Source organism: Chenopodium album, chromosome 22 (genome assembly GCF_948465745.1).
Source record: "Chenopodium album chromosome 22, dcCheAlbu1.1, whole genome shotgun sequence".
NCBI classification, from domain to species: Eukaryota; Viridiplantae; Streptophyta; class Magnoliopsida; order Caryophyllales; family Amaranthaceae; genus Chenopodium; species Chenopodium album.
The window spans coordinates 2,360,108-2,501,268 of record NC_137855.1 but is presented as its reverse complement, the minus strand read 5'-3'; the positions used below and the strand labels follow the sequence as shown (position 1 = coordinate 2,501,268).

At 34.6% G+C, this 141,161-nt stretch overlaps 17 protein-coding genes, 1 long non-coding RNA gene and 3 pseudogenes across 19 annotated transcripts in view; 12 read left to right on the top strand and 9 right to left on the bottom strand.

The window, feature by feature from the left end:
- The window catches only part of LOC145605625 (cysteine desulfurase 1, chloroplastic-like), a 4,236-nt gene extending 4,134 nt beyond the window's left edge, over window positions 1-102 (top strand). The window contains exon 10 of the mRNA XM_081661695.1: window positions 1-102. This exon is cut by the window's left edge and continues 208 nt beyond it. The gene's annotated coding sequence lies outside the window, so the exon portion shown is untranslated.
- Window positions 103-3,656: 3,554 nt separating this feature from the next.
- Window positions 3,657-9,641, bottom strand: LOC145603694 (translation initiation factor eIF2B subunit gamma-like). Its single transcript, XM_081659651.1, has 13 exons — window positions 9,362-9,641; window positions 9,174-9,269; window positions 8,948-9,025; window positions 6,146-6,226; window positions 5,711-5,930; window positions 5,557-5,615; window positions 5,341-5,390; window positions 5,108-5,207; window positions 4,760-5,023; window positions 4,558-4,650; window positions 4,363-4,467; window positions 4,066-4,182; window positions 3,657-3,923 (listed from the first exon to the last, which is right to left on the bottom strand). Exons 1-13 carry the CDS (start codon window positions 9,425-9,427, stop codon window positions 3,858-3,860), a joined length of 1,395 nt encoding a protein of 464 aa, XP_081515777.1. The 5' UTR covers window positions 9,428-9,641; the 3' UTR covers window positions 3,657-3,857.
- A 1,355-nt stretch (window positions 9,642-10,996) lies between these two features.
- LOC145605084 (F-box/kelch-repeat protein At5g26960 pseudogene) lies at window positions 10,997-12,679 on the bottom strand (annotated as a pseudogene).
- Window positions 12,680-20,806: 8,127 nt separating this feature from the next.
- Window positions 20,807-24,081, top strand: LOC145605222 (G2/mitotic-specific cyclin S13-7-like). Its single transcript, XM_081661260.1, has 7 exons — window positions 20,807-21,093; window positions 21,922-22,012; window positions 22,137-22,407; window positions 22,492-22,866; window positions 22,965-23,126; window positions 23,263-23,444; window positions 23,541-24,081. Exons 1-7 carry the CDS (start codon window positions 21,045-21,047, stop codon window positions 23,677-23,679), a joined length of 1,269 nt encoding a protein of 422 aa, XP_081517386.1. The 5' UTR covers window positions 20,807-21,044; the 3' UTR covers window positions 23,680-24,081.
- Window positions 24,082-24,324: 243 nt separating this feature from the next.
- LOC145605724 (molybdopterin synthase catalytic subunit pseudogene) lies at window positions 24,325-25,640 on the bottom strand (annotated as a pseudogene). The gene is made up of 2 exons (XR_014105138.1): window positions 25,536-25,640; window positions 24,325-25,195 (listed from the first exon to the last, which is right to left on the bottom strand). The product of XR_014105138.1 is annotated as a molybdopterin synthase catalytic subunit pseudogene (transcript).
- An 837-nt stretch (window positions 25,641-26,477) lies between these two features.
- On the bottom strand, window positions 26,478-32,898 carry LOC145604692 (stomatal closure-related actin-binding protein 1-like). The gene is made up of 13 exons (XM_081660606.1): window positions 32,588-32,898; window positions 31,763-32,058; window positions 31,350-31,478; window positions 30,128-30,220; window positions 29,816-29,956; window positions 29,442-29,510; window positions 29,253-29,336; window positions 28,527-28,707; window positions 27,818-27,934; window positions 27,621-27,679; window positions 27,360-27,494; window positions 27,030-27,179; window positions 26,478-26,924 (listed from the first exon to the last, which is right to left on the bottom strand). Exons 2-13 carry the CDS (start codon window positions 32,036-32,038, stop codon window positions 26,880-26,882), a joined length of 1,479 nt encoding a protein of 492 aa, XP_081516732.1. The 5' UTR covers window positions 32,039-32,058; window positions 32,588-32,898; the 3' UTR covers window positions 26,478-26,879.
- Window positions 32,899-34,970: 2,072 nt separating this feature from the next.
- On the top strand, window positions 34,971-38,950 carry LOC145605723 (uncharacterized). The gene is made up of 3 exons (XM_081661793.1): window positions 34,971-35,601; window positions 37,376-37,539; window positions 37,653-38,950. Exons 1-3 carry the CDS (start codon window positions 35,001-35,003, stop codon window positions 38,727-38,729), a joined length of 1,842 nt encoding a protein of 613 aa, XP_081517919.1. The 5' UTR covers window positions 34,971-35,000; the 3' UTR covers window positions 38,730-38,950.
- A 276-nt stretch (window positions 38,951-39,226) lies between these two features.
- LOC145605789 (putative pentatricopeptide repeat-containing protein At1g69350, mitochondrial) lies at window positions 39,227-41,863 on the bottom strand. The gene has a single exon (XM_081661856.1). The coding sequence runs from the start codon at window positions 41,810-41,812 to the stop codon at window positions 39,395-39,397; it is 2,418 nt and encodes an 805-aa protein (XP_081517982.1). The 5' UTR covers window positions 41,813-41,863; the 3' UTR covers window positions 39,227-39,394.
- Window positions 41,864-47,281: 5,418 nt separating this feature from the next.
- Window positions 47,282-50,666, top strand: LOC145606338 (tubulin beta-5 chain-like). Its single transcript, XM_081662350.1, has 4 exons — window positions 47,282-47,440; window positions 48,210-48,610; window positions 48,743-49,012; window positions 49,636-50,666. Exons 2-4 carry the CDS (start codon window positions 48,217-48,219, stop codon window positions 50,310-50,312), a joined length of 1,341 nt encoding a protein of 446 aa, XP_081518476.1. The 5' UTR covers window positions 47,282-47,440; window positions 48,210-48,216; the 3' UTR covers window positions 50,313-50,666.
- A 2,494-nt stretch (window positions 50,667-53,160) lies between these two features.
- LOC145605714 (early nodulin-like protein 18) lies at window positions 53,161-55,521 on the top strand. Its single transcript, XM_081661787.1, has 2 exons — window positions 53,161-53,508; window positions 54,783-55,521. Exons 1-2 carry the CDS (start codon window positions 53,298-53,300, stop codon window positions 55,331-55,333), a joined length of 762 nt encoding a protein of 253 aa, XP_081517913.1. The 5' UTR covers window positions 53,161-53,297; the 3' UTR covers window positions 55,334-55,521.
- Window positions 55,522-56,063: 542 nt separating this feature from the next.
- LOC145604489 (uncharacterized) lies at window positions 56,064-78,640 on the top strand. Its single transcript, XM_081660371.1, has 35 exons — window positions 56,064-56,388; window positions 57,450-57,617; window positions 57,748-57,837; window positions 57,982-58,118; window positions 58,213-58,303; window positions 58,479-58,561; window positions 58,677-58,783; window positions 59,249-59,401; window positions 60,702-60,766; window positions 62,456-62,543; window positions 62,655-62,733; window positions 63,226-63,334; window positions 63,696-63,755; window positions 63,860-63,978; window positions 65,629-66,001; window positions 66,092-66,285; window positions 66,361-66,433; window positions 67,167-67,317; window positions 67,409-67,578; window positions 67,671-68,021; window positions 68,400-68,567; window positions 68,666-68,959; window positions 69,148-69,324; window positions 71,321-71,584; window positions 71,819-71,917; window positions 71,999-72,183; window positions 72,405-72,740; window positions 74,750-74,903; window positions 75,027-75,137; window positions 75,238-75,405; window positions 76,726-76,852; window positions 77,396-77,560; window positions 77,643-77,758; window positions 77,841-77,900; window positions 78,181-78,640. The coding sequence occupies exons 1-35, from the start codon at window positions 56,182-56,184 to the stop codon at window positions 78,358-78,360; spliced, it is 5,472 nt and encodes a 1,823-aa protein (XP_081516497.1). The 5' UTR covers window positions 56,064-56,181; the 3' UTR covers window positions 78,361-78,640.
- Window positions 78,641-79,499: 859 nt separating this feature from the next.
- On the top strand, window positions 79,500-81,460 carry LOC145605661 (uncharacterized). Its single transcript, XM_081661733.1, has 4 exons — window positions 79,500-79,858; window positions 80,366-80,436; window positions 80,533-80,619; window positions 80,710-81,460. Exons 1-4 carry the CDS (start codon window positions 79,735-79,737, stop codon window positions 80,974-80,976), a joined length of 549 nt encoding a protein of 182 aa, XP_081517859.1. The 5' UTR covers window positions 79,500-79,734; the 3' UTR covers window positions 80,977-81,460.
- A 1,174-nt stretch (window positions 81,461-82,634) lies between these two features.
- LOC145605536 (10 kDa chaperonin, mitochondrial-like) lies at window positions 82,635-86,637 on the top strand. Its single transcript, XM_081661607.1, has 3 exons — window positions 82,635-82,815; window positions 83,314-83,453; window positions 86,395-86,637. Exons 1-3 carry the CDS (start codon window positions 82,711-82,713, stop codon window positions 86,441-86,443), a joined length of 294 nt encoding a protein of 97 aa, XP_081517733.1. The 5' UTR covers window positions 82,635-82,710; the 3' UTR covers window positions 86,444-86,637.
- A 6,908-nt stretch (window positions 86,638-93,545) lies between these two features.
- Window positions 93,546-100,136, bottom strand: LOC145605941 (uncharacterized). Its single transcript, XM_081662009.1, has 6 exons — window positions 99,945-100,136; window positions 99,122-99,178; window positions 98,982-99,030; window positions 98,479-98,519; window positions 94,062-94,121; window positions 93,546-93,907 (listed from the first exon to the last, which is right to left on the bottom strand). Exons 1-6 carry the CDS (start codon window positions 100,008-100,010, stop codon window positions 93,854-93,856), a joined length of 327 nt encoding a protein of 108 aa, XP_081518135.1. The 5' UTR covers window positions 100,011-100,136; the 3' UTR covers window positions 93,546-93,853.
- Window positions 100,137-101,361: 1,225 nt separating this feature from the next.
- On the bottom strand, window positions 101,362-106,137 carry LOC145605002 (hydroxymethylglutaryl-CoA lyase, mitochondrial-like). The gene is made up of 9 exons (XM_081661007.1): window positions 105,875-106,137; window positions 104,396-104,557; window positions 104,145-104,301; window positions 103,785-103,964; window positions 103,619-103,699; window positions 103,364-103,527; window positions 102,960-103,096; window positions 102,056-102,171; window positions 101,362-101,806 (listed from the first exon to the last, which is right to left on the bottom strand). The coding sequence occupies exons 2-9, from the start codon at window positions 104,554-104,556 to the stop codon at window positions 101,525-101,527; spliced, it is 1,278 nt and encodes a 425-aa protein (XP_081517133.1). The 5' UTR covers window position 104,557; window positions 105,875-106,137; the 3' UTR covers window positions 101,362-101,524.
- Window positions 106,138-107,893: 1,756 nt separating this feature from the next.
- On the top strand, window positions 107,894-111,215 carry LOC145605284 (uncharacterized). Its single transcript, XM_081661330.1, has 8 exons — window positions 107,894-108,051; window positions 108,156-108,223; window positions 108,662-108,781; window positions 109,542-109,615; window positions 109,704-109,758; window positions 109,843-109,944; window positions 110,238-110,349; window positions 110,665-111,215. The coding sequence occupies exons 1-8, from the start codon at window positions 107,984-107,986 to the stop codon at window positions 110,780-110,782; spliced, it is 717 nt and encodes a 238-aa protein (XP_081517456.1). The 5' UTR covers window positions 107,894-107,983; the 3' UTR covers window positions 110,783-111,215.
- Window positions 111,216-111,388: 173 nt separating this feature from the next.
- LOC145605021 (putative LRR receptor-like serine/threonine-protein kinase RKF3 pseudogene) lies at window positions 111,389-114,982 on the top strand (annotated as a pseudogene).
- An 813-nt stretch (window positions 114,983-115,795) lies between these two features.
- On the top strand, window positions 115,796-119,887 carry LOC145605794 (Holliday junction resolvase MOC1, chloroplastic-like). Its single transcript, XM_081661862.1, has 6 exons — window positions 115,796-116,250; window positions 117,132-117,237; window positions 118,048-118,100; window positions 118,393-118,524; window positions 118,638-118,710; window positions 119,512-119,887. Exons 1-6 carry the CDS (start codon window positions 115,876-115,878, stop codon window positions 119,616-119,618), a joined length of 846 nt encoding a protein of 281 aa, XP_081517988.1. The 5' UTR covers window positions 115,796-115,875; the 3' UTR covers window positions 119,619-119,887.
- Window positions 119,888-123,149: 3,262 nt separating this feature from the next.
- Window positions 123,150-123,911, bottom strand: LOC145606208 (ethylene-responsive transcription factor 5-like). Its single transcript, XM_081662251.1, has one exon. It carries the CDS (start codon window positions 123,909-123,911, stop codon window positions 123,150-123,152), a length of 762 nt encoding a protein of 253 aa, XP_081518377.1.
- Window positions 123,912-131,634: 7,723 nt separating this feature from the next.
- On the bottom strand, window positions 131,635-132,345 carry LOC145603451 (ethylene-responsive transcription factor 5-like). Its single transcript, XM_081659362.1, has one exon. The coding sequence runs from the start codon at window positions 132,343-132,345 to the stop codon at window positions 131,635-131,637; it is 711 nt and encodes a 236-aa protein (XP_081515488.1).
- A 1,599-nt stretch (window positions 132,346-133,944) lies between these two features.
- LOC145605838 (uncharacterized) lies at window positions 133,945-135,030 on the top strand. Its single transcript, XR_014105149.1, has 2 exons — window positions 133,945-134,369; window positions 134,759-135,030. It is a non-coding gene; the product is annotated as an uncharacterized LOC145605838 (long non-coding RNA).
- Window positions 135,031-141,161: the final 6,131 nt, after the last annotated feature.

The window sequence follows — 141,161 nt, the reverse complement described above, 5'->3', positions numbered from 1 at the left end:
TCTGTAACAATATTTGTATGAGATACAAATTATTTGATTAGTAAAAATAAAGGCTTTGTTTAAATGCAGTTATCTTGTACTCCTTAAGATAGTCGATGTTATAGATTATTATTCTGTAAATGAAAGTAACTTGATGCAAATTTTCAAAATGCATCCTTATTAATCTACATCCTGGATCATTATTATCATGTAAGTAGATCCAAATTGCCCTTCCTCTCTGTTTAATTCAACTTTGAGGAAATACAATCTTAGTTCAGAGCAGAGATATACGCGCCTACTATAACACCCTCATTTCATTGAATTACTTCAAGGAGTAAAAGATAGAATCCGAATCATGTACATCAATAACGAAGAATAAGAAATGTTTCTAACTATCGAGTTTATGGATAAATATCAAACAAAGATGCACCATTACTGATTCAGGCAGGCACTGTTTAGAGGTAGAGTTGCAAATTAACAGCAGAGAAATACACCTCCCCTTGAAAATTTTAAGATCAAAGCTCCAAATCTGTAGCATTCTCTGGGATGGAGCTTTTAGCCATTCGCCTGCTCACAGAAAGCCATTAACATTCTGTTCAGCAGATAAAATAGAAAGATCAAGGCACGACACAAACCAAACCAGCTTGTAAAGAGATAATTTAGAGAAATGACGCGTTAAACAGACAATAAGGAATTCACAATTAAATCAGAAATGTGCATACTTTATACCTTGAAAACAAACTGAAGTTCTTGTACCAAAAAATGTTATAAATACAGGTAAACTCAAGGGAAAATTTTGAAGCATACAAGTCATATACCTGGTTCCGCGATCAAAATAGAAAAAATATGATTCCGGTCATGATGTCTTTTGTAAATCACCCCAAGTATCTAACAATGAAGAATGATTTCCATCCATCAAGAAGCTATTTGTTGAAGTAATTTCGTTAAAAGGATTGATAATCGAAGGATCAAACATCTCGTCGTGAAATTGCATCTTATTATCTGAATCGAAAAAATTTGTATGCAACGAACCAAAATCTCCATAAGGTACAAGTTGTTGAGGTTGTTGTTGTTGCGGTTGTTGTTGTTGAAGATGATAATTTACTTGAGGTAATTTATTGGTTGCCATCAAATTATTCCTACCATATGGCATCATTCGATGAGGTTGTTGCATAATCACTTGACTAGGCCTAACTTGCAACGGTTGAGGCTGTTTAACATGACTATTAATCATTGGATAGTTATTCAATTGCGAGTAATTTATTTGTGGTGCAACTCTTGCTCTATCAGATGCATTCGCAACAGGAAGATGATGCTGTCGATTTACAATAGAACTCGCACACTGATGATCATTAGAAGAAACATGAGTCGGAACCCTGAATGAATGACCATCGATACCTTTGTTGTTATTGTTGTTGTTCTTCTTGTGCTTATTAGAAAGCGCTTTTCGATACTTTTGAAGATGACTAGCAACTTGTTCTCGAGTAAGATTATTATGTCTTTCACTCAACACCTCTAGAATCATCTTAGGTACCGCCTTATCAACCCCTCCAAGACTCTCAACCACGCCCACGAAATCGAGGTGGAGCTCATCAATCCATCGAACCCTACTCCCACTTAATTTCTTGCCTTCCTTAATCTTAGTCTTGTTACTTTGATCCTCGTTCTCATTATTATCGAACTTGTTACCTCTAGTACATTTTTCGAGATTGTATCGAAACACATGTTGCCAAATAACTTCAACATCCGATAAACTAATAGGCTTAAGGAAGTAGTTGCAAGCACCATATGTTACACCTTTCTTGACGATCTCTTCATCACCATACCCTGACATCATTATCACCGGAATGTCGTGTTTAACACCCGTTTCGAGTAGCTTAAACCCGTCAATCTCCTCCATTCGAACATCCGTTAACACTAAATCGAAATTTTCTTCATTTTTTTCCAATAGATTTAGTGCTTCAATTGGATTATTCTTCGAAGTAACTGCCCAATAAAAATTATGTTAGTAAAACAATACAATCAAACACTTAATTAATAACTCGTAAAAATCAATCATCATCACATACTTAAACACACGTACATAAAAATTTAACTATCATCACATACATAAATTCACACGACATTAATTAATTAAACCACGGATCTATACCGTTTTAATAAATAAAAATGTAACAGCATTTATTATTAAAATTTTAACATTAACAAAAATTGAAAAACCCTAATTACAAAAGAGCACTAGAAATAAAACAAAACCCTAATCAAGAAAAATAAACCCTTATGAATAATAAACCCTAATGATACATTGATATATATACTCACTTCCGTCTCTATACTAGACAATTTTTGTCGATCTCTTTTTGAATTTAAAGAACAAATAAAGACGAAAGAAGTACGTAATACTATACGTATGAATAAAAAGTTTGGAAATTTATGCACAAACCTTGATATTGGCAACGACTAAGCAACTTGGTGATCATGGTAAGACAAGTAATATCATCATCAACAACCAAAACTTTCAATCCTTTCGAATTCGAAACATTAGGACTAACAACTGAATTATTAGCCAAATTGTTGTTTTCTCTTACGACTTTTTCGACGATTTCTTCGTTCGACATGTTCACTGGAAAATCTGGCGTAGGAAAAACGAGTAAAGGGTTGTTGTTATCTTTTTCGATGCCTTCGTTAGACATTTTTACACTATAAAATTTAGCATAAGAGGAATGTGAGTAAAGGGGAGTAAACTGAGGTTTTAAAAGGGTTTGATTGAGGGGAAAAAAGAGAGGAAAAATAAGAAGGAAAAAAAAAATAATGAAGGGTTGTATATTATGGGAAGTTTGGAAGTATAGCTGAAATTATGGGAATAAATTTGGAAATTAATGATACTGAGGGTATTAAATTCGGCAAGGTTGTTTAAGGGTTATTAAATTACATTCCTCAATTTATTTATTTTTTTTTCCATTTTTGAGACATGTGTCGACTCTTTCCTTAACGTGGTTTCGTTTTGGTACCGTGTTTTTAATAGTGATAGTGATAACGAGCTTAAAAGTCGGTTTGGTAAATAGCTCATTTGAGAAGTTTATTTGACCAATATTAGCTTATTGACTATTAAATAAGTTAATTTAAGGTGTTTCTTGACTATTAAATAAGCTAATAAAATAAGTTAGTCAAATCAGTTAATATAATAAGCTAGTATAAATCAGCTACACAATCAGCTTTTAGCTTTTCACCAACACCGCCAATAATAATAATACGGAGTTATAGTAATGAAAATTTGACAAAACTATCAATTAACCGATTTTGTGAGACACGACCTAATAAATAGTTTCGGCTAGTGTGGATTTTGGATTTGATTTTTCACGTAAGGTGATCAATGGTGGAGCTGAGGCTCAATTCATGTGCTTCAATAGAGCTAGGAATGTGAGAAAAAAGAGAGGATGGAAATTTTGCCTATGTTAAAAGTTCAAGTGACAAACATGAGACGCTTTGCCGCGCCAATTGATGATTTCCACATCCTCTTGATTAGTTTATACAACTAGGTTGTAACATTGCAAGCTAAGTTTTGTTCATTCAAGTAAAATGGACAAGAATTACATGGGGTTGTGTTGTGCTATTTTAATGATTGCGAACATTTTCACAAAACCTATAAAACAAATCAGATTTCTGTGTGACATAGGTAGAAGAATGATTTAATATATAGAAGCAAAACCTTAGCACAATTTGTGGATTATGGAGCAAAATTGATACTAGCTGGTATCCAGTTTCCTATTGATACAACAAAATTTAACCAAGCACCCTCGCATTTGCCTCTGCAACAGCCTAGTATCTTAATTTTCTAAGACAAGTGCATAAAACAAAACTCGGGCAGAGAGAGTTATCTATTTCTTTGCCAAAGACTCCCCTTTGATTTCGCTGCCTGCAGTGACCACATAACCTGCTCCAACCTAAACAAGTTCAGCAAATTTAGAGTTAATAACTGAGAAACTGGTATGGTATGGGAAGTTCAAAGTTTAATGTGAAAAGAATAGAATGTATGATACGAGTAGATGATAAGGGATACAAAAATGAGAAGACAAAGGCCCTTACTTGGCAGTCTTTCAAAACTGCACGCTCTTGCAGTTGTACATTACTGCAAATAACAGAGCTTTGGATCGAACAGCCATCACTGATAGTAATATGGTTCAAAACCACTGAATTCACGATCTGCAAGGGTTATGATGATTAAATAGATGTAAAACATCATACTGTTCCAACTTTAACTCAAAAATATGGATGCATAAAGAATTCTTACAAGACACTTCCCCCTTAAGGCCTTGTAGGATGTAGTCATCTAATGTGATACACAGCTAACTAATAATAGCATGAGAAAATAAACAAGCATACCTTTACGTTTGAACCTATCCGACAATGACGACCGATGACAGACCGTTTTACACTACATTTATCACCCATTTGTGAACCTTCACCAATTATACAATATGGTCCCACCTGATTTCACAAAACAATATTATAAGCGTACAAGCAAATGACGATTATATATGAAGAATAGAAAAGAGAAACAAAAACAATCATTCTCACTGTAGTCTTTGATCCAATCTCAGCAGAAGGATGAATGCTATTGTGCTGAGGAGAAAATGTGTACCCTGATAGATGGCTAGCCTCTCCAATGACCTGAAATTATCAAAGTTGAGACCATTGAACAGAAGGTGAGTAACACGAAATTGATATATTATACAAGCATTGAATGAAAAATTATGGTGCTGTGTGGATAGAGTCTCACATCGCGGTTGATGTCACTGTAAGCTTGAATGGAATTCAAGCGTGCACAATACTTGTCATTGCTGGCAATGTAAACACAGCATTTGTGGGTTTTTCTAGCAGTGCGAGCAAAACCATTAGGGCCCAAAGCAAACAGTTCATGGAAACTCGGGGTAGAAGCATTAGCCAAAAGTTGGGAGAGCATAACTTGGTTTTTATGTGATGGGAGCATCCCACTCCCATTTTCTTCTGCTTGTAGAGTCACATTTGCCAAAACATCTGATCTCTACAATGTATTATCAAACAGCCATGTGTTAGGACAACAGGACAAACAATATAGCATGCGTCTCATGGCAGATACCACACTCACCAGTTGTGTCCGAACAAGGTAGGGCAGCACATCCTGTTTTAGGCTTCTAAATTTCTCTTTCTGGTCAAGATCCTTATCAAGAACTTCTTGAAGAACAGATCTTCAACAATAGCAAGGCAAAGATGATGGATAGGCAGTCATTTAAAGGAACGTAATACAACCTATTTACCACCCCCCCCCCCCCCTCTTGATCTCTCTCCTGGACAAAAGGAAAAGGGATGAAAACTGCAAACCTCTTGAAAGCATATAAATGGGCGTCCATAAGATCAGTACGGATCTCCATCTATTAAGAGTGGAAGAAAGAAGAGAAATTGTATTAGACAGAATCAATCCAATCAATTGCATATTACCATGTTCTTCTAAGTTTAAGAAAACAAGTTCTGAGGGTTCCTTGGCCAACAATATTAGAGAAAATAACCAACAATTTCACAGGGAAAGAAGTGAAATACCTGTCCAGCTGCACGTAGTATGCTCTTCTGAACTCGCATATCTTTATTAACCTCAGTGCCTGACAAAAACCACCCAGGACTAATGAACCAATATAAAAGCAAAATCTAACTAGTATATAAGTGATCCAAGCAAGTAGACATCCAAAAGTCAAACCTGCAGCTATGTGCAGTAAAAATTGTTTTGTGACATCCAACCCTATAATATTACGACGTGCTGGTTTCTTTGCTTTATCCTTTCCGCTGGATGATACAGATTCTGTAGATCCGCTAATAGGGGTGGAGCAAAGCATTGCAGTCACAACTGCATCATGTCGTCTATGAGCAGCTGCCACAGCCCCTGGAGGAACATCACAAACAAGGTCCCCACTTACCACCTTCAGAAAATAAAAAGTGAACAAAAGTATTAACAACATTATACAGAAATATTTTTATTAAGTGGGTCATTTCAATATAACAATAGGGTACAGGTCATTTCAACAGAAAACTAATGCAGATCTCAGTACTGCAGCAACATTGTCACGAGACTAATGACTGCTGGAATATACTTAAAGCTTTTTCTGTTCCAATAAACAGTGTATGTGATGCTTACCAAAATGTCACTGGCAGTCAAGTAACGTGAAATAGCACGAAGAGCTCCAGCAGTTCCTTTGTCCTCTGGAACTGCAACAACCTGAATAAGATCATAATATCACATTATATACTTAAAAATTTGAAACAAACCACACTAAGGTTTTCTTTTCTTTTCTTTTCTTTTTTCTTTTCTTTTCTTTTTTTTTTGTGAGGGGAGGGAATGAGCTTATGAGCGTCAGGGTGATATAATTGCTAATAATAAATACCTTCTGTAAACTGGAAAGCTTAATGATGTCATTCACCAAAAAAAATCTTCCATACAAAAGAAAAAATAAGGGGAAAAGGAAAAGAAGAAATTTTTTTTTTTTTGGTGAAATGGAAAAGAAGAATATAGATAGACCATTCATCAAAACTATCAAACAACATTAGATGACTGTCTTCCAGTTGATTACAATAAGAAACTGGCTAATTGCACTTATGATCTGAGCCACTAAAAAAGGCCTAGAGATACACATTTGTATTATTTAGGTTAGTGATATTGATGGCTGCTCTAGGAACTAAGTACCTTTATCCAACCCCATTTCTCCCATAAATTATTAAACCCTGCCCTAACATGAGAGATAGAGAGAAACAAAGCAACATGCCTCTTCCTTTCTTGCCTCTCTTTCCCTCCCTCTAATATCCACAACCCTCTGCCAAAGTTGAACCTACCCCACCTCCCCCCCCCCCCCCCCCCAATTCCGGAAAATCAAACTTCCATAGAAGAGAAGCTACAAACTCCCCATGTACAATGTTTGCTATGATTCCTTCCCAATATATAAAAAAAAAAAGCTCAAGGCTGCACGAAGCCGATATGCATCTGGAACCTAGGCGGCATTGGGTAGCGGCAGATAAGATTAGACACGGTGGAGGTGGCGGCAGCTTAGGTACAGACAAAGGCCAGGGTGGTGGTGGTGGCCTGGTGGGCCTTGGTTGCTGGTTCAATTCACTGAACAAGGAGGAAGGTAGGTGGGATATGGGTGGGGTAAGTGTACATTTGTCGTTTGCTTCTCTTTTACTCCTTAATATGTGCACCAAAATGAAGTGTGTCATCTAATAAGAAACGGAGAAAGTATATACTAGTATATAGTTTTTCTATCTACCAAATTCTTTTTAATCTTTAAGCAATTTTGTTTCCCCATAGAAAAACAGAGCTGCAACTCAATGAAAATAAAAAAAAAAAAAAATCAGGCAAAGGTTATATTATGAGATGTTTATGTATTGAAGCTAGCAGTTTAATTGTTTACAAAGATCTAAAGGAAATCCGTATGTCAATAATGCAAATGTTTACCCAAATATGCCAGTTGTGTGAAATATGACAAAGGGTTCATACACGGATATAGTGATATACCAAGATATCTCAAATGAACATCATGGTCATTAGCTGCATACAGATTTCGATCAAGATGTCTCAATGGCTCACATGCATCACATACGACTATACTTATCAAATAGCATCAGTCATTTAAAGATCACTCTAAACTTTGATTGTCCTTTAATTACCTATGACGTGGCACCACAAAATTTAGACTTCAAGAGAATCAAGATTATAACCATTAATCACGTCCAAGAGCCTAAATGATGAAATTGACCTCCAGTATCAGCAAAATGTCAAACCCTGGTCCCACCCACAATTTCAAGCTTTAACCTCTCAACCCACCACTAGAGTTGCAATTCTCTTTTTATCCCCTCATCCCATGGTCCCACCCACAATTTCTAAGAAAACAAAAAAGGAGGTCAAACCCTGAAAGTTCCACACTCTAAAAAAGGGAGAAAATAGAAGCTGTTTACAAAAAAAAAAAAAAAAAAAAAAAAAAAAAAAAAAAAAAAAAAAAAAAAAAAAAAAAAATTGAACTCCTTAATAATGCTTGGATATTAAGAACTAGATATAGGGGACAGTATCCCGCAGAATCCAAGCTAACAGTTCCCTAATTTGCCTCCAAGGCTTCAACTCCTGCTCACCCAATAAAATACAGATAAAGTTGTCTGTAGCATTATGATTATATGTCAGACTGCTACTCCATTATTTTCATAACCTCAAGCATCAAATGAAGATATTGATGTTGCTCAGAATGTTCCCTGCATTTTAAAAACCTCTGTTCAATTTAGACTTCAAAGAATGAAGGAGATTCGACCTTATATTATTATGAAGGAGATACGAACTTGTTGCTCCTATATATATTGCAAATTTAGACTTCCTTAATGTCAGCCATAACAAAGCTGTGTAGAAAAACAAATGACCCTTTTATTCCATTTCTTCTATGACTAGGTAACCAATAACCCAAATTTCAAACCTATAAACCAGGTGCTCTACACTCCTCTTAGCCTCCATACCTACATCACTACAAAGATTATACCATCATGTTCGACATCAGAACCAGAGCGAGTATGTCAAAAAGGCACCTTGTTATCACTTTCATTAATCTTATAAGATCAAGTGATGAGCATGATCGCTCTCCACCAACATATGTGTCATAATCCAATACTCTCATGGAACATTTATGACATTCACAAGCATCCACAAAGTACTGAATTCTCAGTTACCTAAAAGAAATAATTTCAAACCCTAAATTGAAAATTCAAGACCTCACTAAACTGAAAATCAACACAGAAACTATAAGACTACTTCATTCATTCACATACAGCTTCCACCAATACACCAGAGGGAAACTCTTTGCAACACTACAAAGAGTACAAACTGTCTAAAGTAGCATAATCACAATTAAACATGAACAAAACCCATAAATCATTACACCTATGAAATGTAGGAATCGAAATTAACCTCGACACGAAGACGATCAACATAAGCACTTGAAATCCATCCACCAACTTTAACAGCAGCATCTGCACCTCCAACAACCTGAAATGTACAAAATCACCCAATCATTATAATCCAATTAAAGACAAAACACAAAACCAAACATTTTGCAAACCCCAATTTCGCCAATTTCCCCAATTAAATTTGAAAACAATCAAAAAATCAATCAATTTAAAGTTATGAAACAAACCACAATAATATCCTTGAGATTGCTTTGTTCCAAAAGGTCCAATACATAAGAAACTACTGGGCGATTCCCAACTGGAAGCAATGCTTTGGGTACCTCCTGAAATTAAATTTACATATAAAAATTTGAGAAATTAATCAAATTAAAAGTCAAAAATTGGGATTAAAAGAAAAGGGGTTTATTGAACAAACCTTGGAAACAAGAGGGGCAAGGTTTTTGGAAGTGCCACCAGCTAGCACAACCACCTGGAAATCCATTGTTGTTGTTCTTGTGGTTGTTCTGAGCTTTCTTAAAAAATGGAGGAGATTTTATGAGAGAGATGAACAAGGGTTTTAAGGGTTTTTCGATTTTTCAATTGAAAGTTTCGATTTTTATCGAAATGATGAACTGATGATGCGAATGTTGATTAATGAATTCACGATCCCACCCCGAAGGTGTTCAGGTTGTGCGAGTTTGATTTGTAAGGCTTGATTTTAGAATTCTAAAATTGGTTCGATTTCTCTATTTTAATTAAGGGTATTTTAGAAAAGTTATCAAAAATCACACGGTGTGGCTAGCCATTACGAGAATTACTTTGTTAGTGTAATAGGAGTTACTTGGTAGTGTTAAAGGGTTACTTTGTAGTGTTATTGGGTTAATCAAATGTAATTTAGGGCACTAAAGAGACTTTTAATTTCCAAAAACAATTGTTCATCAATTTTTTAGAATTTCTTGTAAATTAGGTTAAGAACCAGTTCACTATACCTTATTTTTGCTGAATTGAAATTATTTATACTAAACTTGATTTATTTTGACTGAACTAATATTATTTTTACTGATTCTCTATTATATTTGTTATTTAAAGTTATTGATTTTTACTGAACTGAAATTATTTTTATTGAATATTATTTCAAAGGTGAAGTGAATAGGGTTTTACATTACATTTCTCAAAAATCTTGAGTGAGGTTGGGAGAGCACAACTTGTTCATTGGAAAGGCATGTAATAAGGGCTTTAGTATAAAAATTACGAGTTTTGATAGTGTAATGGTAAGGCCTAATTGCTTGTTCTCGATCTTGAAAGTAGAAATTTAAGGCATGTTCATATTTACTGAACTGGACTGATTAGAGCTGAATTGAATTGAGATGAGCTGAAAAAATACTTTATGAGAGAAGGAATGAAAACTGAATTGATTGGAATTGAACTGAACTGGACATAACAGAACAGAACAAAAATTAAGCTGAAGGGAACAAGCTCTTATACCCTGTAGTAAGTAATTCTATAGCTTTGTGAGGTTGGGCAAGCACAACTTGGTCATTGGAAAGGCGATGTAGTTATTGCTACGAAAGCACATATTCCATAAGGACCATAACATATCACTCCTACGATGATACATGAGTTGGTTTTGTTTTTATGCAATAGAGAAAATGATGACTACTAACGAATCAAGAAATGAATTAATAATTACACATCATAGTGGCTAATAATTACTCATCATAGTAGCATTTGTCCATTTGGATATACCTTGCAATAATGCAAAGACTGTTTTAGTATATTAACCATATTTTATGGAGTACAATTATTGAAACTTGGTTCAAAATCACCCCTTTTAATTGCAATAGTTCATTTATTTGTACTAAGCACCCTTGTCATAAACATAGCTTACATTCACTCAAGAACATACTTCGTATAAAATCGACATTCGAGTAAAACACGTCACTGCATAATTTTATTGTGCTATTAAGCTACAAGAAATGACAGTGTTTAATTATGCCCAAGGTGTTAAAATGGAAATAATCTATACTTAAGTTCCATTAATCAACATTAACACTTACACCAAATCAACCAATGGTATTAAAACTGTAACTCTTGATTCAATTCTTACAAGTTACAATAAACTTCCAAATTTCTCTCTATAAATGGAAAAACAATAGTAACATCATCAATTGGTTACCAAAAATGATCAAGAATTAGTACAACACACATTTATTGTACATAATAATTTAACATAAATTTTATGTGATTAGTACTAGATTTTTATAATTTAATTAACATTCAACACAAACACAAGCTGCCCTTTGAACCAATTCAGGTAAATCAGGCCCTCTACTCCACTCCTCAGTCACACAATCAAATATCAACACAATCCCTTCTTTATATCCTCTCACATTCCTCCCACTTCTCCTCAATAAATCATCTATACACCCCATCACTTGGATCAACACCACCTTATCCTCCACCCCTACACAGCTAAACTTCACGGTCCCATCGAGCCGAACTTGTGCCGGTAGCGGCGGGCTCCTCATCCGACACCATTCTCCAAACCCGCCACCACCCTCGCCTTTCCTCCGTCCATTAAACCGCCAAAACGACAACTCAACCGCGTGGCTCGCCAACACGTAAACACAACCATCCGCCCCGCAAGCCGCCACGACACACCCACCACCGGGAACCGCCCGGCTCCTCAACCACCCACGCGCCACCACATCATACAAGTCCATCGAGCTAGCACAAACACGCGCCTCCGCCGCGCGTAACTCCGACGCGCCACCAATCATCAACCCACCAATGACGTAAAACACTCCATCCACCCCAACTCCAACACACCCATACCTCCTCCTCGGCGCGTGAGCCACCACGCGCCACTCATCCGCGTGGGGATCATACTCTTCCACGTCAGACGCCCTTAACGACCCTCCTGCCACGTAGATTCTCCCACAAACGGCCGCAGCAGCAAACCTTTTTCGCGGCACCAACGGGCCAGACCGGGCCTTCACGAGCCCGGTCCACGGGTCAAAAACCATCGCACTAGACCGAGTAATAATAAAAATCCTCCTCCCAATAACAGCCAACCGCGCGTGTGAGAAATCCGTGTGAAAATGAACACTACCACCACCCAAAACGGCGTCGTTTTGAGAAGGGAGCTTCCACTTCTGATCAACAAAAGGACGAAGGGTAGAAACGGAAGAAGTAGAAAAGGCAAAAATAGTCCGATGAAGAAGACGGTGGTTTCGACGGAGGAGAGAGAAAGAGGGGGAGTGAAGAAGGTGGGCCCAACGACGGCAAACGGCGGAGATAGCAGGAAGAGAAGAAAGCGGGATTCGAGACAAGATTTCGTAGAGAAGATCATCAGGAAGAGAAGAAATGGAGGTTTTAATCGAATTTTTGGGGGATTTGATGTTGTTGTTGGAAGGAGGTAAAGGGATGATAATGGAGTGAGAAGGGTTAGTGGGATTTGGGCAGCAAGATTTGATGAAGAGAGAGAAATGGCGGGTGGTTTGAGGGTTTCTCTCAACGGCCGCCATTAATGGAGGAGGAGAGAGAAAATGGAGGTTTTGAGAAATGGTGGTGGTGGTGGGAATTGGATTCGAATGAAGAGAAGGAGTGATTTAATTGGATGGAAAATGAAAAGGATTATTAATAATTATTTATAGATGTGATGAAATGGATGGTTGTTTTTGTTTGTTTGTCTCGTGGATTACTAGGAGTTTTTTTTTTTTTTTTTTTTTGTTTTGGGGAAAAAGAAAAATAACATGTGAGAGAGAGAAAAGTTGTCAATGGTGATTTTAGATCTTTGAATTTCCAAATAAAGTGTTTGTTGTATTCGATGAGTTTAGATTTTTGGATTTCGGTTATTAATTTGTTTTAAGAAAAATAATATGGGATATACCGTACAGGCCTGTTCTCATTGACTGAATTGATCTGAACTGAACTGAATTGAACTAAAATGAATATTTTATGAGAGAAAGAAATTATGAACTGAACTGAAGTGAACTTATTAGCTGAACTAAATTGAACTGAACTGAACTGAAATGAAAATAATCGTATGAGAACAGGCCCGTAGTATTAAGCATAAAAAGTTACAGTATTAATATTGAGTGAATTTACATTGTACAGAGTAACATTATTTATTTTTACTATAGGTTGCATTTAATGGAAGTGAGTTTGTAGCGAAATTTAATTTTATCTTAAATTATTTGAACTTCTTTTGTATAACGTAACTTGAATATATTTAGATGTTGATAGTCTTGATACCAATCCATATCATTGATTTTCATTAATGATCTTTTGATGGTTAAACCAGTTACTTGCATATCTCTTTGCATGACTTAATTGAACAAAGTAGAAAAACACAATAAATTCCTATCTATACACCATGATAACATGACTAAAAACACTACAAAAAAGGTAAAACTAATTTATAATTGCTAATAATTATTGTCACTTATTATTTCAACTTTATTTCTAAACACTATACATAACTTTAAGTATTCTCATCTCTTTTACCTTTAATTTATTCTATTTAAATTTGAAGAATAAACTTTCCTTACCATTATGTTTGTGGTAGAGGTAACTAACCCAAAATTTCAAACTTTGATGAGATGTTAGTTATGGCAAGATTAGAAAAGTTTAATCTACAATTATATCTAACACATTAATTTATATACAAGTAATTGAATTATACAACATGAGTCTCAACTTAACTTATTCAAGAAACAAAAAAAAAAAAAAAAAAAAAAAAAAATGTACTACTCCCATAAGCTATTAAGATAGTGTTTAAGTGGGAGCCATGACTTTAACTTGGATTAATAACATTTTTTGCATGCATGCACAAGTTAAGGCTTACAATTCCCATTCGTGGATGACAATAATATTTAATTAACAATAATATAATTCATTATGCTTTCCAATCAAATCTATGGAATAAATTGTTAGATTAGCCACCAACCAAACACAAATTAATGATATCTCACATATAAATAATAAAATTTAATTAAGGAGATCATAGAGAATTATTTTTTTTGTTAAATAATAAAATAATATATCCCATATATTTTAATTTCTATTAGAGTATATAATAAGAAATGTTCTTGCACCAATCAAATTAATTTTGATCCTTTTAATTAAAGGTTTAGTCCTATTTTTTACAGGGCTTGGCCAATAGGAGTGCGAAGCTTGAATATTTAAATGAGTGATAGATTTTGTTGACAAATCAGCCAAAATAATTAACATGGATCACATGCATTCATCAGATACATGCATGTCTGCTAGGATTTTTCCAAGCTATGATTCAATAATATATGGATTACTAAGGAATCTAATACAAAGTATAAAGTAATCCCTCAAATCAGTAGGGGTGTCCATTATTCGAATAAAAACCGAAATCCAATCCAATCCAATCTGAATTATCAATTCGGATTGGATCCAAATTTTAAATCGGATCGGATCGGATTGAATTTTTTTGAAAATTTGGATTTTCGGATCGGATCCGATTGACCTTGTTCGGATCCAGAAAACTAAAATAATCGAATTATGAAATCGTTATTTTATATAAAAAATATTGTTAATATTAATCATGTTAAACTTTGTTTATTATTATAATAATATTAATCATGTAAACCTATGTTTCCAACACTTGTATAAATCATGTACTACTACACTTTCAAGAATTGAAATTTTATTCTTGCAATTTTATTTTTATAATCGTATTAGACACAAAATAATTAGCAACGTATTTTAATTCGGATTGGATCGAATTGGATTTGGTAGGTAATTCGGATCAGATTGGATTTGAAAATTAAAAACCGAAATTTATTTCGGATCGGTTTGGATTAGGGCTAAATGCAAACCGAAAACCGAATGGACACCCCTACAAATCAGGATTGTATAGTAATACTTTGCAATTTACACTTCAGCCTAATACGGAGTACTCCGTATAAACGAGTGTTGGCCAGATCGTCAAACAATATACTTCCTCCGTTTTTTAATACTTGCAACACTTTCATTAAGTGGAAATGTCACGATATTTGCAACACATTATAAATGGAAAGTTTTTTGGAAAAAAGTTGTGCTATTTCTCCTATTTAAAAGACATGGCCCACTGAATTATACTCCAAAAAACATCTCACCCCATTTTAAAGTGTATTACATCATGTGAATCCCACTTTTCTTAAATAACGTAAAAAAATATGTATTGCAACTACAAGTATTAAAAAACGGAGGAAGTATCTGTGTAGTTGTAAGCTAAAAATGACAATCGTTTGGTAGTCAAAGATTAAACTTATGAAAGGGCCGAAAGAAGCCAGTGATATCAATAAATCAATAATTGTGAATCCACTTTGCGTAAAAAAGCAGCATAAGATTGGAAAAAAGTGCCTTCTTTCTAGAAAAAAATAATTAAATAAATAAAAATTTATCAAATTGAATACGTTTATTTGTCCCCATATGATATACTCTCTTTGTCCCATTTTTTTTTTTTTTTGCCCTATTTAATTTTTCACGGTCACTAACACGCGTTTTAGAATGTATAAATCTCTATTTTCATGCTCGTACTAAGGGTTTGTTCTCATTGACTGAACTCAACTGAACTGAACTGAAATGAACATTTTATAAGAGAAGGAAATTAGGAGCTGAAATTGAACTGAACTGAATTCAACGTATGAGAACAGGCCCTAATTATACAAACTCGATTCTAATAAAATATATAATGAGAAAAATCCAACAAGATTGACAATGGGGCAACTATTGTCTCTTACAGATTAATGACTATTACGGTCAAGTTTTACAAGTTTGACCAAAAATCATATTAACCGATTCCAAATGCTAAATCACCATTTAAAGAAATAATAGTTGACTCACCCATAATTAAATTATGCCCCTTTTAATTAACAGTAATATTATGGACATTGACATCAAAATAATCAATTTATTATGATCTAATGTATTATGTAAGAGGCTACCATATACCACTATAAGAATCTAGGTATTATATTGTGTAATTTTCACGAATCTTGTTTGTTCGAACCTGGATCAACACGCATAACATAATACATTTGAAACGTGAATTCCACATTACAGTCAACTACGAATTTCGGGAGAAATAGAGCCACAAACGGCCGAAATCAGCCGATTTAGGGTTGAAATCAACCATTCAGCTCCAACATCGGCCGATTTCGGCCATTTGTGGCCAATTTTGGTGGCCAATAAGGGATGAATATACTAATAAACCCTAATCAGCAAATACGAAACCAACTTATGAGGATATGATTGCATTTCTCAAGGCTATACTCTGTTTGATAAAGAATCTGATGATTTTGAACGAGTGGATTTTGAGTATCAAGAATATTTTCTAAGAGGTGTTGGTATAAATTTGTCTATATATTGGGTGGGTTAAACGGTATATTCATCCCTTATTGTTGATATGAATTTAAGGGAATTTGCATCTGGGCGCAAACTTGTTAAAGAAACCTTAGAATTTCGAACTGAAAACAAGTACTTCTCTTATAAGAACTTTATTGTTGATGACATCCTTATCAAAGTCGATGTGAAGTGGAATAAGTCAAATGTGATGGAGCGTGGTATAGAATCAAAGAATGAGGTACTTATCGTGTTCTTTTAAATATCTAACACATAATTTATCATGTTTTTCTTCTTATCATCTGGCTGCATTCTCCTTTACTATGACTAACATGAAACCTTTATTGTCTTAAAGTATCCTGATGAGGAAATGTCTATACAAGGAACAACTAAAGGCACCAGTGATGATAATCAAATGTTTAAGATATAGTTTCTCTTAAAACATATTAATATCTTTAATTTATTGCTTCCCAATTCTCTTTTTTTGCATGGATCTAACTTGTCCACTAATTTTTATGTCAAATTCATCATTATTAAATTTCTTCCACCCAAGTAAAGCCGAATAAAAAGCCAAAATATACCGAGAAACTTTTTGTATTAAAATTATTCATAAATTAACAAATTACGTAAAATTATATATATTTATATCATACACATTTATATTAAAACTACTAGTTTAGGACCCGTGCCACGCACGATAAGTCTAAAAAATAACTTATTAAATTTCATAACATAACAAACAACTTAACAATGTTTGATATACATATGTATTAAAAGTCAAACAAAAAAGTTTTTGATACCTAATCTAATTTGAAAAACAACACGAAAATAAAATAACATAAAAAATTTAAAAAGGGAAATGCCATGAATGTGTAAAAAAGGGGAGCAATACCCAGTCATTTCTCCAGATAGGGTATAATTGTCTTTTCAAGTACTAGTGGAGGGGTATATGCGTCTTTTCATGTACTAGTTGAGGGGTATGTGTAATTTTCTCACCAAACAGTAAAAGCAAAAGGCAAACAGTAATTGGACAGCTCATCAAAAGTACTGAATAAATGACCCTGCTTTTTCAATATATTTACAAAAATGCCCTCATATTAACAAAAATTCGTTTATCTGGTAAATTAAATTGTATTTTCCAAAAAAAGGTGATATTAATTCTATGGAGTTGGAGGTTCAAAGGTTCCTCAAAAGGTGATGTATTGTATTTTGATTTTTTTTTTTTCAAATTTTTTTTTTCTTTTATGTGAAGATAATCTTTTAGCTAATGTATAATGTTTTGTGTTAATAGGTTTTAATATTTGGTATAGATGTGCAAAAGTTTGTGTACAAGCTCTTTTTGAAGCAAATATTCAAGATATTTACAATGAATTTTGGATGTGAAGTTAGAAGATATGAAGCTACTGTTTAATTTTTTTGAGTGGAGGATTAATTATTATTGTTTGTAAATTTATATTAACTAAAAACCTCATCACTTGTCTTTAGATATTTAGTCCTAATGTCAATCACTTAGTCCTAATGTACTGAACAAATTTATGTTATTGGGTACTAAGTTAGTACTCTATAACTAAAACAGGTCACTTTTCATATGCTAGGACTATTTAATATGGTTGCAAGTATGGGAGAGTTTACTTTCAAGCTAAGGAACACAATACTTGTGATTTAAAAGTACATATTTCTAAAAAAAAATTAAAAAATATGATGCAATATTTTTAAATTAGAGATCATTATGGTGACACTTATGGGGGTTATAACTCTGAAGAGAGCATACACTTTGAGAAAGAAAATGAATTTCAAAGACTGGAAATTGATTCAAGTACAACAAGTTTGAGATTGTCTAGGTGTTGGGTAGGTGTGCCGGTTTATTCATATCTTGTGTAGTTGTGTAGATTTGAATTTATCCGATTCAAATTTGAATCGAAAAAGAAGATTCTCAAAGACACGGTGGAATTTTGACACAGCTTATCGAAGTTGGTGTGAGGGAACATCATGTGATAATGTGATATTGAGTAAGAGTTGAGGTATTTAATTTTTTTCTTTATTATCACTTATTTTCTCACATTATTGTAAACTTTAACATTGTTTCCAAACTCTTTTTTTTTTTTGTGCACGGATTTAATCTAATACTCCCCCTCGTTTTGCATACAATCTTGTTTTCCTGGGGCGTCATCAAACATCCAACGCCCTTTGTAAGTGATTTTTTTTTTTTTTCCGTAGCCGTTAAAATTGGACCTTGAAATGGTTGAACAAACAATCATGTTCGGTTGTTGAATCCTAACACGGTTTTTCTTCCATTCATTACTCTATCTTCCCTAAAGTCATGCAAGGAAATGTTGGGGTTTTTTGTATGCCAAAGAAAAATGGTAGTTGCTTTCTAAGATTTATGGGAGTATCGTTGTTCAATGCAATAACTTCGACTATGCATCCCAGTACAACAAAGATTATTATAGACTTGTACTTTTTCAAAAATGTGAAGATGATAATCCAACACAAACAAGTGGTGATGGAGCTTTATCATTATCTAGACAAGTTATGAGACACACGCACATTGAGTGTGCATTATAAGAAATCTATATGGCTTAATTCTCCCTTTTTCATGAAATATCATTCACCTTATTCTAATTAAAAAAACTTTGAAAAAAAAGTTTTAATTAAAAAATATTAGTGAGTTTTAAAATTGATGAAATGATGGAGGCAATAGAAGGATATGACTTCCCTAGAAAAAAAAAAAAACAGGTTTTTTTTTGACAAAATAAAAACAGGTAGCTTTTAATTTTGTTTAATAAAGGATGGTATTTTTTTTATTGATAATAGTTATTTTTTAGAAAAGTGAAGGTAGGCTTTTTTTTTAAAATTTATTTATTTATTTTTTATAATAAAGAATAAAAGATGAAAGGGGTTTTTGGGAAAGAAAAATTTATCACCCAAAACCCCCTTTCACTTTATATGTTGTATTTATAGATCAAGTCTTGTTATTACGATCTACTGCATAATTTCAGATTGGTAAAAATAAAACTCCTATGAAATTATAGAACAATGATTATTATATTCAATTTTTTATATTTATGTTAAATGAATGTAACTAAAGTAGTTGTCCAGGATGATTGTAATTTGGGTGGAACCTTTAATGTCTAACTTGTTCTACTATTTATTTTCATTAATAATAGGGTAATGATATATGTAGCATTGTTGTAGCCCTTAGGGCTATTTAGGGCCATATATATGCATTACACATCCTTTCTAAAATGGAATTAAGTTGAAAATTCATGACAAATTCATACACAGATTGACGTAATTAATGTTAATTGTTCCTTAATATTAAACATACTAATAAATCTTTGATAATATATACATAGCCCTTATGTTTATCATTTTCCTTAGTAATATACATAGCCCTAAGGGTTCTCAATTACATGTTCCTCCTTAGGCTCTTACTTTGTACTACATACTAATAAATCTTTGATAATTAGTTCTTTTTTTTTTTTTTTTTTTTTGGGGAGACAGGATAGTTCAAATATGATTTTCTCTTAACGAACACATTATAAGAATTATAAGGTTACGGAGTACTAATTAATTCATTTTTGTGCGTTGGATTGCACCACCCTCCAAATGGTTTGCACTCAACACAGATGGAGCAGCTAAAGGAACACCACACCAGGCTAGTGGAGGGGGGCTAATTCGAGACTCTTCTGGTCAATTTATACAAGGGTTTGCAACACAATTTGGGGTGTGTAAATCCTACAGGGCTGAACTTTTAGCTCTCGAAATAGGGCTACAGATGGTATAATAGTAGACAGAGGCATGGATAAGCTAGTGATCCAAATGGATAATTAAGCATGCATCGAAGCGCTTAAGGAAGCACAACATCAAGGAGGCGAGTGTTATCACACCTTGAACAACTGTTGAAATCTCTTTAATTATCTTTGTAATGTCGTAGTCAATCATTGTTTTAGGAAGGGTAATAAAGTGGCCGATCATTTGGCTAATTTAGGAGTTTTCCTTGAAGAAAAGGTGACTTATTTCGATGTTCCTCTTATCGAAATAAGGAACCTACTATGGGAGGACATAGTCTGGGTTACCTTACCCCGGTTTGTTAGTTAAGTTTATTTCTTGTATTTTGTTTTCAGGTTTTTCCCACTTTTGCATCAAAAAAAAAATAAAAAAATTCCAAGTCCGTACGTATCCATTCTCCGTTTTAAGAAGAAATGGAATTATTATTAACATTGCCTTAAAAGTATTAAATAATGTTTATCTTGTTCCCATCCTAATAATCTACCCAAATACCATAATAGTACTAATAATTTTTGAAATGTAAATTTGAGAGGAAAAAGAAAATTCCAAACGGTAACTTTGTTCCAATTTTTCCTAAACCTTAAAATTTTCCAACCGTTAGATAAGATCACAAACGCATCCAACGGTTGTAGTTTGAAACAAACAAAGTTTACCGTTGGAGCGTTTTCCCTCTTCAGTCTTCCCCCACAAAAAGCAGAACAACAGCTTTAATATTTTCGATCAAATTATCATCTTTTTCTTCACCAAATTCTCTCAATTCTTCAATCATCCAAAAAATTGCAGAAAAATCCAGAAATTTCAATCAACAAAATTTAAGAGAGAGAAAGAGAAAAAGAATTAGAGAGAGAAATTCAACGGTGGCTTGGGAAAAGGAAGAAGAAGAAGAGACAGGCAATAATAGCCGTCTCAATACGTTTTTATCGACGCTTTTTTCAAGCATTGGTGGCGTTTTTGGACAATCTTTAGATATGGATTCCAGAATTGTTCTTCCTTCTCATCTTCCCATCAAAGCTCCTGGTATGAATTTTTTTTTTTTTCTTGGATTTAGTTATTGATATATTCCATTCTTCAAATTTATTGATGAAATTTGTTTTCTGGGTGTTTGTAATTTTGTTTCCAGATTTTAATTTGATAAGGATTTGTGTATTTCAGTTTAATGATTTGAATCTGATTAAATTTGATTTTCTGGGTACAGGGTACAAATTACTTCCTCTGTTTTTGCTGAAAAAAGACCCGATTTTTTTTTTCTCCCAGAAATTTGTATTATTGTTTGATGGTTCAAAGAAAAATTATTAATTCTAGGGAAATAAAAAAAAATAATTTAAAGTATTTTGATATATTTTGGGTCAGTCTCATAAAATAGAATGAATGAATGATGTTGGGCTTTGTTCTAGATTCAAAGTATTTGATATATCAACGAAGTATGTATTAATCATTTAATTGTATTGATATGTTATTATTATGCATGATTTACTAATAAATGTATGTTTAATTAAATTATAATCTTTGATTTGTTGCTGGCTAATGGCTAATACTTAATTAACAAGGTCTATTAGAATTCTTGTGCAATTAGGAATTTAGGATTAATTATTGAAATTGGATAGAATTGTTGGAAGCTTCTAAGGCAAGTCTTTTGTATATACTCTATACTTTGATTAGCATTTGTTTGTACTCTCGTATTAACAGATTTTTGGTTCTCTTCGTTTTCGGGTTTTTAACCCTATATAGAGCGTTTTTCCCACGTTAAATTGTGTGTTACCGGCCTCTCTGTATCTATATATTGTTTTCACTTGCACTCATATTCCTAAACAATACTCCCTAATTTGTTTTGTTTGTGAGATTCAGAAGAACAGAAGCAGAAAAAAGATGGTGGAAACCGTAAACCTCTTCAAGAAATTGGAAATATGGTTAATTTCCACAATGTTCCTATTATCAAGTAATTTCCCACTTTTGATTGCTTTTTTAGCTTTCTTAATTACAATTAACATGAGAAATTCAAAAAAAAAAAAAAAAAAAAAAAAAAAAAAAATCACTTAAAAGAATTTAATTTTTTGTTTCAGGAGCTTAGGAGCCTTGTCACTTGTACCTGATGGAGAAGCAGCTGAAAAGAAAATGAAGGAAGAAGAACAGGTACGAGAACCCGAGGCGCGAGCTCAGAAGAAGGTTACATACAACCCAAACCCTGAGACAGTGATCATAATAATAAGCTCTGATGAGGAAGAAGAAGCTGATGACAACAGGCAGATGAAGAAGAAAAGGGTTCTTAGTGGTAAAAAAACCTCTAGGAAGAAGAAATACAGCCTTACTTCAGTCCTCACTGCGCGAAGCAAGGTGATCAAACTGATCATATTGACAGTAAATATCTGTTTGATGTTTTCTGACATTTCTAGTACTGAAAATTGGGTGATTTTACAGGCAGCTTGTGGCCTTGCAACGAGGCCTCGAGAGCAGGTGGTGAACATTGATGCTGCAGATGCTGATAATGAGTTAGCAGTAGTTGAGTATGTGGAGGAAATCTACAAGTTCTATAGGACTACAGAAGATGAGTATCGAGTTTTCGATTATATGCCACTGCAGTCCCACATCAATGAGAAGATGAGGATGATTCTCATAGATTGGCTGGTCGAAGTTCATAACAAGTTTGAGCTGCTGCCTGAAACCCTTTACCTGACTATCGACCTCGTGGATAGGTATCTTTCGACAAAGATTGTTTCGAGGAAGGAACTCCAGCTGGTAGGCATCAGCTCAATGCTGTTAGCCTGCAAATATGAAGAAATTTGGGCACCTGAGGTGCTATTTTTGAGCCCTTTAATTATTAAAATCACCTTTTTACAGTCTGAATGGTATATTGCATATGCTAATGGTATAATAGATGATTTTTCTTGCAGGTGAATGATTTCATGTCTATCTCTGACAATGCATACACCCATAAACAAATACTTGCAATGGAGAAAGAAATCTTACTGAAGTTGGAGTGGAATCTCACAGTTGCTACTCCATATGTCTTCCTTGTTAGGTTCATCAAAGCTACTGTTCCTTCTGATAAAGAGGTAATCACTCAACTATATGAAACGGTATATAATAAGTGTCGGTTGCAATTTCTACATGGGGGATGCAAAGTAACATTAAGTTGATAGTAATTCACCCTTCAAACTTTCCTGAAGAAGTTTTTTTTTTGGCTTGCAGATGGAACACATGGCCTTTTACTTGGCAGAAAATGGTCTGATGCAGTATCAGTTAGTGGTGTCATACTGCCCGTCACTAATCGCTGCTGCTTCCGTGTATGCTGCCCATCATTATTTGGGGAGAACTCCTGTTTGGACTGATACACTCAAGCACTACACAGACTACTCAGAAGAACAGCTTAAGTAATTTCACACTACCTTGAGTTTTCTTTTATATTCTAGTTGTTTAGAGTTTAGGCTAGATCTTTCTGACAAATCCTGTTTTTGCCACCTCTGCAGGGAATGTGCTAAGATGTTAATCAAATTCCAAATAACTGCTAAAGAAAATAAAATGAAAGGAGTTCTCCGGAAATTCTCAAGTATTGACAGGGGTGCTGTTGCCCTGCTTCCACCTGCTACGCATCTGAACGGGCAGTGAAATGGATTATTTCGAGTCTGATAGTGTTCTTTTAGTGGAAGTTGTGTGTCTCCTTCCAAAGACTTTTGTTGACAGTTGTGTGTCTCCTTCCAAATTCCAAATAGTTGTGTGTCTCCTTCCAAAGATCATGGGCATATCATGATTTGTGGCTTGCAGATTTGTGGCTTCTAAGGTTCTTGACATCTAGATCATGAATGGTTTTCGGCTATGTAAAACCTTATTACCTATTGCAGTTTTTAATTCTGGTTTCTTTCGCATCTTGCAAATTCTTTTGCACTGTATCATCTAGATCCTGAATGTTTTTGACAGTTTATCTAGATCATGAATGGTTTCCGGCTATGTAGATCCTATACCTCTATTGCAATTAAAAGGTTTCTTTTCCCATCTTGCAAATTCTTTTGCACTGTATCATCTAGATATCCTGAATGTTTTTGACAGTTTATCTAGATCATAAATGGTTTCTGGCTATGTAAATCCTATACCTCTATTGCAATTAAAATTCTGGTTTCTTTCACATCTTGCAAATTCTTTTGCTCGCTATCACTTTTTTAATACTTTCATCACATAGAATCAATTTAATAATTAGCCACAAGCCCATAACAGCAACAATTGAAGAATTCCAAGTAATATTTGAAAAACCAACAATAGATTCCGAAAAGAAATTTATTGATCAAATCAATAGTAATACAAAAGTTTACATCATAATCTATAAGCAAAACAAAACCTTAATGATTATTTTGGTTCAAGAAAACAATTTCCAAGTTACAAATCTCTACTGATCTATTCCTGTATTATCACTATCTGTCTTGTTTTCTCTTTCATCATCCACCCTAACCTTGGCACCACAACAAGCCTTCTTCTTGTGATCATCTGCCTCCTCCTTAACCTTCCTTCGACAACAACCCACCACGCGACCCTCCTTCCACAACTCGGATCTCCTCTCTATAAACTCTGAGTTCTCCTTCCAAACCTCTCCATTAGCATAAACTTCCTTCTTCCAAATTGGCACAGACGCCTTAAGTTCATCAATCAAGTACTTACAAGCATCCAATGCATCATCCCTATGAACAGACGAAGTGGCTATAAATATACTAGTCTCACCAACCGATACAGGACCAAGACAGTGAGCCACAGCAATCAAATTAAGACTCCACATCTCTCGAGCTGAAGTACATATGGCCTTAATACACCGTATTGCCATAGGTACATACGCCTCGTACCTCAGCTCTACTACGGCTTTTCCATCAAATGTATCACGAGTCGTGCCAGAGAAAGTCGCTATTGCACCACATTCAGGTGCACGCACAAAATTAATGTACTTAACTAAATCAATTGGGTTATTCTCCTCTAGTATTTCAATAAGAGTTTTCTTCTCCTCATCTTCAGCCATTAGAATAGTTTGACTTTCGCAGTGACAGATTTAAACTAGTTTTCTTGCAATTCTGCTAATACCATCTAAGTTCCAACTACGAACAAATCAAATTCAACTTTGCATATCAATACAATCTTCTAGTTTCTGGCAAAAAAAATGTTCAAAAATTACAAGAATCAGATTTTTGTATTGAAATTAAATTGCCCAAGTGATCAAATTTAACACCCAATTCGCAGATTTTAAGTTAAATCACTTCTTAATAATGGGGAAACACAATTTCAGATTGATTACAAGATTATTAGAATAAAAAACAATAAGGATTGAGCAACATGATACAAACAATTGGAATTGAAAGATATATATATATATATATATATATATATATATATATATATATATATATATATATTTAAACCCCATCATATATAATCAAATTAGGAGATAAAATAAATGAAGGATGAAGAAAATTGAAGTATCAAAGTACCTGGATTGAGTTGCTGGGCAGTGTTTTTGCACGAACAAAAGAGAGAGAATAGAATAGGAAGAAGCATACCAAACACGACACTAACTAAGATAAACTATAATTTATACCGACTACAAAGATTCCTCTTAAACTCTCTATAGATTATATTATATACACCCGAGTATACGGTACACTCGTGTGTATTCTTATTTAGATAATTATTTTTTATTTAATCATCAAATGAAGAGCAAAAATTGGGGGCACGATAATTTCGGGTGTATAAAATATTTTACTCAAGCTCTTCCAAAAAAATGTTAAAAGGATAAAATTAATGTAGGTCTACTTTAAATTGATGGTTAATCAGCAAATGGGGAATAAAATGGATTTACGAAAGAGAATTTGATTTAGGTTGATCTTCTAGCTTGAAAATTTATTAACCATTTATAAACTCTAAGTCGATATAATTTTGTGACAAAAACAACACAAATTTACTTTTTTCGCTTATTAACACAATTGTCATGGAGGGATTGAAAAGTTATAAAATATATAGATACATCGAAAAGATTTTAACAAATCAACTCAAAAAAGGGGTAACTACAAATTATGTTGGCCATTACCTATATATTGAAGGGATTTTCATTTGGTGTATATTTTAACCTCTTAAATGAGAAATAATAATTCAAAAATGTAATTGGTAAAAGCTTTGTTGGGTCACCCAACCCTGCAAGCTACTGAGAAGTCACAACTCTAAACCACATTTTTTGAGAAGAGATAGCTCACATAGTCACATGTCAGTCTCTATCGATTCACTCATCACAATTTCACAAAATTTATGTGATTTTTTTTTTTTTGGATTCATGTAAATTTGGTGACTTGATTGTATAATAAAGACAAATTTTTAAAAAAACAACCAAAATGCAATAATTTTACAAATAAATGAGCAGAAAACAAAAGAACAAAAGGTTTAAAATATTTTCTTTTTTCTATTAGCAAATCAACAAAACCACTCCCGTATGATCAAATAAATCAATCAATCAGAGGCAGTCAGCCCTGCCTTAATCTTTTTACAGGGACACAATAATAAAAAAGAAGAAAAAAAAAAAACCGACACGCTACTGAGTAGTAAAAATACAACCCAGGGGATTCCCATGAGATGAACTTGAAAAAAAAGGCAAACCCAAAAAAATGAATGCCTCTGTGGTTAGGAAGAGAGATGGCGGGGTGGTTGCACACTAGATAAACCGTCACACAATGACATTGTCGAAGCCTCTTCTAAAACCTCTCTATTAGTACAAACTTAATATACAAGACACGTTCCTGAACTTTGATAATTACATTTAACCGAAAGGTCAGGTTGATGGAAGTTTATGACCCTAGCGGTGTTCTGTCACCAGGACCAGCCAGCATAATCTGCGAATAAAAGGATTTAAGTTGTTTAGAATTTGCCAAAAGCGGAATTTTAAGGATGCTATTAGGTCATATCGAATGCATTAGCTTCTAGAAGCTTGAGCTTACATTACAGTCGAAAGCAAACCTCCTGGCCAGCATAATGGCTGCATTTCTATCCCTTTCTGATTCGAATGCTATGATGAAGCTCAAGCCCTGCTTTACTTGCCAGAATACTGCTTGCGCTGCAGCGTTTCCACCACCTCTTACACCACAAAGCTGAAGAGCATTGGAAAATAAAAACAAAGTACACCCATCAGATTGTTTCCTGGGTGATGAATTTTTCACTCCACCGAAAATGGATGTTAATATTTTAGACAAGAATGATCTTATTAAAGAAAATTACTAGGAAAATTAAGGTACAGTCAATACGTAAGTTCAAATTTTGTAAAGGTGCACCTGCATTGCAGATGAATAGTACTCTTTGGCAATTGTTGTCTTGCCCTTACAAAGCTTCATCCTCATCTTTCCAACATGCAGAGAATGGATTGATTGTGATGGTTGATCTACGCCATTCATCTGAGTGATTACCACCTGTAAAGTACAAAATATTACAAAACTCAATCGACAAACTTGGACTGTATGAGATTTTGAAGTTCAAAGAGCACACAAAATTGGGGAAATTAGTAGGGGTGACTCGGTATATCAATTTGAACTTACATTAAATTCCGTATCATGTCTACGCACAAGAGCCTCAACATAGCTTCCCAAACCTGGTGCTGTAGAGCAAAAACGCATTCACATTTAGATTTGTAACTTTAGGTTGCTACAAGACTTAGAAAAAGCCATCAATAAACTTGGCAAGTCAGATTCAAAACAATCATGCAATTGTTAATGATAATTGATCATAAACTAACCAGGATCAATTGGACCAGTGGTGGAAACCATGGCTTTTCCACCTTCAAAGGTGATTTCTGCCTGCAAGGTTCGTCCAACATCAAACGGCTCTGGAGCATAAACTTGTTTATTGGCCCCTGATATAACATTTAACAGCACACACAGTTAACAAAAAAAAAATGTGACCAATCTTCTCCAAAATATTGCTACTTGACTTCTTAAATAAAGTACTACCTCCGTTTCGTATTAGTTGCAACTTTGGAATATTTTATATCTCACAAATAATACCCCAAAGTTGCAACTAATAAGAAACGGAGGTAGTACTATCAATACTAGTGAGTTAGAAACACAATACACACCTCCAACCCCCTAAGAACCAGGAATATTTTTAAACGGAAAACAACTAACACACTTTGAAAAACATAATAACGGTTAGGAGGGGAAGTTCAGACAACTGCCAACATTTGGGGTTGGTTCATGAGTTCTAAAGACTAAAATTTATATTTGTACCCACAAATTGCCCATCACATTAGACAGATAATGGAATCGATCAAAGAATAGCATTACAAGAGTATAATCAATCAAGCAGCAACATAATAAGTGTTTCATACAATGAGCAACAGTATTTTTATGTGAAAGATACACAAAAGGGTCCAATCACAGGAAAAATATTGACACAAGTGGACACAGAGACTGAAGGCATGTTCCTAACATCTTAGCAATTGATACCTGAAATAGCCTCCTTTTTCTCACTGTCAGATGCTATACGATACCACTGAATTGAGCATTCCGAGAGCTCTGCAGCCTCATCAGAACGTGTTTGGACCCGCAAAAATGAACCTAATAGTTCTTGACCATCAATTTCGTATAAATGGGAAAATTCATCCTCGTTCTTTTTCTTCATTATCAACTGCAAAAGGTAGAAAATTTAAAAATTTTAAGTACAAATATGATAGAAATAATAAAGGGAGCAACCCAATTGAAACACAACAAATTCCAGGACATTCAATAGTAATACAGCAAAGAAAATTAAATTACACTCTGACATTATTTTTTTGTATTATCTTCTTTCCTTTCATCCCAATCAGAAAATTTTATTCAGAGGTCCATCACCTACAATATAAAATTCCAATTTGTAGAGAGCATAAACAGGTTGTAACCATCACTACTGACCCCCATATACTTAGATCCTGAACAATATCAAAGGCTTATAGCTATTCATGAAAAAGTCTCTAGAGAAAATTGAAAGCCAAAAGCTCTAACATATTTTGTATGGATTCAGCCGGCAGCTCAATGTATAGCAATGGAGTAAATAACAGGAGCCAACTTGAAAGAAATATTGCCTATAATCTCGATACAGCAAAACAGATACCAGAGACAGAGCCCAAAACCCTAAGATCAACAGCTGCATTCTAAATTACATGTTACTCTTATCAAATCAATAGACTATAATACCTCCTTTTGAAGCAGAATGGAATGCTTAGACTTCTCAATGAGCTGAGTCCTTAATGCTCGGAGTTCGTATTCCATGTCCATTACCTGGAAAGATGACGATTGATAGAATTTACCCATAAATATACAATAAGATAGATCTAAATACAGAATTGCAAATTTATAGGCACAAATAGAAATAACAATGCTTACTTTGCTAGGCTGATGGAGCATTTTGATGCGTCTAGCCTCCTGAACTTCCTTCAATAATTCTTCATAATCCTGACGATGCACATGGAAATTTTAGAGAGGAGAAATATATTCTACAAATGCTTGACAGGTCTGGCTCAATAAGGCAGTATCCCCTAATATCCTCAAACAGATGGTACAGAAGTATGAACAGTGCAAATGCATAGAGCTGAGTCAGGGCCTTTTGAGGTAAGCGTAAACCATGACAAAGAAGAGGAAGTTGAGATCACAGCAACGCACTATTACACTACTGATAAATCGTTAATATGAAGCCTCACAAAACAAGAAAAGGGGGAGGTGGGTAGTTTAGATTATTAAAACCAATGACATTGATCAACCTTCTTTCCTGAAGCTCGGGATGTTTGCTCATGTTCCTGAATGGCTTCTTCCACGCGCTGCACAGCTGCTCTGGCATTTTCAATTTCAGAGCGAGCAATAGATCTTTCCTCCTCAACAAGCCTTTTTGCTTCTTCAGATGCCTAATTGATAAGCAACAGAATAACAGTGACGATTATAAGCACATAAGCTCGAGGATTAAGGTAAATGAATAACCTCATCATAGAGGATCAAGTATAACACAGAATGTTGCAACTTCAGAAGAATCAACTAGTCGTTTCATTTTCAGGATATTCTGGAATATTACAGCATACCTGCTTCAAAAAGTGTGCTAGCCTTTTCACCTCCTCCTTTTCATGAAGCAATTCTCCTTCCCTTTTGGCTAACTGAACAGCTAAAGCCTCAACCTGGGTGATGAGAAAGGGTCACTTATGTAACATATGGTACCAAATGATCTTTATACTCTAGATATAGGTTGACTGGTAATTTCATTTAATGTAACAAAAGCATATTATTACGGAGTTACTGGATCTACTTACTACCATTCAGGCATTTACAGACACCAACTCTACGTTAATTTTAAGTTACTACTCGACAAACACTCAATATATCACAAAAGAACTCTAAGGCACTTGGCTTAACAGCATCATAGGAGCTTAACAAACTCAATATATCACAAAAGAACTCAAGGCACTTGGCTTAACAGCATCATAGAAGCTTACCAGACAAAAGGTCCGGTTTTAGTCCTTAGACCCCTCACTTGAGATTCGAAATTTTTAATCAATACTAGTAACTAGGTCATTAAAGGAATAGTAGTTGGAACTTGGAATCTAGGGAGTCTAATACAACAAATTGTGTTAACAATACATACAGCAGGTGGCTGATGATGCAGTGAGCAACGATCAATAAAAATCTTACAACTTTCCTCATTCACTAATCCATATTTACGTGATTTCTTATGTTAGCTAACAGGAACTCAGTGAGCCCTTGACCAGCAAAAGTTCACAGCAGATCAGACAAGCCAAAACTATGTCATATTCTTACCAAAAAGCATGCTAACTATGAACACACTTACTTCTGATTTGCAATCTAGCAGTCTAGCCTTTCTATAGTCTATCATTTCATCCTCCTAAAACTCAGTCACACCTATTTACTGAGATACTGGAAAACTGACTAGTTATTACACCAGTTTTCTTGAAGTCTTTAGGAAAATTGCTCAATGGCACTGTAATAAGAAATTACCTTACAATTATAGGTTAGTAGATTTTAAATCCTCATCACTTTGCATAGCTATTTTCCAAGGATTGATAATTATGTGAAGTTTGTTCATCGTGTTGTTAATTGAGAAAATTTCTAGATGTGCTAGTGCTTCATAAGAGCAGGATATAATTCTGTCTCTATGATGTAACATCAATTATATACTGAAAAAAAAAATTTATATATATATATATATATTAACTAGAATAACACAACCAAATGAAAACATGGGGGAAGGGGGTGGGAACAGACATAGGGGACTTGTTAAAACAGACTTACCATGGTAATGGCTTGTTCTACATCTCCCTTGTTTTTACCAGTCACACGACCTCTTAAGGATTCCAAGGCATCTCTAAGGTTTCTCAAAAGAACATGCTTCTCCAAAGAAGCAGCTTCCTTGAGTTTATCCTGTATTCCAATTGCATAATTTAGGTCCATGTTGAAATTATAGATTATTATCTATAAAAATGTTCACTTCTGTGTTGATTCAAAGGTAAATTTGATCGAATATCTTTAGATTTAAAACATTGGATATGTCAAGCATTATCAGCAGAAATTATAATATCTACAGCTATTTAACCACATGGAGAGAGCAACAACAAGCAAATTAAAAACAGCTGATAATAACAAATGCTGAGGTTACAAGAACTGGTAAGCACAAAAGTGTGTGAGCAAGGCTATGAATGAAGAACCTCTTCTGACAACTTAGCAGCAGCTGCCAATCCCTTCTCGAATTTGTGGGCAAGATCACGAACTGAAAGGCGTTTTTGCTGTTCCAGTAACATTGCAGTCTCTCGGGCAACAATCTCTTTCATTGATACCTTTTGCTCATCTTTGACCTCCAAAACCTGATTATCAGACCCGATCCTGTAATTAGGAAACCGGCTTGACAGGAATGTCACGTCTGCTGAAACAGCCGGGACATTCTCCTTTTGCATAGTTGCAAATTCACGAGTCAACCTCGTCATGGTGCCGGATTCCAACAATTCTGATGTTCATCAAGCACAAAACAATATCAAAATCAACATGCTACTACATGAAAACCCTCTCAACAAACCCATAACTGGAATCTAAATCTATTACTACAAAGACTTCCCAACCTAGTGCTCTCAAAATGTGGGTCAGTGTTCAGTTCACCAAACTGAAACCCTAAAGTTAAAGACAACCACCTAAACATCACTTAATTTACCTTTTACCACCCCCAATTCATCCTCTTTCTGTTCTCAAATTAAAGGTAAAAAACCCAATTCAATAGAGTTCCAATTACATGAATCACAAACTAATATAGTTGCATAAATCACACCTAAAAATTCCAAATAAACCCAACTGAAGAAATTCAGGCAAATTATATACAAATATCAAGTCAAGCATTAAAATTCCAAACAAAGTTGTCACATTTCTCAATTAACGTAAGAAAACCAACTTAAGCCCTGATTTAATTACTTTTCTTGTATAATAAACAGCATAAATTCACCAAAACACCAAAATCATAAAAAATTGGGGATTTTGAAACTTACAGATCATGAGAATGCAGAAGAAATAATGGGTTTTTCTGGGTTTTTGAGACTCTTCCACCAAGTCAAAATTCAAGCAGGTATATTCAAGCTCAAATAAATTACACCCAGATAAAATCAAAGAAATTGAGAGATAGAGAGATAAAGGGATGAAGAAGAGGGTTTGAAGGGGTGTGAAAGAAAAAGATGTTTGCTTTTTGAAAAAAAGGCAAAAGCAATTGGCCGCTCTCAGCTCACACAACCTTCTTCTCCTTGTTTTACTACCCCCACACTTTCTCTCTCTATACTTTCTCTCTCTAAAAAAAATTAAAACTTTATTGTTTATCTGAGAAAATCTGTCAGTAAAAAACTAAAAATGTTCAAACTTCAAAAATTCCATGAAAGAGGGGCCCACATCACTTGTTTCTTGTTGTTGTTGTTCATCTCACAGACTCACAGTTTAGTTAAAAATTTTTTATAATTATCACTTTTTTTGTCATAAGATAAGATTAATTAAACTTGATTTGGGGGTGATTAGGTACAAATATAAGACTAATTTGCCCTTATTCAACAGTTGACCAGCTGGTGTAAATGGGTTTTGCATAGAAAAAAAAAAAAGGAATGTCTTGAAATGTGAATTAAGGAAGTTTAATTGTTTGTCCTTTTCTATATTTTTGGCATATTAAATATAGATTTCATGATTATTATTATTATTATTATTATTATTAAGCTATCATATTCACATTCAGTTGTTGGTTGAAAAATTCAATGAACTGTTATTTATATCACTTCCAATTTACAACTGGTTACATACTTGGTATTTTTCTAGAACATTTTTTTAATTTTATTATTCAAATTTTGTATAGTTTGGTGGTAACAGATTGTCATTTTCACCATATCACTGAAATGATATTTAATTGGAGTTGTTGTACCATGCAATTTGAAAATAATTAGTGGGATGACTTTTTCCATTGGTTTTTCCCATCAATTATTTGTTTCCCTTTCAGTTTACTTTTTTTTCCCGTTTGAAAAGATTTAAACACAAGCTGTGATATTTGGAAGCTATACTACTTGAAATTCCCATCTTGGAAAAAATAGGAGTACTCAGTTTCAAATTATGGAGTACAGAGTATAGAAATGTACCTAATCCATAAATAGCTAATAAGGATAGAGATAAGTGTAAATAAAATAGGATAAGTTCCAATAACTCAATAAGGCTTAAAGTCCAATAAGATAAACTCCGAGCTAATAAGTTTAAATAATACTCCGTATAAAAAAAAGAGCTAAATCCATGTACAGTATACCCCACAAAACCATGAGATTTAAAGTCTTAAGTATTTTACTACTCTCAAGTGTTTTACTCGTATTTCGTAAAAGGAGATTTTTTGTATGGCATGGGTTACTCGAGTTACTCAGTCAGGGGTTACTTGATTTGTCGGGGTTACTTGAGTTACTTTTGACCGAGGGACCATTCAAGTAACCCTTGAAGGAGTCCTGATTAGGGATGGCAATATTAAGTGGATATCCACTAACCCGCTCCACCCACAATAAATAAATGGACGAAAACCCGAATTAAATGGATGAGAAGCGGGTGACGGATGAAGCGGATGATGGATCGGATCGAATGTGGATGATACTTTTTTCACCCGCTAACCATCCACCCACCCGTTTAACATATACTAATTTTTAATCTAAGAATTTTAATAATAAAATATGAAATGTGCAAGAAAATTATATGTATTTTTTGTTGCAAATTAATTTTTCAAACAATATATTGTTATTGTTTCGTTTTTTATTAATAAAATTAATAAAACTATTGTACAAATAATCGAAAATTAAAGTTTATGTGAGTTTTTTTCAACTTTAATACTCATCCATTAGTCATCCACTCTATCCGTTTCATCCGCGGATGATGGACGGACGGATATGGATGACGGGTGAAGCGGATGACGGATGGATGTGGATGGAGCGATTAGGTTAATGGATGGATGCGGGTGAAGCTCCACCCGATCCAAATCCGATCCATTGCCATCTCTAGTCCTGATCGAGTAATCCCTCAAGTAACTCCTGACCTAGTAACCCATCAAGTAACCCCTAACCGAGTAATACTTGACCGAACCCCTCAAGTAAACACCTGACCAATTAACTCGAGTAACCCCTGACCCAATAACTTAAGTAACCCCTAACTGAGCGAATATGGAGTTCTGAATTTTGAACTCGCAAATCTAAATCTAAATCTAAATCTGATGCAGACCCGACCCGTTGACATCTTTTGAAAGCCCATCATATAACAATTCCAACACAAGCCCAACCCAATTATGCCAAAAAAAAAAAAAAAAAAAAAAAAAAAAACTTTTGACACCAATTTCACACTTCACTCTCTTTCTTCCCTTCCCAATGACACTGTGATCCCATCTTCCATCTTTCTTCTTCTTCAATGGCACCTCCCAAAAAACAATACCTAACCCTTTTTCTTCTCCTCTCTCTCTTCGCTCTCTTCATCTTCTCTCACTACTTTCTCTCTCCTCCTTCTCCTTCTCTCTCTACCCCAACAACCCACTTTCTCTCTCCTCAAAAACCCTCTTCTCCCTTCACCTTCACCATCAAACTCCTAGCATACAACCGCCTCTCCTCCCTCTCTCGCTGCCTCCACTCTCTCTCCTCCGCCCACTACTATGGCGACACAGTTGACCTCCACATCTTCATTGACCACTTCCCCAATTCATCTTCCTCTGATTTGGGCCGGAATCTCGAAAATTCCCATGAAATCTTGGGTTTTGTTGATGGGTTTAAGTGGGTTTTTGGGAAGAAGTTGATCCATTATAGGACTGTCAATGTGGGTTTGCAGGCCCAGTGGTTGGAAGCTTGGTGGCCTTCTTCTGATGATGAGTTTGTGTTTGTTGTTGAAGATGATTTGGAGGTTTCCCCTCTTTATTATAAGTTGATTAAGGGTTTAATCTTGAATTATTACTATAATCAATCCAATTTTAGCCCTTCGATTTTTGGTGCTTCACTTCAGCGTCCAAGGTTTGTCCCAGGTACCTCCTACTTTGTTATTGATCATTATTTATTTTTTTTGATTTGTTTGGTATTTTATTGCTACATTGTAGTGAATTATGTGAATGAAATTATATGCTTGAATATGATTATCTTGCTATATGTATAATGATTATTTTGGTATAATGAAATGGTATGCTTGAGTTCAAATTTAGCTAATTTTTGTGTTGATTCTTGTATGAAATAATGTGGATATGTTCAGTTGAATGATTGAGGGTTAGCTACAATTGGTTTGGTCATTAGCTGTTAATCAGCTAAAATATGATTCGAGCTACGAGTGGCTGATGTTTCAGTATTGGGTGTTTGGCTGTGTATATTTGAACCTCCTTAGGAGTTAGGGCTGGTCTTTGTGGTATTGAGACGGATATTGGGTGTTGGACTATGAATTAGGAGTACAAACTTTAGAGTGGAGGCTAATAGTTAAGGGATTATAATGTTTTAGAGATTTTTTATGCCTGAATGGCTACAATGCAATAGAAGGAAGGACATGTGAAACCCTTCCGTAATTTTGATTGAAGCAACTCGTTTGCATATTAGGGAGACAAATCAAGTTAAGCTATTTGTTAAGAACTCATATCAGTTGTGGTTTAGTGAAGGTTTTCTCCTTTAGTGAAGACTCGCAAGGATGTCAGTTTGCTAATCTGCTTTATTATTATTTGTCAATGAGAGAAAATAAGCTTCTCTGAGGGATTAAGAATGGTGTTTATTCTTTGTCTTCCTGCATTGTAGAAATAGGCCTAGAGGTTTTGTTTTGGGCTCCCTGCTGTATTGTGGTGATGGTGGCTGTTTGATTTATTAGAAAGTGAAGCAATTTTTTTAAGCGAGAAGAAAGTGAAATTGGTAGCTTCAAAGGTTGGTAGATTGTGTATTAGGGATCTTTTACTCCAAAATGAAATAATTATTCACTCATACTAGTACTATTTTGGAATCCCGGGAAGAATTGTCACATTTCCTAATCACATTTCTTAATTTGGTAATGGGTATAATTAGATTTCATAGAATGTCACTGCTTAAAGTAAATGATGGGGAGATGATATAAATGACCCGACTATTATGTAAGTTATTTCATTAACTGATTACGGAGGATTAAGACAATGTGATAACTTATTTCGGATGGAGAGAGTAGTAGATAAGGGTAGGATTATTGTGGGGAAGATGTTCTGCATGCAATAGTGTTTACATAGTGTGTCCTGGAACTAGCTGGAAGTCACAGTCGATGGATTACTGTTACTGATTTGTTTTAGGGGTTATTGATGACTTGCGTTCAGGAATATTAGTAACACTGAGAAGTTAAACAAGAAGGATTGTTGATGCATGCTGCCATACATACAGAGTCCAAATAGGTCTCTAGTGGTTGTGAATTAAATTTATTTGTATAATCTACAGATATCACATATCATAGAAGTGGCTGGCCTGGTACTCGAATACTTCCAATTTAATGACTTCAAGGAATTGCATTGATGTTTTTTGGTGCCGACTTCATGCATGGAAGTCTACTCCTTTTATCATTATACATAGTTCCTAGCTTTCTCAATGAAATTCATAAGAGACTGGTCCTTTATACACACTTCTTGCTCCATGCGAAGTTGGTGATAGAACAAATCTGTGTATTCTCTTGTTTTTGTTAGTGCCTTTGTAGAGCGTAAATTGATCATGGATAAGAGTGTGATTACATTGTTGGGGTCCAAGCCTCTTTTACCCTGTTACCATCAGTAGTCTCATATCATTACTTTGTGCACTGTTTATTATATTCAGGTAAGCACGGGAACAAAATAAAGTTGGACAGTGAAACCAGGTTCTTCCTTTACCCGTTGGTGGGAACCTGGGGTCAGCTTCTCTTTCCAAGACCCTGGAAGGAGTTCCGCCTTTGGTATGATGACCATAAGGCCAAGGGCATCAAGCCAGTTCTTGATGGAATGGTATTTGACTCTCCATCAGTCCCTTGATCCACCTTGTCCTTTATCCTAGGGGACCATTAAACTCATGCCATTGTAACATTGATCTGAAGTCAACTTTATCTGTTTATCTGCAGGTGACAACAGGTTGGTACAAAAAATTGGGAGAGAAGATATGGACCCCATGGTTCATTAAATTCATTCATTCACATGGCTACTTTAACATCTACACGAATTTTCTTCATGAAAGGGCTCTCAGCGTCTCTCACAGAGATCCTGGTGTCAACTATGGGAAGACTGCCGGGCCAGATTCACAACTGTTGGATGAAAGTTCCCATGATATCAATCTTCTGGACATGCAATCTTTGAGTGATCTACAATGGTATGATTTCTGCTTCAGAAGAGTACTTCCTGGAAGAGTTGCAAAGAAACTCAGTGACGTTAGCCAAATTCTTCACACCATGGAGAAACAAAAACCTGTCTTATTGGTCAGCTTGTTGAAATCTTCAGAGACAATTGTAAAGAATTTGATATGCCATTTTGAAAGGCTTAATATTCAGAACTACATTTTTATGGTCCCAAACTCTGAATCAGACTTGCTGCATGATCTGCCAAGAAGGGGGCATCCTGTGATTTTTACAGAAGATGTATTTGACAGCATCACAAGAAGTAAGAAATCTAGTTCTATATTGATCAAGGAGACAGTGGTAAAAGCTTTTGTGATCAAAAAATGTTTGGAAGCTGGGTTTGATAATTGGGTTATTACTTCCAATATGCTTCCACTCATCGGTAACCCACCATTCGATTTTACTGACAGCAGCTTCTATGTTGGTAAGGATTCAAGACTCTTGGTTGTCAGGAGCTCGTCATCTTCTCGGGAAGTTTGGGATGAAAGATTTGTGCAGAAATTTGCTGCCACTGTGGAGACGCTGATTAGACAAGATTCATTACTAAAAGAGACTGGGAATTTTGTTGATATTGTAGAAAAGTTTGCAGAAAATCATGCCCTTAGATTTAAGAGTGTTGATGACGTAAACTATAGTTTGAAACTTGAAAGAGTCCATGGAAATCAATCGCTACCAACAAATACAAAGGTGATATCGTGGTCACTTGAGATGGACATAGATTCAGTGCATAAACATCTTGAAGAATTGGGATTGTGGATCATTGACAGTGACTCTTCTTGCAAAGCTGTGGTCTGTCACCAATCTTGACATGATCACATCTCTTTCTTTCCTCCCTTTTTCTGGTCAATTTTAATCTCTTAGCATAGAGTAGGCATATTGTTTTCTGTATGTAATTTTGTATGGTGATTACATATTCTTCTTTGTTACTCTGGTTGTATACAAAATGTCAAAATCAGCTTAGGATGCCCCTGTTCCCATGTCTGGGCCATATTTTGTTGAGGTCTTGAGGATCATCTTGTAAAATTGAGTTAAAATATCACGAGTATTTATGAGATTATTCTTCAAAATTAAGTCTTTACATCTCCATAAATCATCAATATCATCTTGTTTGAAATTCTATTTGGTGTATAATCAAGAAGAATCGCATGATACATTTGCCCGCAAACTGCAAATAAGGCTATCAAATGAACCTGATCCTAGCCTATCTTACGTATTTTGTCAAGTCTTGTATACATGCATTAGAACTATTTTCACTGTCTAAAATTAGTTGTCACATTGTTCTAACCTTTCATAAACAACCTGATTGATTTGACAAAAACATATGCTTTGTAATGGTCCTATACCCTTCCCATCACTTTAATCTATTTAAAGACATTGTTAAAATACTCAAAAATAAACTATTACTATTTTACGGAAAGTGACAACTTTTTCTGAACATTTTAGAATATTTCTCATGTGACTGAAAAATTTGATCACGATTCCCCTACTAGAAAAGCACGAACTTGATCACGATTCTGAACCCAGCTATATGCAGGATCTTTCTTGACCCCCCTTGATTTCATGAGTTCCCTCACCCTTGTTGCCTCATCCCACCTTCCTGCTTCTGCAAGCATATTTGAGAGAAGCACATAGTACCCAGAATGATCAGGTTTTAGCACAAAGAGATGCTCTGTTGCCCATTTTGCTAACTCTATATCCCCATGGATTCGGCTAGCACCTAGTAAAGCTCCCCAAATATTGGCATCTGGTTCAAATGGAAGCTCTCTGATAACCTCCACAGCCTCATCCATTAGTCCTGCTCGGCCCAGAAGGTCAATCATGCAAGTGTAGTGCATATTCTTTGGTGTAATGCCTTTAGCCTTCATCTCTTCAAAGTATTTCTTCCCCTCATCAACGAGTCCTCCATGACTGCAAGCTGATAGAACAGCTATAAATGAAATAGAATCATGCTTCACAGTATCTTCCCTCATAGCTTCAAAAAGAGAGACTGCTGTCTCAAACTTTCCAAGCATTCCGTACCCTAAAATCATTGTGTTCCAAGAGGCAGCATCTTTTTTGTGAGCCTGCTCGAAGATATTCTGAGCAATCCCAATCTTTCCACACTTCATATAAAGATCCAAAAGTGAATTGGTGATAAAATGGTGTGTGTGAAACAACCGTCTTATGATAAAAGCGTGAATCTCCTTCCCCGACTTCAGTGCTGCAGAATTTGCACACGCTGCAATAGCACCTACAAAGGAAATTGTATCTCGCTCCATACCCATGGATCCCATCTCTTCAAACAAACTCAGAGACTTCAAGCATTCGGTAGTTTGTGAATAGCCTACTATCAGTGTGTTATATGATATTTGATCCCTAGTGGATACATCAAATACATTCTGCGCAAGCTCAACAAAACCGCACTTGGCATACATGTCTATCAACCCATTTGAAAGAAAATTATCGGGGATAACTCCCTTCCGAATGCATCTGGCATGTATTTCTTTGCCTGAGGGAAGTGCGCCTATTCGAGCACAAGCTGGTAAAATGTTTGTGAAGGTTACATCATTCGGAGTTTCACCAAAAGCCTGCATTCGTCTCACAAGTTCTAATGCAGCTAACTCGAGGTTATTTTGAGCAAAATTAGCAACCATGGCATTCCATGTGACAACATTTTTCATTTTCATCCTTTCAAATACACTAGAAGCCTTAGTGGAATCCCCTGCCTTTGCATACATGTCAATCAATGAATTTGAGATAAAGAGATCAGAATCAAAACCCATTCTAATAATAAGTCCATGAACCTCTTTTCCTGCATCAAAATACTCCAATTCTACAAGAACTGGCAACAAACTCGACAACGTAACACCACTTGGCTTCTCTTTTGAGTTAATCATCAGCCTAAACATGTACAAAGCATCACTATAGCACCTAGCATGAGCAAAACTTGTAATAATGGTATTCCAAGACACACCATTTTTCTCAACAATCTCATCAAAAACTTGCAAAGAACTATCCAATTTTCCACACTTCCCATAACCATCAACCAACGCATTGCCAACTCTCACTTGACTAATCAACCCAACCTTAACCACATAACCATGTATCATCCTCGGCACCACCTCATCCTTAAGCTCAGCACACGCCGGCAAAACACTCACAACACCAACCGCATTTGGCAAAAACCCAGACCATATTTTCATCTCTAAAAACACCTCAACAGCTTCCTTAGACCATCCATTATCAGAAAACACTCCAATCATACTATTCCATGAAACAACATCTCTCTCAGGCATTTCATCAAACACATTCTGTGCATCCCTCAAATCACAACAACTACTATAAAATATCAAAAGGGTATTACCTACAAACACAAGCTTATCAAATCCAACCTTAATCGAATACCCATGAATCTCTCTACCCTTCTGACTCTCACAATGATCAGCACAACTCTTGATTACAGAAGGAAAGGTATGATCATCAGGCCTAATTCCAATTCGAATCATATAATTATAAACATGAAAAACATCATAAACCCTAGCAATGGAATACCCTCGCAAAAGGGTATTCCACAAGAAGGGTGTTTTACAGTAAAACACAGAATTTTCGAAGAGAAATTTGCAGGAAACTGGGTTGTCAAATTTGGCATAGTTTAGGATGAGAGATGCACAGAGAGAGACGCTTGAAGGGAGAAAGCCGAAGACGAGAGCGAGGGCGTGGGATTGCTTGGTTTGATGAAGGGATTGGAGAGAAGAAAGGAGAGGGAGGAAATCAATGGAGTTTGGAGATAAGAAATGGGGTTGTGATGGTTGCAGAGCTTTAATGGCGGATGTTGAGAAGAGAGAGAAAGAGGGTTGTTTGGGGTTGAAGAAGGGGGAGATTACAGGGAGAAAACGAGCATGATTGAACATAGAAGAAGGTGGTTGAAGTGAGATTTTGTGGTGGATGGTTTTGGAGGGAAACAGGGGAACTGCAAACGAATTTTTGCAAACTAATGAAATGAAGGCAAATGGCAATTGGCAAATAGAAATGGCGCTCGGCCGCACGGGCCGTTTCAAAGTATGGTACGACAAAACACGCTGGAATCAATTAAATGTGTCTTAGCCATATAAGAACAACACGGCTTGGCACGGTGGCAGACGACCATGCGCTAACCTTTTGAAAATTTCGACACAACATATAGCTTGTGGTTCAGGCAGGGTTGAATTAACCTCAAAGCACATGGGTTCGACATTATCATGGACACGACCCAGAAGGGCCACCACCATCTTTAGTGGCAATGGATTGGATATATACTTTGTCCAATAATCCAAATCTGCATGAGCTAACCTTTTGAAAATTTTGGCACAATACATAGCTCATGTTTAAGCATGGCCAATTAACCTCAAAGCACATGAACTCGACATAAAACACATCATGGACACGACCCACAACTATCTATAATGGCAATGGATTGGATGTATGCCTTGTTCAATAAGATTCAAATCTTGACTCAACTAGTTTTTTTTGGAGATACTCTCATATCACTTGTATAAGAATTACTTCGTATATTTCTATAACTTATTTTCAGTACAATAACAACAATCAACTTTTAAAAATTAGAACTATATACAGTATGTTATAAGCTTTTAAGTAAGTTTTAAAAAAAGTTGGACATTGAGCCAAATAATTATACGTAGAAGTATTAAATATGCATGTGATCCTTAGCAAAATGATGACTTCCAACTATATATGGCTATGTGCTCATGTGATGCATTGTTACTGCAATTAGTTAATTTTTGTAAATCTGAATCTAATAACAATCACATGCATATTATCACCAACATCCATTTTATTTAATTTTTTGCTTGCAATATTCTTTTGAGTTATATAAAGGGAGAGAGTAAAGAGATGAGTACTCGTAATAATTACCATACTTTGCGTAAGTTGGATCAACATGGGATTGGCTAAAAGCCATATTTGATGTCCCACCTTAGGGACCTTCTTGTTCTTGCCTTCTAAGGCTTGAATGTGTCCCTTAATGGGTGTATATATGTACCTATTTTTGCCTGATGCTTTGATTACTCTTTTTGATTTTTAAGCAATAACGACTGACATTTTTATTAAAATTTCATTTCCTCGTTAGACATGGCAGTTCTCGCACTAATTTGTCATCTTAACTCCAGAAGTCCAAACTTATTTGACAATCAATTGTTAGTTGTTGAATGCTAGCTAGTATGTTTTACTTAAATGGTTAGTTGATGCCTCGTGGAATTAGCTTTTTCTGTTGCTTATCGAATTGTCATGCTCATCTGTTAGTATTTCTGGTTTGGTAGATACTCGTATGTTATTAATGACCAACTAGTCTTCTCGCCCGTGCAATGCACGGCTTGTTCATAGAAAATTGCATTGAGAGATGAGTGAGAAAATACCAATAAATAATTATGAGTGTAATATGTAAATGAAAACATAATTAAAGAAATAAAAATTTTGGGACTTTAATTGAAATGATACTTAATAGAAAGAAGATGGAGGGACTAAAATCAAAGAGAGAAATTAAAAAGGTTGAATTAAAGAGGGGAGATGAAGATGAAGTTTTAATGAAAGAGTTAAGAAAAATTGTATAATCAAAAATAAAAAAATGTAATACGACATGTGGCACGTTGAGTTGAAGAAGAAGATTGGGAAATGTAATAGAATAATGACACATGTTTTTTTTGGTTTGCTTTTTTAAATACTAAAGTATACATTTCTTCATTTACTTGATGACTCATTTGTTCTTTTGTCATTATGATTATTGATTAACCATCCCTTTTACCACTTAATATTAATCAACGAACCCTTTTTTATTTTATAGTATTTTATTATAAGACCACATCAATAAACTAACATCCAAACCAAACAAAAATAACAATAATAGAAAACCCATCATAAAGAATAATCAATAGTCTTAAGACTGTTCTCATTGACTGAACTCAGCTAAAGTGGACTGGATTGAAATGAATATTTTATAAGAGAAGGAAATTAGGAGTTGAACTGAATTGAACTCTAATGTATGAGAACATGCCCTTAAAGATTATAAAAAACTATCTAATTATCTATCATGCAACATAAAACAACTTTAGATGGAATAGCTTGTTACTTTGTTCTATACCATTATATCATACGTATTTTATTATTTATACACTTAGTAGACATTATTACTTGTCAAAAAAAAAAAAAAAAAGTAGACATTATTTACATATTCAACCTCCTACGCTATTTATATACTTCGTAGCAGATAGCTAGAACAAGTGGTGATAAACAATTACAAATTTGATAGTGTAGATTAGAGGTTTAACTCTTTCACTCGCTCAAGTAGTAAAATTTCACCTTATTTCTTACTCCGGACTTATTAGTTATTAAAATAAACGGTAAACAAATAAATCTTTTAAGATCGAAGTTCATCTAAGAAAATGACTTTATATCCTTACTGATAATAAATAATACTCGTAGTGATCTGAAAACGATACTTGACCTATAAGTTGAGCAAGCATAATGAGTGTGCTTTAAAGAATGGGAAAAAGATAAATCGGATTTGAGATTTGGGAAAACTGCTGGAAGAAATGGACTAAAGAGAGTGAAGACTAAAGATGGTAGTACTACTACTTGTAAGCTGGCATGTCACATGGAACAACGTTGCTATGTCATGTGACTTCTTTTCTAACCTTTTTTTGTCCCCTTTCCCACTCCTTAAGATACTATGCCATTGCTCTCTAGTATAAAAATTGTTCCTCCATAAAAAGCAAACAAAAAACAATAATACCCTCTTTGTCCACTTTTGTTTGTTTTGTAGGAGATTTGTTTACCTATTTAATTCATTATTTAGATTGAGATGTGACAAAACTGACTGTCAAAATTAATACAAACAAATCTGAAAATGGCTCAAATCAATCTGACCAGATCAAAATCCGAACCAAACAATCCGATTGTCACCCTGTGTAATTCTCCTAAACTTCGTGTAAAAGTTAATGTGTCACTTGAAAAAAATGGATGGAATAATAACAAAAAAAGATGATGGGGCAAGCTAGAAAAGCCAAGGTAAGAGTAATTATAATAACAATCTAAAAGATGTGAAGGATGGCCACATTTGCCACAGAAACAAGCAAACTCCTCCATAAGCATCAATGGAAATTTCCTATGGTGCCCTTCCAGGGAGCTTGAGATATCACAATTGTGGACCATGTATATAAATATTAGGTGGAGTGGAGCATTAGACAATTGTAGTTAATTAATTCGTACCCAATTGACCACAATTATTGTCGAGATATGAGTAAAAGGTTCTTTGCTTAAATAGTGCATTTTCTATTACGGACTTCCGCAGTAGTATTGTACTACACTCAAGTTAACTCTACTATCTAACTATCCAAGTGTGTACATATTGTACAGTCCACACTAGTGAGTAGTGATCCATAAAATAGCGCATGACACGCATGCACTTTTACACTTTAATTTTCTCTCTGGCCACTTTCTCTCTCGTCCCAACCAATTTGCTCATGAGCATTTTTGGTGAGGAAATTTTATCCCACTAGTAATCAAAACACAATTAAATTGCTCATGAACATATTTTATTTTACTCATTGATGTAGTAACATTTCTACCATTTTTGCTCATCAATTTTGGATGAATGCCGAGGCCCACGAGATTACTGTTCATCATGAAATTTGCTCATCCTATGAGCAAATTCTGAAATGCTCATGAGCATTTTTCATTTTCCTCATTGATGTAGTACCATTTCTACCAAATTTGTTCACCATTTTTGCTCATGAGCAAAAAAATGCTCACTTATGTGAGTGCTCTCAGTGTATACTCTACTATCTATGTGTGTACACTAGTGAGTAGTAATGAATAAAATAGCGCGTGATGCGCATGTACCTTTGCACTTGGTAAACCTTTTCATTTTCTATACAAAATTGACCATGACTTTTCCCCCTCTAGTTAAAAACCTTTACTCTATTGCGAATATGAGAGCAAACACAATGGTTGTGACTATTAGTTATTTTTATTAATTTCTTCATCTTTCACCTTGCTTATAACCACTCTTATACCAATTTATAACCAATGTATCACAATAGTTAATCACAACTTTTTGATTATACATTTTCTCTCTTGAGCTTTTACCAACCCCACCACACAATCATAGGTAGACATGAAAACCATCAAGTTGCAATATTTTATTCCATGACCATATGCAAAAAATTGGTTATTCCTATAACCTGGTTATTGCAAAATCTCCCCAAAATTTTCTATCTCTTCATGTTTTTTTTATTATTATTTTTACACTTTCTCTCTCCGATTAACCAACCTCAAAAGGTTAATGGTTGTGAATGCTATGAGAGAAAGAGATCAATTCGACTATCTAAAGTAGGAAAATTGAATGAATGCTATCATTTATTTATAAAATCACAATATAAACTATATATTACTCAGTGACATGATAGCTAATTGACATCACAATTACCACGTGTTAATTTTCGTGGCATGTGTAACAAATGTCGAACAAATATAGATACTCTAATAACATGAAAAATTATAAACTCACCAAATATGTTTGACTTCTTGTGATAGATTAACGTATGCGACTCAATAGTCATTTTACTAGTGATGAAATTATACGAATGACACATGCTCCAAGAAGCATGATTCATGTTCGTGTTAATACAAGATTGATTCTTAATTTATTTTCATTCAAATAGTTATTTTCAATATACTTTGTATGAAGTATGAGGTTTTTTGGTAAAAAGAATTTATCATCAACTCTATATAAATGATTTTTGAAATTTTCACAAGACCAAACATCAATTTTCTCAAATCTTGACAGCTATACTCGAGTAAGCTAAATCTTTCAAATGTGTTGTTAAAATATTAGAAAAAAAATTCAAAGTACAATAAAATGGTTGAAAACCCATGAAAAATACAATAAAAAGGTAGAAAACCCATGAAAAATTCAAAAATTACAGGTAATCGTGAAAAAGGCCGGTTGGCCCGGTTCACTTCCCTCACTAACAATATTGCACGATTGTAGGGTGCCCATTAAATACCTGGGTCCCACATTCATCCAACATCACATCAGCGGGAAAATCCTAATGGGCATTTTCGTCATTTCACCCTCAAATTTTAATTTTTGAATTAATCTCCAGTACAACGTGGACCCTACATTCGTATAAAAAAATCAAACTTCCCACTTCACATTAAATCCTGACCGTCCAACACAAACAATCTGACGGCATCTAACGGCGCTTCACAAAAAAGGAGGGAAAAATCTCTGACCGTCAGATCTATCAGTTACTCCAAATCTCTCTTCTTTCAAAAAATTAATTAAATATAAAAATTTAAAATTAATTCATATTTTTAAAATTTTATTTTCTCTCTCTTCTTCTTCTTTCTCTTATTTAGCCATATATCTAGGGTTCATCCTCTGCTTCACTCCTCACTTCTCTCTCTCTAAAATTTTTCTCTCTCTAGAACTTTCTCTCTCATCACTCTCGCATTTTCTGCGTCAATCGTTGGCGACATTCTCTGTAAGTTTTTCTTCTTCGATTTTTGAATTTTTTTTGTTGTTTGTTTGAATTTCTGCATTTTAGTTTGAATTTGAAATGATTTGATTGTTCATCGTTGCTCAAAATTGTTTGCATTTTGTTTGAATTTCTGCTGATTTTTCTTTCGATTTGTTTCATTTTGTGGTTAGCTTGAACATCGAAAGTTCGAATTAATTTGTTCGTCAATTTGTTTCTTCAAATGGCTCGCATTTGTTCCAAATCTGTTTATATTTTTATTATTGACGAGTTTAAGCATCAGATCTATTTGTGAAAAGGTTCGATGTCGATATTTGTTTGTATTATGAGATTATAGTCATTTGGATGAATTATTGTTGAATCGGAAAAGAGAAATGGTACTTGCGATCTTCAGATCAAGTAGATCGACCTGTTAATGGAGGATTTTGTTGTTAGTTTGAGCTTGATATTAAGTATATTTGTGGATTTATCTGGAAAATAATCAGAAATTTGTGATTGAAGTTTTCTGAAATAATTAATTTGATGAGCTGTAACCTACACTTGTTATTTTGAATATTTTAGGTTTTTATATTAGATATCTGAGACTGCAGATATATGTATCTATGCTGTTCATAATTTATTGTTTGATAAATATGTGCATTCAACATTTTGATTAATGTCGGTTTCGAATCGATAGTGATTTGCCCAGGTCTTAAGCCCTGATGTAGTTACATGATTATTGATTAGGTATACTTACTAGTAATGTTTGCTGAAATGTGATTACTTGTTATTACAGTTCAAAGATGAGGGAAATCCTTCACATTCAAGGAGGACAATGTGGAAACCAAATTGGATCTAAGTTCTGGGAGGTTGTCTGTGCCGAACATGGCATTGACCCAACCGGAAAGTATACCGGAACTTCTGATCTTCAGCTCGAGAGGGTCAATGTTTACTACAATGAGGCCTCTTGTGGACGATTCGTTCCTCGTGCAGTGCTCATGGATCTTGAACCTGGTACCATGGACAGTGTGAGGACTGGTCCTTATGGTCAGATCTTTCGCCCTGATAACTTTGTGTTTGGTCAGTCTGGTGCTGGAAACAACTGGGCCAAGGGACACTACACCGAGGGTGCTGAGCTCATTGATTCAGTTCTTGATGTTGTGAGGAAGGAGGCTGAGAATTGTGACTGCCTTCAAGGTATAAAGCTTGTCCATCATGTCTATTTATGTTATGAATTGCTCAAGAATAGTTGATTTTTGCTTATGCATTGGTAAACTACGATGTATGGTGAATTAGTCTTGCTCATTTTTCTTGCTGTTATCCTTGTAGGTTTCCAAGTTTGCCACTCGCTCGGAGGTGGAACTGGTTCTGGAATGGGTACATTGCTTATTTCAAAGATCAGGGAGGAGTACCCTGACCGAATGATGCTTACTTTCTCGGTGTTCCCATCACCTAAGGTTTCTGATACAGTGGTTGAGCCCTACAATGCTACCCTCTCAGTCCATCAACTTGTTGAGAATGCTGATGAGTGTATGGTACTTGATAACGAGGCTCTTTATGACATTTGCTTCAGGACCCTCAAGCTTACAACTCCTAGCTGTAAGTATACTCAAATCTGTTTTTTGTTGGATAGACACTTCACTGTTTACTAGTTAGTTACTTATATTGGTAGTTTTATCTATTTTGCATGATACATTCCTAGTCGAGTTTCTACTTTGTAAACTTTTTAAAGACAATTTTAGAAAATCTTCAACAATTGGCTAACTAAGAAGAGTGTGAAAGATTGGCTGGGTGCAAATTTTTGTTTACCTTTAAAACTTGTCATAGGATTGTTGCAGTTTTACAAGTATGGTAATAATTTTGAAATATGGGAAATTGTGATCAAAATTTTAGGCCTGCCAATACATGTATCAAATGTTGAATGTTTTTGAAGTCTGACCTTTACAAACTGCCTTTTTGGATCAGATTATGAGTTCCGTTTTTTACACACCTTTTAAAAAGTTTATTTCCATGCCAATACATGATTGCTCAAGTTATTACAACATGGGTTTGTGTTATTGAGCCGCACCATTGCTCCAACTACTAGAGACGTATAAGGGGCAGTTTTTAATGATTTGAATGAAAAGACTTTTTAATCAAAATTCGATTTCTTACTGCTAGTTAACAGTTGATAAATCTGAATTAATGCTGTATTTAGTGCTGACAAATTTATATTTATGCAGTTGGTGATCTTAATCATTTGATCTCTGCTACGATGAGTGGTGTGACTTGCTGTCTGAGGTTCCCTGGTCAGTTGAACTCTGACCTCCGCAAGCTTGCTGTGAATCTCATTCCCTTCCCTCGTCTTCACTTCTTCATGGTTGGATTTGCCCCGCTCACCTCTCGTGGGTCCCAGCAATACCGTGCATTGACCGTCCCTGAGCTCACCCAGCAAATGTGGGATTCAAAGAACATGATGTGTGCTGCTGACCCTCGTCATGGCCGTTACCTCACTGCTTCTGCAATGTTCAGGGGTAAGATGAGCACCAAGGAAGTTGATGAGCAGATGATCAACGTCCAAAACAAGAACTCTTCTTACTTTGTTGAATGGATCCCCAACAATGTGAAGTCCAGTGTTTGTGACATTCCTCCCATTGGTCTCTCCATGGCTTCTACTTTCATTGGTAACTCCACTTCAATCCAAGAGATGTTTAGGCGTGTGAGCGAGCAGTTTACTGCTATGTTCAGGAGAAAGGCTTTCTTGCATTGGTACACTGGAGAGGGTATGGATGAGATGGAATTCACTGAGGCCGAGAGCAACATGAATGATCTTGTTTCAGAGTACCAGCAGTACCAGGATGCTACTGCTGATGAGGATCTCGAGTATGACGAAGAGGAGGAAGAGGACTACCAGGTTTAGAGTGGAATTTTGCGAGCTTCTCAGTGATTTTTACAATCCTGAGGTTTGTGGTTCTGGCAGAGACTTGACTTCAATGCCGTTACTGCAAGTTGGAAAAAGCCCTGTTTTCCCCTTCCCTATTAGTTATAATATTAGCAGTTTAATTAGTAGTTTGGAGATATACTCAAATCTGCTATTCTATTGCCGAAGTTATACTTGGATTTAGAGCTGTTTGTTAGGCTCAGTGAATTTTAAATGGCATGGATATAGTTGTGTGATAAGTGATGTGCATTTTTATCATCGATTAGGACAGTTGTTTTCTGGCCATTGTATCGGGATTCAAATTTGAGGCAGTCGTTTGTAGTTTATGACCTATTTTGCAATATTATTGCTGTTAAGAAGAGTATACAAGACTCATCTAGCGTATATGGAGTAAGGTCTCTTTTCTAGCTGCTGCTCTCATCTTGTCTAGCCTGAACCGAGCACCTAAACCCATCTGGACTTGTACTGAAGAGATCGGGTTATATTCATGGGCTAACATGTGATGGTGTACATAGATTAATCATCTCAACATGCATCTGCACATGGCCGATTGTTGTATATGTCCTTGCATGAGTTGCATCTGCACATGGCCTTTATTTATGGAGTACTTTGTAGTTTGTACCATTATTCTGGGGTGCTCACCCCAACATTCTCCATAGTTATTTCCTTAATCACCAGTGTGGCTGTGTCATATCCGATTGCAGTAACATTATTCCTGTAATTACCACCACCATCACCATTTATGATGCTATCACTGTAATTGTTGAACCCAAAGTCATCCCCTGTTGAAGTACACCAATGTTAACTGTGTGAAATGGCCTGCATCAGAGTGGTCTGGTCGTGTCTGGACTCATCTTCATAGCCGTGCATTGCTATGGCCGGAGCTGTCCACTGTCCAATTACCATGTCTTTGGTAGGTCATTTTGGACGATGAATGTCATTGAGTCGTCTCATTATCCTCGATCACAGCTTTTGGTGGTAAGATTGTAAACTCCACGGTTTATGTCTGGAATGTGTTAATAATTTCCTTAAATTCGACGGTCTTATGAACAATATAGCATATATAGTGAAATTATCACAAGTTTCTATACGAAGTAATAGAGGAATTTGCTAGTGAGTTGTTTGGATAAAGGATGGAACAAGGTGACTTGAAAGTTTTCAGTGAAGTAACGAGAAAATTGTGGAAGACGAAAAAGAAAAAAGGAAGAGGCAAGAATGCACGTGTATTGGGGGAGTAAAAGCATGTATCTAGTGACCCCAAATTTACAAATAAAGTTCATTATTCTATACCACTAGTAGTACTAACCTTACTTGCAATCTACCACCGTCCACACCGACGTTTTCAGATTTTTTTTTTTATTTTTTAAATACTTCGTATTAAGTATTTTAATTTACGATGTAGTTATAGAGAGCCGTTAACGATAACGATAAAAATGTACTTCATATTCCGTATAATATAATTCGATTATAATGTTGAGAACCATCATTCAACTAATAAGACTATTTAATGTTACCTCCTCTATATATACTCGTATTAATGAGTAAATTTCTTTTCTAGTGTATTATTTAAAGGATAAAATACTCCAATGATTAGGCTTCCTTGTTTAGGGCTCAACACCCAAAACTTAGCTTTATTTTTACGTTCTTTATTAGTGCATTGTATTAAGTTTCTAGTGAGAATTGAACCCGAGAAGATGGGAGTAGCAACCATTGAATCATGAAAAATTAAGAACAAAAGAATATCTAAAGGCTGTTCACATGAGCAAGATGCTCTTCCAATTTTGATCTTCCTTCAATGATTGGGTTTAGCTACCTGATCCCACCATAAGACGTAATATTGGTTAATACATCTCTGTTGCCAGCTTTTCTATTAAAAACGCATACATCCATGTTCTCCAATCACCAAATCACTATCTTATGCTAAAAATACATAATTGTCCCACGCAACTCGACAACTTATCACACTATATTACAAATGAGATAAGTCCCTACTCTCTTACATTGTATGTTAGCTAATATTTCAATGGTACTAGACCCACTTCACAAAATTAATATACATATTTTAGAGTTATTTATATGATAAATAGGATTTGCTATCATATTATGACTAATTCGAAATCAGGTTGGTAAGACGTCGAATGTGATATAAGTTCTCCTAACAAATAATATTGATGTTGTGATGCGTACTTATGGATTAGTTGAGATAGTAAGACCCTCTTATTGGTAATTTAAGAACTAGTCGGTTATATTTGACTAATTAATATTAGTTTCGCAAATTTTATCTTTCAATTTGCATTATTACTATCTTGTCAAAAACCACAAACATTAGTTTTAGGCTTTTAGCCATTTATACAGTAATTAATTTACAACTCTTTGTTTGCGCCATGTAATCTCCTATGAACAAATAGTACAACACTCCCTTGCCTCAAACTACTTGCACAACTTTTGCTAAATAGAGTAATCCCAAAAATATACTATTAACACTTTAAAAAAGAAAAAGGACTTGTTATTCTTGCATGAAGTATATAAAAAAAAAAAAATTTACACTCATATTCTTTGAAAACCAAATGATCCATGACACACTAAATGTAATAAAAATTACTTTGTATTGTGGTCAATTTGTTTAAAATCATATTTATTACGTCAGTCAAATGTTACAATTAATTTGAGTCGAAAAATTATTCCTTATCAACCTCATAAAGTATTATAGTCTACACTCTACAACAATGTAACATGGAATAGGGACAGCAAGGCCAATGTGGTAATATTAAGGAAGAGTTGACTGTTAAGGGGCATTCATTATTTCATCCCTTTAAAAAGGTGGTAATGTGGCAGCTGCAAAATTCCATGTTCTTTATTCTTACTAGAAAATTAAATTGTACAAATCTTATCAGTTATCTTCTTACATAAATATCCAACCAATAAACTCCATTTTATCAAACAGTTTTCAAAAAGATTATAATCATGAAGCAGAGAATACTTGCCTCCAATACTAATATGCTCTGTTTTACTCTGTTTTTCTTCTGTTTAATTTTACAAGAAATTCCAAGTATTGAAGCTTACAAAAATTATACAGTTGGAGATTCTTTGGGTTGGTATGATAAATCTTCAAAACCTACTGTTGATTATGAAAAATGGGTTTCTGGAAAATCTTTCTCTTTGGGTGATTTCCTCAGTAAGTTCTTCAATCTTTCTCTGTTTTCCTCTGTTTTTTTTTTTTTTTTTTTTTTTTTTTTTTTTTTTTTTTTAATCATCATATGTTATGGTATCATAATCATTAATTGATTTTATAGCTGATTGTCTATAAACTCACTACAGATTAAGTACTAATTTCATTATGATTTTTCCATCGAAAAAAAATAATTCATTATGTTTATGTTAATTGTATGATTATCTTATAATTTGTTTATTTGGTTCCATTTTATGTATCACTGTTTTGTGTTTGTGTGATAATATTTCAATTCATAAGCTAAAAATCACATACTCTTGTAGATCATAGAGTTACGAAAATGTTAATGAATTGAGCTGATTTTTACTGGGGGAAGTTCTTATTTTTTTCATTTTTGTGTATAAGTACCTGAAAAAGTAACAATGTAGACATGATTTGATCTCACGTATTAGATTTCATCGCTAAACTTCGACTAAGGTAGTTTACTACTAATAGTCCAATTAGTACTCCGTACCTTTTAGTGATGATTGCCTCAATAACAAGCTATTTTAAGTACTGAGATTGCCATTTTATTCTTTTAACTTTTGGGTCTAAAAGTACATGTACTAATAAGTAGAAGATTCAAAGCTTCAATCAACAAGCAAACCATATGTTAAATATCTAGTTACAAAAGCCCTTTAGAAAACACAAAGTACAGTACAAAGGTTCAAGATTTAAACCATAAATAGGAATACTCAACTTTTTTTTTACCATTCTCTTATTTAATATGTTTCTAGTAAAAAAAAAAACTAAGAAAAAAGTTTGTGCAAGGTTAAAACGGTTTATGGAGGTTAGATATTATAAAGTTTTACAATAATATCTACTTAAAGTATGTAGTTGTAGTAATTAATAAAAATAAAAAAAGTAAGTGAAAGTACTTATCTTGTGAGTCTTTTTGATTATTTGACCCAGTGTCGGCATTTTTAGCATATTACAACAATTGCATGTTAGGTGTCTAAGTTTATTAGATATGGAGCATTAGAAAAATCTAAAGTATTGCTCTAACAGGTGGATGAAGCAACCGTCACATGTAAATATAAAATTTTAACACAATCTTATCAATTTGAATGCCGGTTTGTATGTTTGTGTGCGCGTATTGCACAACACATGCATGTATGTACAATATGCGTCACGTATAAACTAGTTTAAACTCAAGGGTAAGTTTAAATGTTGTACTGATTAAGATGTTATTACTTGAAATTTGAGGAAATTAATCAAATTGTTAAACTCGATACGTGCAGTTTTCAACACCGATAGCAATCATACGGTAATCCAAACATTCAACTCTACAACATACACTTCATGTGATTCACAAGGCGAAGACAATGTGCAATGGTCAAGCATTCAACCCAATTCCACGGTTGTACGCCCTATAACAGTTGCTGTTCCCTTAATGAAAGAAGGTGTTTCATATTTTTTCTCAGGGGACTATGATGGAGAGCAATGTATGAATGGTCAAAAGTTTTCTATCAATGTGACTCATGGAAAAGGGTTGCCTCCTAGCCTTAAGAACAACCCGGACTTCGCAGTGGGTCCTAGTCCCACTCCGGCCTCAGGGGCAGCATCTGCCCCTGGGCCGGATAATCCCGACTCAGGGGATGATCAATCAGCCCCGGATACCATCATATCTTCCGATTTTAATCACCCTAAGAAAGTACCCGAGGATAGTACTAGTGGTGGTGGTGATGATGACGACGATGATGCTAAAAAATCCAATAATGTAGCTGGTTTTATGCCTACTTGGAAGATGTTCTTTGTTAGTTTGATTGGTGGGATTTTGCTTCTTCTTTGATGACTTGATACATTTTAAGGAAATTAATAGCTTAGTGTTACCCAAATATATACAAAGTACAATTTTTTTTTTTTTTTTTTTTTCCTATTCTTTTGCAATTTTCCACACTACTTTTTATTTATATATATGTATTTGGTGTTTTGAACACATACTTTTATGATTCACATGTAATATATTAGTGTATTACGGACTAATTTGCTTGTATTTTTTTTATCATTAAACATGATTGATTTGTTAAATTTAAATCTTGGTTCGTGCCTGTTAGATGATTGATTATGAATAAATTTAAATGAACTAAATAATTCGATCTTTACATGTAGCAAAACTACCAGCATGGTCACAAAGTTGATGTCACTAGTGATGTTCTGATTTATCAAAAAAATAAAAGATCAATAAAATAGAAAATCGCTAACACCATAAGTGGATTTTCTCGTGAACACATTTTGCTACGAATTACGCTTGATTCTCATTTCAATCTTGAATTATCTCCGATTTTACCAATACTTTTTAGTATTTTATTTTTTCCGTCTATCAGCTAACATAAATAAAGCCGATTTAAAACAGTCCGTCAAACTAGCCAAACGAAATACTTCCTCCGTTCCTAAATTACATTCCTGCTGCTCTCTATGGACAGGAATAAATGCTGAAAATAGGAATGTAATTTAGGGACGGTGAGAGTAGTAATTGCCTAATTGTTGTGTATTGCCAAACAAGAAACACCTCCAAAGTCCAACTAAAAAGCCCCAACTCCAAATTCCCAAAGCTTCTACGGTTCTACCTTCTCAAAACTCTGCAAAACCATAAAACCAATACAACAACAACCAACTAAAAAGCTTAACCGAACATCAATGGCGGATTCATCGCAGTCTCCGGCGACATCGACGTTGTTGTCGGCAATGGCGGCTTTATCAGACAAGGAAAGAGAAGAAATGTTGGAAAGAATGCTTACCAACTTAGCTTTCTGCGACGATTCCAAGCTCCAAAGCTTACTTGCAAACCTTCTTCCTCGTGCTATCGCTTGTCTTTCCTCTCAATCAACCGCAATTCGGAACAAGGTCCTCTTTGATTGCTCGATTTTTCTATTGTTTTATTGAATTTTGATTTTGCTTTTCATTTTTTGTTTTGCGGATTGAATTTTATTCAAAAGTTTAGTTGTTTATTGGAATTGATTGTTTTTAATTTGAAAGTTAGGGTTTGTGATGATTAAGGATGGAAGTAGTTGATTTAGGTATGGAATTTGGTGTTTTGAATTAGTTAGCTTTAGTTAGTTGATGATTAAGGTTGATTATAGTTAATAGTGGTATGATTGTGGTTGGAGGTGAACGGTGATTGATCATACTAGTAAAATGCGATTTTCGTAATTATGCAACAAATTGTATAACAACGAGCATTTGCTTCGGTTTGATGAGCTCATGTATTACAAATGAACACATATAGTGTGGGTTTAGGATTCACTTGCTGGTTAATTTGGCTGGAGTTTGATGTTAATTGTTAGTTTTGAATAGAAATAGTTGATACAAAATAATGCAATTTCCTGAATTAAGAAATAAAGAACAAGTAGTGTATTACGAAAAGTGATAACAATGTAGAGCATTTATTTTCGCTAAGGTAAGGTCATTGGTAACGACAAGAGGATTGTCTGTATGAGACATTTGCGATGGATCATACAAGAAATTGTTGCTATAATGCTAGTATTGCTACTAGATTTACTTCCCAAGCAAATTATTGGTATAGGTGTGCTGGTTTCAAGGAAGCTCTTTGCATAAAAGTCTAGAGCATTTTCTATGCTTCATTGATGATGCATAAAGCTGTTAAGTGTGTGAGGAATTGATGATTTGAAAGTGTATTCAAGAGTATACAAACATAAGAAGCTAGAAGGAGCATGATTTTCTGACCTATGATATATTAATGCCCTTTTCCCATTAGAGTCTATTGGAATGCAGGGGGCTGTCATTTACACACAAACCATCTTTGATTTTCTGTATCATGAAGTGGTGACGATTTTAATGTTTTAATGCTCTTGAATAATTTAAATCTTCATAATTTTGCTTGGTTGGTAAGTGAATGGTGAATTTTCATTCTTAGTTGGTTTCTATGTTGTTGCTGTACAAAGTAGGTACTTGAAATACTGAGTCATGTAAATAAGCGTGTGAAACATGAGGCAGGGATTGGATTGCCATTATCTGAATTGTGGAGTATGTATTCTGAAGCTACCACTGCTCCAATGGTCCGGAACTTTTGCATCATCTACATTGAGATGGCATTTGAACGTGCACAAATAGAGGTGTGACTTTTTTTTTTTTTTTTAATAAAAACTTCATCCGACTTTCAATGCTTAGAGGATTAATTGGCAATCAAATTTTACTTTAAGAAAACCCTTCTAATAATTGTCACCCTGTAATGCTTCTTCACAGGTTCCGAAAAGTATGGCTCCCAATCTCTTAGTGAACATTTCAAAGCTTCCTCCTCAGCATCAAGCAATAATATTGAGAGTAGTTGTAAAGGTATTATTCAGTATCATTTCTATTATAAACCATCATCTTGGAGGCAAATTGTTTGTAAATGGGGACATTTTGCCCCGCGCACACCCCCCCCCCCCCAATGGAGCTCTGTCAACATCTTACTTTATCTACCATTTCTGGCTTCAGGTCATAGGAGAAGCCTATTCTGTTAAGATTGATGAAGAAATTGCTGCAAAATATACTATGACGAGAGGTTCTCAGGACTCTGAAATGTTTGTTGATTTTTGCTTGCACACTATGTTGTACCAACCTACATCTCAAAGGTCTAATCTTGCTAGCCTCCAAGGTTTTGAAATTTTGGGGTGTTATCATCCTTTTTGACCTCTTATACTGTAAATTGATGTTTTATTCTTTCAGTGGCGGATGTCCAGCCGTTCTTTCAATATCCCTGGCAGAACGTGTCACTGGGAAGCAACCATTAAAAAATGAGATTCTTTTGAGTAGGAAGGTGACATTAGCTAAATGCTTTATCCACTCTTTATTCTTCTATTTCTGGCTGATATATTTTCAGACATTTATTATAATTCAATTTTCTACTCAACATTATATGCAATTGCAGATGTTATTTTTTTTTTAATTTTTTTTTTTTAAATTCAAAATTTTAAATTTTCATCTTCTTACAGTTAGGGATATTGAATGTCATTGAATCCATGGATCTTCCAGCAGATATTGTTTACCCAATATATCTAGCTGCCTCTGCAGACAGGTAAACTTACATACACAAGATGTATATAGCTAGTGAACTAATTTCTCTTATAACATTGAATCTTTGTACGAGAGGTGTAGATCCTGATATTTTTTTTGACATATATCCATGCAAGTCAAGAGCCTATTGCTAAGAGAGGGGAGGTACTTTTGAAGAAGAAGGGATCTATGGCTGATCTAGATAATCCAACTCTTATCAAAAAGTTGTTTTTACTATTCAATGGTAAGCTAGCTGTGTATCTGCACCTTCAACTCTAGCTTATAGAGTAATACACTTCTCATGAATTTCATCTGTCCATATAACTCTGCCTGAGTTTATTAAACTAATTTAAGCATGATTTAATATGATCTCTCATTTATATTGAACAACAAATTATTCTAAATATAAAAGAGCCATTAAAGTCTGATGCTATAAGCATAAGCTCATTGGTTTGGTAGCAGCTATTGAGAAAATATCTACATCTTTCTGCCCTAAAAGCTATGGCTGCTTACTACACTCAACTCAACTGGTTATTTAATGAGCATTACCCAAATAAACTATCCGATGAATATATGATGTTGCGGCAGTGCATCACCTAAAAGTTATCTGGTGCAAGTTTTTTTTTTTGTTTTTGTTTTTGTTGAGAAATTTTTTTTTTAGGAATTAGCCTAATCCATACTTATCTGTATGACATCTTTTGTTTATCAGGAAATGCTGCTACTGAAACAATTGCTTCAGAGAATAAAGTTTCACCTGCATATTATCCTTTGAAGACTAGGCTGATGTCTGTATTTTGTCGGTCCATTGCAGCAGCAAATAGTTTCCCTGCTACTTTGCAGTGCATTTTTGCCTGTATATATGGTATATTTGCTGTATTCTCTTTCATTCTTGAAACAAAGGTTCTGGAATTGTTCATCTTGTTTTTCAATGTACATGTTGGATTCTAGATTCTTGGAAGAATGTACCTCGATGTTGATGTGTATTGTGGTTGGTCTTCCTTAATTGTAGTGTAGTTGTGTACAATTTTATCCTCAAGTTTCTGGGCTTTGGGCTTGTTTGTGTCTTTGTGAGATAGCTTTTAGCTCGTGTGGATTTTAGCTTGTCAATGTGGTCAGATTACAAATGGATATGCTTGGTAAATACTTGGTTTTTTCATTGAATGACAGGCTGGTTTTTTTAGACAAAATGAAAAGCCGGTTGGTTTTAAAATAATTAGCCGGCTTGTCAATTACGAGCCATTTTAAATATACTTACGCCAACAACTATTTTTACCGAATATCTTTTTGAATTGGTAATATTACTCGTGAATTAGAAGTTGTTAATCCATAGTCATATGTTTTTGTTTGATCTCAAGTAATTTTTTATACTTGTTGGGCCCTTGAAGAGAGATCACCTAGCATTTAAGTGAGGTTCTGCCCTAAAAACATACTGTAATAGGAGCAGCCACAAACCTTGTGTTTGACCATTTCTTCGGTTTGGGATAAATGGATAATTGTTTTTCACACATATGCATACTCTCATCAATACTTGTCTCCATATGTGTGGTTTAACACTACCTTATGATTATAGTACACCCTTCATAGTTTTGGGGTCTACAACACTTCTCACGAATTTCATGATATCATGAGACCTCACTAGTACAACCGTAACAAAATGTGGGGATTATTTGTTGTCTAATTGACATGTCCTTATCATGGATGGTCACACAAGATCTCCGGTTGTGCTCTCGTCACTTTCTTAACTCCCCCTCACTTGCAACATCTTGGATTTCATCACATATTACCCTCTGTGACTTTCGGCCAATCTAGGCAATCTAGACTTGGCCCGCATTTGTTTGGCCTGGTCATGTCTCAAGATCAGAGTAGAGGCCACTTAGCATACATGTTAAGTGAGGTTCCATCCTAAAGCCATAGAGCAGTAGGAGTGTGTCAAAAACCTTGTTGGCTAGTCACCTTCATACTACTTTCCCAATGTGGGACAATTATTCTTTGCACACACTTGGGAAACTCCCAACAATAATTACTTCAGTTCTTACAATTTGCTGTGTGTTTTAGGTCATACTGCAATGCTGTTGACGTAATTCTGTTGTGAAGATTGTTGATTTCTCGTTGATGGAATAAGATTATGTACCTGATGCTCTTTGCATAATTCTCTGTAACAGGAATTGATACCACTCCAAGACTAAAGCAGTCAGGAATGGAATTTGCTTTCTGGGTTCTAAAACATGTACGGGATATTCATATTGGTCATAAGCTTTTCCCTTCAAGTTGTTAATTATTCATATTGGTTATAAGCTTTTCCCTTCAAGTTGTTAATTATTCATATTGCTTGCAACATCTCACTATTATAGAATAGTAATAGACAAGAGCCTTATTAATATTGATGTTATTTTGATTTTTGTGTATCTTCAGTTAAAGGGAATAGCTTATGTTTAAAGTCACTTCTTTATTGCTAGCCATGTAATTCCATTAGTGCAGCTCCTGAGTCCTGACCGCAGAGTTAGGACCGCAGAGTTATGCTAAGAGCTCTAGTGTTTTGTGAACTGATTAGTCCCTTTTGTTAGGTATGTTCTCTTCCTTGGTCTGAACAACTGACATGCATGCTTCTTAGGAGATGTTTCAGTTGCAGACTTGCAGCCCACTTGCTGGTTCTGCATAGCTTATATGCTGTGATTGACCCTACCTGGCCTACCATCATTTTACCATATGCATTGTATTAAAAAATAAACTTATAGGGAGCTTGGTTCGTATATTGGTATAGGTTTAGATTTTAGGTATGAGGAATAGGTTTAGAATGGGTATGAGGTATAAGTCCCTAATGTTTGTTTAAGAAAAATTCAATTTTTCAAACCCATACCTCAAACCCACAAGGTACGGGGTTTAGAAACCCAAGGGGAAGGCTGAAGGTGGGTATGACTCATACCACACCTCTAGGTATTAAAAAAAAAAAATTTACATTCCCTCACAGAAACCAAACACAAGGTATTTAGAATTGAGTTTCAACCTCATACCAGCCTGTATTTTTAACCCATACCACTTTGTGAACCAAACACCCCCTTAGTATGACAACATGTACTTTTTAATATGTGAGCTTGCCTGTTTTTTCCCATTTAATAATACTTAGTGAATGACTGTAATGGAGCAAATGTGATGTAAAGGAGTACAGGTGGAGCTTGGAAGAATTATAGCTGGTATTGAGATTGCTGGGTGCTGCAATTGGAGAATGGAGATTTTTTGCAGTACTTGCTCTGTATAGCTTGGATATAATCATAGATTTTGTTAGAGGGTGATCCTAACCCAACATAGTGGCAGGTGCAGCTACAAGACAATCATAGATTTGGAAAGTGGTTGATGATAAGACACCTAGAAAATTGTAAATCTACAGTGACCTGTCTGGAGTTCATGAAGGAGCTGGAAGAGCTCCCCATGGTGATTTTGGGAACTGATGCTGAAATAGTGGACTTGGAGTCTTGATGATTGCATATGCACATGGGATATATTAGACTTATACATCAATGTTTGATAACAAATTTAATGAAGTTTTGTTTTGTTATACATTAATAGTCAGCTGCAACTTACAGATGTCAGGACTCAGTCCCAAGGAATGTACTAACAGAAAGTGATTTACTGCTATGCTCTTGAATTGCTCCTCCTTCCATTTACATATATCACTCTTGGGGCCCTTCTATTGACTTTTTTTGTGTAATTAATATATTATTATAGCGTATTCATTTTCTCCCAACTGAGATGATATCTTGAAATACTAGAGGGGTTTTAAGCTGTAGCTTTTTAAGTCCTGCATACTGTCATATCTGGATGACTATTACTCAATCCAATGTACGAGTGCCTTGACTATAACTCAATCCAATGTAGAGTACAACTTTTTTTATTAGTTCATGCTCCTGTCTGTGTTCAGGCAAGAATGGATCAACTTAAGCTTATGGGCCCTCTCATATTGACTGGAATTCTGAAGTCTCTTGACGGAACAAACAATCAAGAAGCAGGTATAGTTCAATATTTTGAACTTTTTCTTATCTGTATTTCAATTAGTTTAACTTTTTAGTTTGATGGAGGCATAGTTTACCCTTACTCAAATGTAAGTTGTGTTTATTTAGATTCTATATCTCGGGAGACGAGGACATTTGCGTATCAAGCAATTGGAATGCTTGCTCAGCGCATGCCTCAGCTTTTCAGGTGATCTCTTACAACATTCCTCCATTCCCCTTATTCCTTGGCTCTTTGATATGAATTAGTCTCTCCTATCTGTTTAACTAAAACTATGGCACCAAAATTCTTAAACTACTAATTTCAGGTGAATAAGAATCCTCCTTATTCTCTCATGAACATGTGTCTCACAAATCCATACAAGTTTTTTTACGAAGAACTCGAAATACTTGACTCTTAAAATATCCCTTCATATAGACTTATGAGTCCTATGTTACCTAGGTATCCTAATTGCAATAAAACACAATCTTTTTTGTCACATGTAAAATCCTATTTTTAATGAATAAGGAAAGCCATGCAGCTTCGTTTATTTTTATCTTACTTTAAATAAAATCCTACGTCCCTTATAATTTGGGATTACATTTATTTGATAATATTAAACTAAATGTGAAAATACCCTAGATACCCTTAATATCCATATCATTCCTCCTTAGTGCTCATATCATAATTGTTTTCTTACAGGGATAAGATAGACATGGCTGTTCGTCTTTTCGATGCTTTGAAATCTGAGTCTCAGTTTCTTCGATTGGTCATTCAAGAGGCTACAAGCTCCCTTGCCTCTGCCTATAAGGTGATCCTAGTTCTCCCTTTGTTCCTAGCTCTGAGGCTTTCAACATTACACTATTGCCAATTTACTTATTTTCATTTATCTTCTGCATGAACCAATTGTAATTTGGTTGTACTTCTTAGCTCTTAGGTATCTTGGTTGTAGGATAATTCTTGAGGGGGTGGGGGTTACTAAGCAATATTCTCGTCTTGTTAATTTGTGATTGAGAACAACTTTTTTATTTCATTTGAATGTTTTCAAATGGCTTGATGATCTCTATTGCTTTGTTATTGTTCATGAGAGCTCCATAGGGATGATATTACCTTGGACTTCTTGTTTCTGAGCCCAATAGTTTTTCTCACTTTATTATTTTTCTGAGCATCAGGGAGCATCATCCAACATATTAAAAGATTTGGAGCAACTCTTGCTCGATAACTCACAAGTGGTAATTTAATATTTTTTGTTCGTGCTTCTTTCTATATATTTTTTTTCCTTGTCATTTTTGAAGCTTAATCTCTCACTTATATGCTTTTCAAAAATGTTTTGAAGGACAAAAGTGAGGTGCGATTTTGTGCTGTGAGGTGGGCGACATCATTGTTTGATTTGCAGCACTGTCCTAGCCGTTTTTTATGTATGGTTGCAGCAGATGACCCAAAGATGGATATACGGTACTAGTAGCTTTCAATTTTTATAGATATCTACATCATTCTGCTCATTGTAAATTTTGATTTTTTTATTTTAAGTACACCTTGTCCTCTTGTTGTACTGTTTTTAATCTTTGTGCAGTTATATAAATAAATATTTGTTGTGTAATTATCATCTATTCGATGTCCATCTGAGTATTGTGCTCTTGTGTTCTCACTAGCAGGGTATTCTCACTAGCTATTTGTGTTCTTCTTATGATGATACGCATCACAACATACATAACATAAATTCCTTTTTAGCATACTCCTCTACAGTAACATTTTAGTACTATGGATTACATGCACACACATTGACACACGCACCACATTTGTTTTTAATGTAATCACACTATTTTCCCATCCAACAAGATATTCTCTCCTAAAATGACCATGAAGGCTATGTAGCTGCATTGTTTCTTGTTAAAAGTGTAATTAAGTTTTATGAAAGGATAGTTTACTATTAAATACTGAGGATTTTTCATAGGGAAACCTTTAAGTATCTGTATATTACAGTAATTACTCAGTGGATGCCAGGTAGGCATTTGTATGTTAGAGAATGAAGGTTATAAAAACTGTGATTGAGGAAGCTCTCGTGTAATTTGTTCAGCTTTGAACTTGGAATCGGAAAATAAAAGCATGTCTGGACCAAAAGTGGACTGTACTTTATCGTTGCATTTACGAAAGAGGAAAGAAATCATTAATTTAAGCTGATGTGGCTATATTTTTCCATTTAGTTAATCTGCCCATCCTTGTTTCTGTGTAAATATTAAACTTAACATGCCTAAGCTGAGTATGACTGTATAGATTTTTAACTCTGTTCAAGTTAATGTAGCACTATCTTGGTTCCAATGAATTAAGAGTCAATGAGATCAATATAGATTTGCATATTCTGTTTATATAAAGTTTTTTAAGTAAATGGTAATGTGTATGCTTTAATGTATCCGTACAATATTGTATTTTGTATTTAGGGATTGAGGATGATAAAACTAGCTCCAGACAAGGACTTAATTAATATAGGATGAACCTTAACAAAGCTTTAAATTGTTATGAAAAATGAAGTATTTATGAACAATAATAAACTAGTTGTTCTACAACAAAATGAAGACCATCCTTGGTAGCATACAGACCAGCCTTTGTTGGCTATTGTTCACTCTGAACTGAAAAGCTGTATACGTTGTTTGTGATATATTCTTATTTACTTTCTCTATGGGTTTGCTTACTGTAGTCATCCAAGTGTTTCTGTCATATATTGTAACAAAAAGTTTCATTATGTCATAAAATTTGAAGTGAAGAGGCACTCCTCAATGGTTCTTAGATGGCTGTTGGGAAATATTAATGGCTTTAGTTTGCTTCCAGAGGGATAGATCTATTTCATAATACGAAACAACAATAAGATATCCAGCTTATGCCTACACAGGGCACATTAAATTGGTTTAAGGCCAGTTACCTTACTGGTTGAGATACTGAGAGTCTGGATAGAGAAAAGCTATTGAAGTGATATCGTCCATTGTAAACTAAAATTTAGGTCGTCAGAAGTAAAAGTGCTAGATATTATTAGTGCAATTATTTCTGCTCTTTCTACTCTGATTTTGTCGTTTATTTATGTCCCTTTGATTCTATGTTTCTCACTTGTAGGGAAATGGCAACTCAGGGGCTGTTCCCTGATGAAGGAAGATCCATTAGCCAAAAGATAGATCTTAAATATCCCAGAGTTGGAGACATGTTGGATTGTATCATCAGGCACCAACCAAAAGTGTTAGAAGTTGCAGAAATAGAAATGAGGGAGCGACTCCTTTTCCCCTCCAAGACATATGATGCCATGATTAAATTTCTTTTGAAGTGCTTTGAGTCTGACATGCTACAGGATGTCTCTAAGACAGCTGAATTCCAGCCTACTGTGGAAGCATTGTGCTCTCTTATTGAACATGCTATGGCTATTGAAGGTTCTGCTGAGCTGCACGCTAATGCTTCCAAGGCTTTGATTGAAATAGCAGCTTACTTTCCCGAGGTATCTCATATTGGTGAATCAACCGCGTTATGCCTTTTTTGCCTGCTCATTTTTTCCCTCTTTCCTCACATGTTTTGCCCTATGAATTAGGTGCTGGCATCACGGTATGCCTCAAAAATTAATTGGTTAAAGCAATTACTGGGGCATGTAGACTTTGATACGCGTGAATCTGCTGCTCGTTTGCTTGGAATAGCTTCTTCAGCTTGTCCTGTTGCTGTGTCATCTTCCCTGATAAGTGAATTGATCGCTGTTATTAATCCTATAAGTGGACCACATAAAACGAGGTTTGCTCATTTATATTATTGACTAAGTCGGGGTTTAGTATATATGTACTGATTACTAGGTTGATTTGGTTTCAGATTTGAAATGCAGCATGGGGCTTTATGTGCTATAGGGTTTGTTACTGCAGATTGTCTATCTAGAGCACCTGAGGTTTGTGAGGTTCCACTCTTTATCCTTGTTTTGTTAGTCATTAGAGTTGTTATATGTTAGGTTATCAGGAGCCAATGTGCCGTATTCTGTATAGATAGTGAGCACTGAGAAGAGTTGGAGTTTGACACCTGGGAAACAATGAACTGATCATACCTGAGAAACAATGAACTGAACAAATGAAATTCTTTTAACCCTTTTTTTGTTACTTGCTTTGTCTTTCCAATTCGCTATCTTTAATTGTCGTCATTTTTGAAAATTCTTCCTCAAATTTGTTGGCGTTTGATGGGGCTGATGGGGGCTGTAGACCTATAGTTTAAGTTGGAAAGATAAAAGTAATTTTCATATGACATTATCTCTTTGATTCTAGACTCACTGCTGCCATTCTCACGCAACCCTCCCTCCCACTCTTAAAAAATATGTCACCAGCGGCACATGTCACTATGTCAGCTTTACTCTTTTTTCATATGTCCTCTATCCAGCAATTACCTTCCTCCTGTCACCAGAGGGTTTTTGCACTTTCAGAGGGCTAAATTCCTCATGGCCTATGATTACCGGGTAATTGGGGAGGTTGCTCTCAGTCACAAATATATTGCTTTGTTGAACTGTGAGCTTCTTTTTTGTTTATTTGCTGTAATACATTTGATTTTTCTGTCAGCTCAGCTTGGGGTTTATGATGGTTTTGAAGCTAATTCTTTTTCTATAACTGAAAGATACTTGTATTCTGACATGGTAGGTGCCAGAAGCGGTACTTCAGGATACTGTAAAAAGCCTGGTTGATGTTGTTAACTTTGAAACTGCTACAGTGGCTTCTATTGCAATGCAAGCACTTGGACATATTGCATTGCGTGTAGCATTGCCATCACTTGTTAATGATTCTGGTCCTGGTAAAGTACATTATGATGATTTCTTCAGTTGATTATGTTGTACCTTCTTGAAAATGTTTTAACAAGTAGTTGCTGGCGAAAATTCTTGTAGCGTCTGTGTTGACTGTTCTGCGGGAAAAGCTGGGCAAACTTCTTGCTGGAGATGATACAAAAGCAATAAAGAAAATAGCCTTATCTCTGGGGCATATGTGCATGAAGGAAGTCTCACCTTCTAGTTATAATGTTGCTCTAGAACTTATATTTGGTCTCTGTCGTTCAAAGGTACGTGCTATGATTTCTGCAGGTCATATTTTTCCAATGAACTCATTAGCTTAGGTAAATGATCTGTTGTTTGAAACTTTTTGGCTTCACAGGCTGAGGATGTTCTATTTGCTGCCGGGGAGGCTCTTGCATTTTCTTGGGGTGCTGTTCCTGTGGATGCTGATGTTATTTTGATAACCAACTATACCTCACTTTCAACGACTTCAAACTTTCTTCTGGAAGATGTTTCTTCTTCTTGGTTGAAAAAAAATTACAATGATGAGAATGAATCCAATAAAGATGCTCGAGATATGGCCCGAGATTTAATCACCAAAAAAATATTTGACACTCTTTTGTACAGCAGCAGGAAAGAGGAGCGCTGTGCTGGGACTGTTTGGTTGTTGTCATTGACCATGTATTGTGGCCGTCATCATACAATTCAAAAATTGCTTCCTGACATTCAGGTTTGCAAGTGTGTTTATTCATGTAATATTGTAATTAAAAATCTGAAGTATGCCCCTATATAGATTAGCTTTGCGTCCTCATGTTGTGTGTGTGCATGTGTGCGTGCTTGTGTGTGTGTGTGTGTGTGTGTGTGTGTGTGTGTTCAAAACTTGGTCTCTGTTTCAGCCTGTATACTTTGGAGTTTGGACGTCTATATACAACTGAAACTCACTATATCCGTGTAAAGAATATTTCTCAAGGCTGAAAGTATGTTACTGTAGACCTTTTGCCAACCTGTTTGTGGAGAAAATTCTTTTTTTTTTTTTTTTTTTTTTTAAAATAATTTTTATAGGGTGGTGGGGGTTTGGGACCTTATTATTTTCATTTTCTGATTACAGGAAGCCTTCTCACATTTATTGGGCGAGCAGAATGAACTTGTTCAGGAGTTAGCATCACAAGGAATGAGTCTTGTTTATGAACTTGGTGATGATTTAATGAAGAAGAGTTTAGTGAATGCACTTGTTGGCACTTTGACTGGTTCAGGGAAGAGAAAGAGAGCTGTCAAGGTAAATGTGCTTGTTGTTTCTATGATTCACGTTATTTGGTGTTGGTATTTGCACAAATTATTTAATTTTATCTTTATACTCCTGTTTGGAGCCTCTAGCTCGTAGAGGATTCAGAGGTATTTCAGGAGGGAACTATTGGTGATAGTCCCAGTGGGGGAAAATTGAGCACATATAAGGAGCTGTGCAACATGGCAAATGAGATGGGCCAGCCAGACCTTATATATAAGTTTATGGACCTTGCTAATTATCAGGCAGCTCTAAATTCTAAGAGAGGAGCTGCCTTTGGATTTTCTAGGATAGCAAAACATGCTGGCGATGCTCTTCAGCCTCATCTCCGTTTGTTGATTCCAAGGCTGGTACGCTATCAGTATGATCCTGATAAAAATGTTCAGGTAAGCACTAAGCAGTCCTAACCTATGACTTGTGAATTCTTTTGGTGCTTTTGTAACCTCAGCTTCATTCTGGATTTAATTTAGTATTAATGACAATATTATACTGTCCAAAATTATTATTACTATTATTATTATCATCATCATACTCTCATTATTGGCCTTGCATTTGTTGATTCTGTTCATGTTAGGATTCAATGGCACACATATGGAAGTCGCTTGTTGTTGATTCGAAGAAAACAATTGATGAACACTTCGATCTTATTCTAGATGATTTATTGACTCAGTGTGGTTCTAGGCTTTGGCGCTCTCGTGAGTCTTCATGTCTTGCACTTGCAGATATTATTCAGGGACGCAGGTTTGATTATGTAAGTAACTAATCATTATATGTTGATGAGAAATCCTGCTATGATTTGGGACATTATATGATTTTTGTAGTTAGTATCTTTTGGGATCTTGGGGTAGGAGAGTGTTGCATGCCATACTCGGACTAAGCAATTTTCTGAGTGTAAGACCAATCTTTTGTGGAGTTGGGTTTCCTCTTCTCGTTGCCTAGTGGATCTTTTTATAGCTTGATTAAAGAGAAAAAATGTCAAGAATCTTGATTATAGTAAATGCTTCATAGCCTACAAGTATTGTAATGCAACTTCCACCTATTTGGGATGATAATAGAGAAAGAGAAAATATTTGATACCGGCCAGTCATGGTGAACATGATGTATTTGTCATTTGTGTGTGACCTTATGTTGTAAGCAGCAAATCTGCAATGGAAATAACTTCACACTTCCTCAGTTTTACTAAAACTGTAACATTTGCAATTTGTCCACTAGTTTAGGCAAGAAGAGGAAAAGCAAGTGCGTTGCTGACCCATGTGATGATATGAAAATAAATGTACATTTTAAGAAAAATAGAGACTTGAGGGGAGGGAAGTGGAGAGAGAGAGAGTGTGGGCCAGGTATGAGTAAAGCACATGGGTTAAATTGTAAAAGTTGTCAAGAAAGTGTTGCAATTTTTTAAATGAACATCTCAAACTAGCATGAGTTGCAATAGTTGTGAAACACTGGAAATATGTTTTGGTTGGGCATGAGTTTTGAGATGCATGTTTTTTTTGCATTTACCACTTGTCTGCCACAACATTATTTAGAAAAATACAACCTAATTGTTTCACTCAAAATTGTGGATTGAGTAGTCTCTTTGTGTTAATGTACACTGCAGTGTGTACACGTGTGCCGCTTATATGTGGGCACACGTGTCCACGTGTGTGTATGTGTGGCATTTTCACTATGCAGGTGTGATGCTTTTCCTAATATGTCTCTAAAATGAAGACTTGCTCACACTTTTACAAATGTGCTCTTTTGTAGGTCCTTTGGAGATAATCTCTCTAGTAGTTTATATTAGCTAGGGGTAAGACTGCATTAATCAGGGCCTCTCTTGCCTCATAAGAATAAATTGTTGCTGCTATGTACCTTTGTGAGTGTGATTTTTGTACTTATATTAGGGTTTAGGGTTTCTGTTAAGATTGCATATGGGTACTCCTAAAGAGGAAGGGTGATGGGTTGTAAGACAGGGAAGAGTAGGAATCAGTGTGATGTTAAAGAGCAATCATTTGTCAAAGATGGCTTGTATAATACTTTAAGAATTGCATGCATAGCCGCATACCTGGTGGTGTTGATATCTCTTTTTCTTTGTATTCACATTGGAGGGTCTGCATTGTGAAATAATATAAAAGCAGTTACATGATGCAAAGGGATGCAAAGGCTGTTGCATTATTGATTTTCAACTTGCCTTTATGTGATGGTCTGTTGCTTTTTGCATCAGTGCAGTCCATCTCTATTACATTTACTGTTACTTTTTTTATTGTCCCCTTACTGTGAAAACATTTGACTCATATTTTGGACATTATAAATCTCTAGATGTTCTTTGCCTAAGGTCCTAGAAGTATATTTTCAAGTACTCTGTATATGTTATAAAGTTGATTAATATCATAGGAATTTTTTACTCTGTAATAGCTGTAACTCTTTGGGTAACCATTGTCATTATCATCAAAGGATGACTTCTTGTGAATTTTTTTATTGGGGTTTTATGATTTTCAATAGGTTTGCATCTAGGCATTTGATCTTTAACTTGATCTTCATATAACCTTTAATCAGATTATGTTAACATCAAAGTATGTTGACATGACAATTTGGGTTTAATTGTCGATTTTAAACTGCGCTTATTGGTGTCTAATATTTATGTTTTGTTAGTTTGTAGGAGTTGGTCCTTTGTGTTTCTTCACTTTGTTGGGGTTTTCAGATCCATCTTTGGAAATGGTGATAACTAGCATCGTATTTGACACTGATCTTAAATGTGACATTTTTTCCAGATTGGGAAGCATCTTAAAAAGCTCTGGATGGCTGCATTCCGTGCTATGGATGATATAAAGGAGACTGTCAGGAATTCTGGTGATAAGTTATGTCGTGCTGTCAGCTCCCTCACTATAAGGCTCTGTGATGTTTCACTCACTGATAAATCTGAAACTAGCCAAGCTATGGATATTGTGCTGCCACTTTTGTTAGCAGAAGGGATTATGAGTAAAGTTGATAGCATACGTAAGGCATCTATTGGAGTGGTTATGAAGCTTGCAAAGGTTAGCAAGAAAAGAATTTTCCAGTCCAAATTTTCTTTTCACATAGTACATTCAAAAATTATGGATGGTTTTTTTTTTTTTTTATTTTTTTTTTTTTAAAAGCCTACTACTTCTAATTGAAAATGATGGTTAAATTATTGTTCTGTATTGTACAAAATTACAAATTAGACTTTTTAGTTGTTCCGCAAGGGTAATGAGTGATACAATAAGTGGTTAAGCTTTGATCAATTTCAGGGTGCAGGAATTGCTATCCGTCCACATTTGGCTGATTTAGTGACTTGCATGCTGGAGAGTTTGTCAAGCCTGGAAGATCAAGGACTCAATTATGTTGAGGTATCATGAATATTATCTATTTATTGACATTTGCCTTATTCTGAAGCCAGTATGACCGATGCATGTTTCTCTCTACCATAGCTGCATGCGGCAAGCATTGGATTACAGAAAGATAAGCTTGAAAATTTACGGATTTCAATTGCAAAAGGCTCTGCAATGTGGGAAACTCTTGAGCTATGCATTGACGTAGTAGATGAGCCATCATTAGATCTATTGGTTCCTCGGCTTGCTCAGTTGGTCAGATCTGGGGTTGGTCTCAATACTAGGTATGAAATTTAACTTAAGGACATACTTAACTACCTTTTCATAACTATACGCAGATTTATCCATCAAAAAATAATTATTAGAGAGGTTAGTTATTTTGTTTGTGAATACAATTGTACCATGCCTGACAAATTGCTGAAATATATCTATTTTATGGTGAAAGTGACTTAGCCCTTTTTTTACTTGATTCTCACTTTTTTTTTTTTTCTTTTTTTTTTTCAAGGGTTGGTGTAGCATCTTTTATTACCTTACTGGTACAAAGAGTCAATCTTGAGATTAAACCCTTCACAGGAACGCTGCTGAGGCTTTTGTTCCCTGCTGTCATTGAGGAAAGAAGCGCATCTGCAAAGCGTGCCTTTGCCAGTGCTTTTGCAATGGCCCTGAAGTATTCAGCACCTACTCAGGCTCAACAATTTATTGAGGAAGTGGCTGCACTACATGCAGGTGACAGGAATGCTCAGGTGTCTTGTGCTGTTCTACTAAAAAGCTGTGCGTCCTTAGCTGCTGATGTCTTGAGTGGTTATCATGTGACGATATTACCCGTGATTTTCATTTCAAGGTCTGGATCAGGATACAAGGCATTTATAATGATTTTTATATTATATGCTTAAAAATGCATCTTATTCTTGTCACTCAAAGTCATCGAATATTATTTTAGAGTTGACTGCCTAAAAACAGTTTCGTAGATAACATATACATAGTCTTGTTTTTATTTCTCTTGCAGCATGCTAGTAATATAAGATTCCTTCAAGTAAATCCTAGATCTACCATCACTATGGCATCCCTGACAAGATTTTAGGGTACTCTTTCTTAGGATTCTGTATAGTCTGCCTTTGATACATTTTGAAATATATAACGGAGTGTCAGGCCGTATCTGGTTCACCTTAGTTTGCTTAGTTAAGTAAGGATTAGATTCAAATCATCTCTGCTCCCAAGTTTATCTGGAAGGGTAAGGCTCCAAAGCTTTTCTATGGATACCAGTTTTGGAATTGAATACCCTGGATAATTTGCTGTTCCAGTAACAACCTTGAGCTTTTACCCCCTAATGTTTATGTACCCACATCTACTTTACTCTAATTTTGGTAATCGCATTTAACATCTTACCTCCATTACCCCACCATATCTGTACCATTCCACTCGCTCTCTTATTTTATCAACCTTTTACTTACATCTGTGTTTTCAGTCTTTCACTGTATCTCTCTTACTTTATCTGCCCTGATCTTGCACCCACTCACCTCTCCTAGAGAAAAGTGTCTACATTAAATGAGTACCCAAAAGAAAAGAACCGACGGAGTATGTGAAAGTGCTGAATGTTTTCCTAGTTTCTTTCTCCAATTGAATTGGCTTCATTTTGTGTCATAATTCTTTTGGTTTGAAGGGTGATTTTTTTGCTACGGGTTTCTTTATTGCAAATTATGCAAATGAGGTGTATTGGTTCTGACTTCTGAGAGGAGCAGAGTAGAAAGCTCTTTGGAGGCTCATGTTTTTATAAGTGAGCTGGGTTCTTTGGTTAAAGCATAATGATCATTGATAACTTAGTTCACAATAACTCGATAAGGCTGCTGGGTCGGAGACATGAGGGATTTGTTAGCTTATTTATGGTCTGTGGTGCCTAGGGCTTCTTGAACTTATTTACTTTTCAGATGTCTACGGTGATTTGCATGGCTCTTGTGATTTTTAGAGGAGGACTTTTGTTCTCTTGTTGTACTGTTTTGTAATTTTCGACAGATTAGTGATAGTGGTAGACTAGTAGTTAATTTATTTTCTATTGGTATCGACAATAATCTTTTAGATTTTACAATAATTCTGATAAGATCGTCTGTTTATTTTAAGTGAAATCAGCAAGGTCTCAGAAACTTGGTAGATCTGAAGTACAGTGAATCTTGTATATAATTGAGAAGTCAACTGCATTGTTGCACTGTTTGGGCGTAAAATTCGGCTAGATCCATGGGTTATGTCGGTTTGTGTTAGAGCAGATCAAAGCTTGAGCCTATCAGGCCCTAGGTAAGCTTGATGAGTGTAGCTTAGCCCTGGCAGCTTGGTCTTGTGCTTGGCTTGACAACAACATGCTATGAACATACAAGAAACATAAATGTTCCTATAAAAAAATTTAAAAAAAATATTGGAAGGAAAAATTAAAAAAAAAAAAAAAAAAAAGAAGAAAGAAGATATGGTAGTAATGATAACTGGTGTGGGACTTGCCAAGCTGGTAAAGCTCAAATGTAAATGTTGGGGTACTTTATCATGTATGGCCATGGAGCCTAGGTCAGACTCTCATTTTTCTACTCAATTCTGATGATTTAACTTAGTTTATTAACTATGACGACAATAGCTGTTATGATATCATCTTGTATATGTATATTGGATTCATGCCATATGGGTGTGCTTCCTGTGAGTTGTATTTATTATTGGGGTAATCAGATATGATAACTGCATTGCAATTAATTAATGACCTTTTTGGGTACTTTGTATCTTACCTCTGGAGTCTGGACTCTGGAGTATTGTTTGTTTAAAAAGAATTGAGTTGTCATAGTCTGAGTGCATTCAAATTAATCTCAAAATTTGCAGATTTGAGGACGATAAGCATGTGTCTTGCTTATTTGAAGAGGTGTGGGAAGAAAATACTAGTGGCGATAACGTCACTCTTCAATTGTATTTGGGAGAGATAGTTTCACTTATTACAGATAGCATCACTTCATCATCTTGGAACTCCAAACGAAAGGTAGAAACTCTTCATTTTGATATCAATGACTTCGTGAGTTCGTGTGGCTAAATCACCAGATATACTGGTAGATTATGTTATTGAATTTTTTTCCTTCATATGAACTTCTTTGGTTGACAACAGGCAGCGCAAGCAATTACTAAACTTAGTGAGACATTGCATGAATCGCTTTCCACTCATTGTCAAGTTCTACTGAGCTCGTTGCTGAAGGAGATTCCTGGTCGACTGTGGGAGGTTTAATTTTCTGCCTATAACTCCTTTCCTAGAGTCTACATGTTGAAGATCTATTCTAACCTTCAATGATGTTTTTTAATTGAACTTGAATCTGCGACAGGGAAAGGATGCTCTTCTAAATGCATTAGCTGCCCTTTGCACATCTTGCCACAATGTTATTTCTTCTGCTAATCCATCAGCTGCTAATGATGTCCTTAGTGTGGTTACCACTGCATGCACTAAGAAGCAAAAGAAATTTCAAGAAGCAGCTCTATGTGCTTTAGATCAGGTAATTCTTATATGCAGCTTCTTAACTAAGTGAATGTAATTACTCTTTCACGGATTTTATCCTATTTCCACGACTTAAGAGGAACAAAAGGGAACCATTTAGTAATTAAGACAATCAATTTGAATGATTCCAACATGGAATAGAGTCACCATGAAGAAAAGGGTGTACATGTTTTTAATGGATGGATTATAGGATTGGTGGTGGAAGCTGGAGCTTATGATCATGATAATATGAATGAAAGACTGTTAATTTGATAAGAATGAGAGGCAAGTTCACCCGAAGGATGAGCTATCCAGATAAATTGTAGGCTTGTAGCAATCACCGTTTGTAGTTACTGTTCAGCTCTTGGCTCATTTGGAGCCTAGGTAAGGCTCTCATTCCATTGTTGTCCCTAATCAATGCTGTTTTCTCCAATCTTATCGGTTGACTTCCAATAGTGTTTAAGCCACCAGTCTTTGATGACAAATTAACAATCTATGATTCATCCTTTAGAAAAGTTCTTCGTGCAATTCCTTCTCTGGCCTTGACATAGTTAAACACGGAACATATCGATCTTAGAATCTCAACCTTGAATATCCAGTGTTTACATGCTCCTGTGGAGCACTAGACTTGGCTTTGCAACTCTTCCCCTAGCTGTTTTTTAGTCAAACTATCCTCCTGTATTATTGTCTCTGTTGTTTTTTTTTGGCTATCTAATGCTACAGTATAGTTTCACAGGAGTACTGGGCACTTCCTTGAACTTAAAACTTTATCCTAAAAATTTTACTTCCACTCCCATGTCTACTTCAAGACCTTCATGACTCTTAAACCTTCTTACAGTATACCTTAAATTCCTGATTCCCTCCTGTCTATATCATTATACAAAACTCTGGCTACTAATCATCACTAGACGCCACCATGTAATCATGAATTAGCTGCTGGAGACTTCTGTTATGCTTAGCAAAATTTACTAGGAATTTGTGCTATTCTCACTGAAGTAGTAAAGTCCATGTTTAGTATGCGCTGCATTCTTGAGCATGTATGACTGTTTGTGCTGTCTATGGGTCTGTTGACTCTGTTCCTACATCTGAAACTACCCTAAACTGCTGGTTTGTGTTCACTACATTTACGTGCTCTGCCATTACTATATGGTAGATTATTACTATCTAGAAAGCTAAAGAAGACGAGCTCAATTTTTCTACGAGGAAAAGGAACTCCTGCGATTCAAAAATTTTCGAAGAACATTTTGTAGAATATTTTTGTTGGTGTTTGCAAGGGGAATATTAACACAAGCTATCCGTTGAGACACAATATTAACAATTGCCCTCTTCTTTTTTGTAGGTTATCAAGGCTTTCAATTCACCAGAGTTTTTTAATGCTGTTTTCCCATTGTTATGTGAGATGTTTGAGCCAGCTGCAGGAGATAAATGTACACAAGAACCATCTGGAAGTGCTTCCCTTAAATCAGGTAGCATGTGAAGTGTTATTATGGAGCATTTAACTTCTCAAATTATGGGGTCCGTATATATTACAGCATAATAGAATTTTAGACCTCAATTGAGTGTTAACTGTTAAGTAAGAGCAGTACAGAAAAACATAAGAAAATTCTCTGGTGTATCTCCTCAGCCTTGTTAATTCATGTGACGTTCATGGTGCTTGGACCTGGTGTATCTTCTCAAAGTATGGTTTCAACTAATTTAATGAAATGGAAAATGTATTACTTGTTAATTCTGTTCATCTTAGAGATGCCTAAAGAAGTGGTAATCTTATGAGGTACCTTAGCTTAGATACCCAATCATATCCCGTCAACCTTCAGATCATCTATAAAGTTGACTATATATCCTTTAACCAAGTATAATGCAAATTGTCTGAGGTTTCCTTTCTTAAAATCCCCTGCAGGAGGCTTGAGAAAATTTGATATTATGTGGAGTGCAGAAATATTTTTTTATCATGCTATGTTTTTTGATTTATATGAAAGGTCTTGATAGTTGTTACATGTATGGTCTGACAGTTGCAAGTTCTGATAAGGAAGAAGATAGTTATGTGCCACGTAGTAAAATTTTAGATTGCACCACATCTTGCATAAGTGTTGCTCCTATTAATGATCTTCTTCAACAAAAGCACAACTTGATGTTGCTGTTATCCCATGCCTTATCACCTGCATTTCCGTGGACAGGTAATTTGATGTTTGATTAGATTGCTGATTTATGAGATAAGTTATTGCCATTGGTTTTTGCTAACACTCTTGTTATGAACAGTCAAAGTGTCGGCATTTATTACCATAAAAAAGCTCTGTTCAAAGTTAAAAGCTACTGTATGTGGTTCAACCCTAGAAGATCCTTTACTTGCTGGTGCAGTGGCGTTAATCAATGAGGTGCAGCCAAAATTTAATTATTTAACACTGCTAACTGTTCTATATTTACCTTTGGATTGTGACCTCTTTGTTGCTTCTTCAGTTATTCATCAGTGTATCTGGCAAAATTGTGGATTGTATTAGCACTGTAAAGATCGCACAGGTACGGGTTGCTTTTGCCATATGTAGTTTGTTTGGAGAACTTAAACATTTGCGAATAAATGGATCATACTAAGGAGTAATAATAAATTGAAAACAATACAACTGATTGGAGTCAGCTAATCCATAAAGGATTTTGGATAATAACTCGTTCTCTCATGATAGTGGGGGAAAGGGGGTTGTTTCCCATCTTATTGCAACTGCAATATGCTTTGGTAGTAATATTTTTTAGCCTTGAAATTGTATTCACGATCTGACAAGGTGTCTTTATACTATTCAACTAGGTTCATGTTGCTGCAGCTGAGTGTTTGCTGGAAGTGATTGAAGTCTTTGGAGCTATTCAACCAGCATCTGCAGTAGATGAAGGGTTTAAAGAAAATCTAGCTCAGTTATGTGAAAATGAAAAGAATGAACTGGCAAAATCATTGTTAAAAAACTGTATCGTCCACCTTGAGAAGTTGTAACCAGTCCCACAATTATAAATCATGAAATTTTGGATTGCTGTTAACTATTGAGGCAGGAACGAGCTGCGAGTTCATAAATTTATCCAGATGCTAGTTGAATGTGTACGAAAGGAATGCGCATAGATTACGAGCCAGCTCAAATGTTATTGCACTAGTAATTAACTGGTGTATGCAGCTCTCTACTGTCATCTCCGTATATGTTGTTGATACTCGGTTTTTATACAAGTTCAACATTACAGGACACTAAATTGTGCAAATCCCTTACTACTGTTTGGATCAAGTATTACAACATATATTACTGTCTTTTATCATTCTCCATTGTAAAAATAAGGGCATGTTCACTTCAACTTAATTTCAGTTCGATTCCTAATTTTCTTCTCTCATAAAATATTCATTTCAGTTCAGCTCCAATCAGTTCAGTTTAGTTCAGCTCAGTTCAGTAAATGTGAACAGGTCCTAAGGGCATGTTCTGATCGACTAAACTGAAGTGAATATTTTATGAGAGAAGAAAATTAAGATAAGAACTGAACTGAAAATAAGCTGAAGAGAACATGCCCTAAGTCTAGCTCAATAAGATCTTAATTTTAACAAAACTAAAGCTAATTTCATTAAAAATAATTTTATTTCAACAAAACTATTAAAAAAAAAAGGGTTTTTAATGCAACTTGATAATCTAGAATATTTTGTCTTTTCATCACTTTTGTCAATTACAACTTATATGTCTCTCTAGATTATGAAAAAGCCTATCAATTGGCTTCGATTTGAATCTCCATTTGATCCTCTATTCCTCACATTAATAATTTGTTGAATTTTTTCCAAACTTCTGCCAAAATCGCTGCAATTTCAAAGATGTTTGCCGTGAAGTTGTTTTTTGCACTACAAAGCTACATTAGGACAAAAACACTTGTAGATCGGTGTTATTACCGTTTGTCTATTTTTAATCTTTTTTTTTTAAGTTTATTTTAAAATTGAAATGTTTCCTTTAGTGTCTTAGTGAAACGCTAAACGTCATTTTTTTTTTTTATTATTGGTCAATTTTTATTGTATTTTGTCGTGGTTAAATTTTTTTTTTTTCACTCGAATAAGTATTATTTGTACGGACTTATATAAAAAATAGTTATTTTAGCATTCTTTTTTTTTAAAAAACGAAATTTTTTTTATAAAGAAGAAAGCCAATTTCCAGATATACCCCTGATGCTAACCTAAAATTCCAAAGCAAAGTAGCCTAAACCCTCGTCTTCCTTGGTAAAAAAAAATTTCCTCTTAGGTTTTTTTAGTCCTGCTCGGCTTTCACTCTCCCACCGCTGCCCTCCTTCGAAAACCGGCGTCGGCTCGACTGCTTCTGCAACACAATAGTTTGATTGAAATTGCAAGATGAAAATGCGGGAAAATAAGGGAGGTGCGAAAGCAGAAACCGGAACCTCTTCCAGAAGTGGCTTGGAATTAAATGGCAAACAATTGGATTTTCGCTCTATTATGAAGGAAGTTGAACTTCTTGGTAAATTCCCCTCTTTTTTCTTTCAATTTTTGTTGCTCAATTTTTGATAGATGCTATGAATGTGACATAATCTTAGGTATTGAATTTAAAGATTTCAGTTTTGTGTTATTATTTGGGGTAAAGCTTGCAACTTTATATCTTCAATGTTATAATAATATGTGCTTTGTATTACTGAGTAGTAAATTTGCAGAATTTGGGAATTGAGACTATTGGGGGGACTGCAATTTAGCTTTAGTGGTACTACGATACAACCGGTTGTACGATAGAAATTGCGTATGGATGATAGATGTTATTCTTCTTGGGTAATGAAGTACCTTGTCTCTAGTTTTATGTGTCTCCAAATAGAATTTTAGGGGATGGGGGATGCAGGATATGTGCTCCTTACATTTGCAAACTTCTTAACTGCTGTGAATTTTAGCTTCTGTATTTATCTATGGTTATGTGATATGGTTGTGAGCTGTTTTCGATTGTATTGCTGGTGATTAATTAAACTTAATGTCATTGCAGGATCCTCTGATATGACATGGAAAGAGAGGAAGGATTTGCAGAATAAGAAAGTCGTTTCATTGGGTGGAAAGGTAGGCACACTGTTGACATACCTTATGTTTGGATTTTGATCTGAAAATTTTGATTGAATTTGCTGATAAATAACATTTTGTGTTTATGTGTTAAAGGCTCCCAAGACACAGAGACTACCACTAAGTGTAGCACGGCCAATGATGAAGAATCAAAAGAAAAAAGAAGAGAAGATGTTGCAACAGGTGGTGATTTCAGAGATGGACTTCAATTTGTCTGAAACTTGCTAGATTCTGAATGTATAGTGGAAACTTGCTGATATAACCTTTTTGCAGGAGTTACTCCTCGGACATTGTGGCGAAAGCCTTATCAAAAGGACTAAAAAGCCTGAAGAGAAGCGCAGACCTGAAGATGGAGTGCTGAGATCAAGTGAAGGACGTTTCCGAAATGGAGTTCTTGATGTCAAGCATTTATTGAAATCTGCTCCACCTCCAAGAAATGATGATCATGGTCCTCCTATGCCTAGCAAAGGGAGGAAAAAGAAGGGTGGCAAAAGAAAGGGTGGCAAAAAGAAAGGTGGTGGTGGGAAAAAGCGCCACTAAGAAGATTATTGAGCGGAAATAAACCTCAACAGCAAAAAATACAAGTACTGCTTTGTACAATAGAAGCAGCCAAAGCATATTCGAGTGAGAAACGATATCCTTACATGCTCAAAAATCTTTCTGTGTACACTGTCACACTGTGAGTAGCATCTTCAACGCTTTGCTCAAAATTTTCATCCACGGCTGTTTCAGAGGTTGTAGCTTGTATGCCAGTGCTGATCAGAGATCATCAACTAGGTTGTTTTTTGTGGTAGGTAATGTGGTGATCGGGAATTTTGTCAAACAACACTGTTAAGTGTTAACCCCTATAAAGTTGTCTCTCTCCAAGTGTGCCTATTCAATTCATGGAGTATACGAGGATTAGCAATTTAGCATATATACTCCGTACTATATTGGTGTTATTGATCTCACTTAGTTTCATCTATGTTTGTTCAATTGTTCATTGTATGAGTTACAGTAGTTTATAAGAAAATTTACATTTGGAAGTTCGCTCCATACTATACCTGCACTAAAGTCAAGTGACAAATTGACAATTAAGACTTTTGACGTAAGTTCAAAACACAAAATCACAAAGTTATTGTTTGCGCTTTGCCCCCTTTTTTTATGTAACAAACGAAGAATCGGCCTGGCTAATTTGTTAATTCACTTCAGGTCATACTATAGTGAAGTTTACAAAAATATCATGACAATGTTTTATTTACAAAAATATTGTAGCAATTTGTCATTTGGTTTAAATTTATTTAGTTTGAACCAGTTTTAATGGAATCATATTGAAGTCTCAATGGTTGATTTTAGAAATCAGTCAACATTATCTATATGAACTTTGTTATTGGCTCTAAAGGGTGTACATGGTCCAGTTTGTTGTAGTTTTGGCCATTACCCAAACTAAACTGTAACAGCGTAACACTGCAGTTTGACATTTTTCCTAACCGGAGCATCAAGGTTTAACACTAATACGGTTTGGCGTGGTATGAATAATTTAAAAACAATTTAATATGACTTCGGAAAGTCAAGTTGGTGATTGGAACAATTTGTTGCAGCTCTTGACTCGGTATACAACATAATTCCGATATAGCCATAAAATTAAAACGTATATTCTCGGTACTTTATAGACCTATTGGTAGACCAATGGACCTGTTATCGTTGCAAACCAACTACTACAATCATGGGAGACATCCCTCACATTCAATTTAATTTTGGAAAATTTTTCTAAAATTGGCCCAAAAATGTGGATTATAGCCTTAGCTTTGATCTGCTTTTCCTTCAAACTCAAATGTATCCAATTACAAACAAACTTTCCTTCATTAATGACCCTTGAAAATTAACCTCTACATCATTTGAGATTAAACTCTGGTAGCTAAAAATTGGCCTGTTTTTATGTATCGTAGCTTCTAGAAATAACTTTCATCTTGTCAAAAAAAATACTACGTAAAAGAAATAACTTTTATAGAACATCTTGTACAAATTTTTTAGACTATCCAACTAACAAAAGTGTTACAAAAATGGGTAGTTTAGTAGTAGACTAGTAGTAGTAAGTTAGTAACCAAACCATAAATCTTAGATAAACCCTAAAGATCTGTTTAGAAGGTTCTAGTTGCTTTGCTTTACTTCTAGCGAAGACGAGTGCCCAATTATAATAACCTCAACAAAACCCTTGATTTCTACTTCTAAAATCTAAACCCCAATTTTCTCTCTCCTCCAATTTTTCTGGGTTACTTGCAGAGTTTGAGAAAGATGGCAAAGCGGCTTATTCCCACTTTCAATCGCATTTTGATTGAGAAAATTACTGCTCCCGCCAAAACTAACACTGGAATTTTGCTCCCAGAATCTTCTAGCAAGGTCCGATTAAATCCCTTTGATTTCTATTTAATTGAATTTATAAGCTGTTTTTCCGTTGATTATAGTGTATAAGTTGAATTCTAATCTGGGTTAGCTGCATTTTTACATAAATTTTGTTGCTTTGATCTAATTGAACTATATATTTTATGAATCTATGATATTGGTTTATAAGCTGTTTCTTCGTTGATTATAGTTTATCAATTGAAATCAAATCTGGGTTAGTTGAATTTTTGCATAAAGTTTGTTGCTTTTGATCTAATTATATGCATTTTATAAAACTGTGATATTGGTTGATTGCATTTTTATATTATCAAATTTTTTTTTTTTTCCTCAATGAATGCTGCTAATAATTTGATTGCAAATGCCAAAATTGCATTATTAAATGTATGAACTTTGGAGGTTGTTAGGGTTTTGATTAATTCTATAATATTTGTCGGTCAATACTACTGTATAATTTGGTTTGCTTAAAAATGGATTGTTCATGTTTATTTGATGCAGCTCAACTCTGGGAAAGTAATTGCCGTGGGCCCAGGGAGTCGTACCGGTGATGGGAAACTAATCCCTGTGAGTGTGAAGGAGGGAGATACTGTTCTATTACCTGAATATGGTGGCTCTGAATTTAAACTTGAAGATAAGACGTGAGTTCTGTTTTATGCTTGAATATTTCTATTATTGTACTTAGGAAGCTAAATTATGAGTAATTTTGTTCTGGAGTCAACTCTGATCTTTAGATTTTTCAAATGTGCTTTTACAAAGTGTTAAAGTTTAAATTACGGCCAAAGGATCCGGAATTTAGTACCAAGTTTAATCATTGCAAGATACAGTATTACCTTGACAAACTTTATTGCTGATTAATCAAAGAAATGATGACCAATTTTGGAATGGTAGTGTTTTGTTTGAAGAATTAAATAGTGATGTCGTTCTTTCTATACTATTTGGTTTACATGTGGTCTAGGGGTTTCATATGGATTTCTGTTGTAGAGTCTTATAGTATTGTACATCAACCATGTTAGGTTAGTGAACTTTAGAGATTTCGTTTTTTTTTTTCCCTTGCGGTGTTGTTACTGGCAAAGTAGTAGAACGATTGATTTTGGTGCTGCTCAATTGTCTTTCAATGAGTCAAAAGGCTCCCGTCTTTACAATAGATAGTTGTGCGTGGCTCGAAGTATGAACTATACATAATCATGTTGTTGTTATCCATTGTTATTCCTTGGGAATTGTTATGCTGAAAAATTAGTTATGGACTTGTGGCGGTATATCGTATGGCTATGGTAATATTTTGGGTGATGTACTTCAACAAACTGTGGTGGTATTAGTATATTGCAACAAGCTGTGACTTATTGGGGCCTGATTTTTCATTGATCAATTGTTGATGCATGTAGAAAAGCCTAGCAAAAATGACATTAACATTTGAATTGGAATAGAGGTGAATGTTTTAGAAAATTTACTGGCAATTTATTGCTTCGACACCATTCTTGTTGTAATATTATGGTGCCCTGTGGTTCAAGGATGTCATTTGTAGTTTACATCATGAAGCCGTGTAGAAATTATACAGCACCCATGCTAGGGAGGTGTGCTATATGAGATGTTGGTGCTGTTAAATTACCCTTCGTTGAGTCTAAAGGCTTCTATCCTTATAACACACGATATTTGCATTACAAACATGAATAGTTTGTTCAAATATATTAATCAACATAACACATCACACATCAATCAACACACATGTGAATAGTAACAATGAATATGTTCATTCATTTTTTTTGTCAAATCACATCACTATTATGGTTAATCACATCACATCACTATTTTACCCATATTACATCACTTATATAGTATAATTATACTTTTATCACATCATTATGGTCAAGTCACGTCATATTATGACATCACATCATTAAAAAATTATTTTCATACTATGACATCATTGTAGTCCAGTCACATCAATTTAATATACTCATAGGACATCAATATAAATATATGGCATCATTATAGTCAAGTCACATCACTTTAATATACTTATATGACATTATTAAAGTTAAGTCACATCACTTTAATATAATTGTATGACATCATTATAGTCAAGTCACATCACTTTAATATACTTATATGACATCATTATAGTCAAATAACATCACTTCAATATACTTATATGGCATCATTATAAATATATGACATCATTATAGTCAAGTCACATCACATTATTACACTTATATGACATTACTATGTTCCATGAATTTCAAAGAGTCAACTTATTCTTGGTACTTTATGAACATCTTTATCGGTGTGTAATGGTTTCAAACCTCCTTATATGACCCCAGGAGTCATCCAACACATTCGGTTCATTTTTTGAAAAAATATCAAAAATTGATCCAAAATCGTGTATAATAGCCTTTAATTTTGGACAATTTTCCACTTATTTTGACCCGGAATTAAAAATTGTCAAGATGCTTACCATTGACCCTAATACACCCCGGAGTCTATTTAGGTGGGTGTAACCATCCAATATGCTTTTAAAAGGTCAATTTACCCGTTCTCAACTTGCACCGATTTCGTGAACACAAGCCTACCACGGACATTTATGAAAACATATAATGGTCATATATGGTTCCAAACGGCATGTATCTCCTAGGGTCTCAACACTTTTCGCCACCGGGCCCGTAACCTCCAAAATTCCTCAAAGAGCATGGATAATAGCCTTCAGTTTTGGAATTTTTTGACCTTTTTTCGCCCAGAAATAAAAATTGTCAAGATGTTTACCATGATCCCTTATACCCTCTAGGAGTCCAATTGGGTGGGTGGAACCATCCAATTTGGCTTAAAACGGTCAATTTACTAGTTTGCAACTTGCACCAAATTCGTGAACTCAAGCTTACCACGGACATTTATGACAACATATAATAGTCATATATGGTTCCAAACGGCATTATATAACCCCAGGATGTATCCCCTTGGGTGCACATGCCACACGGTCCCTTGTACCATCCAACATCCCAACACTCTGCTGTGTGACTTGGTGAAATTCTTTTGGAGTTGCTAAACAGTCTAATAATGGAGGATTAAGTAGGCGTGGTGGTATCTTGTGTGGTTATGAATCCTTATGATAGCATATGGGATTTTATTGTGGTGGTGATTTTTTTGTAGTTATACTTCACTTTAATGGCTGTGGTGGACCTTTTGTATATGTCAGGTGATTGTAAAATTCTAATTGTTGGGATGTACAAGTACAAAGTTTATTAATACTTGGGGGTTGTTTTTTCATTGCTTTAATTTGACTTGGATTGTCGAGGCATGTTGTCTGTCACTGTTTGTGAGTTAATACTTTGTAATAGTCATAAGGTGATATAATGCATGCCTTAAGGTTTGGCTCATCATTACCTGATTGTGGTTGCCTTAGTAACCAATTTGATAATTGCCTTAAGGTTTGGCTCATCATTACCTGATTGTGGTTGCCTTAGTAACCAATTTGATAATTAATACTCCTGATACAATGGTTGAGTATCACGCGTGTGATTTATATTCAGGGATGAGAAGTATCATTATTTACGTTTGTAACCATTGTTGCTTGTGATCCTCTTGCAGGTATCATCTGTACCGGGAAGATGACATTCTTGGAACTCTACATGATTGAGTGTGATTCAGTACGATTTTAAGGCCATTTTTAGGAGCTTCCCCCCACCCCCAGAAAAAATAATAAAAAAAACCCCAGAAAGGGGTCAAAGAGGTCAATTGATGAAGTAGAAATACTCTCCTTTTGTGACAATACCAGAACCAAAACTGGTGATTAAATTGCAAATTTTAGGAACATTTTCATGTTATTATTAATTTGATAATATCTGATCAGTGTTATGGAATTAGTATGTTTGGTTTGGTTTGGTTTTGCCTTTTGCTTGATCATCATAGCTGTTCACATTCTTGAAGTTGGAGATGCAGCCCATGCAGGGATTCTTGCGAAGGTAATGGCTTCTTGAGTTCCATGACTTGTAGGTCTTAGCAGCCTTCACCAAATTAAGTGGTGTGTCTTAAAAGATTTCATTAATCGTGATCTATTTGATTAATTGTAAATTTTCTCGAGTTTAATCAACATCAAATATTCAATGCGAGATTATCGCCTTCGTCCAATCCCTTAAGCTTGGACAAAGCTCTAATCAAGCAGCAGAGAGGAGTGCTGTGGAGTATTGACTAATGTCTAGTCTATTGATGTTGGTAAATTGTCCATTCATATGCTGCTTCCCCGTCTTCAGTGTCACTGCTATCCTACTCATCTTTAAGGACTATTGGTGGCTTTGGTGCACGGTCATTTGTGTCATACTTTTATATCAAATAAAAGAATATCATGATTATGCAGAATGAAATGCATGATGCATTACTTATTTATACAATCTGTAGACTCTTGCAGAAAAAAAGAAGTTGGTTACTTAGCTTCAACAAATAAGAGTAAGATACAAAAATGAGGATATGATGATGATAAATTGACAAATCTACATCACCACAAGTATCTTGATACAGCCATAACTTTATTTTAACCATAATTTACTTTTTAGTAAATTTTTTTAGTTTGAATGTTTTATATACATCAACCTACTAGCGCAATGAGAGTGAGGGATAGCTCAAGTGGTTAGAGCTTCCCTCCCGATTTCAAGAGATCTTGGGATCGTGTTTTAAACTTTTAGGAATTTGACTAGCTGTGGCATAAGTTAATAGAGGGACGAAATACGGTACAGTGCTTTAAACTTCTAGGAATTTGACCATTTGTGGCATAAGTCAATAGAGGGACGAAACAAGGTACCGTGTTTAAAACTGCTATGGATTTGACTTCAACACGCATAAGTCAATAGAGGGACAAAACACCGTACCATGTTTATAACTTCAAAGATTTTCACTAATTGTGTCATAAGTCAATAAAGGGACGAAACACGGTATCGTGTTTTAAACTTCTAGGAATTTGACTAGTTGTGTCATAAGTCAATATAGGTAGGAAACACGGTACCGTGTTTTAAACTTCTAGCAATTTAACTAGTTGTGGCATAAGTCTATAGAGGTAGGAAACACGGTACCTTGTTTAAACTTTCAGGAATTGACTAGTAGTCCGTGATAGGCTTGAGTTCACGAAATCGGTGCAAGTTGTGAACGGGTTAATTGAACATTTTAAAGCAAATTGGATGGTACCGCCCACCTAATTGACTCCCGGTGGGTATTAGGGAACATGGTAAACTTCTCGACAATTTTTATTTTCAGGCGAAAAAAGGTCGAAAAATTCCAAAATTGAAGGCTATTATCCACGCTTTTTGAGGAATTTCGGAGGTTACAAGGCCCGGTGACGAAAAGTCTTGAGGCCCTAGGGATACATCTCAGGATCATATAATGCCGTTTGGAACCATATATGACCATTATATGTTGTCATAAATGTTCGTGGTAGGCTTCAGGTCACGAAATCGGTGCAAGTTGTGAGCAAGTAAATTGACCGTTTTAAGGCAAATTGGATGGTTCCACCCACCTAATTGGACTCCCGAAGGATATTTGTGACCATGTTAAACATCTAGGCAATTTTTATTTTCGGGCAAAAAAATGTCAAAAAAATTCCAAAAATTGAAGGCTATTATCAACGCTTTTTGAGAAATTTCAGAGATTATGGGGTCTGAGGATGGCGAAAAGTCTTGAGGCCCTAAGTAAATAGAGGGATGAAACACGATACCGTGTTTCAAAATTTTACGGATTTGACTTAAGTCAATAGAGGGACGAAACACCGTACCGCGCTTTAAACTTCAAGGAATTTGACTAGCTGTTGCATAAGTCAATAGAGGGACGAGACATGGTACCATGTTTTACACTTCTAGGAATTTGACTAGTTGTCCGTGATAGGCTTGAGTTCACGAAATCGGTGCAAGTTGTGAACGGGTAAATTGACCGTTTTAAAGCAAATTGGATGGTACCACCCACCTAATTGTACTCCCAGAGGGTTTTAGGGACCATGGTAAACTTCTCGGAAATTTTTATTTTCGGGCGAAAAAGGTCAAAAAATTCCAAAATTGAAGGCTATTATCCACGCTTTTTGAGGAATTTATGAGGTCACGAGGCCCGGTGAAGAAAAGTCTTGAGGCCCTAGGGGATACATCTCAGGATCATATAATGCCGTTTGTAACCATATATGACCATTATATTGTAATCCCCCGTATTTTTAAATATTTTATAAATAAAAATTTATTTTATTTATAATATTTATTTGTTATTTTTCATAATTTAATTTCAAAAGTTTCAAATTATTAATCTGGGTCGAAAATTATTTGAACAAATTATTTTATGCACATTTATTCTACAATTTATGTCCAATCACACAAGCCTAACCCATTTGTTTACTTAATCGACCCATTATTTTTATGAGGCCCAATCTTTCTTTTTACCCTACAATAATTCTCTCCTATAAATACCCCATGAATCTCCAAAAATTTCCCACACAAAAAGGTTAGTCTTATTTTCATCCTCTTTTGTTTCATTATTTTGCTTAATGTTAATTTAATTATTTTGGGTTTTGATTTTAGTATAAAGATTATATTTTTAGTATCAAATTATATTTTAATGGTATAAAGATTATAAATTTCAGATTATATTTATGTTATAAATTTCATATTTTATGAATTATAAACCTAGGGTTTCAATTTATTGAAAATCATGATTTTAGGGTTTTTATAAACAATTGATTTAGGGCTTTTATAGTAATGATGTTTTGAATTTTTGGTGATTATAAATACTGATTAGTTTAACTTAATTCCAGATTATTTTGAACACATAGATTCGTGTTTTAATTTTTAGATTTTCGTTCGTTAATATTAATCCCGTTTTAATCCCGATCAGATTCTGAACTCATCCGATTTTGATAAAAAAAAAGTAGTGTTTTCCATGTGAAAACAACGTTTTAAGAAAGACTCACTACCTTTGGTAGTGAGCACCACCCTCTCGTGGCCAAATTCTGCCTCTAAATATGATTTTTGGGCAGTTTTTGATTTTAACGAAGTTTTTTTTATACTTAAAATATTATCCTTGAGTTTGATTAATAAAATTAATTATGTTTAAAGTTAATTAAGCATAAATATATGTTTTTATTGAAGTTTTAAGTATTGGAAATAGTTTTTAAGTACTACTTTTGATGTTTTATAAAGAGGGTTTAATCACCCATTAAAAAGGGAGATTTTTAGGGGTTTTTATATAAATTTCAGATTTTTATTAGACTTTGAACTTGCTGTAATTTCATGTATAAGAGTGTATTTTAAGGTTTTTATGAAGAAAAATTTAAAGAACTATATATAAGCCTTTAATTTTAACAAAAGGGAAGGTTTTAAAGTGTTGTTTGATTTGGATTTTGAAGGTTTTAAAGTAAGTTAGTATTGCTGTAAATTTGATTGATTGGGTATATATTGAGATGTTATTATTTGGCTTAGGAGAGGAGTTTATTGAAGGTGATTTCTAGTTAGTAAAGTGGCATACCAATTCGTTTGCTCAAGGTACGTACAAGTTACGAAACCTTTCTTTTAGGTGCATGTTTAAGGACGACGGATCGAGAACTTAGTATCATGTATAGGGATGACTGAGTTAAATTGTTTGGTTATACATTGTGAATTTCGTATGACGTGCACTATTTTATATTGCAAGTATTATTTGTGCTCTAATTATGCAAGGTGCGCTTAGAGGCAAAGGTATATGATTGGTGTAATGATTAATTTATTACTCATTCATGATTATGCAAGCAAGATGAGTAAAGGAAGAATTTAAGTCTTCTAAGACGAGTTTGAGGTTTTGGGGTGCCTTATGCACTCAAGGTGTTTATACACCGAGGTAGTAAAGGAATAAATAATAAATGTTGCTTGCCACTAATAAATCAAGAATTGAAATTGAAAAGTTGTTTTACTTGATTGAATTGATATTGGATTGATTGTATTGTTATGCATATGAGTCATCACCAAGTCTAAACCTGTAAATCACGTAAAGTGCAAGATGGATGAGAAATAAAACGCTGGATTGGTGCACTTCTGGAGTAATGACAATCAGGGGTTGGGGTACATGGGGTATTAGCCGTGTACTTTTCTCGAGGCCGTCTGATCTACGAGTCTCTTATTTCAAATATTTTTCAAAACTAGGAGTTAGGTGAGATCTCATACTAACTACGGTCACGGAGTCGCGCCCGTGGTCGTTGGATGTTTATTGATGTTTCCGAAAGGAGGCATGGGGTTTTTCTTTTATTGATGTTCCAAATGGAGCATGGGTTGGACAACCTTGTCTATTGCGTAATCCAATGAATAAAAATAATGATTTACCTATTATTAATTAATGGAGTCTTAGTAATATAAATAGTTGAGTCGTGTGTTGAGTCTATAATTTAATGATGCATGATGATTGATTATTAGTAGCATGTTATGGATTTCTTAATTTATTTTGCAGCTTGTATGTACTCAGCTTTGCTGATTGCATGCTTTGTGTGTCTTTCTTTGGTCATGGCCTTCGCCTTTCAATGACCCTGTGACGATCCAATTTTTACACTTGTAATATTGGGGAGCAGAATTACCACAGGTTCTTACACATGCAGCATTCATCAGGGTTGTGGGATCTTGAGTAGAGAGTTGGTTGTTTGCATTTATATCTTTTGCAAGTTTGAATTTATTTTAATTCGATTTTATTCGACACTATTTCTTTTGGGTTTGAATTTATTTGAACACTGAATTTAATCACTTACTACTTTTATTGGGTTTTGAATAAGGGCCTTAATGTTCCAAGTTGTATGACTTAATTTGGTTTCATTCGTTGGTTTTGAAACTTATTTATAACTGATTCAGTTTTTCCGCTGCTATTTTCTGATAAAGCCTTAACGTTTGAACACGTGGCGGTAGCACGCCAGTAATTCTCTTGAATATTGTTCAGGGTCCTCACACGTTTAAAGAGAGAATTATTGGGGTGTTATATATATGTTGTCATAAATGTCCGTGGTAGACTTAAGTTCACGAAATCAGTGCAAGTTGTGAATAGGTAAATTAATTGTTTTAAGGCAAATTGGAAGGTTCCACCCACCTAATTGGAATCCCGGAGGGTATTTGGGACCATGGTAAACATCTCAAAAAATTCTTATTTCCGGTCGAAAAAAGGTCAAAAGTTTCCAAAATTGAAGGCTATTATTCACGCTTTTTGAGGAATTTCGGGGGTCAAGGGGCCCGGTGGCAAAAAGTCTTGAGGCCCTAGGGTATACATCTCAGGATCATATAATATCGTTTGAAACCATATATGACCATTAAATATTGTCATAAATGCCCGTGGTAGGCTTGAGTTCACGAAATCGGTGGAGGTTGTGAACAGGTAAATTGGCCGTTTTAAGGCAAGTTGGATGGTTCCACTCACTTAATTGTACTCCCGGAGGGTATTAGGGACCATGGTAAACTTCTCGGCAATTTTTATTTCCAAATGAAAAAAGGTCAAAAAATTCCAAAATTGAAGGCTATTATTCACGCTTTTTGCTGAATTTTGGAGGTTACGGGGCCCAGTGGATAAATGTCTTGAGGCCCTAGGGGATACATCTCAGGGTCATATAATGCCATTTGGAACCATATATGACCAATATATATTTTCATAAGTGTCTGTGGTAGGCTTGAGTTCATGAAATCGGTGCAAGTTGTGAACAGGTAAATTGGCCGTTTTAAGGCAAATTGGATGGTTCCACCCATCTAATTGTACTCCCGGAGGGTATTAAGGACCAGGGTAAACTTCTCGGCAATTTTTATTTCCAGTCGAAAAAAGGTCAAAAAAGTTCCAAAATTGAAGGCTATTATCCACGGTTTTGAGAAATTTCGGAGGTTACGAGGCTCGGTGACGAAAAGTCGTGAGGCCCTAGGAGATACATCTCAGGATCATATAATGCCGTTTGGAACCATATATGACCATTATATGTTGTCATAAATGTCTGTAGTAGGGTTGAGTTCACGAAATCGGTGCAAGTTGTGAACAAGTAAATTGACCGTTATAAGGCAAATTGGATGGTTTTATCCCCCTAATTGGACTCTCGGAGGGTATTTGGGACTACGTTAAACATCTCTGCAATTTTTATTTCCGGGCGAAAAAAAGGTTAAAAAATTCCAAAAATTAAAGGCTATTATCAACGCTTTTTGAGAAATTTCGGAGGTTATGGGGTCCGATGGCGAAAAGTCTTGAGGCCCTAAGTCAACAGAGGGATGAAACACGGTACCGTGTTTACAACTGCTATGGATTTAACTTCAACACACATAAGTCTATTGAGGGATGAAACATTGTACTGTGTAGTTGTCAAATGAGCAACTAAGTTTTTGCTCATTTGTTAAATTGTCAACTAAGTAGTTGCTCATTTGACAAATGAGCAACTAACTATTTGCTTATTTGCTAAATGAGCAAAAATTTTATTGCTCATTTCCCAAATTAAATGATCAAAGAAATGTTTACTTAGTTTACAAATGAGTGACTAATTATTTCATTGAGCAAACTAATGGTTGTTTATTTCACATATGAGCAAAGAAATGCTTGTTGATTAAAGAAATATTTTCTCGTTTGACAAATAAGCAACTATTTGCTCATTTGTCGAATGAGCAAACTCGTTTCACAAATGAGCAACTAACTACTTGCTCATTTGCTAAATATTTAAGTGCAAACCAAAATGGTCACTTGCATAGTCTTTGTATTAGCAGCAAATATTTCAGCTACGAGCTAACATGAAAAAATTGGAATTATAATAATTATCGTTCATGACATTCAAGCAAACAATGTTGTGGTCATAGTCATGTAGTCAGAGGACTTGCCACACTAGTCAGAGGACTACATCTTCAGATGCCAATAGTTGCTTGTACATAGTAGAAAGTCCACCCAAATAATTCGACTATTGTCATCAAATAAGCCTAGATGATCCCCCAAAGCAATATCTATACAAAACACCGAAAATGGACAGACATTTCTGTCAAATCATCTTAGATCTAGGTATTACTTCATGTTAATTGGAAAATGGGCAACAGCGAAAACCATTGAACCAGTTAACAACTCAAGACGAATTTAAGAAGTTTTCCATATCTTCTCTGCTTAGCTCTTCATGCACCTAGAACAAGAAACCAGAATTCATCAGCAACTATACAATATACTCAACAAATAAAGCTTTTAGTTATTTATTCATCTAAAATTTCATTTTGGGTTGGGGTTAGGGGTTGGGCATGAGAAAAATGTTCATTGTCAGTCTAAATATGATTACATACAAGTTTCTGATAAATTTTCTGGAAGGCGTCACAGAACTTCTCTGCCTCAGCCGGGCCAACCTATCAAGAAATGAAAATTTATTAAACAACCAGACTGAGAATAAGACATTATACTTGCTAACTGTTAGCCAAACAAGGAAGTACATATCAGAAATCAAGACATGTCTTATTCCAACAAGATAAACCCATTTCATTTCCAAGCATTGTTGGATGTCTTCGTGATCCAAGACTAATTTTTACATTAACTAACACTACAGTATAATCAAATATCACCATACGACAGCTCATCTCAGTAATGTTTCCTCTGTCCCAGCACCCCTTAAACAAGTTAACATATACTTTTTGCACGGAGATAAAGACGAGATAGATGTGAAGAATGAAAAAAGCTGGGAAAAGAGGATGTCGACATCTTTATGTGACATCCCAGAATTGAACGTATTTTGCTCAGGGGCAAAGTGAGTACATGACAATTCTATCTGCCAAACAATAGAAATGCAGTTCAAGAAGTCATTAAAACAAAAAAAGTATACAAGCCCAGTGAAAGAGTCAGATAAGATACTGATGCCAAATCTAACTCATCTAAAAATTTACCACTAGATAAGCAAAACAGACGAGAAGTCCCATCATCTCAATACGATTGTCATATGAAGCCGCTGGAGAGGAAGTGGAGCTACAATAAAAATTTAGGAGCAAACAATAAAGGAACCTATCCACGGGCAGTTCACTGCAAATGAAGAAACCTTCCAAACTAATTAAACCATCATAGCTCTATAACTTGATGGTTCTCCGACAATATAGTGAGGCAAGACTTAAAAGATCACCAATTAGTGTGAAAAAAACAGAAACAGAGACACTTGTCATCAAAATTGATTTGATAAAGCTCAAGTTCATGTTGGTGTTTGAAAGAATCTCGCGGGCATCCACATATTAACCTAGTGAAAGAGACAGAATTAAAAAGAACAACGTGATATCCAGAACTTAAAGATTTCACTCAAAAGACCTTCATCTTACAGAATACAGATAATGATTGCCTCAATAAAACCACAGCTCATGCCAGGGTAAGAAAGTCTTTCAGGCACCAATGACGTTGTCTAAGGTCCAAATTTTTGATTCATGTCTGAAACTCAACAGTCTTGATGGAAATTGGAAGGTCTAGTCCACAAGTCGCCCAAAAGCCTTCAAAACTGTTAAAAATGCGAAATTATTCTGATTGGCCTAACAAACACAACATGGGAGGTCATTTCGGAACACCAGTGGGGATTATCACAAATTATACAACAATTGGAAAAAGTCTTAAACAGGTTTCTACGATTCATTGTTGGTCACATAATTACTCAACTAAAATTCACCCAAGAAGCTAGTCTGAAAGTAAATAACTCACACCCATCAGATCCTTCTGTGACTTGCAGAAACCTTAAACAAATATTAAAATGGGAAAGTTCTATCAATCTCTCAATGGCTTTTGAGAGTATAGATCACACTTGATCCAATACATATGGATCTAGTAAGGTCTTTAGTCAAACTAAGAGATCTTACAGGGCGGAAATTTTCAAGAAATTTCGGAGCCATGGCATCTAAGGTTCACAGTGGCCATTTTATCACTCATCAGAAGCTCATTTGAAGCTCGAATTGTGCATTTGATCTGTGATGCTGAACCCAAACCCTCAATCCCTTGAAATATAATTATATAAAACATAAAAAGGAGAAGGGCACAAATTGAATATAACACATGTCTAAGCAGGAAATCTGCATAGAAAATGAAGGGAACTTTCTTCAAATTGCAAAATAGATTGCAGGATCTTCCATAGTTGGTAGAAGATGCATTATTAACTAGTTTAAACAAATGTCAAGTGTCATGCTAAAAAAAGTAAAAAAAACCATTAAATAAACGGATGGAAAATATTTCAAAAGTTTTCAGGACAAGGTCTTAAGAACCGAAGCACAGTTTGCCAAAGATCCAAATTATCATTTGATCCATAAATGACACTAAACTCAGAATCAAGACACAACTATGATCCCCATAATCAAAAGTTCAAGTTCAAGACACAGCTATGATTTCCCATAGAAAGTGCAAGTATGATTCAAAGATCCTTTTTTGACATTGGAAAATTGCAGAAAATGTTAAGGTCTATTTCCTAAAATCTATGTTATTCATTAATCCAAAGATGATACTAGCCTCTCAATCACGATGAATAAGTCTATTCTGAAGATCTCAAACAAACTGGGAGGAATAGGTGACACAAAACAAATCTTAAGCGACTCCCAGGTCTTCCACAACTAAACAAGTTCTACACACTTTGAAGGATATCGGTGAAAAATTTAAAGAAATGGTTGAAGGGTCACATTAGACGGATACATGGCCACATTCAATCCTTATATGACACCACAAATACACTTTTATTGGCATTGGTAAAAAATCTATAGAAATAGTTGAAGGGAGGATCCTAGGCTGAGACAAACATATGGAGTTACAAATAAGTCATTTGATCTCTATATGACACCACGGAAGGCATGAGGATGAGGCAACAAATCGTAAGGAATGGAGGAGGATCTTTGTTGATGACTACATAGAATAATCAATTTTGGTTCATGTAGCCGACCCCACTTATGGGATTAAGGCTTTGATTGATTGATCTCTATATGACACCAAATAAAAAATCACCTCCTATTTGATGGCTATAAGTCCATAACCACGCCCGTGAAAGCCTTCTATATTTTGGTGGAAAATCTTGGTAGAATCCTACTGTCACCTAAAAGCATTAAATGGCATTATAGAGTAGATACTTAGTAGAGACAGACTAGCAGCTTGATTTCCATGAAAAATACCACAAGTCATTACTCATTAGTCATTAGAGAAAAAGCTATTAAGGCGATGTTATAAAGTTACAAGTCTTACAACAAAAAGAAGTATCCAAATTACTAACACTCATGCTCCCAGGATGGAAGAAGTTAACGATGCTCATTCAGTCCAAATACGACAGCACTCTATCCAAAACCAAATTAAATCCAATGAGGTATTCCAAGGGATGGTTGCATTTATTTGAAGATGGTTCTCCTCAAGATGCCTAAATGCCTTTGAGACCATTAACGACAGTAGACTACAAATTTATAGGAAGACACTTCCAATAAGGCAATGTTTAGCCACCCTCCCAATCCACACAAAAGTGACCAAACTGGAACTTTAAGAGTTTTGATTAGATTCATAACTGCATCCATTTTTGTACCAACAATTTCAAACAAGTCCTTTTCAACTTTACTATCCAAACTTATATGAGCAGTATCTTTCCCATACTTACTGTGCGTAAAATTTAAGCACAACTGCACTTCTAAACACCTAGGGACTAAACCACAATTCATTGAAACGGCTACTATTATAGATAATATGATCAAAAGGAAGCCAAGAAGCATCAGTAAACTGATGGCATATTTTTGATGTAGAAACTAACGATCCTTTGATGAGGATTACTAAATGCAAGTATAATCATAATAATCTTATCTTTAGGGGAATATGAAGATTCTATTTTCATATGAGGCTTTAATTTACCTATCAAGATATTACCTATTTGTACCCATGACCTCAATCCAACAATTCCATTTTGGTCTGAATTGCAAAGTAAATGAACATTTATATGTGGTATTTCGCTAGTGGCATTTTCCGGAACCTTGACTTGTCACATATGTCTGAAATTCACAGAAGTGTAAAATTTCCCAATTTCCCATACACAAGACGATCACTAATAAATACTGCATCTTTGAATGTCCCCTTTTACTCCACCATTTCAACACCATCCAATAACTAAGGTCTGAGGATCATGGTGGATAGATACTCAAGCCTTAAAGATTTACAAAGCTACAAGGTAGGGAAGAAGAGCTTGGAGAATATGAGGTTGGCAATTGCCAAGTAGAGCCTATATCATAATATCAATTCAGGCGCAAATGAAGATGCACATTTAGTAAATATAAGACAATCATGTGATTTGGTTGATAGATATTCCTGAACTTTTCAACTAAATTTTTGGTTGTTGACCTAGAAAGAACAAAACATTTAAGACATTCGATGAGCACAAGATTCGTAATCCTAGCATCTAGAATTCAAACCATGACTACAAATGGCTTCCTTGATAGACTCTTACACATGGACTATACATTGATGAGATCCCCTAATGAAAATCCATCAGCTCGCATAGATATTGGTACCTACTAATTATGTACACGCCAGCAAAGCATCACACGGCAACATACTCCAGTGTAGTAATGAATTCCCAAAGCGAAGAATATATTAAGTTTAGTTGCAAACAAATAAAGTACCCCTATATGATAATATGTTAGGCTTAAATATAAATTACCATTTAGCTTTACCTATCAATCTATCACGACTGAGAGTACCATAATACAAAAGAACTACATGTTTGCTCACCTTTTTTTCTGTGGTAGATCTTAATTTATCCCAGAAGACATCTGTCACAAAAAGTGGGAAAAATATCAAAAAAGTTAGGCAAAATAGGCTCAATCAAAAGAGCAAGATAATCACCAAATAACAACATTTAGCTTTTTACACATTTGAAGAGCAGCTAAATTTTCAAAGAGAAATGGACATATCTAAAGCCTCAAAGAATTCCAAAAAAACAAAGTAGAAAACAAGGTCAAAATGTTGGTATACAATTTTGCATAAAATGTATAAAGTTGTTAAAAGGAAGATATGTTAAAAGTCCTCTTGTCAATAAAATAAATGCTTACTTGTGTCTTCTATTAATGAAAACAAAAGATTCATTAATTATTGATGCAATAAGGAGAAAAGGGAGTGAGGAACAACTTATGAAAGCAAAGACACCCTAAGCATCTAAAAATTTCACTCAAGGACATCAAAGGACCTGTCAAGCACTCAATAAACAGCTATTTAATACCACTATTGGGCAATACCTTGGTTCTTGGTTTCTTGCTCACCCTGAGCATCTTGCCACTCTGATACCTGAAGAGAAAATATGGTTACATGAAGAAAATAAGCGAGTAATAAAAACAACGTTAAGCAAAATTATTGAAATAAAATTAAGTAAGACCACCTCCTCACTCCTTTCTACTTGTGAGGTCGATTGCCCTGACGATTCTGAGTCCGCTTGCTATTTATCACACATGATGACAACATCAATCAGATGCAAAACAAGTAACAGGAAAGACAAAAACAACACTTCTTAAATTACTCCACAATATTTTCAATCAAATTTACTTCACAAAAGCCACTGAATTTCTATCTAAATTATGATCGTAGACAAGTTTAATCACCCAAAAATCAACAGAATAGAAACAAAGGCAACATTTTTATACTCCAACCATCTAAACAATAATTCACATTGTCTCAAACTCTATATTTAAAAGATGAGATGATCTCTTACAAGATCTTTATAATAGTTATGAACATTCGATGTGATAATATATACCCGACATCCGATGTTCATACATGAAACTACAATTTCGAACAAAGTGAGTGCATACATATCAACTACATACACACAGGCTTCATGTAAACATTTTCCCGATTTGCAAATTTTAATTTTTTTTTTTTTAATCCAACTTTTTTTGCAAACTCAATGGACATTAAGTAACTAACCACAAATAAACTACTTACAAAAATCAACTACAAAATTCCCAAACAGAATTGCAGCAAAAGAAACTCTTTTTCACTTCCCATAAAAATAAAATTAAAATAAAATCATATAAAACTACAGAAATTGAAGCTAAGGACAAATCCCATCAATCAGAATTACAGAAGCAAAAAACCCAACAAGAAAATCAACTATAAAGCCCAAAATCAAGCAAGATGAAAAAATTAAAATTGTAAGAAAAATCTAGGGTTTAACAGTGAGAAGAAGAAGAGAGAGAAATTACATAGTAATCTGGAGTTCGGACAACAGGGAAGAGGAGAAGGAGGCGTTGAAATTCGCGCTCATCCATGCTGCTTGCAACTTTGGATCGATTTTTGGTTATGATGGAGTTATTCTTATGCAAATCGTTGATCAAATATCAATCAATATAAGATTATTGAGGGAAAATATCAAGGTCTCAACTTTGAAGTATCAAGTAAATTCTAATGTAACACCATGTGTAAATGTGTAATAAGGTGTATAAGGAACTAACAACATGCCATCTAGTTAGACCTCGTTCAGTTCAACTTATTAAGTTTAGATCAGATTAGAATAGTAAAAATAAGTTCAAATCAAATCATCACTTTATATGCACTTTTTTATCGTTAAAAAATCTTTAATTTCGTGATTAAAAAAATTATAAAAGCTACATATTAATAAAACACATTATTATGAATCTAACAAGATCCAACTTGATATATTGTTTCCTTATCTAGTTTATTGTACATTAAAGGTCAAAGTTAGGTCAAATAAGACAATCAGAGCAAACCAGATCAGATAAGTTAAAATCAGATCAAACTAGATCAGATAAGAAAAAATAAGGTGAACTAAATAAGCTCTTAGTCGATTAAAGTCGATACCTAAGAATTGTTAATAAATCTTGTCCATAACAACAAGTTGTCATACACCAAATCTTAAAAAAATTGAATCTCATAGTGAACTAAATAAGGTGAACTAAACAAGCTCTTAGTCAAGAATGCTAGATAGATTATGTTATGATCAAAATCGAATCTCAAACAGATAATCATAATCCACCCGAACTAGATTAGTTTTAATAGATTTTAGACGTTTTTCTATGTGGTAAGAAATACGAAGTATTAAAGATATGAAGAAGAAAGGAAACTAAGTTCAATGCCTTTTTTTAAAGTTAAATCATTTTACAAACTTATGAACAAAACTACTCGAATATGAGACAGGTTCATAGTTGTCTACATGTCTTCTGTCTACCAATATTCATAAGGAGTATGGGTGACTGCCCTTTAAAAAAAGTCCACACGCAACTGTCAACAAAAAAGTTTCGACATTAAGAGTTGATTTTCAATACACAACATGCTACAATATTAAATAAAGAATGATCTTTCGTTAGAGCTTGAATAGGAATATTCTTGAATTGCAATTTCCTCTTCAATTATTTCATACAACAAATACGATTAAATAAAACATTGCCTAAAATGATTAACCAACGATATCACCTTAAGTACGGAGTATATGTTTTTCTAGCCATTGACAATTAGACATCCCCACAAGGCCACAACTCCCACCTTTCTTATGAGTTACAAGTAACTAAATGTCAACTAGTCAAGATACACTGCATAAAATTGCAATTTTATAAATCAATTGTCAAGTGGGATGTATCCCAACGGTCTACATAAGGTATGGTATATGAGGTTGTTTGTATTATCTTTAGAATCAAACTTAATGGGGAATGAACTTGACCCCTTTAATCAATGTGTGATAAAAATGGTTACAAAAATAAGAAATAAAAGACACGAGAATTATCGCCTCTCTTCTAAACTTTATCTTGATACCATCAGATCGAGGCCATTATACTGCTGCAGGTGTAAGTTCATCATATTTTACAGCATTACAGGTATCATATGTTGCTCGGCCCAATGCGATAGCAGTTTTAGAGCCAGAAAGGCGACCCAAATGCTTGCAGATGAACTCTCCAGCAGAGAGCAGCTTCTCCAGATCTACATTAGTAGTGATGCCAAGTCCATGAAGCATGTATACCACATCTTCAGTGGCAACATTTCCTGATGCTCCCTTTGCATAAGGGCATCCACCAAGTCCTGCAACTGAGGAATCAAGAGTGCTGATTCCCATCTGTTTGGAAAGAAATTTATCGACATAAGAATATAACAAGCAACTGGTAAGAAAATTCTCACACCCACCCATCCACCCACATTCCCCAAACAAAGTAAGTTCAAGTATGTTCGAATAAATTCAGATATGGTAAAAGGTAAGATATGATGATAAGGAAAATTCGAGTGTAAAAAAAGAAAGCCCAAGTCTTACCAAAATCAAACCCATCAAGCATTATGCAGTAGTAAACAGATAAAAATCTGAACTAACCTGCAGAGACACCAAAATGTTTGGAAGAGACTGTCCATAGGTATCATGGAAATGCACAGCAATCTTGTCAACAGGAACAACAGCCATTACAGCTTCGAGCATGGGAATAACAGTGCCTGTAAAAAACGGAAGAACACAAATAACAAATAAGAAATGAAGATCATCCAAGTCCATATAACAATTAAGCAAACTTGAAAACTTATGTTCTCAGTTTATCTAGTTAAACTAGTCATATATACATGCTGCATATACAAAGTTGTCAATGAAAGTGTAGAGAGCTACGTCACTTTGACACTTTTTTATCTCTTATCTACCCTTAATGGACACATTGACACATTTAATAAAAAAAGGGTTACTGACTTCTTACTTAACACTTCATAATTTACCCAAATACCTCATACATCATGAACCACATATTCATAAAAATAATAGTAACAAGAAAAGAAAGATGAGAATATTACGCACTACAGATCAGAATATCAACTAGACAAGTGGTCAACTTAAAGTGTGTCAATATGTGTATGTATCTCTAACGTAAAAAGTACATGCCATAGTCTTATTAATATTGTGTTCCCCCACCAATGTCCAATTTTAGGATAGTGTCCCATCTTCAAAACATTTTGCCCTAACGTGTTTGACGCTTGGATGTACCAATACCAAACACTCGCACCCATGTTTGAATTACACAGGTTGAAGATTAAAAAGAAAAAAATAAAATAAAAAATCAAAGATTGATGCCTTTCTTTTAACATCAGACTATAATAGAGGCCAAGATATTAAGTTATGCCAATACATTACACAAAATATGCTTAATTTCATTAAATAAAAGAAGCTTCCTGCAACGGAGAAGCATTCTCCAGAAGGTAGCTCCAGAAGAGAAGGATAGATTGGATAACAACATTACCTGGTGTACCAGTGCCAATAGTATCACCAAGAGAGATTTCATAGCAGCCCATGTCATACAGTTCCTTAGCCACATATGCCACCTTTGCAGGAGGAATCGGCCCTTCAACTGGGCACCCAACAACACATGATACATACCTACACAATTATTTTCATATTTAGCAATGATAAAAGCGATAGCAATTAATATATTTGGTAATCTGGCACAAATCCAGTAAGCATGTCTAGCAGAAGAATGATCTTTCAAATCAGAAGAAGTGATGATATGCAAAGTGGACAGCATTTTAAGTTTGTTATGGTAATGGAAATTTTTAGCATAGGTAAACATGTCAACATTTTGCATATATTGACATACACATCGGAAAAGAATACAAACTTTCAGTCAGTATTGGTGTAGAGAATTACCCACGAACTGGAATTGAGAGTTTTTTAGCTGCTGCAACAACAGCTCGATAACGAACAAGACTTTCATCAATGCTGCAGTTTATATTTGACTTTGAGAAAGATTCTGAAGCGGATGCAAAAACAGCAATATCCTTAGCACCAGCTGCTATAGCTGCTTCAAACCCCTAGATATAAGATTTAAGAAACAGATCAATAAAGCTATCCATGTACATTACTATTAAAGTACAGATGACAACCATAATGAAACTCACTAACTTTTAAATTCGGGGTCAACACAGGAAGACGAGCAGCATCCACATGACAGACTGCTTTCATAACATCTTTTGCATCTGAGAGCTGCAAAATAAAAGGTTTGACTGAGGTGCCTGCAAATTTTGCAACATAACATAAAAGTAAAAATCAGTTAGAAAAAGGTTGGTACCTGAGGTACCCATTTGGGAGAAACAAAACTCGTTGCCTCAACAACGGATAATCCAGCAGAAACTAGTCTTTGGATCAATTCAACCTTTATATGGGTAGGCACCATGTTCTTCTCATTTTGAAGTCCATCCCTTGGACCAACCTCCACAATTTTAACATGATTGGGCATGCCAGTTACAACCTGCAATAATGTTTGAATGCCACAAAATAAGTCGAAAATCATAGACCAAATCCACTTCTCACAGAAGCGCAGCAGCAAAAACCACATCATGGGTAAAAGATAGCCAACTCTTGCTGCAAAAGAGCTTACATAACAGGTCCAAAATACTAGAGACAAACGAAGCCCAAAGTACCCAATTACCTTACTTCTTTTGACACCGGTGCACTTGTCATGATTTACATATGTCGTATGATTTCTGCCCAGACTTAAGCTCCTCCAGCTGAAAGAATTACGATGAGTCTCCCTTGATTTTCTTCCCCAAAGAAAAGCATCTCCCATATAATCTTCTGTATCCTCACTGCAACATTTCAGAAAGCAAATCAAATGAGAAATCCACCCAAAAAAACATTTGATATGAGATAAGATTATAAAAGAGCCTGAAGCTCACTGACCTACAGCTGTTTGATGTGCTGCACCTGTTTCCTTCAATCCATCGAGCTCCCATGCCCATATCCTCTCCCCGAGGTCGACAAGAACCAGATGAAAACCTTCTATCAAGACTGCCCATGCTAGGCAACTTGTCAAAACTGAGGGGTTCCTCCAAACTTGACATTCTGAAAGTAAATGTGGGTAAGTAGAAAATAAATATATAAACAAATTACTCTATCAATACTTCAATTAAGCCATGTTCAACATTGTTAGCATCTTGGCTATAGGCTACAAACCTCACATACCACAAGCATTATAAGAGATGTTTCAACTTGTCAAAGCAAATGAATCAGCTAATTTTAATCAATTAGAAGAAATCGAATAAAGCCGACAGAGGCATCATACAAAAGGACCAGAATCACTTCATCACCCAATATAAATAACTTGTTGAGAAATAAGTGAGTCAACTACCATTTACATTGCACACTCCATGTGCATGAACCTACACAACACTCTTCATTCCGCTTGATTTTGTTTAAGAGTTTATTTGTATCTTTGATTATGATCAGATTGCTCATGCTATTTTTCTCATTGTTCATTACATTTCAAGTGGTCATACTCTACGCTATAAAAACATTTGCCTCCATGGTCTTAAGTCTAGCTTCCCATGAGGGAAGTCAGGAGTTCGACCTCGACTGTTTACTTATACGAGATTGTCCAAGTAACATGTATGAATTGTACCTATCACTCTATCATCAGACTCTTCCTAAGTTCCTATAATATTAATAGCAAATAGACAAAATAAGAACGATTTTCGCCACACCCCATTTCATAGCATTTTACAGCTGAAATTTAAATGGCTTACATATATACCATGCCACAAGTCAATTTTATCAGTTTGCTACAGCATAAGCGCATTCAAAAAAAGACTTCATTTTCTACCATCAATTCATTTCCAATTTATGCTAGCTTACAAGCAATCAAGTTAAATGTTCTCTAATATAGCTAGTTCCACTTAAAGTAAGATAAACTTAGCATTTTCAGCAAAAATCCAAGAATTCACTAGAATGTATAGTATGTTAAAACAAATTTAGCCTCAAATTTCATCAACTACTACTTAATAAATGTGCCAACACTTCAAACATTGACATCAATTCAAACCCAACAACAATATGTACAAGTAATACTCAGCTATCCAAAAAATAAATAATAACTTCAAAATTTAAGCAAAGCTTACTAAAAAGAAAACAGAGGAATTCAGTAATACTTTCAATTTCAACAGTTCTACAAATAAAGAAAAGGCAGAAAAATGTAATTACACCCTCAAATTGCTGAATTACAATACCAATTTAACCAAAAACAAGGAGAAAAATTATTTCCCCAATTTGTTACCCTAATTTTCTCAATCCTCTATCCCCAATCAAACAAGCAGAGGAATAATAAACCCATCAAGAGATCAACCAAAATTTCAAAAACACATAAAAATTAAACTAAAAACACACCTGAAATAGAGATAAAATCCCTGAAATTCCTTGAAAATTGAACAGAAAATCCTAAAACTTCTGGAAAAAACAGGGGAATTTTTTTTCCTCCTCTGCTTTTTTTTCCTCTAAAAATTAAATAATACTAGTGAATAATTTTGTGGGTAGTTGAGGAATTGAAGAAAAATTAATAAAAACAAAATGGAATACTACAACATGTAAAGAAAGCTGGTTGCTCATAAATCGTTCTTGGTGTTTGGTGTAGAAAATGAAATGTAGAGAGAAAAAAATGTGTGTTGATTGTTGAAGAATTTGATTATATATGGCATCTTGTGGCAGTAAAATACTTTGTCCCAATTTAAAGATTTCTAAAAATTATTTTAAAACTTAAAAAAATCAACGATTGCCGACCAATAATAAAATTAAAAAGGGAGGGAAATTGGTGGGTGGGTAGTTTTCAGTTGGAAGTTGGTCAATTTCCATGCATTCTTTTTGCTCTTTTTAAGTCAAAATTACTCTTAATATATTAATATAATAATATTAATAGTAGTTTTCAAAAACACAAATATTAATATTATTATTATGTGACTCTTTTGGTTTCAAAAAAAAAATTACGTGACTCTTTCTTCTGACTTTTTTTCTTTTTTTTTTTTTTTTTTTTTTTTTTTTGGGGGGGGGGGTGTTTCTAGGAAATTACTTAGTACTTTGCAATTTTGCATTAATAATTTAATATTGGTACATGAATTTGGCAAATTTGCATGTAAATGCATATTTGATACTCGTACTTCTTAAATTTGACTCATCTAGCAAAGAAATTTTGTTTGCAGAAACAAGGAAATTTCTATTGTACTAAAAAAAAAAAGTAAAAACACCTGAATTATTGCAAATATTAATAGAATAATAATATTCATACTATAACTAAATATATGTTTGTTCCAAAAAAAAAAAAAAAATACTTATGTTAATCTATTACGTGATTTGCCCCTTGTTATATATGATGGATATTGCCACTTTGAAGTAATCTTGTAGAAATAATATATACTGTAATATTAATCCATGAAAAAAAGGATGTGTAGAATTGAATATGCTTTGATACAAAGACAGTGAACTCTATTAACTATGTTAAAGTTTATCCATATGCATTGAAATTAACTTTTGACTAGAACTAACTTTCAAGTCAAATGCATCTACTTTATTCATGTTCAACTATGTTTTTGAAGTAAGACCATATTAAAGTTTCGTAAAGCTAAGATTACATACTCCATGCATAAGTCGATGCTTGTAACAAGGAAAGTAATCAAAGTGTGTATGACCACTAATAATTAGCTGGTTGTAGGCTGTAGTAGGTAGTAGTAGTAGTAAATGACCAAAGTTGGTGCAAGGTGCACATCTTCATTAAATGAACTACAAGGGCCATTTTCTTACTAGTATTTATACAATTGGACATATTTCGAACCGTTTCATTTTAAGTACATATACCTTAATATGGCCTTACTGGGGTCTTGTTTTCAGGGTTGTCTGCTAGTGTGAATTGACTGAAGTAATAGAAAGCATTAGGATCAAACTTAGTGAGTTGAAAAAAAAACCTTTTCACTTAAACTAACCGAGCTCATTTCTCATCCTTTCGATTGACTCATAAACATTTTCAATTATATCAATTATCTTTCAAGGAGTTATGTAGCTACCAGTCATTAATGAGATACTTTGTATTTTGTTCTAGAAACATTGATCATTCAATCAACCTCATCTAGTGAAAGGAAATTAGTTGGCCTATTTACCACATCATCTTTGAAGAATAGATATAGATTTGTGATTGGCCATCAAGATTAAAAATAAAGTGCTAATTCGATCCCGCAACAATTGGGAAGGAAATGAAACCTAATCGCTTCCTTCCCGATTCCAAGAAATTTTGGGATCGATTCCTATTATGTATGTCCCTGTGGCACTCTAACAAAGTAAAATTGAGTCCCGAGTGTACATTGACTCAAAGGTGAGCCAGGTATAACTGTAGAAGTGTACTTTTTTTTTTTTGAAAACAAGTTACTCTTCACTTATTAACCAAAGTAAGCAAAAACGTATTGTTTGCTTAATCAACAGTGGGTTCTGAGGAAGGAAGCTTAAACCCTAACAATGGAAAGAGAACAGGAAGATGAAGATGATATTGTTTGCTTGGACGAATCATTCTTCATCAATGACAAGTATTGTTTTCCTCTCTTTATCTCTATAAACTAACTATCAACTGATATCGCTAAATGTCTAATCAAATTTTACTTATTTATATTTTTAAAATTTTGATTTGCAGTTACCAATTAACCACTTTTACATTTGGGTCTCAAGTTCTTGAGTTATTCTGCCTTAATTCAGCTTCAAGTGAGTAAATTTATTTTCATTTGTTAATTTTACCAAATGGGTTTCCTGGGATTGAGTAAATTTACTTTCAATACATAGTTTTATCAAATGAGTTTTCTGGGGTTTTGCAACTATTTATTTATTGATTACTTATTTGATGCTGTTCAATTTATTTTTCTGCTGTAATTAGCTGCAATATATTTGATTTCTTGAGCTATTTTGCCTTCATACAGCTTTCAAGTAAGTATATATACTTTCAATTGTTGGTTTAATGAAATGGGTTTTCTGGGATTTGGCTAGTAAATTACCATTTTGATGTTGAATTATATATATGTGCTGCAATAAGCTGCAATTAAGCATTGATATATATTGAAGATTATAGCTTTGTGAGAAATATATTACCAATTTTTAAATGTACAATGGAGGTGTAATACTGAAAATTTATATGTTTTGGGGCAGCTGATTTTGATCTGACAGGCCAGTTAGTGTGGCCAGGAGCCGTCTTATTAAACGAATACTTGTCCAAAAATGCTGAGATGCTCCAAGGACTATCTGTCATCGAGTTAGGCTCTGGTGTTGGTATGCCCAATTCTTTGATTGCAACTATCTTCTTATTGTAGGATTGTAAAACTTTGTAACCTGGAATTGGAAATTATCTTCACTGTGTTTCTAATGAATTGTAAGATGAGACTATGAATCTTGTTGTGTTTGTTGTGATTGAAGAATCAATAGCTTTAACTTCTTGAACTTTCATTCAATTAAACTATGTTACTTTGTTTATTTGCTACATATGTTTACCCCAACCCTCTGCTCTTCAGCTGTCTGCCTGTTTCGGTGGGCACAGCAATGACATTGACTTGAGCTTGGTAATGTAATTATTTGTGAAAAGAAAACAGTATGTGTCGACAATTTCTTAAACAATGCTCATACAACCATTGATAAATTATGGTCGGTAAATGATCATGATTCAAGACATTGAACATCTTATCATTTCGAGGCATTTGATGGAATAATGAAATAGGTTATTCGTTAAGAAGTTTGTTTATCTGCATAAAAGCCACCAGGCCAATAGGTCATGCCCTTGATAGATTTATAGTTAAGAGCTTTGTTAAATACTTAAATTGTGTATTAACTTTTATTTGTGAAAGGAATTTATGCTATTCCCATGCATAGAGATTTATCAGATGTATTGCAGGGTGTCAGAAATCTATAATTTGTCTCATATATATTCATTTTCTTTCACATCTGAAAACTAAATGCTTAAGCAATTATCTAGTTTTTATGATTCTGCCTTTTGTACTGTTTTCTAAATCTTTCAAATTTCAACCCAATATCACAGGTGTCACTGGAGTACTCTGTAGTAAATTTTGCAAGAAAGTTGTGATGACTGACCACAATGATGAAGTTCTTAAGGCAAAGCCATGGATTTAATAGCTTGTCGATGGAGATTTTGAATTTTTAGTCTTGGTGGCCTAACAGTTTGTGTTATCTTGTCATGTAGATTCTGAAGAAAAATATAGACCTACATGCATCTTCTGAGAATTACCCTCACCCTGGTATGAAAAAGGGACTTGGAGTAGCAATTTGTGGAATGTTATATATCAGTGAACTGATATGCTTCTATAATTTCCTACTTTCAGATTTGGGGGCAGAGAAACTAGAATGGGCAAATTCTGACCAGAGAAATGAAATTGTTCAAAGATATCCCGAAGGATTTGATCTGGTTCTTGGAGCTGATATCTATATCCTAATATTTTTCTTATTTGATTGCGAATCTTGCAAATTCAAATCATGCTATGGTTAATAATTTCTTGTTTAAAGGTGTTGATGTGCTATGTTCCAATCAGCTTATGTCTCAAAATAGGCTGAGAGACTGTTGATATGTGCAACTGATTGAGTTATGCTTTGATGTATGTCATCAATGTCATATCCCATGGCTTAATTTTATGACTAATTCTCTTATAAAAGTTTTCAGTCATTACTCTTGCCTTATTTTTTTCGAGGGCACATGGTTGATGGCCTTGACAATCTATAAGCTTCCAACAATCCAGTATTCCCTTGCTTTTTGATACAGTCAAGAGTCTTCTTCAAATCAGAGGAAAAGGAAGATGCAGATTCATTCTGGGTTATGTTTCTCGTGCCAAAGTGTGAGTAGACTTCCTTATATTCTTATGATGTTTTTGAGGCTAATTCCCCATAATAGATGAAGAGAGAAACTGATTTAGACTAACAATGAGTCTCTTAAGTCAACTACTCCAAAAGGAAATTATATGAACGAGTTGGGAATTTGGGATAATAGTATATGACTATATGGTGTCTAGGTATTGCTGTTCTTATTCTTTCTGTTTTAAGCTGGAACTTTGGAGTATGTTTAAATTACTGACTAAAGGTCTTCCTATGGAAATACTTATGAGCTTTGATCCTACAAGCCCTATATGCTCACATCTTGCACATTTACACAGAATGGATCAGATGGTTCTTGACGAGGCCCAGGGACATGGGTTGTCCACGAAGGAAGTTGCTGGAACTCGTTCAATTGTTGGGAACTTGGAAGGGGTCATTTATGAGATCACCCTTTAGTAGATTTCACAATCCGACATTGTTACAAAAGAATATAGAGGATGTCAAGAAGCCACAGCATTTCAAGTTTAGTATTGAAGGAGCTGCAGCTTCAGATCCTAGACCAGATACAGCTTTCAGATAAGATAGTAAGCAAGAAGGTGCAGCTTGAGGTAATAACACATTGACTATTTTCCTGACATAGGGATATATAGATAGTATTGTGAAATTGTGAAACTCCTTTCAGTACTGTTCATTTTCTACGGAAACAAGAAAGCTGTCTTATTGACTAAATGAAGAGAGGGGAAAAAAAAGATACGGAGTAGCTTTTTTTGACATCGATGTTATCTATGTTTTTTACCCAAATTCTACTGCTGTTCTGTTGTGATTCTTATTGTTGCATCTTGCATCTAGCACAATCTTCAGAACTTTTGTGAAGATGGAGTTCATCAATCATTCTACTATATCTTTCTAGAAATATATCTTATATGCCGCTTGTGAAAGGAAATCTCTTTCTTAGTGACAATGTTGTTTGCTATGAGCATAGCAAGCATATAGAAATAGCTGCTTTCTGTTGTTATAGCTGTCATTTAAGTAAGATTAATGTAAGTGTGGGTGAAGAGTTCTGTAGATTAGGTGTTAAACCCAAATGTGTCATGTCATTTAGGCTTAAGTAGTGAGGACTAGAGCCGATCTGGAGGCTGCAGTAACTAACCCAATCTCAAAATCCAACCCGATCCAATCAAACTAAGAGAACTGTAAACCTACTCGACAGGACCCTGCACCTTAACGCGAACCAGACCACATACTCAAATTCAAGCTATACACATGGAAAATATCCTAAAAAGCTCCAATTCTAACCCTAAGAACCCACTTGGCCACTGGGACCAAAAGTGTGTTTTCATCTCATATTACCCCAAATCATTGATCTACAACTTGTCCGTCTGTCCCTACAAATATACACAACCTAACATCAACAATTAATAGTGTTTTTTTTTGGGTGAACACACCCATATACACTTTCCCACTATTTCTTCCTCTCATTTTCACATAGTTGCAAACTCCTTGTTTTTATTTCATTTTGTAGGAAAAGGGGTTTGATTGGAATTTGTAATGATAGAATGGATAATTTGATTAATTTCCATATTTGTTTAGGTTGAGTGGAATTTTAGGTGGGATTGGGATGAATAATTCAACTCCCTCCACCTACTCTACTCCCTACAATACTATACTTAAATCTTTTGTCCATTTTGCCATTGGGTGTTCAAGTAACTTGTACTTCATATCATCATTCATGAATGTCAATTTTGATTAACGGCGGCATAATTGGGATTAGTGAGATGATTGGTACTATGTATTAATGATTGGATGATAAGGCCAAATGCAATATTATAATTGGATAATTTATGTTATTATTCATGATTAAAGGACATACTTTGTACACCATAGTCCATATTCAATATTAAGTACGAGTATGTAACAAGCTTTGCTTCCCTAAATTTCGTGAATGTCCTATAATATCACTGACTCTATGAATTACGCAAATAACAAGTGATTCTGGTGACTAATACAGAACTCGTTACGTACGAGTACCCCAACATCAACACTCCCACCCACCGTCTAATCCCCAAATTTACCCTCGACTTTCACGACAAAATCCTCTCATCGGAAACCATCCTACACTACCACCACGTCCACCACCAACTAGAGTTAATATTTGACCATCCAATCAAAAAATCTAGTCAAAATTCATCAGTAAGTAAGTGGCCCCCTCCAGAAGAAAAGAAGAGAAGTAGAAGAATAAGTGAATAACACTACTTTCCAGGAAGCAAGAAGAAGCCATCAAATTTTGTACCCATTCATGCATCAGCCTCCCTTACACTGTCTTGCTGGCTGCTACACCTAATCTCTCACTTATTTTATTAATCTAGTTTCAATTATTAATCCTTAATTTCTTCACATGCTCATAATTTTCCTTAACCACCCTCACTAATCAACCATTATCCAATTCCCGTATCATTCTTTTGTCTTGAGAGAAGACTAACCTAATTCTAATCCGCGAACAACCCCTCCTCAAAATCAAAAACCGTTTCATTCTTTTCTTAAGAGAAGACGAGCCTAATTATAATCCGCGAATAATAATCACCCCTCAAAACCAAAAACCCACATCCATTCATGGATCAACAATAGAAACAAAAAAAGAAATGTTTCGTCTCATTCTTTTCCTTTCTCTCTCTCTTCTTTCTCTTCTTCCTTCATCAGCTCAAAACACATCATCATGTCCATTGGATTTCACCATACTTCGAACACTAGTTCGAGACGCAGACGTAAAATCATCAAACAATGTCGTAGCCAACTGCGGCTACATCGCTGAAGGACTCCGGCTCGTCCTCTCGCAATACCTCCGAACCACCGGCTCGTTCTACCCACCACCTAACTCATCCGAGTCATGCTGGAACTCGTACGACTCAGTCGTCGACTCGTTCATACCAAACTTCAAGGTTCGAACCTCTTGTGGGTTCAAGACTCAGTGGATTTCTGAAGGTTGCTTGAACATCTCAACTCAATCCGAGTTTGAAAAATTCGTTCCTCAATCTGCGTTAAACGACGCCGTTTTGAACTGTAATCAATCTCTGGCAAATGGGTCTCCTTGTGCTTCTTGTCTCACGAGTCTTACTACTCTGCAAGCTTCGTATCTCAAATCGAAGGACCCTTTTAATGGTAATATCTCTGATTGTACTAATCTTCCATTGATTTATGCTGGTGCTGTGATTAATCAATTTGGACCGTCTGATCCTGGAACTGCTAAATGTTTGTTTTCACTGGATTTTTCTTCGTCCAAAAATGGTAGTAATTGGAAGAAGAAATTGCTGATTTCGTTGATTATAGTTGTGGGTTTTGTTGGGTTGTGCTCTGTTTTTGGTGGGGTTTATATGTATCTGAGGTTGCAGAAGAGGAGAGAGAAAATTGCTGCGAAAAACAGGTGGATTAGTCGGGTCGGGTCAGGAACCGGGCCGAATCTCTCGTCGATTGGGGGGAGTACCCATTTGATGAAATTCGGGTTTGATGAGATTAAACGGGCAACCAAGAACTTTCATCGCGATAATTTGATTGGTAGAGGCGGGTATGGAAATGTGTACAAGGGTTTACTCCCTGATGGTACTGAGATTGCTGTTAAGAGGTTTAAGAATTGTTCGGCTGCAGGAGATGCGAGTTTTACACACGAAGTCGAGGTGATTGCGAGTATTAGGCATGTTAATCTTGTGGAGTTGAGAGGGTATTGTGTTGCTACTACTAATTTAGAGGGTCATCAGAGGTTGATTGTGTGTGATTTGATGCATAATGGTAGTTTACATGATCATTTGTATGGGAACGCGTTGGATAAGAAGCTAAGTTGGCCGGTTAGACAAAAAATCGCGCTAGGAATGGCTAGGGGATTAGCTTATTTACATTATGGAGCACAGCCTTCGATCATTCATCGTGATATTAAAGCTAGTAACATACTTTTGGATGATAATTTTGAGGCCAAAGTCGCGGATTTTGGGCTTGCTAAGTTCAACCCTGAAAATTTCTCACATTTGAGTACTAGGGTGGCTGGGACTATGGGATATGTTGCCCCGGAATATGCCCTTTATGGGCAATTAACCGAGAGGAGCGATGTTTTTAGCTTTGGTGTCGTGTTATTAGAGCTACTGAGTGGTAAGAAAGCTATACTATCAGTCCCAGATGGGCAAGGGCAGCCATCATTGGTGACTGATTGGGCTTGGTCATTGGTTAGGAAAGGGCATGCTTTGGATGTCATAGAAGAAGGGATGCCGGAGTTAGGACCGGATTCAGTAATGGAGAAGTATGTATTGACGGCGGTTTTATGTTCACACCCTCAGTTGTATGCTAGGCCTACAATGGATCAAGTTGTAAAGATATTGGAGACTGATATGCAGGTTCCTTCTATTCCAGAAAGGCCAATTTCTTTCAATGCAGAACTTGAGGATATCGAAAGGTCTGTTAGTAGTAGTGGCTCCGGCCAATTGTCGACTTCCGGTGGGTTTCAATCGTATGTAGATTTTGCTAGCCATAATGGGCTAGAGGAAGCAGATGATCCTGCAACAAGCTTGAGATAATTTGTTGCTGTAATATATTCTTTCTAGTTTATTTGAAAATTTTGACCCCTTGTAATTGAAGTGCACCTTGATTGTATAGGCATGCCTTTTTCTTTTTCAATTTTTACTTTTTTTGGGGTGAGGGATTTAGGTTAAAGATAGTATCTCAAGTAGGAAATAATAGGAACGGATTGTATATACTAGAGTAATATGGAAGTTTAAAATTTAGCTCACTTGGTTAATGTGAAATGATATTGGCTCGATTTGGCAATTGATAGATGTTATGCATGTAAATTTCGAGTTTATATCACTATCATTGGTTTAGATTTGAAGGTATAATTTAATTGCATGATGTAATATCCATATCCGGTGAAGGTTTTTCTTCATTATTCTCATATCATTGTACAAATATTGTGAAAAAACCATTACATAAGTAGTTACAACACTTACAAGTGTGCAATTAACATCACGTGTTTCACTAACAAAAAAAACATACGAGCGAAAGCAAAATACCAAAAAAATTCTTTGGCAGATAATAGTAGAGTTCAAACCTAAATACATACGAAGTAATTTTTTTCCGTTAATTGGTAGGAACCCTCACAATTTCTCCAAATACCCTCAAACATTATCATTTGGTAGAATTCGAATCCCAAACCTTTAGAATATGAGGTAAGAATCAGTAAGTATGGAGTAAGACTTCAGCTTAATTTCAGTTCAGTTCAGCTTCAATCAGTTCAATTCAGCTCCTAATTTCATTCTCTTATAAAATATTCATTTCAGCTATATTCAGTTCAGTTCAGCTTAATTCATCACAGTTCTATAAATGTGAACATGCGCTAATTGTGACTTTGAAAATTATGAACCTAAAATTAATTCCAAAAACATACATGTACTGTCTTTTTGACCGAGTGCACCCGAGTTCAGAGTTCTTACTTTTCCTTTGAACTCCAGTGTTTTATGCTCGAAAAATTGTTGTGTTAATTGCTAATTCCAGTTCTGTACTCCCAAATTTCCATGGACTGTGTCCTTCTTCAACATCATCAAGGGCTATTTCTCCCACAAAATTTGATGAACCCACTTTCTCTCTCCTCAAAACTTAAGCTTAAACCCAGAACCCTCTTCTCCAAATCTCTTCCATTCCGCATTTTCTGTACTACTTCCCAGAATTTAGAGAACCCCATTACAGAAATTCAACCTCCCAACGGTAAACCCAGTGCTAATTCGAAGTTTAACTTGCAAAATCTTAAACGAAATTGGCTGTCTTCTCTTTCAAATAATGAACAAATTGATGGAAATGGTGGGTTTGATTGGATAATTGGTATCGACCCAGATGTTTCTGGTGCTTTAGCCCTTTTGAAATACGATAATTCTGTCTGTATTTCTGCCCAGGTAATCAAATTGTGGTATTTTCTAGCATTTTTTATTGATTATTCAATTGGGTTGATTTTGTAATTTTTTTTTTTTTTTTTTTGCGCTAAATTGTTCAGTTTAGGTAATTTTTGACGTGTTTGATTGTTTAATCAACTGGGTAATATTCTGTTTTCTTTGAATTATTGATTTTTATGCTGTACTTTTAGATTCTAATGTTGTTATTATTGTGGGAAATGAGGTTGATACCACTATTTCTTGTACTGTTCTATGCTGTTGGGAGAGGTTTCATCCCAATTGGGGTCTCGGACCTGATTAGTTGGAGTCTAGTAGGCTATGGATTACTGGTTGAGGTCATGAGGTGCCCACTAAATATATAAACATTCTGCAAAGTGGATAAAGTGGCTTGCTGATTTATCTTGAAAAAGGGCATGTTACATGTAAGGAATCAAGGATGATTTAACTAATATATGAATGATCAAGAGCAGTTGGTAGTTTCTCCTAGAAAGTGAAAAAGTCGAATTGGATTATCGTTTCCATAAGAAGAAATAACTTCATTCATTACTTGGAGTCTTGAAGGTGGTAGTAGCAATGTAGGGAACTGAACTAGAGACGACTAAGCATTATTGTATTCTGAAAAAGTGAATCTTTATTCATGTAGTATGACTTATCTGTATTTTGTAAACTGATTAGTCAATTATTACTTTTCCTGAAATGCAAATGAAAGATGAGACTTTGGTGTAGTATTGAAAAACTTCGACCATTAGGCCCTTTGGTTCGTATGATGATCGCCATCTAAGTTTTGTTGAAGTTAAAGTTGAGCTTTTGGTTACTTTGCTTGGTTTGTGGACGCTCTATAGTTTATATCAAATGTTTACTACATTGCTGTTAAACTATTCCAGGTTTTTGATGCCCCATTTGTGCAAATATCAGTTGGGAAAACACGCCGTAAAAGATTAGATGCAAAGTCTATTGTTCAGCTGTTGCAGAGTTTTGATGCTCCAAAAGGTATCATGTCTTGCTAAATGCTAATTAGTGAATCGATTTTTGTGGAATATATTTACTCTGTATTTGCATGTATGTAACATTGCAGTTACCATGACACTCTGGTTTAGCTGCATGTTTGGATTGAATCTATGAGCATTTAGTTTGTGGCTATATAATTGTCTATGGTTCATATTCATTCCTTTTCATGAAAAGCAGTTTGTAGTGAAGATCATTTTAAATGCACATTATTATCCTGGCGTGTAGAAGCACAACTGAACTAACACAGTCAATTGAAGGGAGAGTGAGGTGAAGGGGAAGGAGAGAAGTGAGCAAGAAGGGAAGAACTTACTCTCTCCAGAACTCCATCCCTAAATAATAGGCCAGTGGTGATTGAAGGTCATTAAGGAATATGGCTGAAATACCATGATTATCCTTATTTATGCAAGTTTTTACATCTTTACCATGCCACAAGATAGTATTTCCTTGAGGTTATCATTAGCATTAAGGGTAGTATGGACAAGCTGTATGCTTTCCAAACTAAAATTCGAAAGAGGGTGTATGATGCTTTCTCTTGCTCTCAAGATTTGCCTGCTGCTGTTGTCGCTCTAGCTCAGTTGCTCTTGCCATCCACGTGTTATATTTCCCCATTTTATCTAGTATAGATATATTTAGTTTTTTCTTTATCCTGTCTAAAATATGTATCTCAATCTTGTACATTTTGTTTCCTTGACATAGTGACTCGTGATGTTGCTTTTATTTGGCCTTATATCCATCCACCCCTTTACTTGCCATCTGCTGTCTTTGTTCTGATCTTGATCTCTCTTCTTGCAGGTACCACTGCATATCTGGAGCAATCTATACCATTTCCTCGAGATGGAAAACTGGTGATTGCTGCTTTTAGTGTTTACTTCTGTCTTTTGTTTGTGATACTTGACTTCTTATGTGTGTAATTTAGAACATGTTATTTAGCTATTTCATATTTTCAACATATTGCAATTCACCTAACATATTGCTTTTAGAAACATATTAAATCTGCATTGTTATGTCATTTATATTGTCACCCCAAAGTTATACAGTCATTACCTCATCTTCCTAACAGACAAGAGTGTAATATTTACTGCGTACTATTTTGATAGCTCTAATACTGGCAGATTGTTGTCTTTTTGTAAGATTTAGGGTTGGTGGAGTGGAGGATTTGGCTATGGGTTATGGATCGGAGTATTGGTTGCTTCTGGGTTCTCTGTTGTTCCTGTGCCGTCTAGTTCATGGAAAAGGGAGTTTGAACTTGCTCGAAGCACCTCAAGTAAGGTGTGCCCAACTGTTATACAATATGATAAATGGAGCAATTTTGTACAAGTTTGTTAATCTAGCATATTCCCCACGGATGAACATATTTGTATTGAGTGTTTGAACATTTGCAGGATGATAGCAGGGAGCTTGCAGCACGTATGTTCCCTGATTTAAGTTCTATGCTGAAAAGGAAGAAGGACCACGGTACTAATAAAGTCTTTAAATCACTATTTTTCTAGCATTTTTCTTAAGTTCTTAAAGATGCATTACTTCATTTGTAGACATGGAAACTTTGTCGTTCCCCTATGAATTAAACTGATGCTGATATGTACATGCTCCATTAGCCCATTCTTAGCCATCTTATTGAAATACTAGTATTTTCAACCAAATTGTACAGTTTGCCCATTCAGTTAATTAGGAACCAGTGACGAAGAATGCCCTCATTTCTTCATCTTAAATAGTATTTGGCATGATACACTGATCCTGTCATATATGTCAATTGTGCAAAACAAACCTAGTCGACTTTTTCTGAATTTTGCACTTGGTATAGGATACTTGTGTTGAACTATTGCTTCCTTCCTGATTGAAATATTACTGAATACACTGATCCTGGCATATATATCAATTGTGCAAAACAAACCTAGTCGACTTTTTTTGAATTTTGCGCTTGGTATAGGATACTTGTGTTGAACTATTGCTTCCTTCCTGATTGAAATATTACTGAATACACTGATCCTGGCATATATGTCAATTGTGCAAAACAAACCTAGTCGACTTTTTCTGAATTTTGCGCTTGGTATAGGATACTTGTGTTGAACTATTGCTTCCTTCCTGATTGAAATATTACTGAAATGATTCCTAAATAGACTAATTGGCTCACCCACAAGCCAATTACTGTATCAGAAATTTCCACTGACTTTAGGTGGCATTCTTTCTCTAGGGTTTTAAGAATGTCGCTGCATGTTATTGCTTGGTGTAGCTTAATTAGACTATTGGTGCTTCCAGGTCGAGCTGAGGCTCTACTCATTGCTGCTTATGGAAAAGGTCATAAGAAAAAAGCAGATGAATTGTGCATGTCAGACGACCTTCCTGAAGTATTAACCAAGCTGTGAAGCTGCAATACAGAACAGCAGTTATTAATGGGATGCATGGATCACACGAAAATGCTTTCTTTGACATCAAGAGATTTTTTGTTTCTTTGGGGCATTTTTGAAGTCGTGAACATTTGCCTCGTCAATTTGCTACAGCTGCGCCTGGCACATTAGAGTGATTATTCATTAGTGAAATTCCTTCTAGCTATGTAAATACAACTGATTAGATGTAAGCATTTCGGATTTGTCATAATTCCTACTAATTTCTTATTGAGCTTTATTTGGGTTAATCACAATCTAAATTCATGAGGTCATTCAACCCTACTTTCGGTCATTGCTTGGGTAACTTCAATTACATGGACAAGAAAACCTCAGATGTTCAGCAAGTATCTTCTAATATTTTAGCAGAAATACTCTACTTTGTAAGAATTCTAAGAGACTTGGAATATCTATAGTTAACAGAGCTGGTAATGAAGTACATCAGATGATAAACCGAACATAAACACCCCCCCGGATATCCATGACATGTACCTCCTCTGGCCCTCCCTCGTCTCCTCTGACTTCAAGATATCAGCTCATAGGGTTGGAGTGGTAGTGAAATAGTGTAGGTCATTGTATATGTTGCCTCACGATTCCACGAAAGGGCCTAAATCAAACCTGTTTAGAAAGGTTCCATGAATTCCGATTCACACCTATAACACCAACACACCATTGTAGTAGTTTTGCTATTATTTTCATTTTTCCATGCCATATATGCTCAAAGGCTGTCACATTTTCTCGTTCTTCTACGCTCGGGCAAATTTATAAATCTCCTAAAGTGATCTAGTTGTCCCGAAAATTGATAGAATTTGTTATATACTCCTGAGTGTACCACACACCCAGGTAACTAAGGTTAGTGTTTGCTCTTCATTTGATGATTAAATAAAAAAAACAATCATCACAATGAGAATAAGATACTCATGGGTGTACGGTACACCCGAGTGTATATAACAAGCTCTCGAAATTGAAAGCAAGTTTTTTTTTATTTTTAGACCAATGTTCTCCCAAATTTTGAGGTCAAAATTGTAGAGTACAAGCTTTTGATATTACGGAGTACATTACAACCCAATCATAACTTTTGAAAGGAATTTTTATTTATTTTATTTTTTATTTTTTTTATTATGAGAAAAAACCCTATTGAATCGGAACCTCTCACAAGTCAGTTGGTCAACGCTTGAGAGTAGAGACGGATGTAAAGGAACCCCTCTATTCCCAAACTCACTTTACAACTTTGAGGTTAAAGTTTGAGCCCCAACATCTACACATGCTTGAGACTTGAGAGTAGAGGGATTTCCTTATCTCCCCTCTCTACTCTCAAGCGTTGACATGTATAGCCGGACTTAGTAATCTGTTCTAGACTCTGGTTCATTATGGCCCCTCTTTCCTTACCAAAAGATTAATAACATACATTTGAACGTCAAGTAGTCAACTATTGTAGTTAGTTAAAACATTGAAGGATGGTACATAAAACTAGAGATTAAATACACTTTCTAGATCACTATTTTATGTATTTTTCATTACGATCATAGAAAACTCAGATTAAAACCTTTATAATGAGGGTCTATATCTATTTATTTATTTATATCAATTTTTAATTATTCTCGACGAGCATCTCCTAGGGACAGGCCAGCCAGGTAGTCAGTCAGTTAGATTTACAGCTCCCTTTGGCACGACCGTACAACTCCGTGCTAAATAACACTCGTAGTTGTAAAAAAGACGAAGTGTCCCCGTACATTATAATTTCTGCTACTCCTTAATTATTGAGTGCATATAATTCGCGAAACTAACATTTTTAATTTTATTCAGAATTACCAACGTTTTTCATAACAGTTTCATAATTATCTAACATTAAGAAATGTCATATGATGTTTCTATCATATGCTAATTTGTCAGCCATGTGTTGGACCATATTATATTTATTGGTTATGTGTTGTATATATGTTTAATGCTTCTATTTATATTATGTGATCTGTGATGTCTGGCACATATTCTATGTTAGATCTACATTAGATTAGGTTTGATTTCCAAACATATACTATACATTAATCTACTGTGTAATATAATATATGTTATGCGATTTATAATGAAGTTTGTGCTTGTTTCTAATTGTTATTTATGTGTTATATTAATTTATGCGAGTATATGTGCTTTTACTATAATGTTAGTGCCTTTGTCCTAACATCTTTTGTTACAATAAAAATACAAAAGTTAGCTTGGTTTTATGTAAAAATGTAAAACTACATATAACGTGACGTATGGTCCAAATTGTCGGGTTGGGACATTGTGACTACTAATTATACCAAGTAAAAAAAAAAAAAAAAAAAAAAAAAAAAATCTAAATTCAATATAAATTGAATTTTTCTAACCAACTTAAGATGGCTCATAATCATTTTTTTGGGAAATTTCATATGATGCTAACATGAGATGCCAACCATGTGTTGGACTATTTTGTATTATTGGTTGTATGAATGTTATTTTAATAGTGGACTATTTGTGTGATCATGGCACAAATTCTATATGAGATCTAGATTAGATTATAGAGTTGATGATTTCCAAACCTATCTTAGTCTAAAATAAAATGAAATGGTGGAGAGAGAGGCAGAGAAAGAAGACATTAGAGCTAACTATTTTTAAAGTTATTTTAGTAAAATTATGGTAATCGACCTTGGTAGGAAGAGTTGGGAGTTTGGGACATTATGAATGATGATTAATACTAAGTCAAAAAAATTCAACCTAGAATTAATCTGTCTTAAGTTTGCTCAAAATCATTTTGAGATAATAAAACTTTTAGCGTTTCTGGGTTTCACTTTATTGCTTTCCACAAAGTACTCATATGTTCTATTTTGTTTTCAATTTTATCCACTTTTTTTTGTATCATTTCAACTTTGGTGGATGGTTTTTTATGATCATTCATGACGTTCATGCTAGTCAACCCCAAATCATTTTGAACTTGGGCTTTGTTGTACGTTGTGATTGTTGTTTTTTAAGTTAGCTATCCAAAACCCTTTTTTACATAAACAAATTAAAACCTAATTTTCTTTTGAAATCTAGCAATTTGATAATTATAGGCTAGTTTTTACCTAATCAACTCAAAAACTAATTCTCTTAAACTTTTAAAGTAATGTAATGAAAATATAAGAATTTATTTTCTTGTAAATAGGAATTATATTGAATGACTAAGTTCATTAGGATTTCTATATCTCAATTCCTAAAAAGTACGAGTATGTCATTAAAATGCACAAATTAAACATTAGAAATATAGAAAACTATCTCAAATCATATATTACTCAAACCCAAAATCACCATATTACTCACAATTATTGGCTCAAACTTGGATCATCTTATTCAAAACCAAATTAGGCTGACCAATTTGACATGTCTAATTGTGATGATGAATTCGCCAATCTAACACAAAGAGTTGTACATGCACATGTTACATGTACCTTCAATTATTAACGTAAAATCACTAATAATAACACCCTATCACATACTATAATAATCTAATTAAATAAATTAAAATGTTCTAGGCATTTTGATGATCAATTCTTCATCAATAAGTTCATCAATAAATGAATACAAATCATCATCATCTTCCATATCTTTCTCACTATCTTCATTCCTTTGCCTTTTTTCACCTGAATGTTGTTGCACTTGCTTTGTAGTAGAGGATGATGACGAAGATGAAGAAGAAGATGACCAACTCCCAACTTCATGTGGGAAGTTAAGTCTGGCTTTGCAGCCTCTTAACTCGAATGCTGCCCGATCATAAGCTCGGGCAGCATCTATGTCCGTGTTATACGTACCAAGCCATATTCTATAGCCTTTACGATTAGGGTCTCTAATTTCCGCCGCAAATCTACCCCATGGTCTTCTCCTCACTCCTATATAGTTCCCACGTTGTTTATGATTATTAGTAGCATTATTTTTAGTAGGAACCACTTTTCGTGGTTTGCTACAGAACACGTGAAAGGTTTCTTCGTAATCAATACCTTCTTCCAGTGATGATTGGATGTACTCCAGGAGAGGGTCATTGTCTGAATGAGTAGTACGACAATGACCCTCGTTATTGCTGAATGAAATTGTGAAAGAGGAAGCCCTAGAATTGTTGTTAGGAGGATGTATTTGGGTAGTGAATGAAGAAGAGCTTGAGTTGAGGTTGGTTAATGAGGAGGTTGGAGATGATAATGAGGTATAATGATCATCAACTTCATCGTCGAAGAGGTGTTGCTCAATTTGTTGTAAGGCTGAGATTGTGTCTTGAGCTAATGGATCCATGATGAATGAGACAACGTCGTCTCCTAAGAGGGTTTATCAAATGTTTTTACGAGTATGTGCTTATATGATAACTTGGTAGCGAGTGATAATTAATCTCAATTATCTTCGCAATACAGTTATCATATCAATCAAAAACACCTTCTTTTACGTGCACCTAATAATTTACCTTATCGGTATGACTTATGAGTGTGTTGTTTAACTATCGGAATAATAGCATGTACTTAGAAAGGTTTGAGAGAGGGGGGTGGATATCTGGAAGCTTAAAGTTTGTAAATGAGGTATATATAGAGCTTTAAGAAGAAAAAACCTCATTGGCTAAAAAGTGTTGACTCTCAGGTGAATCAACTTGAAATTCCTAATTGACTTTGTATTGCCTAGTTGTTCAACAACGGAATTTCTATTATAATAAGTTATTCAATGTACAAAGTTTACTGAATTATAGTTACTCGGTCTATAAAATGGAAAAAGGTTGAATTTCTCCTCTTAGAAATATTATAATGTGTAATATAAGAGCCGCAAATTATTTATTAAGCCATTTCACTTGAGAAGGGTGTTGTCTATTTTATCATTTAGTGAATGATTTTAAACTTACTAAATATAATTATTGATCTTTACATCATCGCAATTCGATCGTTTCAAGAAAAAAAATATTTCGTGATATAATATGTCACGATAGCTTATAACTATTATTGTACATATCTATATTAAATACGTACAAGTGTGTATCTTAGGGCACTACATAATATGTATATTCGGGTGTATGTCACGTGTACACCTGATAGATGCACTATGCACAACAAATTAAATTGTTCATCAATGAATGTACCATCATTTAATTAGGTATTCAAGGGTGAGATAATTTTAACAACAAAATAAGTGAATTAATCTCAAATTAATTAAAACCCTTAAAAATAATTCTCAAATTAAAAGACTATCTTAAGCAATTGTTGTACAAAGTACTTGTATTTATTAAATGAATTTGTTCCTTAAATTCACACCATCAAATTATATAACAGATCACAGTATTTTGTTAATATAAAATTCTAAAAACATATATATATATGGATTATCCTAGATCTAATTGGATTACTAAGAGTATTATAGTTTGATTTAGTCATCTTAGATTCCTCCTTAATTATTTATGATTAAAATTCATATAAACATTTATTGTATATTAGTATTTGCCTAAACATGTCCTATTGACCCGCAAAAACAGGTTGTAGCTTGTAATCATAGGTTTAGAACGTTCCAAGACATCCTTACTTTAAATCAATTTACAAGGTGGGGAAAGCTAAATAGAAAATAAATATATAAAAAGAGTAATCCTATGCAATAAAACTCCCTCACCTTTTTTTACCTTTTTTTTTTTTTGTCATTTTCTTTTTTGACGATGTAACTAATAAGAGATCGAGGAAATATGAAAAAAAAAAAAAAAAAAAAAAAAAACAAACTTAGCTCTAAAACTAGCTTCAATACTCTAAGTTCTATGTATAAATTAAATTTTCCTCAAATAAAAAATGTATAAATAAAATACAAATAAATACGGAGTAAATAAAATTCTTTAATGTGTATTTATATGTCTCACTCCCTTTCTAATATTTAAGAGCTTGTTTGGCATCCACCTCAATTTTATTTTTATATATTTACAAGTTATTATATGACTAAAATAGAATTATGAGCCAAAAACTGAAACATACCTACAAAAATGAAAAATCACGTTGATTTTGAAAAATGAATATATAATATATATTACTAGAAACTGTATGTTTTTTGTGGTTTTGACTTTGGTTTACTAAAAAATCAGGGAAAAATCATAAAATGATACGGAGTAACAAACAGATCTTAAGCAAATCTCATAATCTTTCTTCACAAATCACAAAGGTTATATTCCATATCCATTAAAAAAAAAAAAAGATTATATTCCATATATTAATAAGGTACATTCTAAATAATTACTTTTTTTTTTTTTTTTGAAGGGTTCTAGATAATTACTTATTAGTTACAATTATATTAATACTAGTAATAATTAAAATTCTGCAACGAATTTTGAAAAAAAAAAACGTGGAGAGAATAAATTGAGGAACAGTTGTCATATACTCATATTGAATCTAAGACAAAGTCAACTACCCTTTCGGTATTAATCATATACGAAGAAATTAGTATATTAATGTATAATTTTAAAATGCAAACGAGTAATTTTCATCAGGTGAAATTGAATGGGCTTACGTACTAAACTCAATTATATGTGGTTTATTATTAATGTTGGAATTTTTTATCATAGCTAACAATGTTCATTGTATTAGTACTAATTAATCTACTACAAAATACTAGTTGAGTAATTTTAATGAGATTAAGGACAAAACTATTGAATATCTAGAATAAGGACAAATTTAATTTATTTTTTAGCTTGACTATTAATTCAATCCAAGGCATCTAAATAAATTGTTCTCAAAAAAAGGCATCTCAATAAATTTGAAAGTGTTATTAAAACTTAATCCATGCTAGCTTGCGTTGGTTTGAATTTGTCTGACTCAAACGTATATTGACTTGCTTGAAATGTATTACTACATGTATAATACATTATATAGTTGTAATAGCTTGATTTTTTGTACAGATTCAACCAAATACGTATACGGAGAATTAGATTTACTCCGTACCTAAATACGTAGTACGTACTATTAAAAATAAAATCCACAAGTAGTATAACTTAGGTATTAAAATGATTCATGTAATTGTCTACAATTTTATTTTATTTTGTTGGGCGCAAGAAATTATTATACAATAAAGATTGACAATTCTGTTATTAATACTAGCAACAATTTAATTTTTGTACTACTACATATTCATATTTCGAATATCTTTATAGTCTTCTGAAATTGTTGTTAGATTTATCTTAATGTACATAACGAGTATAAGTATCATTTTTTTTAATAACTTTAAAATAAAACTTCTAAATAAAATTATGCAAGTATTAAAAAAAATAGAAAAAAGTACACATAGATATCTAGGCTGATCATGAACTTCCGTTGTTGATATATCCATGATTCTTTTGGTATACTTCCACCGTTTCTTTTTTGTTGACACGTTTTTTTAGTTATGTGTGGTTAATGCGCTAATTCAAACATTAACATCTTTAATTACCAATAAGCTACAAATATAAAAAGTTGATATTTCAAATCTATTGCTTACAATCTATTATCCTAATTTTCATTAGTATTAACTTATTTACTTGAAGTAGTTAGTTTTGACTTTTGAGCTGTACAAGTTTTTATTTAGGTATATTTTACCTAAGCACATACATATAAGCTTTTCCTAATCAGACACAAGCCCCTCCTCGGGCGGATTCCTCCTTTTTCTTCTCAGCCTACCCTGTAGGCTTGTTATATTTTTCCTTGCAGATTTTAACCATTTACCATATAAATGTTTTCTTGTTTACTTAATTAGAGATTTGAATTTGTGCACCAAATGTAATGAATTGAATATAGAGCTGTCAAAAACTGACCCGGCCCGAGAACTCGATCTGAACCGGCAATGATCTGAACCCAACCTGTACCGGGACAATGGGGTGAAACTAGTGACCTGTAACCCGACCTGAACCTGACCATATGTTAATCGACAACCGATTTGATCCAATACTTTTTGACCTGAACCCGAACCTGCTCCCGACCTGAGAGTAACCGTCAACCGATTTAATCCGGCCCAACAACAATCTGTACCCGACCCAATTAGAACCTGTACCCTAGTCATTATGGAAGGTTTAATAAAATTTATATGCGTTTTGTTTAACTTATATACTGGTAAAAATCTGTAAACCCACAATCCGATTCAGCGTGTATACCTTTTGTTCTCTATTACTCATATATAAGTTTAATAAAATCTTGATAAAGCTGATCAAATTATGGAAGGCGTAATTATATAGGTTCAACTTGAGCACATCGATATTTAATGGAATTGAACTTGAACCAAAACCCAACTCAAAACCAACTCGAACAATAGGTAAGATTATGGCCTTCAATTTTGCAACTTGTTTCCACCGGCCCCAAAACCTCAAAATTTCCTTAAAAAGCGTGAATTATAGCTTTCAATTTTGTAGTTTTTTTTTTACCTTTTTCGCCCGGAAATATAAATTTCCGAAATGTTTACCATGGTTCATAATACCCTCCAAGAGTCCAATTGAGTCGGTGGAATCATCCAATATGCCCTTAAACGGTCATTTTACCTGTTCACAACTTGAAGTAATTTCGTAAAATCAAGCTTACCACGGACGTTTATGACAACATATAATGATCATATGTGGTTTCAAACGGAATTATATGACCCCGAGATGTATCCCTTAGGGTCTCAAGGCTTTTCGCCACCGTGCTCCGAAACCTTAAAATTTCCTCAAAAAGCGTGGATTATAGTCTTCAATTTTGTAATTTTTGACCTTTTTTCGCCCGAAACTAATAATTTCCAAGATTTTTACCATGGTCCCTAATACCCTCCGGGAGTACAATTGGGTCGATGGAACCATCCAATATGCCCTTAAACGGTCATTTTACCCATTCACAACTTGAAATGATTTTGTAAACTCAAGCCTACCATGTATGTTTATGCCAACATATAATGATCACATATAGTTTCAAACGGCATTATGTGACCCCGAGATATATACCCTAGGATCACTTTTCACTACCGGGCCTCGAAATCTCAAAATTTCCTCAAAAAACGTAGATTATAGCCTTCAATTTTGTAATTTTTTTTACCATTTTTCGTCCGGAAATAAAAATTGACGAGGTCTTTTCCATGGTTTCTAATACTCCCTCTATTTTTTTTATATACATCAATTTGACCGTCACATTTGCCGAGACGCTATTTTGACCATAAATATCTTTAATTGTTTATTAGTAAAAATTGTAACAAAATTATATTATGAAACTAGACATTATGACGAATCTCATGATATATAATATAATAACATTTATTCATTTTTTAGAGGTGAAAAAAATTAAGTCAACCATGGTATGTGAATAGTGCAATTGTCAAAGTGATGCATATTAAAAAACGGAGGGAGTACCCTTCAAGAATCCTATAGGGTCGGTGGAACTGTCCAATATGCCATTAAACGGTCATTTTACCCGTTCAAAACTTGTTGTGATTTCGTAAACTCAAGTTTACCACGGACGTTTATGAAAACTTATAATGATTATATATGGTTTCAAACGGCATTATATAACCCCAAGACGTATCTCTTAGGGTTTCAAGGCTTTCCTCCATTGGGCCCCAAAACCTAAAAATTCCTCAAAAAGCATGAATTTTGTAATTTTTTGACCTTCAATTTTGTAATTTTTGACCTTTTTTTTCCCCCGAAAATAAAAATTGCCGAGATGTTTACCATGGTCCCTAATATCCTCCGGGAGTCAAATTGGGTCGGTGGAACCATCCAATATGCCCTTAAACGATCAGTTTACCCATTCACAACTTGAAAAGATTTCGTAAACTCGAGCCTACTACGGACGTTTATGACAACATATAAGGATTATATATGGTTTCAGACGCCATTATATGACCCCGAGATGTATCCCATAAGGTTTCAAGGCTTTTCACCACCGTGCCCCAAAACCTCAAATCCTCAAAAAGTATGGATTATAGCCTTCAATTTTGTAATTTTTTGACATTTTTTAGTCTGGAAATAAAATTTGCCGAGATGTTTACCACGGTCCCTTACATCCTCCGGGAGTCGAATTGGGTCAGTGGAACCATCCAATATGCCCTTAAACGGACATTTTACCCGTTCACAACTTGTAGTGATTTCGTAAACTCAAGTCTACCACGGACGTTTATGACAATATATAATGATCATATATGGTTTAAAACGACATTATATGACCCCGAGAAGTATCCCTTAGGGTTTCAAGGGTTTTCACCACCGTGCCCCGAAACCTCAAAATTTCCTCAAAAAGCGTGGATTATAGCCTTCAATTTTGTAATTTTTTTACCTTTTTCGCCCAGAAATAAAAATTGCCTAGATGTTTACCATGTTCCCTAACACCCTCCAAGAGTCCAATTTGGTCAGTGGAACCATCCAATATGCCCTCAAACGGTCATTTTACCCATTCACAACTTGAAGGATTTCGCAAAATCAAACCTACCACGGACGTTTATGACAACATATAATGATCATATGTGGTTTCAAACGAAATTATACGACCCTGAGATGTATCTCTTAGGGTCTCAAGAATTTTCGCCACCGGGACCTGAAAACTCAAAATTTCCTCAAAAAGCGTGGATTATAGCCTTCGATTTTTTGTAATTTTTTGACCTTTTTTCGCCCGAAAATAAAAATTGCCGAGATGTTTACCATGGTCCCTAATATCTTCCGGGAGTCAAATTGGGTCGGTGGGACCATCCAATATGCCTTAAACGATCATTTTACATGTTCACAACTTGTAGTGATTTCGTAAACTCAAGTCTATCACGGACATTTATGACAACATATAATGATCATATATGGTTTCAAACGGCATTATATAACCTCGAGATGTATCCCTTAGGGTTTCAAGGGTTTTCGCCACCGTGCCCCGAAACCTCAAAAAGCTTGGATTATAGCCTTCAATTTTGTAATTTTTTGACCTTTTTTCGCCAGGAAATAATAATTGCCGAGATGTTAACCATGGTCCCTAATACCCTCGGAGAGTCCAATTGGGTCTGTGGAACCATCCAATATGTCCTGAAACGATCATTTTACCGTTTGCAACTTGCACTGATTTCGTAATTTCAAGCCTACCACGGACGCTTATGACAACATATATTTATCATATATGGTTTCAAACGCCATTATATGACCCTGAAATGTATCCCCTAGGGTATCAACACTTTTTGCCACCGGACCCCGAAACTTCAAAATTTTCTCAAAAAATATGGATTATAGGCTTGAATATAATAAAAAAGGAGGGTTGATTTTCAATTATGCCAGATCTCCGCCTCAATATAATAGTATATGCTTAATTGCTTAGAGGTCACTGACCCATCAAGCCCATCATCATGTCAAGCGTTCGTTGAAGCTAAAGATAATATTTTTTAATATTATTTATAAAGAATCTTATAATAATTTAATTGTTTAACACATATTGAAGATCGTCATTCATCGTTGTCTCTTGCGGTTTCATAAGCTCATAGCTATACCAAAACATTGTGTATGAATCCTAACTTAATAACATTGTGTATGATTCCTAACTTAATTGGTATAGTCTTAAAGTCTTCTAAATAGCTAGCATCGAACAAAGTATTATTCATGTGACAATATGAGATTAAATTGCATATACATCATTGCCGGTAAAAAAAAAAAAAAAAATCTAATTTATTTCATCAGTAAAAAAAAGTATTTTCTTATAACTAGTGATATATATTGAGCTCTTACATATACGTAGTAATAGATAAAATCGAATAACTGAAGTGACACACAACAATTGATAATTAAATGTATAATAAATGATAAAATTTCATTTATTGAATAGTGTGAAATGTGAATGACAAAATGTCAAAATATGCATATGATTTTCTTTTCTTATAAAGGTTAAAAATTGACCGTAAATTTCTTCTAGAACTAGAATATACTGTAATGACTACATAATACATATCATTAAAAAATTATTATGATTATGAAAGCGCTAGAAATATAATTTTATCAATAATAGTACTTTACGGTCAAACTTATACCTCAAAAACGAAAATTACAAATTAGTTACATTAATTTAGGCAATTTGATAATAAATTGGTCGTTATCATCATAAGAACAATAATTATTTTCTAATTCTCTTTCACCATCATCGATTCTTTGCCTTTTCTCACCTATACATTTCACTTGATCATCATTTGTTCGTTTAGTAGACCAACATTCAACTTCATGAGGAAAATTGAGTCTAGCTTTATGCCCTCGTATATCGAAAGCTGCCCGATCGTAAGCTCGGGCAGCTTCGATGGCCGTGTTATACGTACCAAGCCATATCCTATAGCCTTTACGACTAGGATCTCGAATTTCCGAGGCAAATCTGCCCCACGGCCTTCTTCTGACCCCAATATAATTCCCACTATTATTATGTCGTCGGTCTTCTTTATGACCAACTTTACGTGGTTTGGTGCAGAATGCACGAAAGGTTTCATCATAATCAATTCCTTCCTCCTCATCTAGTGATGAGTAAATGTATTGTAGGCGAGTATCATCAAGAAGACCGCCTTTAGTACTACTAAAGGAAATGTTGAAGGTTGTAACTTTTGTGTTATTTTGTAAAAATTGGTCGCTAAATGATGATGATGACGATGATGATGAGGAGGATGATGATTTTGAGCTAAGCTTGGTTGTTGTAGAGGTTCGCGGTGAGAGTTGGTCGTCGAATAGGTGGTTTTCGATGAGTTGTAAGGCGGTGGCCGTGTCCGGTGCCAATAATGATTCCATTGCTAAGTTGTTTGTAAGTTATTTTGTAGGGTTAATGAATAATAATTTTTATTTTCTTAGTGATTTTATAGAGAGTAGTACTAAAAAGTCTTGGAAGAAAAAGGTTAGGGCGTTGAGGTTTATATATAGAGCTACATATTCTTGCTTATCATTGAAATTTATCCAATAATACGATGTATTCAAAGCTAGATATCATTATTTTAATCAATATTTGGTCAACAATTAACATGGTTGACTTAGATACCTTACTCGGTCAAAAAGGGAAGAATGTTGATTTTCAAATAGCTAGGCTGTTAATTTGTTATTACGAGTAGTACATTATTTAGTAATCTCTCGGTGACGTTTTTTTTTTACGCCGTGTTTAAATAGATAAAACGTTTTCTTTTTAGTTCTTTATATATATTTTTTTTAATAATATTATCTCTACTTTTTAATACAGTAACATTTTACTAAATGATCCCACAAAACTCCTTACTTTTTTCTCTCCTCTAACTTATACCCTACCACCTGTTATTTAATAAATTCAACTAAGATTTCTAAAACTCCGTGAAAGTAAAAAATTTTCATCTATTTAAATACGAGGGGAGTTATTTGAAGTATTGTTCTATTCACCTTATTTTTCACCTATTTTATGTCTTAAATTTGATAAGATAAATTCAAGAAAAAAAATATTTTAGAGCATCCTTATTCATGAACAAAAATATATTATTCATATTTATTCACAAAAAAAAAAAAATACTCTCTCTCTCATTGGTTGTGTGCTATGTTTGATATCTAGGCTATGTTTGATTCATTAGTTGTGTGCACCATGAATGACAAGGAAACAAAACAAGAACAGCGCAACTTCTCAAAAATTTCTGATAGTATAAAACATAATCCCGGACCTCAATCATCAACTTAAGCTTTTGGTTGAGTTGGACCTTCAACACTTTCTCATTTTGCTCATCAAAACTAATTTAAAGTACTTTGTAGTAATTTTAGTAAAATTAGAAGATTAATTATCTAGGATAAATTGAAAAACATGAAGCAGATTATGAAAAGTCTAAGTCAAAAATTACATGAACGAAATTTTATTTATTTTAATGACCACCATAACGCCAGTGAAAAGGAAATACCAAGTATATATACTCCTCATTAAGAAAATGGAGTGAATGAAGTTACTTAGCTTATTGATTTTTGACTATCTTGTATTACGTACTACTGAATTACTGATCTAGGGTAGTCTCCATTGAAAATGTAATACGAGTAGTGTCTAATCGAACAATCAGGTATATATAACACATTAAATCCTCGATTTATTTTCTTAATTTTTACTCATCTCGATCTTATAGAATAGATTTCAAATATAGCTCGAAATAGAGTTTTATATTGTACCATGCACAAGGTAGCTAAGTTAAAAATAACCAGTTGTACATAGAAAATTGACCATACATTTTAGGGTAAGAACGAATAAGTATAGAGTTACGAATTGAAATAAATTTGATAGTGTAAGACTAGGGCTGGCAAAAACTGACCCGACCCGAAAACCCGACCCGAACCCGACCCGAAAAAAGCGGGTTAGGGTTGAGAATTTTGACCCGAAAACTTAAATGGGTCGACACGAACCCGAACCCGAAATTAAATGGGTTAGGTTAAGGTTGAAAATCTCAACCCGAAGACGACCCACTTAACCCGAAATAAATTTCAGGTCATAATCAGGTCGGGTCAACCCGAACCCGACCTGATAACCCGAATTAGTTTAAGTTTAAAAAAAAAAAAACGTAAAAAGCTTTTATTAGCCCAGCCCAAATGCACAAAGAGGCTTCCTATATAAATTCAAAACCCTAAAATAATCTCATTTCCCCTCACCTCTTCAGCCGTTTTTCCCCTCATTTCGCTCTCTTTAATTTTCTCTCTCCTCAAAAACTCATTATATTGTTGAATTTTCTCTTTAATTTCCTTCAGTCGTTTACCATTGTCAATTTGTCATCTCCTTCACTCCTTCACAAGACGCGTTCCTTAATTCTTCTCCTTCATCAATCAAGGTATCTTGCTTCTTAATTTATTTTCTGTTTCTTTTTTCGTGTTTTTACATGCTATTTTTGTTTATTTTCGTATTCTTTTGTTGTTAATTTTATAATTACCTGCTTTCGTTTATTTTGTTTTTTTTACATGCTAATTTTCGAGTGTTATTACTAATTTATGATGTTAAATGTTGTTGTTTATGTTATAATACGGTTGTTTTTGCTAATTTTCGAATGTAATGCTAATTTTTATTGTTAAATGTTGTTTATTTAATGGTGATTCTTGTTATTTTTTGTTTTTCATGAGCATGCATGTTTTAATTTAGATCTTACTAGTTAGATCTAGACAATCTAGTCTGATTTAGATTATTATCATGTTTTAATTATATTAGTGTTGTTTTTCTTTATAGGTTTGGCAGCAAGAAGTAATCACCCATGTTCAATTGGAAATGTTGTGGATCAATTTTAAAGCTTGAGGTGGTGAACAAGGATGACAACATGATAGATTGACAGTCTCAACATCGCCCGATCTTAATTCAAATGAAAATCTTATTGCATCTTCTATTATTTTTGAGAACTGTAATTTGTGTTAAAAAATCTTTTGAAACTTGGTTTGTAATTAGTGAATTGCACTTTTTATCGGTTTATAATCGTTAATTAGGATTGTTACTTTGTTAGACTATGCCATTTAATTTTGGTTTGAATTAAAACGCTCAACCTCTGAACAACTTGTGTTTGAAATGAAAAAAAAGTTAATTCAGGTTAATTTTGGGTTAACCCGAACCTGAATATATCAGGTTTGGGTCGGGTCAAGTTCAGGTCAAAGAAACCTGATTTTAATCCAAATAAAAAATCAGGTCAAGTAAGGTCAATTTCGGGTTGACCCGAACCTGAAAATATCAGGTTCAGGTTGAGGTTTTCAACCCGAAAAGTTAAACGGATCAGGTTCGGGTTGGGGGGTAGCTGACCCGAAATTAGGTGACCCGAACACGAACCCGACCCGACCTGATCCGTTTGCCAGCCCTATGTAAGACTAAACAATCGTCAATAGTCAGCCAAAGAGCATTTTGGTTAGAGGCACATAATTTGATCGCAAATCTTTACTCTTACGCCTAATTAATCAAGCTAAGCTAAGCTAATTCAATAATTTTAAGGCGTAATGTTGGTTAGTATCTTCTTCTTGATCACACCACAGGAATCTTTATATTTTTCAATTAGAAACAATTTTAATTTGCTACATTAGTAATGATGTGATAAATCGCTCTAATCAATAGTCGAAAATTTAATGTAGATATTAATTAAGAGAAGCTAAGTATGTCATGTGTTTTTGGAATAAACTGATTTGAATTGTTCACGAGCAATCTTGTATTTTTACCCCGCCTATTAATATTCCAAAATGAAGACAAAACAAGAACATAAATTGATAAAGTGTAGTAAAAAATTAATTCAATGAGTAATGATGTATGATGGACAATTTATAATTTGTACTCCTATTTATGAAACGAATTGAAGCATTTACTGGTCTAGGTACTATATTGACTTCCAACTTTCCAAACTTGTAAACTAACTTCATTCAACTGTGAAGCCTCTCTCCAATCATTGACCGAATCAATTGCTTGCGTTTTCTTGACTTTCTTAGGCTAAAACATTGACTTCACATTATCATTATACACACCTAATGGCTAATAATACTAATTTGTAAAAATCATATTTTTTCTATCTCTAAATTAGAGCTCGCAATCTCTGACAAGACACAGGAAACATGACCTAATTACTGACACAACTCAAACACAAAGTCGATATGACATGAAACCAACCTGAAGACGACGTTTTTTTTTTTTGATGGTCAAATTATACAATTTCTCTAGCATTTACATAATATAGATTTTATGAATAACACGAAATTGACACGAGATCAAATACAAATACGACACGACTTTTTGCCAGCTCTACTCTATAGTCTATATACTATATATGGAGCTGCAACTATTCAGTTTAGTTTAGTTTAGTTCAATTCAGTTCGGTTCCTAATTTCCTTCTCTCATAAACAATTCAGTTCAGCTCAATTCAGTAAATCAGAACAGACCCTTAGTGTCCCATTTAAATCATTTATGTAATGAATATATAATTTATAATGAAATGATATAATATTATTTTAATTTTGCATATTCATTTTCTCATAGGACTCACAACTCGCAACGAATTGCACGCTTTAGCTAAAAAAAAAATGGTTTAGTATATAATCAATATAATGAAAATGGTGGGGGTTAAGTTTGTTAAATGTTTGACTCACTAAATTACAAAGTAGCCAACATAAATGGAACTTGTCTTTCTTTTAAATATTGCATCACGTTTTATCCTTCGTCAAAAAAATGAAAAATAAGAAGAAGAAAAAATTGCATCATTTCGATTTTTTACATTATTTTTATATATTTTTTGTTAATTGGATGTGAAAAGGATTATATAAAGTAAACACTATTATTTTAAACCTTTAACCTATTTTCTCTCTAGGTTCCCAAAACTCAAAGTATGCTTGAATCAACACACTAATTCTTAGGTAATAACAAACTCTTTAATTGGTTGATTGTGTAATTGCATGTTCTTATATCAATAGCAAGGAGACCAAACCAGCAATAATTTAGTCGCACAAAACAAACATTTGCAATTAAGTAAGGTATGTAAAATTAAAATTGAAACACAAATAGAAAAAGAAGTAATGAATTTAAACCTACTCCGTATTTATAAAAAAAAAAAAAAAAAAAAAAAAAAAAAAAAAAAAAAAAAAAAAAAAAAAACTTTTTTTTGGTGGCAGCCACTCTGTGCGGCAAGCTAACACGCACCAAAACACTGACCTAATAACCCTTGACCGACCTAGTAACTCCGGCCACACCTAGGAAGCCACATATGAAAATTTGTGATTTTAAAATTACTACCCTGTATACGAATTATATATGCGCTCCTAAGAATAATTAAGGCTAGGTACCATGTCATAATAATAATAATAATAATAATAATAATAATAATAATAATAATAGAAATTAATTGCTAATGTATAATGTATATAAGTAAGTAAATGTGATAATTAAGAAGGTGCTCCGGTGGAGGTATTAGGGTGCACAATAGATTAATATTTAATAATATAATTTATAAAGTGTATGGTGCAACTACTGTTGAGCAATTAGGTTTTGATGATTATAAACTAATGATGATTATCTATCTAACGTGTATGTTAAGTTGTGCATAGAAAGAGCAAGTTATGTTTGGAACAGGATACAAGGAACCTGAGCAATGACAAGTATATATATAAGGAACTTGAGCAATATAGGATAAGCAATAGAGGAACAAGAACAATGATAAGTGTTACGGTTGATAAGCATGATGATGGCTAAGGAACCATGAAGGTAACTATGTAAATAGGTGTTTACATATGTTAGCTTCACGAGGTAAGTATCCTATACATATATATGTCATGTATGTGTAGGAGTCTTTTAATTTAGTTTAGTTTTCTTTACTGTTTTTATAAATGAAAAAAACTAACCTTCTGAGTTACTTTGTTATCCTCAGAAGTTTGCTCAGTTTGTCATCATTAAAAAGGGGCAACTTGTTGACCCTTATGAGGTTTTGATGATGATGTTAAGAATTGAGCAAACTTCCATTTAATAAGGATTTTCTAGTGTTGTGATGTTTGCAGGTTCAGTAAGCGTTGAGGGCTGAAGTAGGAACTGAAACAGAGGAACTTTAGAAGATCCATGAGGATACAAGTAAAGTTAGAAGAAGAGTTCCAGAAATGGAACTTCCAGAAGTTTCTTAACAGGAACTTCAAAACGGGTTGTAACGACCTGGTTCTGGTGTAATGCTGGGGCAAACCCTAAGATCCAGAATATATCAAGACTACAGGATTCCAGAACAAGAGTTTCAGAGAAGCAACATGAAGACAGAGAAATAGAAGTATATTGCTCTAGGATTCATGTAAGTATGTTGGACATAAAAGTCGGTCTGGAACAAGTCTATATAGAACCTAGGTGAACTCCAAACAGTCAATGAAATTAGAGTAACTGACTTGTCAGGAACTCGGAGACTGTCAGAGTTCAGGAACCTAATAGGAACTTAAGTGTGCACGTTGTTAAAAGTCGGTTTTAATGATATATATATTTACCTTATACGTGCATATCTTTTAGGGATTTGGTTTTACTGAATAAAGATATTTATCTTCTAATAAATCCCTTTTGGAAAAAGATAAATTTTGTTTAAAAAGTATTTTTAAACTAAAAGATAAGATTGGAATAAAAGCTGATTTTATGCTAAGTTTATCTTATTATTATTGACAGATTTTATTCTTAACAAAAAGATATATTTTCGGAAAACTTGTTTTTAGAAAATATCTTTTAAACTTATCTTTTCAGAAAATCTATCTTTTTCAAGATGAAATGAATAATTCGAGTGTACTATAAATATGCTCATATGTATTCATTCAAAGTTGAGGCTGACGAAGTGTAGTGGTCGTGCTTAATGGTTTTAGCCTTCACCACGAAGCTAAGTCAGTTCTCCTGGTCAAAGTTCCTATCAGGTTTTGGTTACAGTATGTCCAGTGAGTTCCAGACAGGTCTCGAGTGTTCAACATATTAGTTTTATCTCTTTATTCATAGATATGTATTTAGGGATATTCAATGAGATCTTGTAATGGGAAAAAGGGTTTTTGAGTGTTTTGTATTTTGGGGTGAGATTGTGAATTCTCTTAAATTCACACAAGTGATGAGTTTGAAACCTCGTAAAATTCGAGTGGTAGCTGTGAGTGCACAGTGAGTGAAAGGAACCTGAGAAGTGTCTTGGGTCACCTAGGAAGTGTCCTGGGTAAGGGGAGAAAAAGGGTCCTGAGAAGTGTCTTAGGTCTGGTAGGAAGTGTCCTATCATAGAGTCAAGTGTCCGTGGTGGAACTTGCAAAGCAAAGGTCTGTGTAATAGGTTGTACTAGGAGAGTTGCCTATTATAGTGGAATTTGTTTATAAGTCCCAATAGGGCCGAGGTTTTACTTCCAGTTGGGCACTGGATGGTTTCCTCGTAAAACTTGCTGTGTGCTTTAAGTTCCTTTACGCTTTAATTGTTTATTTCCGCTTAAGTTCCGCGATTGGAACCTACTACCATTCACCCCCCCTCTTGTAGTAGTTCATCTAAACTAACAACTACGTACTAAATTGTTTGACACAAGACCTACCAATATGTAAATATGTAATCAAACTATAAATTGCCTCAAAATATTATACCAAGTACTTTAAAGAATACATATAAATAAAAAATCAAATCGAAATATTTCTCTCTAGATCAAACACAATCTTTATGAAACAACCAACTCTTAATTTTCTACTAAAAATAGAGTAATTATAAGAAAATGTTTTTTTAAAAGAAAAATGAAAGGCCAAATAAACCTATTTGTCAAAAAATAAACCTATTTGTCAAAAAATAAACCTATTTGTCCACTCCTTGCTTTCCTAATTATAAGAGTTGAAGAACATTTAGTTATATAGATAAACTTACGACAAATTAAGACACTAAAAAGATTTTTTATCTCTATTTCAGTTGTAATCATTCGTACTTTATTTTTGTTTTTTTCCTAAATTTCTTTTGTGATAATGTCAAAAAATCAACGTCGACGTGTGTATTTTATTTTTGGTCAAAAATGTCAATTAAACTGATAGGCACTTCACTGGTTAGAATTCTATTTTTAAAATACTAATTTTCCTAATAGGATTATTAATTTAATAATTAAAAATAAGGAAATCAATTCGATAATATGGAAATTAGCCTTAATATAATGATTTATTGATTTGGTTCGCTCCTATACGCAGTTTGTAAAATAACTGAATTCTCACTAAACCACATTAGAAGTAGACCAAGTAGTACATAAATACTTCATACTAGCTATAGTCTACAAATCTTGACTATAATTTATACAAACGTATAAGAAAAGAAAACGTCAAAACGGTATCAAGTTGAAAATTGTTAGTGTCATCTCATATGTATTTTATACGAATTTTTATTACTACGTAATTATTTTAGTTTAGTTAACTTAGACAATAATATGGCATTAAGTTTTTGTAATAAACTGATGAAAAGGAAAGCTCATAGTGCCATGATCATTATTTAGACTATTCATAATTATATTTACACTGTATAATATAAGGGTCTGTTCACATTTACTGAACTGAGCTGAGCTAAGATGAAATGAACTGAACTGAACTGATTTGAGCTGAACTGAATTGATTGGAGCTTAACTGAATTGAGCTGAGCTGAAATGAATATTTTAAGATAGAGAGAAATTAAGAGCTGAATTGAACTGAACTTAACTGAACTGATTGGAGCTGAACTAAACTGAATTGAATTGAAATTAAGTAAATGTGAACAGACCCTAAGTAATTTTTTTTTTCAATTTGAAGTGAATAATAAGATCATAAAATAAATAAGGTAAATTATACACGTCCTTAACGGTAATTGAAGCTTTTGTTTAGCTTGTGGCAGGTGTATGTGTATCATGCGTATGTATTTTATGTATCTTTCAGTATATATATGCATACAATTAGACATATTGTTTTTAAAAAAAAAAATCCCTTCATCCTCCTTCAGCTATGATTGTGAATTGTGATAGTGTAATGTTCTCCTAATAAACAAATATTCCTTTCGAGAATTTAATTTACAAACGTATTCTGTATATTTTAGCATCTCTAAGCTTATGACATGCACATTACACATAAAAAGTGGAATAGACGATTCGAAATTGATTATTTTGTGTACAAATTCATGCACTAGTGATCACGGGCAT

Coding starts and splice junctions, on each gene's coding strand:
- LOC145603694 (XM_081659651.1), bottom strand. CDS start 9,427: ATGGATTTCCAGGTGGTTGTGCTAGCTGGTGGCACTTCCAAAAACCTT. Junction 9,270..9,361: donor TTGCCCCTCTTGTTTCCAAG/GTTTGTTCAATA, acceptor ATTTAATTTCAG/GAGGTACCCAAAGCATTGCT. Junction 5,391..5,556: donor TACTACGTGCAGCTGGACAG/GTATTTCACTTC, acceptor CACTCTTAATAG/ATGGAGATCCGTACTGATCT.
- LOC145605661 (XM_081661733.1), top strand. CDS start 79,735: ATGAAAATGCGGGAAAATAAGGGAGGTGCGAAAGCAGAAACCGGAACC. Junction 79,859..80,365: donor GAAGGAAGTTGAACTTCTTG/GTAAATTCCCCT, acceptor ATGTCATTGCAG/GATCCTCTGATATGACATGG. Junction 80,437..80,532: donor TCGTTTCATTGGGTGGAAAG/GTAGGCACACTG, acceptor TATGTGTTAAAG/GCTCCCAAGACACAGAGACT.
- LOC145605536 (XM_081661607.1), top strand. CDS start 82,711: ATGGCAAAGCGGCTTATTCCCACTTTCAATCGCATTTTGATTGAGAAA. Junction 82,816..83,313: donor TCCCAGAATCTTCTAGCAAG/GTCCGATTAAAT, acceptor TATTTGATGCAG/CTCAACTCTGGGAAAGTAAT. Junction 83,454..86,394: donor TTTAAACTTGAAGATAAGAC/GTGAGTTCTGTT, acceptor ATCCTCTTGCAG/GTATCATCTGTACCGGGAAG.
- LOC145605723 (XM_081661793.1), top strand. CDS start 35,001: ATGGCACCTCCCAAAAAACAATACCTAACCCTTTTTCTTCTCCTCTCT. Junction 35,602..37,375: donor GCGTCCAAGGTTTGTCCCAG/GTACCTCCTACT, acceptor TATTATATTCAG/GTAAGCACGGGAACAAAATA. Junction 37,540..37,652: donor AGCCAGTTCTTGATGGAATG/GTATTTGACTCT, acceptor GTTTATCTGCAG/GTGACAACAGGTTGGTACAA.
- LOC145606338 (XM_081662350.1), top strand. CDS start 48,217: ATGAGGGAAATCCTTCACATTCAAGGAGGACAATGTGGAAACCAAATT. Junction 48,611..48,742: donor GAATTGTGACTGCCTTCAAG/GTATAAAGCTTG, acceptor TTATCCTTGTAG/GTTTCCAAGTTTGCCACTCG. Junction 49,013..49,635: donor CAAGCTTACAACTCCTAGCT/GTAAGTATACTC, acceptor ATATTTATGCAG/TTGGTGATCTTAATCATTTG.
- LOC145604692 (XM_081660606.1), bottom strand. CDS start 32,038: ATGACGAGGTTGACTCGTGAATTTGCAACTATGCAAAAGGAGAATGTC. Junction 30,221..31,349: donor TAGAACAAGCCATTACCATG/GTAAGTCTGTTT, acceptor CTCATCACCCAG/GTTGAGGCTTTAGCTGTTCA. Junction 28,708..29,252: donor CCATTCTGCTTCAAAAGGAG/GTATTATAGTCT, acceptor TACCTTTTGCAG/TTGATAATGAAGAAAAAGAA.
- LOC145605002 (XM_081661007.1), bottom strand. CDS start 104,556: ATGTCAAGTTTGGAGGAACCCCTCAGTTTTGACAAGTTGCCTAGCATG. Junction 103,700..103,784: donor CTCCCAAATGGGTACCTCAG/GTACCAACCTTT, acceptor TTTATTTTGCAG/CTCTCAGATGCAAAAGATGT. Junction 103,097..103,363: donor CTCTCAATTCCAGTTCGTGG/GTAATTCTCTAC, acceptor ATAATTGTGTAG/GTATGTATCATGTGTTGTTG.
- LOC145605789 (XM_081661856.1), bottom strand. CDS start 41,812: ATGTTCAATCATGCTCGTTTTCTCCCTGTAATCTCCCCCTTCTTCAAC.
- LOC145605794 (XM_081661862.1), top strand. CDS start 115,876: ATGGACTGTGTCCTTCTTCAACATCATCAAGGGCTATTTCTCCCACAA. Junction 117,238..118,047: donor GAGTTTTGATGCTCCAAAAG/GTATCATGTCTT, acceptor CTCTTCTTGCAG/GTACCACTGCATATCTGGAG. Junction 118,711..119,511: donor GAAAAGGAAGAAGGACCACG/GTACTAATAAAG, acceptor TGGTGCTTCCAG/GTCGAGCTGAGGCTCTACTC.
- LOC145605941 (XM_081662009.1), bottom strand. CDS start 100,010: ATGGATGAGCGCGAATTTCAACGCCTCCTTCTCCTCTTCCCTGTTGTC. Junction 99,031..99,121: donor AAGTAGAAAGGAGTGAGGAG/GTGGTCTTACTT, acceptor TTTTCTCTTCAG/GTATCAGAGTGGCAAGATGC. Junction 98,520..98,981: donor GCAAGAAACCAAGAACCAAG/GTATTGCCCAAT, acceptor TTTTTGTGACAG/ATGTCTTCTGGGATAAATTA.
- LOC145604489 (XM_081660371.1), top strand. CDS start 56,182: ATGGCGGATTCATCGCAGTCTCCGGCGACATCGACGTTGTTGTCGGCA. Junction 62,544..62,654: donor AACAAACAATCAAGAAGCAG/GTATAGTTCAAT, acceptor GTGTTTATTTAG/ATTCTATATCTCGGGAGACG. Junction 77,901..78,180: donor GCACTGTAAAGATCGCACAG/GTACGGGTTGCT, acceptor CTATTCAACTAG/GTTCATGTTGCTGCAGCTGA.
- LOC145605284 (XM_081661330.1), top strand. CDS start 107,984: ATGGAAAGAGAACAGGAAGATGAAGATGATATTGTTTGCTTGGACGAA. Junction 108,782..109,541: donor CGAGTTAGGCTCTGGTGTTG/GTATGCCCAATT, acceptor CCAATATCACAG/GTGTCACTGGAGTACTCTGT. Junction 109,616..109,703: donor ACAATGATGAAGTTCTTAAG/GCAAAGCCATGG, acceptor CTTGTCATGTAG/ATTCTGAAGAAAAATATAGA.
- LOC145603451 (XM_081659362.1), bottom strand. CDS start 132,345: ATGGAATCATTATTGGCACCGGACACGGCCACCGCCTTACAACTCATC.
- LOC145605222 (XM_081661260.1), top strand. CDS start 21,045: ATGGATTCCAGAATTGTTCTTCCTTCTCATCTTCCCATCAAAGCTCCT. Junction 21,094..21,921: donor TCTTCCCATCAAAGCTCCTG/GTATGAATTTTT, acceptor TGTGAGATTCAG/AAGAACAGAAGCAGAAAAAA. Junction 22,408..22,491: donor TCCTCACTGCGCGAAGCAAG/GTGATCAAACTG, acceptor GTGATTTTACAG/GCAGCTTGTGGCCTTGCAAC.
- LOC145606208 (XM_081662251.1), bottom strand. CDS start 123,911: ATGGATCCATTAGCTCAAGACACAATCTCAGCCTTACAACAAATTGAG.
- LOC145605714 (XM_081661787.1), top strand. CDS start 53,298: ATGAAGCAGAGAATACTTGCCTCCAATACTAATATGCTCTGTTTTACT. Junction 53,509..54,782: donor CTCTTTGGGTGATTTCCTCA/GTAAGTTCTTCA, acceptor CGATACGTGCAG/TTTTCAACACCGATAGCAAT.